The sequence below is a fragment of the Sus scrofa genome, chromosome 4 (assembly GCF_000003025.6).
Source record: "Sus scrofa isolate TJ Tabasco breed Duroc chromosome 4, Sscrofa11.1, whole genome shotgun sequence".
Lineage (NCBI taxonomy): Eukaryota > Metazoa > Chordata > Mammalia > Artiodactyla > Suidae > Sus > Sus scrofa.
This window is the reverse complement of record NC_010446.5, coordinates 62,745,001-62,848,213: the sequence shown is the minus strand read 5'-3', so window position 1 is coordinate 62,848,213 and position 103,213 is coordinate 62,745,001. Positions and strand designations below refer to the sequence as shown.

The window sequence follows — 103,213 nt, the reverse complement described above, 5'->3', positions numbered from 1 at the left end:
CACAGCAACGTAGGATCTGAGCCTTGTCTTTGACCTACACTGCAGCTCACAGCACTACTGGATCCTTAACCCACTGAGCAAGGCCAAGGACTGAACCCACATCCTCGAGGATACTAGTCAGGTTCATCACTGCTGAGCCACAACAGGAACTCCTACCTTTTCTATAAATTTAATCTGCCTCATAGAGTTGTGTGAGCATTAAAGAATTTATACATGAAAGAGTCTAACACTCTTATATTAGTAAAGGTGTTGGCCATTAGTAAGCAAGCAACATCTCTTAGAATGAAAAACACCTCGCCAGAGTTGGCACTGCAGCAAATCGGGGCCAGCCGCATCTCTGAAGTGCCAGGACACAGGTTCGATTCCCGGCCTGACACAGGGGGTTAAAGGATCTGGTGTTACCGCAGCTGCAGTGTAGGTCACAACCGTGGCTTGGATCTGATCTCTGGCCCAGGAACTCCATATGCCTCGGGGCAGGCAAAACAAAACAAACGAATAAATACAACCTCACTTTACCTATAGAGAGGAACGAGTATAAAAATTAAGGTGGACTCAACACAGACCACGCGTGCAAGAAGAAAATGAAGTGAAATAGTTAAAATGTTGAAAGAAAAGGTCAATTACTGGTCACATAGGCATACACATTTATCAAAAATCCATGGAATTGTGCCTTAAAATAAGTGCATCTTATTTTATATAAATGATAATGCCTCCATACTGGTTTTTTTTTTTTTTAAGTCTACTGAAGTCTACCATAATGTTTTTAAAAGCCTAGTAAGTGAGGACCTGAAGCGCTTTAAAAAGAGAAGGGGGCAGTGGGAGGGCTTAAAGCATGGTCTTATCCCTCCTTCATGACTTAAAAGCTAAACAAGCTCTGAGTTCCTATTGTGGCTCAGAGGGTTAAGAATCCAACTAGTATCCATGAGGATGCAGGTTCTATCCCTGGCCTTGCTCAGTGGGTTAAAGGATCCGGCGTTGCTGTGAGCTGCAATGCAGGTCACTGTTGAGGCTCGGATCCCGAGTTGGTGTGGCTATGGGCAGCTGTAGCTCTAATTCAACCCCCAACCTGGGAACTTCCTTATGCTGTGGGTGAGGCCCTAAACAAACAAACAAAAAAGCTAAATGAGCTAGTCATGGGGTAAGGAAGAATAGCAAAAGGCCTATTCCACAAGGCCTTTGCTGTGGAGAGACTTCTAAAATTTCTCTGCTTGGTTCAGGCTAAGAAAAGACAACCAGGCTGAATGCTGCTTTGTAAGTTTTTACTCTGCCTTGTCTAGAATTTTTAATTTCTTTCCCCATTAAATTTAAGACAAGGAGTTCCTGTTGTGGCTCAGCAGTAATGAACCTGACTAGTATCCATGAAGAAGCAGGTTTGATCCCTGGCCTTGTTCAGTGGGTTGGGGATTGGGTGTTGCTGTGAGCTGTGGTGTAGGTCACAGAGTGGCTTGGATCTTTGTTGCTGTGGCTTTGATGTAGACCAGCAGCTGAAGCTCCGATTAGACTCCTAGCCTGGGAACTTCCATATGCTACGGGTGTGGCTCTAAGAAAGAAAAAAAGAAAGAATATTTGAGACAACATGGAGTTCCCTGGTGGCTCAGTGAGTTAAGGACTTGCATTCTCATTGCTATGGCTAGGGTCACTGCTTTGGCAAGGGTTTGATCACTGGCCAGGGAATTTCCACATGTCATGGGTGTTGGCCAAAAAACCCCAAACCACAAAGTATTAATCTTCCTGGATGATGGCGCCCCTCTGTCCTGTCTAGTCTTTCTTCCCAATCACCTCTTTGCTCAGCAGAGACCAGTCCTTATAGCTCTTCCAGCCCCTGAAGGATCAACCTTCTATGAAACTGAACAGCATTAGCTTCAGAGCACCTCACTCCAAGGTGCCCTTCCAAGTCCCTGAAGGAGCACTAGCTTCAGACCCCACACAACCCCTATCTGCCCTGGGTCTAGGTCTTGTGACTCAGACATCCCCTGATCTGGGAACAGCTGGGGGTCTGTACAGCCACAGCCCACAGCGGTACCCAGGTCTATCAGTCCCTGTAAGCCAACCACTGATGAGCTCTGTGCTCCTTAGCTCTGAACAAACCTTAATAATCTTTGAACACACAGTTTAAATGCTAAGCCTAATTAAACTGATAACACCACTCGTTTTCATTTTGTGTGTTAATGGGGACACATACAGGAACTGCTAAAGTAATGACTCTCATTAGAGGAAGAACAAAATTAGCATTCATGGGTTCTAATTAAATTTTGGCTTCCAAATATGATGTCAAAAAATGGAGAACTTTCAAACTGGAGAGGAAATAATAAAATGCCGGAATAATTAAAAGGAAATGGATGCAAGAGTGGTGCCATTTTGTTTCACAGTTTCCCTTTTTTTTTTTTTTTTTTTTTTGCTTTTTAGGGCCGCGCCTGTGGCATACAGAAGTTCCCAGGCTGGTAGTTGAATTAGAGCTACAGCTGCCAGCCTACACCACAGCCACAGCAACTTGGGTTCTAAGCTGCATCTTCAACCCATACCACGGCTCAGAGCAACGCTGGATCCTTAACCCATTGGGATCGAACCCAAATTCTTATGGATACAAGTCAGGTTCATTTCCACTGAGCCACCACAGGAACTCCGGATTTTTTCACAGTTTCTGATGCTTATAGCCTATCTAGAAGTTTCATGAGCCATTGGAAACTCAGATGCACCAGTGAGACAAAATAAGATAAAAATAAATAATAAATGTGAATATCCCTTAAGAAAAGGTAAAAACACTGTAAGTCAACTATACTCCCATATGTTTAAAAAAGAAAGAAAGAAAAGGTAAACATCTCTTAAATATCAGTTGCTATTATTATTATCATCATTTCTGTGATCATAACACTAGCCCTTGGGGCTGAAGAGAGAGTCTGTAGGAACCATGGAATATTAAATGCATAAAATGGAAAAAGTTTATCACTTTTAGTTCTTCCACAGGAGAATTAGCATAAGTTGTTCAAAGCCTTTAAAAATAAAAACAAAAAGACCTCCATGTGGAATGGATTTTATTTTTACAAAATAATTTTGAAAAGCACTAGGAGCTGCAGAATTTCACCTGGATCTAGTATAGCACACTCAGACAAAAATAAGCTTTTATTTTCTTCCAAAAACCTCAGCAAAATGCCCACAACAGCTCAGTTACTACCAAGGGAAGATGGCTCCATCTATTTTGGTGGTCCTGAAGCTTTTTCTCTCTAATTAGAGCCTCCATATAGTCCGGCCATCTGCTTTCTGGGTTCTGCCCAAGGTGTGATAATGGAAGGGGGATTTTATGATCTCATCGTCTCAGTGGGAGGATAAATTCAACATTAGTTTGGTCCAGACAAAAGACCTTTGGGAAAGACACATGGACCCCTATGGTGCTTCCTGTGTAAGAGCTAAACATTTCCCCTCAGCTGCAGAGGTTGTGGAGGATCCCGTTTGACAGCTCACGGCCAGGTATCAGGAAAATGCCACATGCAGAATGTTCTACCTACTCTCAACCACAGTCTTTATGTGGTCTCCTTCTACTTGATTTGCTACTTGATTAAAGAAACCACTGTATTTTGCCCATGTTTAGCTGACCTCTCTCTCTTTCTCTTTTTTTTTTTTTTTTTTTTGAAATTATTTTTTTGTCTTTTTAGGGCCACAACCTGCTGCACATGGATGTTCCCAGGCTAGGGGTCCAGTTGGAGCTGCAGAAGCCAGCCTACACCACAGCCACAGCAAGGCGGGATCCGAGCCGCCTCTGTGACCTACACCACAGCTCACAGCCACATCGGATTCTTAATCCACTGAGTGGGGCCAGGGATTGAATTTACATCCTCATAGATACTAGTTGCATTCGTAACTCACTGAGCCATGATGGGAACTCCTAGTTGAACTCTTATCTTGAGTCATTTTGACTATTAGATAGAACTCTGCTTGGATAACTACCAGCCTGGATGAAACCTTTGACTCCAGCATCTCATCTTTCCACATTCAGTCCAACACTCTGGTATGTACATAGGTCATAAGGATAGCCTTCAACACTTCCTCTAATCCCTGTACATGGATGTTCCTTCTCTAATCAAGAGGTGAAGCCCATTTGTCCACCATTGAATCTGGGATGGCCTTATGGCTGGCTTTGACCAAAAGGGTATGGAAGCCGTGGCACTGTGCTATTCTGGGCTTGGGCTTTCAGGGGCTGGAAAGTGTCTACTTTTGCTCTTTTATTTATTTATATATTTTTTGTGTCTTTTTCGCACCTGCGGCTTATGGAGGTTCCCAGGCTAGGGGTCAAGTTGGAATTGCAGCTGCCGGCCTACTCCACAGCCACAGAAACACCAGATCCGAGCCAAATCTGTGACCTACACCACAGCTCACAGCAACGCCAGCTCCTTAGCCCACTGAGCAAGGCCAAGGATTGAACTCGTGTCCTCATGGATATGAGTCAGGTTCGTTACCACTGAGCCACGATGGGAACTCCTGCTTTTGCTCTTTTAAAGCCTAGCTGCCACAGAAAGAAGTCCCGATCTGTCCTCCTCAAGAGAGAGGCCATGAAGACAGGTTCTGGAGGAGACACTATCCTCTGACTCAGCGGCCCCGGGCTTCTCAGTTTCCTGATTCTTAGGGACTTAGTCCCAACAGATACCACATGGGTGCTCTGTGGAGAACAGAGAGAAGAATCTTCACCTTGAAATCAGGAGAAATTGCTGAAGCCATAAGAGCAAACACAGTATGCCACATTCATAAGTATTATTTATAGGGAGTTCCCGTCGTGGCGCAGTGGTTAACGAATCTGACTGGGAACCATGAGGTTGCGGGTTCGGTCCCTGCCCTTGCTCAGTGGGTTAACGATCCGGCGTTGCCGTGAGCTGTGGTGTAGGTTGCAGACGCGGCTCGGATCCCGCGTTGCTGTGGCTCTGGCATAGGCCGGTGGCTACAGCTCCGATTCAACCCCTAGCCTGGGAACCTCCATATGCCGCGGGAGCGGCCCAAGAAATAGCAACAACAACAACAACAAAAGACAAAAGACAAAAAAAAAAAAAAAAAAAAAGTATTATTTATATTTGTGCAGTGGCCTTCAAACCAGTTTCTTGGGTCTCTGGCCTCCATTCCACCTTGTGTTTAGGCTCTTTCACACACTGGGCTTGCAAGTGAGCTAGCAATAAAAAATTTCACAAAATTTTTGTATGGGGGGAATTATATACTATGTACGCTATTGTGTAAGCAAAGATTTCATTACATAGCAGCCTCTACTGGGAAGAGTAAATGGAACACCAGGGCTGACCTAAAAGTAGCCAATTTAGTCTGTTTCCTCAAGAGACTGGTTCATTCAGAAAGGTAATGCTGGTCAAATCTATTATTTAGAATGAAGGCCAGATCTGGTTAAGGATCTGGTGTTGTCACTGTAGCAGCCTGGGTTGCTGCTGTGACTCAGGTTCAATCCCTGGTCCAGGAACTTCCAACATACCATGGCTACAGCCAAAAAAAAAAAGTATAGAGAATAATATAATAAACACATACCTGCCACTCAGTCTTATCACATCTTAGCTTTTGACCGTATTTATCTCTGTTAAAGAGAAAGCCCCAAAGGATGCCACTTGAGCTAAAACCCATGTACAAAATCTAGACTTCATACCTGACTTAACTGCAGTTTTGACCTTCCCCAGAAATGTAATTCCCCCCCCCCCCACTTTTTAGGGCCGCAGGTGCAGCATATGGAAGTTCCCAGGCTAGGGGACCAATCAGAGCTGCTGCAGCTGCCAGCCTATGCCACAGCCACAGCAAGCAGGATCCAAGCTGCATCTGTGACCTACACCACAGCTCACAGCAATGCCAGAACCTTAACCCACTGAGCGAGGCCAGAGATCGAACCTGCATCCTCAAGGTTCCTAGTCGGATTTGTTACTGCTGAACCAAGACTGAAACTCCTCAGTTAACCTTTTAAACAAGGCAAAATATTATTCTTTTCCATTTGAAATAATATTATTATTGTCAGGAAGAATAATGGAATGTGCTGTGATACCCTGTCATTAAATGGGAAGACCTGGCAGTGCTGCTGTCATGAGCTGGCTACGCAAATGTTGGTATGCCTGGGAGCTTGGGGCTTTAATTCTTTAGCAGAGAGAAAGGGAAGTGGGGGTGGGGGATGTCCTGTCACTCCAGGAACCCTGACAAGGAAACTGAACTCTGGCTGGTGTCTGCTCCCCTGGGGAGGGCTTCTAGGGTGAAGAGGGAAGAGCATAGAGTCGGAGTGCCTGCTTTGCATCTCCTGGGTCCCTAACTTGCTCTTGCCGAAATATCCACTGCCCCTGCACACCTATGCAAATAGAAACTTGGACACAAGAGTTGGAGGAAGAAACAGAAAAAGTAGCTTTAATTGCCAGGCTAAGAGGGGAACACAGGAGGCTAGTTCCTCAAGGATTGTGCCCCCCCCCAGCCCCCATAGATAGGGTAATGAGGAGTCTCATAGTGTCAAGGAGCAGGGCCTGATAGCTCATGGACATTTTCCTGATTGATAGGAGGTGAGCTAATTGGGAGTCCGTGTCATCAACCTTGTGGTTTGAACTAGTCCGAGGTCTACATGCTTGTGGGCAGCAAACAGAGCTTCAGCATCTGCACAACAGCTCCAAGGACATGGCTCAGAATATTATCTCTGGTCCTTGAGGAAGAACGAACTAAAGGTTTTTGACTTTGTTGAGTGGCTAAACTATTATTATTGTCTTGCTTGACTGTTTCCTTTTTCCCTGTATTTTTTTTTTCCCCCCCGCTTCTCTGATTAGATTGATTCTTTGACTAAAGTTTTTCTATAGATAAAAAGGCAGGTGGGGTTCCCCTCTGGGAAGGCCTCAGATGGGCATGCTCGGTTACATGGCTAACTCACCAGTCTTGGGTGAGATAACACCCCTCTCTCTGTCTCAGGTGCAACCTCTACTTTGCTGTAGGAGCATAATCATATCTCCCTAAGACATTTGCTGTGAAGATTAAATGAGATAATGCATATAATGCACATAGGAAAGTTCTTGACATTGATGTGTCATTGATGTGATCACCATCATTTTCATCATTAGTATCTGGCTGAAGGGACTTGGTCTGACCTGAAGAGAAAGGAGGCAATGATGAAATCAAGCAGGGCCCTGTGGGGCTCCTGGGCATGAAAGCCTTTCTGTGGCCCCCATTTCTTCCTTTCAGGGACCAAGGTAAGGCTCCATGGCCTTCCCTGAGTTCCAAAGGGCAAGTTCAAACAGTTGCTAATCAGAGAAGGGAGGGGATGCAGAGGCCAGGGAGGAGCAGTCCAGAGACTTTAGAGCCTTGGGGCCGGGTCCTGGTTCATCCTCAAGGAATATACATGACAATATCTTTGAGTTCTTCCACAGAATTAAATCCTCTGGCAAATGGAAGATGTTAATGAAGCATTCTTCTTTCCAGAAAAAGGGATCACCAGCTTGGAAAAACAAGGAAGGCTTGCATCTAACCCCATATTTATCTGTGGCCCTATTTTTCACTCCCAAACTATAAAACCACTCTTCTGGAGGTGGGTAGTCTTTAAGGTATTAAGCTGCTGTGACCCCCCCTTCACCTGGCAAAGCAATAAAAGCTCTTTTTCTCCTTCACCCAAAGCTCTGTCTCTGAGTTTCTATTGGTCACCAGGGGACAAAGGATGAGTTTCAACAACAAAGACAGAAACAGAATTGTGTTCTTTTGTGAAGAGACACAACAAATCTTTTTTTTCTTTTCTTTTTTGTTTTCCAGGGCCACACCTGTGGCACATGGAAGTTCTTGGGTTAGGGGTCAAATCAGAGCTGCAGCTGCCGGCCTACACCACAGCCAGATCAATGAGGGACCTAAGCCACATCTGTGACCTACTCCACAGCTCACAACAAGGCCAGATCCCTAACCCACTGAGCAAGGCCAGGGATCGAACCTGCATCCTCATGGATACTAGTCGGATTTGTTTCCACTGAGCTTCGATGGGAACTCCAAGATGCAGCTTTTATCTTAAAGTTGTCTGTTCACAGGAAACAGATTACAGTTGCTCAGCCTCGGACCCATCCATCTCCTGCTTCAATAAGAGCAAAGAGATTTGGGCATTCCCTTGTGGTACAGCAGGTTAAGTATCTGGCATTGTCACTGCAGCAGCCAAGGTTGGTGCTATGGTGTGGATTTGATCCCTAGCCCAGGAACTTCTACATGCTGCAGGTGCAGAAGGAGATCAGCTGTGGTCTAAATGAGATGAGGGTCACCTGGCTGAGAGCAGCGATGAAGATGATGGTTAGTAGTCAAAATTGGATCCATTCTGAAGGTAGAGCTAACCAATGCTGTTGAAGGACTAGATGTGATGCATGACATGGATAAAGAAATCACAGATGAATCATTGACCCAATTAATTGCCTAAGTTGATGGAGGTGCCATTTACTTAGTTTGGCAGGGTAGGAATTATATTGGGACTTGCCAAGTTTTTTGCTTTGGGGTTTTTTGTTTGTTTGTTTGTTTTGCTTGTTAGGGCTGCATGCATACGGAAGTTCCCAGCCTAGGGGTCAAATCAGAGCTGCATTTGTGGGCCTACGCCACAGCCACAGCAACACCAGATCTAAGACATGTCTTCAACCTACACCAAAGCTGGGGTTCGTTAATGCTGAACCACTCCTGGACTTGTCAAGTTTAGATGCATAATAATCCAAGCAGTGATGTGGGTAGCTCAGCAGAAATGTTAGGGAGAGAGATTTATGTTTGGGTCTCACAACAGGATCTTGAGGAATTAAAACAATGGGAGGAGACAAATTCAGCTAGGGAATTATAATGAGAATCTAGAAGAGGTTTAAAGGCTGAGGATGAACGTATCCCAACATTTAGAGTTTAGTAAGAGGTGGAATGGCCAAAGGGGATACTGAGAAGTAGCTAGGGAGGTGTGAGGAAAATTAGAAAAGAGATAGTATACTTTAAATCAAATAAAGAAAATGCATCCAGGAGGAGGGCGTGGTCAACTGGGTCAAGTGATACTGAATTTTCTACAACCCTTAGAGATCATGGAATAATCTTTTTTTTTTTTTTTTGGTCTTTTTAGGGCCTCACCTGCAGCATATGGAGGTTCCCAGTCTAGGAGTCGAACAGAGCTGTAGCCACCGGCCTATGCCACAGCCACAGCAAGGCCAGATCTAAGCCATGTCTGTAACCTACACCACAGCTCACGGCAACGCTGGATCCTTAACCCACTGAGTGGGGCCAGGGATCAAACCTGAAACCTCATGGTTCCTAGTCAAATTCATTTCTGCTGCGCCACGACGAGAACTCCTCCATCTTAATAGCTGGCATCTGTATATATTTGTATGGTAGTTTACAGCACCAAAGTATGTTTTCTGGCACAATAATTATGCAGGACATCGTGTGAAAAAAGAGCATAATGATCAATTATAGCATATGTTGCATGCTATGTTTCACTTAGAAATTCATAATCACGTTAGTGTATAGATTTGTATATAGCTCTGAGAAGTCCACAGAAAAGAAAACTGATGCTTTTTTAAAACCAGTTATTTCCCAAATTGTGTTTTTATTTTTAAATTTTTATTACCTATTTATTTTTTGCTTTTTAGGGCTTCACCTGCGACACATGGAAGTTTCCAGGCTAGGGGTCTAATCGGAGCTGTAGCTACTAGCTTACACCATAGCCACAGCAACGCCAGATCCAAGCCAAGTCTTCGATCTAAACCACAGCTCACGGCAATGCTGGATCCTTAACCCAAGGTGAGGCCGGGATCGAACCCGTATCCTCATGGATACTAGTTGGGCTCATTAACTACTGAGCCACGAAAGGAACTCCCCAAATTGTGTTTTTTAAAATCAGGTTTAGGAGTTCTTGTTGTGGCTCAGCAGGTTAAAGGCCCGAAGTTGTCTCTGTGAGGATGTAGGTTCGATCTCTGGCCTCACTCTGTGGGTTAAGGATCTGGCATTGCTGCAGGCTGGGGCATAGTTCCCAGATGTGGCTCAGATCTGGTGTTGCCATGGCTGTGGCAGGCCTGCAGCTGCAGTTGCAGCTCCAATTCAACCACTAACCCAAGAACTTCCATATCCCATAGCTGCGGCTGTAAAAAACAAAACAAAACAAAAAAATCAAGTTTATTGAGAGTAACTTACAAGCAGTAAAATCCAACCATTTTAGATATGCCACTCTATAGGAGTTTTTATACAATCATATAACTACCACCACAATCCCAGCTGATTTTAAATCATGAATTGTGTCAACTATGAACTTCTCTAGCTCCGCTTTGGGAAATGGTTATCAAGGGCTTGGGGAGCACTTCCATGTCCATTATCCCATTTGACCCTGACGGCATCTCTCTCAGCTTGGTATGAAGAGGTTCAGACACACTACCCCAAAATATGGCACCTTGTCATATTGAATATCTTAAGCTGAAGTTTTTTTGCTGGGGGCGGGGGCAGGGGGGCACACTATGACCATGGCATGTGGAAGTTCCTGGGCTAGGGATCAGACTTGCACCACAGCAGTGACCCAAGCCACTACAGTGAGAACGCTGGATCCTTAACCTGTTGTGCTACAAGGGAACTCCTGAAGATATATTTGTTTGTTTATTTATTTATTCTTTTTTTTTAGGGTCACACCTGTGGCATGTGGAAATTCCCAGGCTAGAGGTCGAACCGGAGCTGCGGTTGCCGGCCTACGACACAGCCACAGCAGCTTGGGATCTAAACCACATCTGCAACCTACACCAAAGCTCTCAGAGAGGCCAGATCCTTAACTGAGTGAGGCCAGGTATCGAATCCAAGTCCTCATGGATACTAGTTGGGTTCATAACCCACTGAGCCACAACAGGAACTCCTGGCAGATGCATTTTATTAAAAATATTGACTAATCAGTGACTTGTTAAAGGCATACACTAGAAGTCTTTTAAAATATTTTTTATTTTCAAAAATGTTTTATTTAATCAATTTATTTATGGCTGTGCACATGGCATGGGGAAGTTCCTGGCCCAGGGATCCAACCTACACCACAGCAGCAACCAGAGCCACAGCAGTGACAACACTGGATCCTTAACCTGCTAAGCCAACAAGGAACTCCTTATTTTTTTACATAAAGCAAAAAAAATAAAATGATCGTGGATAGTCAGTCCTAGACTCCAGCATTTAACTAAATGCATTTTCTTATAGAGTGAGCCAGCATAATGCCAATGCCTATAGCCTGACAGTCACATAGTAAGCCTGCAATGCAGGAAATACTATCTGAAATATCTCAAGGGGCGTTCCTGCTGTGGTGCAATGGGATCAGGTGCATTTTGGGAGCACTGGGTGGCGGGTTTAATCATCCTATCCCAGCACAGCGGGTTAAGGATCCAGTGTTGCCACAGCTGCAGCTTATATTGAAACTCTGGCTCAGATCTGATCCAAGGTCTGGGAACTCCATGTGCCACAGCCAACAAAAAGAAAGAAAGAAAAAAAAAATGAAATATCTTAAGGGGCTACAGAGATTTTCTAAATATTTTTAAAGCTCCAAAGAGTTGTCTAAAATAATGTTTCCCTTCCTTAAACCTACTTCACTTTAGTTTTCTTTTTTCTTTTTCTTTTTTCTTTTCTTTCTTTTTTTTTTTTTTTTTTTAACAGCTGCACCTGCAGCATATGGAAGAATGAATCAGAGCTGCAGCTGCCAGCATACGCCACAGCCTTGGCAATGCCAGATTCTTAACCCATTGAGCGAGTCCAAGGATTGAACCCACATCCTCACAGAGACAACATCCAGTCCTTAACCTGCTGAGCTACAATAAGAACTCCATTTTAGTTCTAAACCTTCCTTCAGTCCTTATTAATTCATTGATTCTGCAAAGGGAAAAAGTCTTCATAAGAATGTGCTTCTTCTTTTTTTTTTTTGGCTTTTTAGAGCCACACCCGTGGCATGTGGAAGTTCCCAGGCTAGGGGTCAAATCAAAGCTGCAGCTGCCGGCCTACACCACAGTCACAGCAAGGCGGGATTCTTAACCCACTGAGTGGGGCCAGGGATTGAACCTACATCCTCATGGATACTAGTCAGGTTCATTACCACTAAGCCACAACAAGAACTCAAAAAAAAAAAAAAAAAAAGCATATTTCAAAAGTATATGTAATTTGGATAATCATAAGATGTTATAAATTCAGAAAAATTTACATTATTTATAAAGAGACCTCTGGGTTATATTAGTGATAAACATTCAGCATGGCAAACATAAGAATTGAAGAAACATGGGTTTCCAAGTGTTCTTTAGAATGCAGTCCAAGGCAAAAATAACCTTGGGAATTGCAACAGCAGGGGAATGTCATCTACACTTTATGGGAATGATATTAGTTAACTTGGGCTGCCATATAAAATATCATAGACTGGTACCTTAAATTAATTTTCTTACATTTCTGGAGGTTGAGAAGTCAAGATCAACACATTGGCTGATTTTGTTCTGGGTGAAGGCTCTCTTCTTGGCTTGCAGACGGCCACCTTCTCACTGTGTCCTGGAGAGGGAGAGAGGATACAAAGCAAGCTGTCTGGTGTGTCTTTTTTTTTTTGTCTTTTTGCCATTTCTAGGGCCACTCCTGCGGCATATGGAGGTTCCCAGCCTAGGGGTCCAATCAGAGCTATGGCTGCTGGCCTACACCACAGCCACAGCAACTCAGGATCCGAGCCACGTCTGCGACCTACACCACAGCTCACAGCAACACCAGATCCTTAACCCACTGAGCAAGGGCAGGGACCGAACCCAAAACCTCATGGTTCCTAGTCAGATTCGTTAACCACTGAGCCACGACGGGAACTCCATGGTGTGTCTTCTTATTAAGTATACTAATCTTATTGGATTAATGACCTCCCAATAGGCCCTATCTCCAAGTACAGTCACATTGAGGTTATGGCTTCAACACATAAATTTTTGGAGGGAGGAACCACCCAGGGAGGGCCCACCCCCACCCCCACCCCCACCCAATACAGTCCATAGCAGAATCTTTCTACCATATTTCTGTCTGGTGGTCATCCAGCCAATACATCAATGATTCTAGAGGCAAGAAGTCAGTAAGCGGCAATACTTTATTGTCAAAAAGCTCTGACAATTAGAAAGCACATGTGATGTGAACTCATATTGGATCCCCAAAATTTCAGTCTTGGTTATCATGTTGTACTGTAAGGATCATCACAAATCAAATAAAACCTCTCCCCTCATAACATCCCTTTAATTAAAGATAACCGTAGTTATTATGGATCTCAGTCTACAAACTCAAGTTTGCAAGAAATACAATTTCCTTACTTTACTCACGGGATGACTTTAAAGTCAGCAAACTCAAAATTCTCTCTCTACACACTCCTTCCTTCGCCTTGAACTATTAGACTCCATATCTTTTAAAGTGGTTATTAAGGGAATGATATATTATAAAATTTTCTGCCAAAAAAAAAATCCCCCATCTCAGAATGTTTATTAGTTACACGTAAGTTTTACTGAAATGCCATGTGTTTGATTTATCTACTGTACCATTAAAATATATATGGCTAAAGTGTTACTGGGACTTTATGAATTAGTTATAAGTTTTATTGTAGCTATTTTATATTTAATCACTGTTGAGTTTTCTTTTCATAGCAATGTTAAACTATTATTTCAGGAGTTGAATCCAACTAGGAACCACGAGGTTGCGGGTTTGATCCCTGGCCTTGCTCAGTGGTTTAAGGAACCTCCATATGCCGTGGGTGTGGCCCTAAAAAAGACAAACAAAAAAAGCTATTATTTCAGAGGTATAAATCTACCATCCATCCTGATGGGCAGGTTTAAAAAAATTATTGTTTTTTCTTTAATGAGAGACTTCCTCCTCCTCCAGCTGTTTTCTGGCCCATAATCCAATAAGACTGTATTATTGACTGTCTGTTGGGATAGGACTTTAAAATTATTATTATTATTATTATTATTATTATTTTGACCTCAAACACAATAGATGGTAGTTCCCAGGCCAGAGATCACACCTGCGACACAGCAGTGACCTGAGCTGCTGCAATGACAATACTGTATCCTTAATCCACTGCATCAACAAGAGAACTCCTTAAAATAACGTTTTTATCCACTCTAGTAGGACAGTGCTTCTTAACTTTTCTTCAGTGAACTACCAGTAAGGAAAGAGGCCAGAGAATACAGTATATAGCTGGAAGTAGCCCCAAACTAAAATTTTGTTGACAATTATGGTTAAATCCTAACCAGAAGTATACACTTTTCATTCCACTTCATTACATATTATTACTTGATAGATAAAAATGTTTCATTTCCCTGAATCTTTCAGTAAATGATTCCACAGGAAAATTCCCTAGGTTTAGTTTGTGGCTCTGAATAAATTGGTTGACATATTTAAGAATAACCATTAACTCCCTGCTGGGAAGAAGCAAAGGAGGATTGGAGGAAAGAAAGAAGGCCCCATCTGAGAGACCTGCGTGACAAAAAAGTTCCAGTTTGGAAACCTGGGGTTTGTTTGCTAAATTCACAATGAACTGCAACTCTTAATCCCTTAGACCTATTCCTCTGTATTGTTTGTAAACAGGATTTATTGCCATAGGACCATTAGAAGCTGAAGGAACAATTCCTTCTACGGTGTTATTACCATACACAGTATACAGAAGAGAACATGAAGGCATGATTCACCCAAGGTCACACAGCTAGTGGGTTAACCGTAGTGGATGGATATTCCAATCTAGGCATTCTTTTTTTGTTTGTTTTTTGTTTTTTAGGGCCCAACCAGCAGCATACAGAAGTTTCGAGGCTAGGCTAGGGGTCGAATCAGAGCTACAGCTGCCCGGCCTACACCACAGCCACTGCAACTTGGAATCTGAGCCGAGTCTGTGACCTAAACCACAGCTCACAGCAATGCCAGATCTCCAACCCACTGATGGAGGCCAGGGGATGGAACACGCATTATCATGGATATTAGTTGGATTTGTTTCCTCTGAGTCACAATGGGAACTCCCCAACCTAGGCATTCTTAAAAGACATAATATAGTGTTTTAATGATTCAACATTTAAACTATAGCTTTAAAGCAATAATAAATGTGTAGGAGTTCCCATCCTGGTGCAGTGGAACAAATCTGACTAGGAATCATGAGGTTGAGGGTATGATCCCTGGCTTCACTCAGTGGGTTAAGGATCCCGTGTTGTGGTGAGCTGTGGTGCAGGTCACAGAGGAGGCTCCGATCTGGCGTTGCTGTGGCTGTGGTGTAGGCCGGCAGCAACAGCTCCGATTAGACCCCTAGCCTGGGAACCTCCATTTGTGCAAGTTCGGCCCTAAAGGAAAATAATGATAATAATAATAAATGTGTAAAATTAAAACATAAAGGCTTTGATGATGTTGCACGTGCTATATAAACAGAAAGGTTTTTTGCTGTTTTTTGTTTTGTTTTGTTTTTTTGTTTGTCTTTTGTCTTTTTAGGGCCAAACCTGCGGCATATGCAGGTTCCCAGGCTAGGGGTTGAATCAGAGCTACAGCCTGTCTGCCTATGCCACAGCCAAAGCAACACCGGATCCAAGTCATGTCTGCAACCTACACCACGGTTTACCGCAACTCCAGATCTTTAACTCACTGAGCAAGACCACGGATGGTATCCGCATCCTCATGGATACTACTCTGGTTTATTAACCACTGAGCTATGACGGGAACTCCCAGAAAGGTTTTTAAAGTAAACTTTTTTCAATTAGAAGGCACACACTGAAAAGTGCATATATCACGTTCAATGAATTTTCATAAAGTGATTACACTGATGTAACTGTGACTCAATAGATAAATAGAACATAGCCAGATCCCTCCCCCAATCCTTTCTTGCGCTCAAAGGTTAAGTTTCAAAATTCAAAATAAGTGTTCACTTCTTGTGCCCGCTGAATTCTATAGTCTGTTTAGGGACCTGACTGACATCATTTCCATAATAAAACACTCTTTTTTTTTTTTTTTGCCTTTTCTGTCTTTTTAGGACGCCACCCGCGGCATATGGAGGTTCCCAGGCTAGGGGTTTAATCGGAGCTGTAGCCGCCGGCCTATGCCACAGCCACAGCAACTCGGGATCCCAGCCGCGTCTGTGACCTACACTGCAGCTCAAGGCAACGCGGGATCCTTAACCCACTGAGCGAGGCCAGGGATCGAACCTGCAACCTCACGGTTCCTAGTCGGATTCGTTTCCGCTGCGCCACGATGGGAACTCCAAAATACTCTTTCTAATTCTCAAAATTTGGTCCCCAGACTATCAGTCTCAGTACCACCTTCGAATATTCAGACCTATGGAACAGAAACTCTGGGGGAGAAGCCCCGCAATCTGTGAGGAATGATTCTGATGCCAGTTCAGGTTGGCGAAGCACAGCTCTAACTCTGTTGGAACAATGTGGGTTCATAATCACACAGTACCTGCTAAGTGAATACGGGGATAGAAAGTGTCACGCTTAAATAATCGTGACAAGTTTTAATCGCCTCTTTTTGAAGCACACTGTGCATAAAACCTTTTTCCATTTTAACCAACCGTGTTCTAGTCAATGCAGCATCGTACCATGAGGATAAAACTGCCCCACCGCTTCCAAACCTCTCGCCACACCCAATTTGAACTTGTTTGGTTTACCAACAAAGAGGCGGCCCTGAACTGCGGCGAATTCAAGGTCCAGCTGTGAGAGCAGCTCTAGGCCAATCAGAAGCCAGACTCAAGTCGCTGGTCCTTCCCCGCAGTGTGATTGGTGGGTTTTCGCGGGCGGAAGTGATCCTCCGCGGTCCCGCCCTTCGCCCTCCAGAGCGAGCCAATCGCCGGTCGGCGTCAGGAAGGTCTGAACGGCGCGAGCTGTTTAACATGGCGGAGGGCACCCCCTCAGCGGCTCCGAGCCCGCGGGGTCGTGCGGATGGCGAGGATGCAGAGCTCCCGGAGGAGCAGATGGCAGAAACGGCGAGAGAGGATCAGGAGCAGTTTGAGTGCCAGGAACTGCTCGAGTGCCAGGTGCAGTTGGGGGCTCCCCCGGAAGAGGAGGACGCTGGCCTAGTGGCTGAGGCCGAGGCTGTTGCTGCTGGCTGGATGCTGGATTTCCTCTGCCTGTCCCTTTGCCGGGCGTTCCGTGACGGCCGCTCCGGCGACTTCCACCGGACCCGCGACAGCGCAGAGGGTGAGTGCCGGGCGCACCCGAGCCGAGGCCTGGTTTGCAGTGCTGTGCCCCGGCAGGGCGGGCGATTGGGCTGCTACGGCGCCGCAGCGGGAGGCCCCTGGTTTGGATACAAACGTTGGCTCGAATCCCGCATCCGCCTCTTAACAGTTTCTCAAGTGTTGTTTTTCTCCTCGGTAAAGTAAGATCAAGACCCATTTAGAGTAGATAGAGCACTGAGTTAAAATGTACAAAATTTTAACTAACTCGGTGTCCTATTCCTTTTGTTTCCATTGGCGCTTGTGTTGCTTTCCTCGACTGAGGTACTCCTGTAATGGCATTTATTTAGCAAGTCACTGTGACCTTGGCATTAGTGTTTTCTATTACTTTATTTATTTATTTGTTTGTTTTTTAAGGCCGCACCCACAGCATATGGAACTTTCCAGGATAGGGGTCCAGTCAGAGCTGCAGCTCGCCTACGCCACAGCAACAAGGTATCCAAACCGTCGATCCTTAGCCCACTGAACGAGGCTAGGGGTCGAACCCGCGTTCTTATGGATCCTAGTCGGGTTCGCTACTACTTAGCCACTACCGGAATTCCAATGTTTTCTAATACTTTGTAAGCTTTTTAAACCTCATTTGGCTTGCTTGCCCACGGTAGGCTTCTGAATAAAAGTAATTGACGATTAAGTTCACCGCCTGGACAAGACAGCCTGTAAATGATGGACAAAGACATTGACCTGTAGGAAGGCTGGCTGACTTTTTGAATGATAATCGGAAGATGCTCTGGTATTTATCTGAGTCTGAACTCAACTTATTGCAGCTGAGTACACCCCCCAGGATAGTATTTAATAGGAAATTAAATATTTAAAAAACGGTATTGACAGAGTTTCTCTTCACAGTTATACCTTCAGTTAGGCAGGTAATCTCAGTTTATAGAGTTGAGCAACCTAAAAGTATGGATAAGTTAAAAGGGTTGTTCCAGGAGTTCCTGTCGTGACTCAGCAGTAAGGAACCTGACTAGTATTCATGAGGACGCCAGTTCGATCCCTGGCCTCGCTCAGTGGGGTTAAGGATCTGGCGTTGCTGTGAGCTGTGGTGTGGGTTGCAGATGTGGCTGGAATCCCGCGTTGCTGTGGCTCTGGCATAGGCCGGTGGCTATGGCTCTGATTAGACCCCTAGCCTGGGAACCTCCATATGCCACGGGAGCAGCCCTAGAAAAGGCAAAAAAAAAAAAAGAAAAAAGTATCAGACAAATTTCAGTAGAGAGGTACCCCAAAAATTTCAAGGTCATCAAAACCAAGGAAGATCTGAGAAACTAGTGCAGGCAAGAGATGCCTGAGAAAACATGAGGACTAAATGTTATGTGGTGTCCTGGTTGGGATCCTGCAGCTGGAAAAGCACCTTATGTAAAAACTAAGGAAATCTGAATAAAGCACGGACTTAGTTAATAATGTATTGTTACTACATTCTATAAATTTAAAACCATTCTTAAAGTTTACTTAAAACATAAAATGAAGATCTCTTTCAAGGTTCTAGCCCAAGACCCAAGGAATAATCTAGGCCACCTCCATTATTTTAAGATAAAGGACACTGAAATCCAAGAAAGAGTAGACAGTTTTTCAAGTTGCACTGCTAAATCAGTGACAAGTACGTAAATCATGAACACACTATTGTCTCTGATTTACATTTTTGACTGAAAAGGACTCCATTATCTCTTTTATAGAATTTCATTTACTACACTTTTTGCTTTTTTTTTCAGGGCTGCACCTGTGGCATATGGAGTTCCCAGGCTAGGGGTCGAATCGGAGCTGCAGCTGCCAGCCTACAACCACAGCCACAACAACTCGGGATCCAAGCCTTATCTATGACCTATACCACAGCTCACAGCAACACCTGATCCTTAACCCATTGAGTGAGGCCAGGGATCGAACCCGCAACCTCATGGTTCCTAGTCAGATTTGTTTCCGCTGCGCCACAACGGAAACTCCTCATTTACTACACTTTTCAAGATTATGAAAATATACAACCTAGAGCATGAGGCTCCGTAGTAAATTGTCTAAGTTTGATTCCTGGCTCTGCTGGTTTGTAGCAGCAGGACTTGAAGCAAGTACTTGGTACCACCACAGTTTCCTTGGTACCACAATTTTCTCATCTGTAAAATGGTAGTAATAATAGTATCCACCTTAGAAGGCTGTTGAGAGAAGCAGCTGAACTAATATGTATAAAGCAACAAAGCACAGTTTCTCAAACTCAAACCTTTTGACATTTTATACCACATAATTCTTTGTTCTGTGTATGCTTGAGGGGGGAGGAAGTGAGGTGCTCCTGTGCATTGTAGGATCCTTGACCTCAACCATTGGGTGTCAGTAACACCACTCATGACAAAAATGTCTCCAGACGTTGTCAAACATCTCCTAGGGGACAGTTTGTTCCCAAGGGTGCCAAAAATCACCCCTAGTTGAAAACCACTGTTAAGAGCTGAGAGTGGTGCCTGCTGTTGCAATAAGTGCTTAAATAAGTTTGGATTGTTGCAAGTCATTAGATGTGTGAGTGTATTCTATCAGCAGTGTTTAGTTATAGGTTTGGCAAAAGCAGGAAGCTGAGTTTAACCAGTGTAGTTTTTCATGCCTTTTGTTTTGTTTTGGCTTAACGGTGTGGGGAATCTGTAGTTATTGCATGGTAGGCTTAATAGAATATGAAAGGAAGTGAGGACAGAAGGGATCTGACTTTCTTCCCTAGAATAGATTAGGTCTCTGTTTTGCTTTGCTTCTGTACCAAACTTACCCTATATGACACTTTAAATTAGTCACTGGCATAACTTTCTGTTTAATTTGTACCTTTTTCAGACTAAAACCTTCCTGAGGGGCAGGGACTGGCTATCTTATCATTCAGTCATGTTCAATAAATTTTGAACAGCAGTACATGTTCAATAAATACTGAATAAATTGTGTTTAAATTTTAATTCTATTTTGTGCTCTTTTTGAATCCTATTTAATTATATTATGACTATATTTGGTCCAGATAATCTCTGATAGAGCATGAGATTATGACATAATAGAATTGAGGAAATAAATAAAAATAAATGTGTTCATTCGTGTCATCTGCTTAGCAGCTGCAGAACTACTTTTTGGTTTGCTAGTTAATTTAATCTATTTTAATTAATTTATGTGTCTTTTGTCTTTTGAGGGCTGCACCTGTGGCATATGAAGGTTCCTAGGCTAGAGATCTAATCTAAGCTGTAGCTGCCAGCCTACACCACAGCCACAGCAACCCCAGAGCCAGAGCAACGCGAGATCCTTAGCCTTAGTCCACGTCTGCAACCTACACCACAGCTCACAGCAGCACCGGATCCTTAACCCACTGAGCAAGGCCAGGGATCAAACCCACAACCTCATGGTTCCTAGTCTGATTGGTTTCCACTGTGCCACGATGGGAACTCCCTAATTTAATCTTTTTATGTATACCAACCAAACCCTGGTTGAAAGATAATTTAACGGTGGTACCTTTAAGTCCTACTTTAAACATTATTTCCTTAAGAGAAGCCTTTCCTGGTATCTCCCCCCTCTAACCAGCTACTAAAACACACTGTAAGATTTCTCTGTTATTTGCTTCCATAGCATTTTGTACTTACCGTTTTTAGTTTTCTCCATGTTTTAACTCTAATTGGTCAATCATTTGTCTTCTATTGCTACATAGTAAACTCGCCAGAGACCAGGATTATGGTTTACTACCACTGTATGTACTCACTACCTTGCTTTCACTACCTTGCTTAACATCTGGGTGCGCATTCAAATATTGAGAAAGTTAATATTAATACTTTTTTTTTTTTTTGTCTTTTTGACTTTTCTAGGGCCGCTCCTGTAGCATATGGAGGTTCCCAGGCTAGGGGTCTAATCAGAGCTGTAGCCACTGGCCTATACCACAGCCACAGCAACATAGGATCTGAGCCATGTCTGTGACCTCCACCACAGGTCATGGCAATGCCAGATGGTTAACCCACTGAGCGAGTCCAGGATCGAACTGACAACCTCATGGTTCAGTCAGATTTCGTTAACCACTGCACCAGGACGGGAACTCCAATAAATGTTTTTAAAATCAAGCTTTATAAACTGAACAGACTCACTTAACTGAAACCCTGATGTCAATAATATTTCCTATAGTTTTAGGCATTTTAAGGTATACATTAAGTTTCCAGCTAATGATTTGGCACAGTTTGGATCTAAATCTCCCTTTTTGTTCGTATGGAATGCTACCTGTGAGAGGACATAATTTTAAATACTTCTTATTCTGCATGTGAAACATCAGTTTTATTTTGAAAGAAAAGTGTTTATTATTAAAATTTTTTGTTCAGATTTTTTGAAATTGTCAATAAAGCATACAGCTCCAAAGTTTTGATTATCTTTGGGTGATGTTTGTACCTGTTACTCAAACCACACAGAGGCACTGCTGGGTCAGGTTTGGAGTCTTGATATTTGTTTTTTTGGGGTTTTTTTTGTTGTTGTTTTTTGTCTTTTTGCCTTTTCTAGGGCCGCTCCCGTGGCACATGGAGGTTCCCAGGCTAGGGGTCGAATCGGAGCTGTAGCCACCAGCCTATGCCAGAGCCACAGCAACGCGGGATCCAAGCCTTGTTGTGTCTGCGACCTACACCATAGCTCACGGCAATGCCAGATCCTTAACCCACTGATCAAGGCCAGGGGTTGAACCCGCAACTTCATGGTTCCTAGTTGGATTCGTTAACCACTGCGCCATGATGGGAACTCCCGGTGTCTTGATGTTTTAATAAAATTCACTTTTTTCACTTTCAGCTCTTATTCATGGACTACCCAGTCTAACGGCTTATCAACTGAGAACTGTATACATCTGTCAATTTTTGACAAGAATTGCAGCAGGAAAAACCCTTGGTAAATATGTGTTCATATCTTATATTGAATGTATTTCTATCTATGTCTAAAGGTAAGACAATGAGAAGAAACAGATGGGAACTAACCTTTGTTTTTGAGAATTTGCCCATGTGTATTTGGCATGTATATCTACACACAGGCATATCTAAAGCTTAGTAAAAGAAATATACCTATTTTCCTAGAGTGATGAGCCTCAAATTTTAGCTTGCCTCAGAGTTATTAGGGAACTTAGAAACAGGATACTGAGGGCCCTTCCTTATCATGAATTTCTGATTCAGTAGGGTAAGTGAGGGGCTCTGGAATTATATTTCTAATAAGTTCCCAGGTGATTCTGATGCTACTGTTGGGGAACCATGTTCCATGGACTTTGTCTTAAAGATATTGTTAAATTTGGAGTTCCCATCGTGGTACAGCGGAAATGGATCTGACTAGGAACCATGAGGTTGTGGGTTCGATCCCTGGCCTTGCTCAGTGGGTTAAGGAGCCAGCATTGCCATGAGCTGTGGTGTAGGTCACAGATGCGGCTTGGATCTGGTGTTGCTGTGGCTGTGGTATAGGCCGGCGGCTACAGCTCTGATTCAACACCTAGCCTGGGAATCTCCGTATGCCGCAGGTGCAGCATATGGAGCCCTAAAAAAGACAAAAAACAAAAACAAAAACAAAAAGATATTGTTAAATCTATATGGTAACTTTGTGGTGACCTTTATTACTAATCATACATACCCTTTTTTTCCTGGCAACTTTATTTGAAACCTCTTATTTGAGCTTGGTTTTAATTTTAAATTGGACCGTAACAGAGAGGATTGATTCTTTTTTTTCCTTGTTTTTTCGGCTGCACCTGAGGCATGTGGAAATTCCCAGGCCAGGAATCAAACACATGCCATAGCAGTGACCCAAGTAGATCCTCAACCCGCTGAATCACATGAGAACTCCCTTAGCACTTATTTAATAAGGGAATATGATTTATAGCTAAAAATATCTCTCTCCCTTGTTCTTATAGTTTATTTTATTTTATTTTATTTTTGTCTTTTGTCTTTCTTTAGGGCTGTACCCATGGCATGTGGAAGTTCCCAGGCTAGGGGTCAAATTGGAGCTGCAGCTGCCAGCCTACACCACAGCCACAGTGACATCAGATCCTCAACCCACTGACTGAGGCCAGGGATTGAACCTGTGTCCTCATGGATGCTAGTCAGATTCATTTCTGCTTAGCCATGACGGGAACTCCTCTCATAGTTAATTTAATTTTACTTTATTTTGTCTTTTGTCCTTTTAGGGCCACACCGTGGCATATGGAGGTCCCCAGGCAAGGAGTCTATTCAGAGCTGTAGCCGTCTGCCTACACCACAGCCATAGCAGTGCCAGATCCTTAACCCACTGAGCAAGGTCAGGGATCAAACCCACAACCTCATGGTTCCTAGTCCGATTCGTTTCCTCTGCACCACAACAGGACCTCCTCTCATAGTTAATTTTAAATTGTAATGGCTAAGCCTGGTTTAGTTTATGAGTGGCTAATACAGCATGTTCATATAAATGACCTTTTGATGCAAGTAATGACATATTTATATTGGTTTTTATAGTTTACAAAATGCTTTCCCAAAGGTCTCTAATAATTACACAAAAATGTTTACTTATAAAACATGTAGTGTTACATAAAATCCCACCATATTAGTACCACCATCAGGGCCCTCATACTAATCTAGCTCTGGCTTACGTGGCACATTTTGTTCTGGCATTGAGGTTAACTCTGGAGTTGGTGCCATGACAATAAGTGGATAGGACTAGAGGCAGAATAAATGGAGACAGTAGATAGTCGGGCTGGACTGGTGGCTGAAGGAGAAAGCAGGCTGTTACAGACACAAAGAAGAGAATTCCTGACCATGCAGACTAAAAGTTAACATGGTTAACAGTTGTCTTGTAAATTAAGTGCCGCAAAATATTCTGAAAGTGCTTGGCTGGGCTTCACAAATGGCATTTCTCTTTCCAACAACCTTTTATCTGAAAGAAAGGGTGGAAAAATAACCCTATGTTTTGTATGACCCTGTGGTTTAATCTTGAAGTTCTTGGGTACATCTGAAATAGGATAAGTCAGGGTCAATGATCAAGAATCCATGTATGTTGGAGTTCTTAGGGATAAATCTAGCAAAAGCAGTCAAGATCTGTAGAGCAAAGCTTCAAATGTTTTGTGAACTCACCTAGCTTTTCTTTTTCTTTTTTTTTCTTTTTGGCCGCCTAGCAACATATGGTGTTCCCAGTCCAGGGATCAATTCCATGCTGCAGTTGTGACCTACACCATAGCTGTGGCAATATTGGATCCCTTTTTTTTTTTTTTTTTTTTTGTTGTTGTTGTTGTTGTTGCTATTTCTTGGGCTGCTCCCTCGGCATATGGAGGTTCCCAGGCTAGGGGTTGAATCGGAGCTGTAGCCACCGGCCTACGCCAGAGCCACAGCAACGCGGGATCCGAGCCGCGTCTGCGGCCTACACCACAGCTCACGGCAACGCCGGATCGTTAACCCACTGAGCAAGGGCAGGGACCAAACCCGCAACCTCATGGTTCCTAGTCGGATTCGTTAACCACTGCGCCACGACGGGAACTCCAATATTGGATCCTTAATCTCACTGTATGGAGCTGGGGATTAAACCTGTATCCCAGCACTCCAGAGATACTGCCAATCCTGTTGCAACACAGTGGGAACTCCTTTTTTTTTTTTTTTTTAAAGTTGATTTGAATGAAGAAATTAACCTGAAAAATCTTTCCTAAACTGGTATATATAAGAGCAGTGTCTGACACGTAGTATACACCCGGTCAATATTTAAAATGAATTTATAAAAAAAATAATAAATTTTCTGTAGCTTTCTAAGTTACTTGTTTTGGTTTTGGTTTTAAAAGATGCACAGTTTGAAAGTGATGAAAGAATTACACCCTTGGAATCAGCTCTGATGATTTGGGCTTCAATTGAAAAGGAACATGACAAGCTTCATGAAGAAATACAAAATTTAATTAAAATTCAGGTATGAGCATTACGTTGTGTTTGTTATTTTGCTAGAAATTAAAACTGTAACTTTTTTTTTTTTTTTTTTTGTCTTTTTGTCTTTTGTTGTTGTTGTTGTTGTTGCTATTTCTCAGGCCCCTCCCGCGGCATATGGAGGTTCCCAGGCTAGGGGTTGAATCGGAGCTGTAGCCGCCGGCCTACGCCAGAGCCACAGCAACGCGGGATCCGAGCCGCGTCTGCAACCTACACCACAGCTCACGGCAACGCCGGATCGTTAACCCACTGAGCAAGGGCAGGGACCGAACCCGCAACCTCATGGTTCCTAGTCAGATTCATTAACCACTGCGCCACGACGGGAACTCCAAAACTAACATTTAAAGAAACTAATAGCCATTTGGTAGAAATTGGACAGTACACCTATAGTAAAATTATAATCATTCTCTTTAGAAATCGGACCTTTGGTTTGTAGTTTCTTTTAGGGCTGCACCTAAGGCATGTGGAAGTTCCCAGGCTCGAAGTGGAATGGGAGCTGCAGCTACCAGCCTATGCCACAGCTACAGCAATGCCAGATCCAAGCCGCTTCTGCAACCTACATCACAGCTCATGGCAACTCTGGATCCTTAACTGAGCAAGGTTAGGGATCAACCTGTGTCCTCATGGATACTAGTCGGGTTCGTTACTGTTGATCTACCATGGGAACTAGTTTATAGACTTTACATGAGCTCTAAGAGCTGGGACTTCATGTTTGCCACCTAAGTGCATACTGCCCCCACTTTGGAAAGTATACCAAATCTATTTAAAGATCACTATAAACAACCAGTGATTTATGCTCTGTCATTTAAAGATTATCAAATGATAATAAAGTGGATTTTTGTGATTAAGAGAATGTAAAATTGTAACTTTGTAGAGAGAATTTTAGGAGTAGCCTATTAAAGAGAAACCAAAGAAGTCATTCAAAGATACACTAGGAAGGAAAATACGTTTTACATATAGGAAAAGCAAATACTCAGTATTTTTTATTTAAAAAACTTCCAGATTTTTATTGATTTATTTTTTTTGCCTGCACCTGCGGCATACAAAAGTTCCCAGGCCAGGGATTGAACCAAGCCACAGCAGTAACAACAGCAGACCCTCAACCACCAGGCCACCAGGGAACTCCTAAATTTAGATTAAAAAAATAATTAATCATTGGGTAGGAGAAAATCCAGATGGTGTCCCACCTTCTCAAGAATTAATTATCGGTAGTGTGAATGTCAAGTAGAATTAAGACCTGAAGAGAATGGGCAGAAAAATGGCCACTTCTTTTAAGAATTTCACCTACAGGCAGAGATTTGTCATGTTATCCCAATCTTTTGGAGCTCTAGGGAAAGTAGGCCTTTGTTAAATACTACCATAAAGTTGAGCGAGTTACCATAAAATAACATAGCTAACTTGTAAAAATATATTGCTTACTATTTGCCAGATACTGTTCTAAACATTTTCATATATAACTCTTTAATTCTCACAACTAAGAAACTGAGGCACCAAGAGTTTTCTTTTCTTTTCTTTCTTTTTTTTTGTCTTTTCTAGGGCCCCACCAGTGGCATAGGGAGGTTCCCAGGCCGCTGGCCTATACCACAGCCACAGCAACGCCAGATCGAGACATGTCTGCCACTCACACCACAGCTCACAGCAACACTGGATCCCTAACCACCAAGCAAGGGCAGGGATCGAATCTGAAACCTCATTGTTCCTAGTCGGATTTGTTAACCACTGAGCCACAACAGGAACTCCAGCAAGAGTTTAAATAGCTTACCCAAATTTACAAGCCTACCCTAGTGTTAATGGTAGTCCTATATTTTACTGCATGTGGTATCAAAAAGGTCAATTTATAAAATGTTTATTTGAAAGCATTCCTGAGTTTTATATAGAGATTTTCCTGGGGTCCTAAGTAGCAAATTTTATATATCCTACTCATCACAAACACCAGGAGTTCCTGTTGTGGCTCATTGGTTAACGAATCCGACTAGGAACCATGAGGTTTCAGGTTCGATCCCTGGCCTTGCTCAGTGGGGTAAGGATCCGGCGTTGCCACAAGCTGTGGTGTTTGTTGAAGGTGTAGCTTGGATCTGGCATTGCTGTGGCTGTGGTGTAAGCTGGTGGCAACAGCTCCAATTAGACCCCTAGCCTGGGAACCTCCATATGCTGCGGGTGCAGCCCTAGAAAAGACAAAAAAAATAAAAATAAAACAAAAAAATAAAAACACCATCCACCTACTTTCTCCTTTCCCTTTTACTCAAAATTAATATTTAGGTAGGTCTTCAGTATACATTATATAGCTCCTAATTTGTTTATTAATTTTTGTTTTTAGTTTGGCCTGAATTACAAAAAGATAACATGCTGGATATTTATTAGTAAATATACAAGGGGCTGATGAGAAATTTTCAGGCTTTCAAGTGACAGTTATTTTGTGTTTATTATCATTTAGCAAATCAAAAGTATTAAACTACAGAAGAATTTTTCTCTTTTTTTTTTTTTTTGACTACCCTGTGGCCTGTGGAGTCTCCAGCCCAGGGATTGAATCTGAGCCAGTTTCAATGCAACCCATGCCACAGATGCAGCAATGCTGTATCCTTAACCCACTATGCCAGGCCAGGGATTGAACCTTCGTCCTGGTGTTGCAGAGACACCTTCTATTCTGTTGTGCCACAGTGGGAACTCCCATAAGAATTTTTTTTTTTTTTGGTCTTTTTGCCATTTATTGGGCTGCTCCCGCGGCACATGGAGGTTCCCAGGCTAGGGGCTGAATCGGAGCTGTAATCACCGGCCTACGCCAGAGCCACAGCAACGCGGGATCCGAGCCGCGTCTGCAACCTACACCACAGCTCATGGCAACGCCAGATCCTCAACCCCTGAGCGAGGCCAGGGATCGAACCCACAACCCCATGGTTCCTAGTTGGATTCGTTAGCCACTGCGCCACGATGGGAACTCCAAGAATATTTTAAATGAAGTAGTTTAGACATAGATGAGTTATTTCACTACTAAACAACAATTATGTATTCTTAAAAGCAATCTAAGGTATGCGCTTGTCATTATATCTTTTAGGCTATAGCCGTTTGCATGGAAAATGGAAACTTTAAGGAAGCAGAAGAAGTCTTTGAAAGAATATTTGGTGACCCAGATTCTCATATGGTAATTTTTTTTTTTTTTGGGGTCTTTTTTTGTCCTTTTTTTAGGGCCGCACCTGAGACATATGGAGGTTCCCAGGCTAGGGGACTAATTGGAGCTGTTACTGCTGGCCTATGCAGCAACGCAAGATCTGAGCCATGTCTGCCGCCTACACCACAGCTCACGGCAACACCAGATCCTTAACCCACTGAGCAAGGCCAGGGATCAAACTCACAACTTCATAGTTTCTAGTTGGATTCATTTCCACTGCACCACAATGGGAACTCCGTTTTTCCTTTTTTTTTTATGGTCACACCCAGGGCATATGGATGTTCCCAGGCTGGGGTCAAATTGGAGCTGTAGCCTCTGGCCTACATCAGACACAGCAACACCAGATCCGAGCTGCATCTGTGACTTACACCACAGCTCACGACAACACCGGATCCTTAACTCACTGAGCAAGGCCAGGGATTGAACTCACAACCTCATGGTTCCTAGTCAGATTTGGGTTTCTGCTGCACCACAACAGGAACTCCTTATATATGGTAATTAAAAAAATTAGATTCAGAATCGTAGAGCTGTTTTTATGGAATAAGGAAAATTGAAAGTATATTGGGGGAGAAAAAAATGCTTTCTCTTTTAAACAGTATAGAACGGTGATGTCCAATAGAAATATAATGCCAGTCATGATATGTGATTTTAAATTTTTTAGTAGACACATTAAAAAAGTAAAAAATAAGTAAAATTAATTTTAATTAACATTTTATTTAACCCAATTTATCCAAAAACATTACTCTTTTTAACAATCAGTATACAGATGTGTTGGTGAGATATTTTGCACTCCGTTTTTTGTACAATCAGCCCTCTGTATCCTGGGTTCCATATCTGGGGATTCAGTCAACTGCAGATTGAAAATATTTTGAGGGAAAAAATTCTAGAAAATTTCAAAAAGCAGAATTTGAATTTGCCACTCACCAGCAACTATTTACATAGCATATTCATTGTATTAGGTATTATAAGTAATCTAGAGATGATTTAAAGTATACAGGAGGATGTGCACGGGTTATATGCAAATGCTGTGCCATTTTATATAAGGGACTTGAGCATCCTTGGATTTTAATATCCAAGGGGAGTCCTGGAACCAGTCCCTCAGAGATGCCAGGATACAACTGGACTAATAAGTCTGAAATCTAAAGTGTTATTTACTTAAGTCTAAATTCAGGGCTCATATTTTTCAAGGGCAAAGTCACCATATGTGACTGGCGGCTGTCATATTGAGCAGTGCAGGAATAGAAGAATACATTATAACTTGGTTATTTTTCTAGCGATTTCTTATGTGACCATTAGTTTTTAAGTGTATGTGCAATATTAAGGTCAATAGAAGTTAATTTTGAAGTATTAAAAACAGTGTTAGCAGAGCAAATTATGCTTATTTATAGAAATAAAGATAGTTTTTAGTGAACTTTTTAGATCTACACCTGTGGCATATGGAGGTTCCCAGGCTAGGGGTCAAATCGGAGCTACAGCTGCTGGCCTCTGCCACAGCCACAGCAGCACCAGATCCACGCCTTGTCTGCAACATACACCACAGCTCACAGCGATGCTGAATCCCTAACCCACTGAGCGAGGCCAGGGATCAAACCCTCATCGTTCCTAGTCGGATTTATTTCCTCTGCTCCACAATGAGAACTCCAGTTTTTAATGAACTTTTTATTGAACAGTAGCATACCTTTAGTAGACTATGTGTATCATAAGTGTATAAGTAGATGTATTTTCACAAATGAAACACGCTCACATGGATGAGCTTCTAGATCAAGAATCACAAGGACCCTCAAATCAGATCATTCCACCTCTCAAGGGTAACTACTATCCTGACCTGAAACATCCAGGATGAGCTTTACTTATTTCTGAACTTTATATAATGAAATCATATAGCAAGTTTATATTTGTCAGGGAGACTCATAATGTATGTGTTTCTATTGCATGTATGTTTAGGAATAGAATTGATGGGTTGCAGGATATGCCCGTACTCAGTTATGGTAGATACTGCCAGATGGTTTTCCAAAGTAGTTCTGTCAGTTCCTCCAGTAGTGTGGGGGAGTTCCAGTTGCTTCACAGTCAGTATCTGTGGTTTTCACTTTAGTCTTTCTGACAAATACGTAGTGCTACCACATTGGGTTTTCATTTGTTTCTTTAGTGGTTAATGATGTTCACTGCCTCTGCACATGCTGATATGGGTGAGTGGGGAAATCAATCTATTGGGGGACTGAGCCTTAGTAAAGGCTCATTCTTTCTCTGCTTTACCCCTGTTCCTAAGGTGTAACCCCAGAGATTTCAGCTGAAAGTCTAATGTGTTTACTGGGTGCCCTACTCTTACTTTTTGCCTTAGCGCTGTGCGACTACAGAAAACTCCACTGTGTGTGTACTTCACAGAAGAGGAAACTTTATGGCCAGTAAGCATAAGAGAAAGTGTTAACCTTAGTAGTAGTATTCATGATTGGACAACACCAAGTAATATCCTGAAATAGCACTTCCTGTACCTCAGATTGGCAATGATTAAAATGTCCTAGAATACCAACAGTTGGCGCAAAATGTGGAGAAATGATAAGATTGCCATCCCTTCCTCTTAGTGTAAATTGGTGTTTAATCTTTGGAGTGCATTTTAACAAAATTGATAAGCATGCATTCCAGCAATTTCAATTCTAGATATATACTCTAGGGTAACTGTTTGTACTTTCACTGCATGCTTTTAAAACAAGGAAGCTTTATGAAAAAAATTAAAACTGGAAAAAAAAATAATAACCCAGGCCCTACTGTGACAGTTGTTCTAAGATAGATAGATTGTGCTTGAGAATTAGGATTTTTTTTTTTTTTTTTGTCTTTTGTCTTTTTTTGTTGTTGCTTTTTCTTGGGCCGCTCCCGCAGCATATGGAGGTTCCCAGGCTAGGGGTCTAATCGGAGCTCTAGCCACCGGCCTACGCCAGAGGCACAGCAACTCGGGATCCGAGCCGTGTCTTCGGCCTACACCACAGCTCACGGCAACGCCGGATCGTTAACCCACTGAGCAAGGGCAGGGACCAAACCCGCAACCTCATGGTTCCTAGTCGGATTCGTTAACCACTGCGCCACAACGGGAACTCCGAGAATTAGGATTTTAAAGCTTTATAGCTTTATTGTGCAACCAGCGTTGAAGGAACTATTGTCTAAGAAAAACTTGTACTGTGCACAAAAAAAAAAATGTAGAAAAATGTTTAATAGCATTGTGGTAATAGAAAATAGCCTAAATGCTTTCAACAGGCTGGAAGGAAAGATGAATAAGTGGTATTTTTGATCAATGGAATGGAATACTATACAACAGTGAAAGTAACTAGTAATTCTACAAATATCAAATCAACGGGGATAAAGTCATCAGCATAGAGCTGAGCAAAATATATAGAAAGTTTCAAAGGACTACACACAGCATAACACCATTTGTATGAAGTTAAAACCATGCTAGACAATACTTTCTGTTGTTTAGGGAAGCATACATAGTGCAAATATAAAGGAACGCGTGAGTGTGCTGAGTTCTAAATTCAGGATAATGATTACCTTGAGAAGAGGAGGGGCAGGGTGGGAGAGGGATGCCCTCAGATTATGGTAATACATAAGACTTTAGTTGTATAGTAATGTTTTATCTCTTAAACTTGGTAATGGCTATTTAGCTTCATATGGTTTTTTAATCCTTTTTTATATGTGTGAAATATAAAATATTTTTTAAAGCCAAAAATATATTGGTGGGCATTTAAGATGGGAGAATTTTTTAAAAAATCTCTTGCATTTTTGTTTATAGAGTTTTTTTTTTTCAATTAAATAGGACTGCTTCTAGTACCATATTTCTGATCTGTTAATGTTTCTTCTGTTTTCTTTAGCCTTTTAAAAGAAAATTACTTATAATAATCTCTCAGAAAGATACATTTCATCCCTTTTTTCAACACTTCAGCTACAACCACATGATGGAGAAAATTAAGAGTTATGTGAATTGTGTGCTAAATGAAAAATCATCCACCTTTCTAATGAAGGTATGCATATTTCAGAGAGACTCTAAACATAGGCTTAGGTAAAATTGTTATAATAAAAGAGAATACCTGAAATATAAATCCTTAAAAGGTAATCAGAATTTTATTTAGTGATTTTATAGAAAATGTGGTGTTGTAATTAGTAAATCTAAAGGGTTTATTGGTGATCTTTGTAGTATTTTTACAACTTTTCAAAGGAAGAGTTGGGGAAATTTTTCAAAGTAAAAAGTTGAGGGGAAAACTTAGTAAAACAAATTAAGAAATTAGTGAAAAGGAATTTTTTTTTTTTTTTTTTTTTGGTCTTTTTGCCATTTCTTGGGCTGCTCCTGCGGCATATGGAGGTTCCCAGGCTAGGGGTCAAATTGGAGCAACACCGGATCGTTAACCCACTGAGCAAGGCCAGGGATTGAACCTGCAACCTCATGGTTCCTAGTCAGATTCGTTAACCACTGCGCCACCACAGGAACTCCAAACTTTTTTTTAAATACGTTTAATTTTTTTTTTTTTTTTTTTTTTTTTTTTTTTTTTTTTTTTTTTGCCTTTTGCCTTTTGCCTTTTGCCTTTTGCCTTTTGCCTTTTGCCTTTTGCCTTTTGCCTTTCTCTAAGGCCGTACCTGCCGAATATGGAGGTTCCAGGCTTGGGGTCTAATGGGAGCTGTGGCCACCATCCTACACCAGAGCCCCAGCAACGCCAGATCCAAGCCGAGTCTGCGACCTACAACACAGCTCACGGCAACGCCAGATCCTTAACCCACTGAGCAAGGCAAGGGATTGAACCTGCAACCTCATGCTTCCTAGGCGGATTCCTTAACCACTGAGCCATGACTGGAACTCCTGAAAAGGAATAGTTTTAATTAAATTTTAAAAGAAATTTTTAGCATATTTTTGAGGAAAGTAAAATTGGACTAAAGAGTTGTAAAAAAATTTTTTTTATTGATGCTGTATCCTGTCTTAGCTTCAAAAATTTTCAACTTCATATGTTATAGTGTAATGTTGTTTACCTTTGAGGTAGTTTTATTTTAAAATACCTAGAATTTTTTTTTTTGGAATTTTTTTAAAGTAGCCTTTTAAAATTATCTAGAGAGCATTGTGTGTATCAAATATATTTACAAGGAAAGGCCTTCTCTATATTGCTTATAAGCCAAGCCACTGGCTGATGGTGGTGTCATAGTGGGGAAATAACAATAAACTGCCCTTTATTGGCCTGTAAGAAATACTTTGGTTATGACTGTCAAAGTACTCAAAGGCTTAATTTAATGTTATTTGGGGTTGTTGGGTTTTTTTTTTTTTTGTCTTTTTAGGGTTGCACCCACAGCATATGGAAGTTCCCAGGCTAGGGGTAGAATCAGCTACAGCTACCAGCCACAGCCACAGCCACAGCAATGCAGGATCCGAGCCACGTCTTCAACCTGCACCACAGCTTATGGACCACAGCCAGATCCCTGACCCACTAAGTGAGGCAAGGGATTGAACCCACATCTTCATGGATGCAGGTTGGATTTGTTTCTGCTGCGCCACAATGGGAACTCCCTAATGTTATTTGTTTTAAATGGCTTAATGCATTCCTTCCTTTTTTACCCTGACCCCCTTTTTTTAAGGCAGCAACAAAAGTAGTCGAAAGTAAAAGAGCAAGAACAACTTCTCAAGATAAAACTAATAGTAATGATACTGAATTGGAAACTGAAGCTAATTTGGATATAGGACAAAGGTTTGTAAGTTCATTAATATATTTTATGTCTCATGAGTGTAATATCTATGTAAAGTGATGCTAGTGAGCCATTATTAATAAAAATGATTACCACGTAGTAGGTATATGTCTTACTGATGATTAACATTTGGATATTTGGGAGTACTGTAGAGTTACTTCATGGCTTATGCAAATTGTCATATATGCTAAGCAAAAGTAGAGAGAAAATAGTACTGTTTAAATAATGTGAGTAATAATCGTTTACCATTCTCAGGGAACATGTGCTCTAGAACAGTGTTGTGGTTGGAAGCCTGAATCATTTCTGTCCCTTAGGTGTCAAGTCCTATATACCCTCATGTGACTGTTTATTTTACTGTCCTCTAGTATTTTAAAATATTGTAAGGTAATAAATAAATTGTAATAAATAAATTGTAAGGTAATAAATAAATAAAATAAGGTAAGCTAACTGTTTCATCTGGTTCTTAATGCACAAACAGTAATTTGCTCCAGTGCTGAAGGGAAAGAGGCTGTGTCAGTCCTACGTATTGAGAGACAAAAGAGTTCAGGCTCTAAAATTATTTCTTTAGGGATTTTCAAGGGTAATTTTTACAGAATTGGCTTGCACCTTTTGCTTTGGCTTTAGAAACCAACCCTAATGAAGAGGATAAATTCTGCTATTGTAAAGATCTTTTCTGTTGAACCTGTGATCCATTCCTCTCTTCATCCACCCTTATACTATGGCCAAATAGCAAAATCTTTATGGTCTTTGGATGTGTGTATTTGGCAATGCCTATGATACTCCTCTTTTTGTGGGGACCATGACTTAAGTGCTACAAATCCCCATCTTATTTACAGGTGGGATTGGAGTCGGAGTCAGGTGGACATGGCATTGATCATGCCTCAGGACTAAGCTCGGTCTTCTTACAGTTTCTTCTTGTCCCTACTTTTCAAAGCATGATCTGCTCCTTACTGCTTCACCTTCCCAAGGGCTCTACTGCAGTCTAATTTCTCATTGACTTTTTTTTGTCTTTCTCTCTTTTTTGGGCCACACCCAGGGCATATGGAGGTTCCCAGGCCAGGGGTCCAATCAGAGCTGCAGTCACTGGCCTACACCAGAGCCACAGCAATGCTGGATCCCCAACTCACTGAGTGAGGCCAGGGATCAAACCTGCGTCCTCAGGGATGCCAGTCAGGATCATTAACTGCTGAGCCACAACGGAAACTCCGTCATTGACTTATTTTTTTTTTTAAGACCCATTTTGAGCAGTAGGGACTTCATTTTTTTTTTTTTTTTTGGTCTTTTTGCCTTTTCTAGGGCCGCTCCCTCAGCATATGGAGGTTCCCAGACTAGGGGTCTAACTGGAGCTGTAGCCGCTAGCCTACTTCAGAGCCACAGCAACGTGGGATCTGAGTCGCGTCTGTGACCCACACCACAGCTCACGGCAACGCCGGATTCTTAACCCACAGAGCAAGGCCAGGGATGGAACCCGCAACCTCATGGTTCCTAGTCGGATTCATTAACCACTGCGCCACAACGGGAACTCCAGGACTTCATTTTTATTGGCTCAGTTATTTCCTTTTGTTTAGGAAATCAAAGTTTAATAATACTAAGACCCAATACATTCTGTGGCCCAGCCTTCCTGCTCACTGTATTACTGCTTTAAAGTAAAATAAAATTAAAACTTAACATGATTCTTACAGATAACAAACACATTTCCTAGGTGCTCTCCTAATACAGTACTATCCACTTATTTCAAATACCCTCCTGCACATCAACAGCTTAATCAGTGTGTGTAAAGCAACTCTCGATGTTCTCATCTGTCTCTCTGTACCGTGGCTCTCCTCTTTTACCTCACACATCCAGTTATCTCTCTAGGCGCTATGAATTCCATCTCAGAAATGCCTCTTTAAATCTGTTCTTATCATTTATATCCTAGATTATCCCTTAGCTCCTGCTACACAAACTCCTCCTTGGGGTGACTTCCAGAGGTAGCTTTCCAGGAAAGTAAATCTGTTTAACTCACTTCCCAGCTTAATAACTTCTGCTGGCTTTCGGTTTCCTACTTGAGGAATTAGATTTTATTGCATGGCTTACAAAGCCTTAGGTAGCCCCTTTCTGTTTTTGTTTGTTTTTTTTTTCATACGTACATTGTCCCTAGCATTAACCCCTCCCTCCTTTCTCCCCACATACATGGCATCTTCTAGCAAAACTGCTTCTCCCCGATCTTCAAATATTACACGCTCTTTCAAGCCTTGACTCTTGCTTCTATTTTGATTTTCTTTCTTTCTATTCTCTTCAAGGTAAGCTCTTGTAAGCTCTTATATGCCATTCAAGGTCTAGCTCAAAGATCACCTGTAAGAAGTCTTTCTGAGCTCTGATCAGAGTTGTCACTTCTGTGCTCCCACAGCACCGAGTCATACCTCTGTAGAAGGACTTATCTTTGATGGTAATATATCTGTTTATATCTGTCTCTTAAGTAGATTAAGAATTCTTTGGAGGTTCTTTTTAAGTTGTGTATCCCTGGGTTGTAGTTGATTACCAGGCATGCATTAGAACTTGTGTTGTAGACACAGGGACCAAAACCAAAATTAGAGACAAAATGAAGATCAAGAATCAAGCAAATAAAAGACTTTGTTCTGGTAAAGTTTATAAACTGTTTGAGGCAATAAGAACTATAGACTTGAAATAGAAACAGAATTTATTGTTAAAGTTTACAGACTTAAATGCTGAAGGAGTTGATGGACAGTGTCCAGAAAAGGAGTGTTGAGCTGGGCCTTGAAGGATGGTTGAGGTGAATGCAAGAGAAAATACCGTTTCAGGGAGAGGAACAGTTCCATTGAAGGCATGGAGCTGTAAATGGTTATGCTGTATTTGTTGGAGCTAATTTTAACTATATTAAAAGGGAGGGATTTTATAAAAATCTCCATTGGAGATTGCTGGGGAGGACAAGAAATTAAGCTTGAATTCATAGAACTAAAGATCCATGGGAGGAGTTCCCATCGTGGCTCAGCGGATTAAGGAATCTGACTGGCATCCATGAGGACACAGGTTCGATCCCTGGCCTCACTCAGTGGGTTGAGGATCCGTCATTGCCGTGAGCTGTGGTGTAGGTCACAGACATGGCTCGGATCCAGCGTTGCTATGGCTCTGATGTAGGCTGGCAGCTACAGCTCCGATTGGAGCCCTAAAAAAAGAGAAATACAAAAAGATCCATGGGAGAGTTTTTGAAAGAGTGACATGTGAATGCTCAGTACAGCACCAACCCTGCTGAACTTATGTCTGGGGAAGACATGGAGACATCTGGGCAGAAATTAGCTATATTGTAATGGACTACAAAGGTCCTAATTTTACCAGGGTTTCTTTCCAAAGATACTTTTTATAAATTGAAATATGACTTGACTATGTGGAAAGTACTATCCTTATGAAAAGTTTTTTTGTTTACATTCTTACAAATGTTTTCTTCTTTTAAAGTGTTAGTGAGAAACAGTCTGCGGTAACTGAATCCTCAGGGGATACAGTATCCTTATTGAGGTGAAGTAAATTGACATTTTTCTTCTCTTTTTAAAAAAAATCTATGAAGCAATTCATGCAAACCTAAGGTTATAATAACTGCCACATAAATGGTATGATTTGAGGAGTATCTCAGGGTTCTATTTACTTTAACAGATATTTAAGACCCTGATGTATCTTGAAACTTGGGAGACCTGCCTCTGGGATCCTGGGTTGTTTCACTTTGTTTCTACAAAGAAAATCCATGGAGGGAGTACTTGAACTTAAAGCAGATAATTAGTAAACTCTTACTCTGTCAGAAACAAGGATATGATCTTGGGGCAGGAAGGGGACAGAAGTTGCATTTCTGATGAATGCCTCAAATTCGAATTTCATGAAATTACTTGAGGAACTGTTTAATCTACTGGAAAAGCTGTGGCAGACAATGTAACATGTTCAGAGAGCAGAAAGTCTGCATGAATGATTTCAGAGGATAGAGCAGTTGGGATGCCAAATGGAACCATGGGAGGGGGTGGCTGACTCGGTGGGGAGGAGGTCACTGGAAATGAGGAGCTGAGAGGCCAGGATGTTATGTGTCACCCATGAAGACCCTGAAAAAATTCATGGTAATGGCAGCACTTGGGGGTAGAGAGAGATCTGTGTGCGATGGGAAGTGCTTGGAAGGATAGTGAATGATTCTGGAGAATGGTAGATGGCGATTCACCTCAGTGACATGAATCTGCAAAGGCTTCTATGAAAGCAGGATCCTGAAAGCAGCATCCATTAGGAAATGGAAAGTATAGAGACCCACCTTTGGAAGGAGGCCACAAAGGAGAGAGAGAAATATCCCCAGGAGAGAGCTAGACTTAAGACAAAGCAAAGAAGTTGAGCGTGGCATTCCAGAGAGCAGCATACTAGGAGTTTGGGGAGGGAGGGAAGGAAGACAGTAGCAGGTTGCAGAGAGCACTTAAAGGGGGAAAGTACAGATTGTAGGTGGTGATAAAATAGCTGCATAAGCTTAGGTGAACTTTTTTCATTTTAGTTTGCTCCTTTATAAAACTGGAATAACACAGACTTTGCAGGTTTGTCCAGAAATTCTGCCACATCCTGTATTTCCAGTCTTAACCTTTCAGAAAAGCCCATTTTGGGATCTGTCAAGATAATCAAGTGATATCTGCTGTCACATATAAAGAAATTTTGGGGAAGTTCTCATTATGGCCCAGTGGTTAACGAACCCGACTAGCATCCGTGAGGACAAAGGTTCAATCCCTGGCCTCCCTCAGTGGGTTAAGGATCCGGCGTTGCCGAGAGCTGTGGTATAGGTCGCAGATACTGCTCGGATCTGGTGTTGCTGTGGCTGCGGTGTAGGCCAGCAGCTACAGCTCCAGTTGGACCCCTAGCTTGGGAACTTCCAGGTGCTGCCGGTGTGGCCCTAAAAAGACAAAAAAAGAAAAGAAAAAAGAAATTTTGGAATTTCTCTAATTGGAAGGCCCAAAGAATCTTGGTTTCTGAGTAGAAAGTAAGTAATGGGAGAGAGGGAAGTCTGAAAACAAAAATCTTAAGAGGCCAGAGATTAAGATGGGGCACTAAGCAAGGAGAGCACCAAAGGAAATAGGCCAAGGTAGAAGCAGATCTTAGAGGTTGAGACCAGTCACCTACCTTTTCCCATAGCTTTTCTGGTCTTTGCAGAACAAATCACAAGCTTTTGTGTTTCATTTAGGTCTCACAAAAATCTCTTCCTATCTAAGCCAAAACATGGAAACCAGCAACAAGATTTTGATAAGAAAGAGGAAAGAGTGGAAACTCTTCAAAGTAAGTATAAGTATTTAGTTTTAGGAGTGGGGAATTGATGTGTCCTTGAAAGCAACCCAACCCTGACCTTACACTACAACACACAAACACACCTTAGAAAACTGAAGCACGCATAGGCTGGCAGCTGCAGCTCCAATTCAAACCCTAGCCTGGGAACCTCGATATGTTGAGGGTGGAGCCCTAAAAAATAAGAGAGACCAAAAAAAAAAAAAGAAAACGAGCACAAAGAGATTAAATATCTTGCCTTCAGAGAGTTAATGAGAAATGGTACTTTATTGAGTATTGATATATATGGTAATGTTCTATAGCATTTAATTAATGTTAACTTTTTTAACATGAACATTTAATTAATTAATACTGAATGATGTTTCTGTTTAAAAACACCTTATTTAATATATATTGTTGATTCCTTAATATTGAACCCACAGCCAACCATACTGTAACTCATGCCTGAATGAAGCTTTAATATGCATTTTCTCTGAAGGAAACACCTGCACAGCCTTCTTGCATTTAGGAACACTAGATAGAACTCTCACAATACATGGGGGCCATTTTAAACAGCAAAATTACCCCCAAAAAAACCATAAAAATACGGCACTAAAGAGACTGTAAAAAGAACAGTTATCTCTAGCATGGGAGCTCAAACAAGAAGGCAGAGCTTCAGCTTGTTTAATCTCAACTGGGAACATACACATCGGGTGACTCAAATATCTTGCCATTCTGTGCATGTCCACTAGTGACCACAAAAACATTGCAAGTATTGATTTTTGATTTACAACCTTAAGCAGGTAGGTGAATTTTCAAAACCAGAATCCATGAATATAATGAGGATTGGCTATATAGAATCTAGCTACCCTTCTCACTGAATTTAGAATTTATCATCCTGGGAGTTCCCGTCGTTGCGCAGTGGTTAACCAATCCATGAGGTTGCGGGTTCAATCCCTGGCCTTGCTCAGTGGGTTAAGGATCTGGCGTTGCCTTGAGCTGTGGTGTAGGTTGCAGAGGCGGCTCAGATCCCGCGTTGCTGTGGCTCTGGCATAGGCTGGCGGTTACAGCTCCGATTGGACCCCTAGCCTGGGAACCTCCATATGCCGCAAGAGCGGCCCAAGAAATGGCAAAAAGACAAAACCAAAAAAAAAAGAAAGAAAGAAAGAAAAAAGAATTTATTATCCTTATAAAAGACATTGCTGGATTAAAAAGAAAAGCAACGATAACCATTGTTTGGTTTATTTTGTTCATTTATTGTTTATTGTTTTGGGCTTTTGACCATGCCCATGATCTATGGAAGTTCCTAAGCTAGGGATTGAACCCGCACCACAGCAGCGACCCAAACCACAGCAGAACAACTCGGGATCCTTAACCTGCTGCACCACATGGGAGCTTACCAGTCCATAATTATTTTCAATTATAATTTGATTGTTAAGTGCCTTCTTGATGTATACTTGTTCAAAAAATGTTTATAGAACCCATACCAGTTCTAATGCAAGGATTTTTAAATTGTGTTGATCTAAATATAAATACCTACTGGTCAATCTAGAAATAGTAAGTGTACCTGCTTGATGCTGGGTACATAGTAGGCCTGCAATAAAGCAAATAAAAATATCTTTTAATTTTTTTTCTCAGATTTGTGGAATTGTCATGTACTTAAAAAAAAAAAAAAAAACAGGTAGTTAAGAAAACTTGAAAGAAAAAAAATCACCTAGGTTCTTTCTATGCAGAAAAATCTCACCAGCATTCAGTGAAATGATGATTAATATTTGAATTACAAAAGACAAAAAAAAAAAAAATACCCTTGGAGTTCCCATTGAGGCGCAACGGAAACAAATCTGAGTAGGAACCATGAGGTTGTGGGTTCAATCCCTGGCCTCACTCAGTGGGTTAAGGCTCAGGCGTTGCCATGAGCTGTGGTGTAGGTCGCAGACGCGACTTGGATCTGGTAATGCTGTGGCTGTGGTGTAGGCTGGCAGCAACAGCTCCAATTAGACCGCTAGCCTGGGAATGTCCATATGCTGTGGGTGCGGCCCTCAAAAGACAAACCAAAAAAAAAAAAAAATTGAATTAAAAGACTTTTATCTGTAAACTTAATCCTCAAAGCAATCTGGATCAGTGATTTTTTTTTTTAATTTAAATCACTCCCATTTTACAGAGGAGGCCAAGACAGATTAAGTAAAAAGCCCTTGGCCACACAGATCACAGAATTTGAAATCAGACATTTCTGACTTCAGAGCCCGTGTCCTTAAATGCTGAGATAGACAGACTGCCTCACTGGAAGGACAGAATCAAAGCGAATAAAAATTTATAAAAATGTGATGAGGTAACATAGGTGCTTTAAAATATATTTACTTTTAATTTTCTAAAGGTGACACTGAAGGATTCAATGAACTTCAGATAAATGCTATTTCATAAGAAATATATCAGTAAACTCTATGGTTTCTCCAAAATGAAGAATAAATAATACGAAATGCTTTGATATGTTGGGGTCAGGTTGCCTCTATAATTTTAAGTTTAAACTTTAGACTGTTGATTGATTTCAGTTGTAAAAGATGAGATTAGGGGAAAAAAAGAAAAAAAAAACCTCCCACCAATCCCCAGTTATTCTTGGTTACATTTTATTATGATCAAGATTTGTAGCATTCTGTTTTCTAACCATAATTTTCATAGTAGTTTAATCTGTATTTAAATTGACTATTTCTCATCTCTAACCCTTTGATCAGGATTTCCCTGTTCCTTGACTCTTCATTTTGATTTATTTCTTGTTTGGCTGTGCTTATTATTTGGAAATACTCTTCCTCACAACTTTACAGTCTTTGCTTCATTTTCTGATTTTATGAGTGCTGCTCTGGAGAATCTGACATCACCCTAAATTTTTCCCCCCTTGTAAGTAGGTTATTTTTGCTCATAGATGCCCAGATATTTCTAATACATGCATTTAATGCTGTAAGTTTGCCTTTAGTTACATCTGACCAATTTTTATATGTTGTATTTTCATATAGTTCAAAATACACTTTCATTTCCCTTGAGACTTTTCTTTGATCTGTGGGTTATTAAGAAGCTCTTTGTTGGAGTTCCCTATGTGGTACAGCAGATTTAGGATCTGATATGGTCTCTGCGACAATGCAGATTCAATCCCTGGCTCAGCAAAGTGGGTTAAGGATCTGGCTTGACCATAGCTTCAGCATAGGTTGTAGCTACACTTCGGATTTGATCCCTGGCCTGGGAACTTCCATATGCCACAAATGTAGCTGAAAAAAAGGCAAAAAAAGAAAAAAAAGCTCTATGTTTAATTTCCAAAAAGGAAGTGGAAGGATAGTCTAGATATCTTTCTATTAATGATTTCCAATTTAATTCTGTTCTGGCCTGAGAATATACTTTTTAGGATTTCTTTCGCTTTCTTTCTTTCTTTTCTTTTTTTTTTTTTTTTTTTTTTTTTTGTCTTTTGTCCTGTTAGGGCTGCTCCCATGGCATATGGAGGTTCCCAAGCTAGGGGTCTGTCTAATCGGAGCTGTTGCTGCCAGCCTACGCCACAGCCACAGCAACACGGGATCTGAGCCGTGTCTGCCACTTACACCACAGCTCACGGCAATGCTGGATCCTTAACCCACTGAGCAAGGCCAGGGATTGAACCTGCAATCTCATGGTTCCTAGTCTGATTCGTTTCTGCTTCGCCACAATGGGAACTCCTATTATATACAGATCTTAACTGCTTTTGCTAGATTTATCCCTAAGAATGTTATATGTTTTGTTACTGTTAGAAATATTATCTTTTGAATATTCTAATTATTTTAATATTTTAACTGTTGCTAATGTACAGAAATACTGGTGAGCTTCGAGTTTTGCGTTTGTTTTTTTGGGTTTGGCCACACCTACAGCATATGGAATTTCCCAGGCCGAGGATCAAATCTGAGCCGCAGCCTCAACCTTCACCACAGCTGCGGCAACTCCAGATCCTTAACCCACTGTGCCACAGCAAGAACTCTTGTTGAGTTTTCTTTATCTTATATCCAACCATCTTACTAAACCCTTTAAAATTCTATTTGTAGATTCTTTTAGATTTTCTGTATAGTTGACACTTAAAGGACATGGGGATTAGGGCACCGGCTCCTGTGTAGTCCATGCATACTGCTGTCTCTGCCTCAAAAACAAAGGAATTGATTCACCTGAGAGCAGGAAGCTGAAATAGTTGGGCTAGAATTAGAACTCAAACCCTAGTTCTTTCGATTCCACATATTGTCATCTCTGATCAAACCCAGACTTCTCCATACTGGGGAATCTGTAAAATGAAAATATAGGCACTATGTTTATTTTTAAAAACCCACGTATAATTAGACTTATATAGTTCAAACCCACGTTACTCAAGGGTCAGCTGTATAAACAATTTTTTTTTCAATAATTACCATTCTATTTCTTTTTAGTCACATATTCATTTATTTCTTGTCTTACTAAACTGTAAATAAGAAAGAGGGGAAAAGAATAGTGTTTTTTTACACTGCGTAAAAATTCCTTAAACATTATCTTAAGAAATTACAACAATCCTGTAAGGTAAATATTACTCCCTTTTGTAACAGATGATGAAAAGGCAGGCTCTGGGAGGTGAGGTGGCTTGTTAAAAGTGTAAAAGAATCAAGATTCAAAACATTCCCCCTCGGGAGTTCTTGTCGTGGCATAGCGGAAACAAATCAGACTAGGAACCATGAGGTTGCAGGTTCAATCCCTGGCCTTACTCATTGGGTTAAGGATCTGATGTTGCCATGAGCTGTGGTGTCGATTGCAGACACCGCTCAAATCCTGTGTTGCTGTGGCTGTGGTGTAGGCCAGCAGCTATAGCTCCAATTTGACCCCTAGCCTGAGAACCTCCATATGCCGTGGGTGCAGCCCTAAAAAGCGGGGTGGGGGTGGGGGGACACACCACAAAACCTCGCCCCCTCTGATTTTCTTTTTTTTTCTTTCCCCCACAGTACTATAACTTGACAATCAGCAGTTCTCATCCACAGTAACTATAGTTTTTTGAAAGTGGTGATAGGTAGCTAGATAACCAGCACAAAAAGCTTTTTTTTTTTGGTCTTTTTGCTATTTCTTGGGCTGTTCCCGTGGCATGTGGAGGTTCCCAGGCTAGGGGTTGAATCAGAGCTGTAGCTGCCAGCCTACACCAGAGCCACAGCAACGCAGGATCCGAGCCGCGTCTGCAACCTACACCAAAACTCACGGCAGCGCCGGATCCTTAACCCACTGAGCAAGGGCAGGGACCGAACCCGCAACCTCGTGGTTCCTAGTCGGATTGGTTATTCGTTAACCACTGTGCCACGACGGGAACTCCAGGCTTCTTTTGTGAATCTTCATCCTCATTCCATCTTCTGGGAACAACTGCACAGATACGATATGGGACATTCCTTATTCCTTTGGCCTAAACAGCTCTGTGGAGCCTGCTGTCAGTGCACATAAAGAGTTCCTTCCCATCTCCTTCGGGGCATATTTCCAGATGTCTCGAGTGCCAGGGGGTACCCTTCTTGCAACCCTCTCCATAGATATACTTGTGAATGTTGATGGTGTAGGTTCTGGTTACCATCTCACTGATGACGGATCAGCCCTTCTCGCCTCCCTTACTGGAGCCATTTCCCCAGGCCCAGGTTGAAAAGGAAGCGCACCCTCCTGATTTTCAAAGACGGATTTTTTGCAGTTTACCATCCTGCTTCCAAATTCAAAGGAAAAAAAATGAAGCAGAGAAGAGTCCTTTAAAAAAAAAAAACAAAACAAAACAAAACTCCTGGAGTTCCCGTCGTGGCGCAGTGGCTAACGAATCCAACTAGGAACCATGAGGTTGTGGGTTCGATCCCTGGCCTTGCTCAGTGGGTTAAGGATCTGGCATTGCCATGAGCTGTGGTGTTGGTCGCAGAAGAGGCTCGGATCCCACATTGCTGTGGCTCTGGCGTAGGCTGGCAGCTATAGCTCCAATTCGACCCCTAGCCTGGGAACCTCCATATGCTGCGGGAGTGGCCCAAGAAATGGCAAAAAAGACCAAAAAATAATAATAAAAAAATTAAAAAAAAAAAAAACAAACTCCTGGAGTTCCCGTTGTGGCTCAGCAGAAAGAAACCCAAGTAGTATCCATGCAGGTTTGATCCCTGGCCTTGTTCATTGGGTTAAGGATCAGGTGTTGCTGTTAGCTGTGGTGTAGGTTGCAGGCTCTGGCTTGGATCCTTTGTGGCTGTTGCTGTGGCATAGGCCAACAGCTGTAGCTCTGATTCAGCCCATAGCCTGGGAACTTCTATATGTCATGGATGCGGCCCTAAAAAAAATAAGTACATAAATAAGTTTAAAAAATATGTATATATGAGTTCCCATTGTGGCTCAGCAGAAACGAATCTTACTAGCACCGGTGAGGATGCAGGTTCAATCCCTGGCCTTGCTGTGGCTGTGGTGTAGGCCAGCAGCTACAGCTCTGATTTGACCCCTAGCCTAGGAATCTCCATGTACTGTGGAATTATTTTATATATATATATATATATATATATAAAATTCCTCTTTTTTTTCCTCTCTTTTTTTTTTTTTTGCCACACCCTTAGCATGTGGAAGTTCCTGGGCCAGGGATTAAACCCTCACCACAGCAGTGACCTGGCCTGCTGCAGTGACAATGCTGGATCTTTAACCTGCTGCACCGTAAGGGAATTCCCTCTTTTTCTTTCAATGTGAGACAATTTTTGATGATAGTATTTCTGTTTTAGGTGGAAGAAAGAAAAAAGAGAACAGTAGAAGATCCACTGAAAACAAGAGATTACGTGTTTTAAACAATCAGCCTGTAACTCCTGAAAAACATCGATCTAGGAAAAAACAGGTATTTAAATAATTAAATAGTACTTTATTTTTTTTTTTTTTTGTCTTTTGTTGTTGTTGCTATCTCTTGGGCCGCTTCCGCGGCATATGGAGGTTCCCAGGCTAGGGGTTGAATTGGAGCTGTAGCCACCGGCCTACGCCAGAGCCACAGCAACGCGGGATCCGAGCCGCGTCTGCAACCTACACCACAGCTCACGGCAACGCCGGATCGTTAACCCACTGAGCAAGGACAGGGACCGAACCCGCGACCTCATGGTTCTTAGTCGGATTCGTTAACCACTGCGCCACGACGGGAACTCCTAAATAGTACTTTAAAAATGAGTATTAAAGTCATAACTTGAATAATTATAGTTATTTTACATTATTTCTGTTCAACTGTAAAAAATCTTGAGGATAAAGATTTGCCATCTTTGATTTTGTCATTGTAGATTAGTGGACTGGTCTGCCTCTTCATAGTTCTAGGGAAAAACATCAGATATTCTTAAGTTGGGTGTTAATAATGATATTTATGTAAAATTATTGTATTACTGTCATCCTGAAGTCACTTCATCAGATGTAAGGTGAAATATAAATCCATATAAGCCTTTTTTTTTTTGTCTTTTTGCTTTTTCTAGGGCCACTCCTGAGGTATATAGAGGTTCTCAGGCTAGGGGTCTAATTGGAGCTGCAGCTGCCGGCCTACACCACAGCCACAGTAACACGCGGGATCCAAGCCGAGTCTTCAACCTACACCACAGCTCACGGCAATGCCAGATCCTTAACCCACTGAGCAAGGCCAGGGATCGAACCCACAACCTCATGGTTCCTAGTTGGATTCGTTAACCACTGCGCCATTACGGGAACTCCATATAAGCTTTTATATTTGTATCTTCTTAACAGAAATTCAATTTAAATAAGATTTTTCTGTGCTTTAAAAAATGGGAGAAGACACAATTTGGTAAAGACTTTTTCTATTCATAAAGCTAAGATGGGTCAATACTTCTTTTGTTTCCTCTCTCAGTGATTATAGTCCTGGGCCATCTGTCCAGTTTCTGAAATCATTGTTCACTCTATTTTATCTGGTTTTCTAGTTGCTTACAGCAGAAGAGTAAGCTAGTCCTTATTGGGTCATGGCTGGAAGTGGAAGGTGATCTATCCTATACTCTTTTGTTTAAGATACCGTTTTTGGGTCACGTGTTTGCAAATGGTTCATTGTTGAAGTGTTAGGCTAGGGTCAAGTCCTAGGCTACTAGGGACTCAAGCTTATTTTGACCATACCTTCTCTCTCAGTGAAGATAGCAAGCAGCTCCTACTTTTAGTTTGATTCCTGCAAATATTACTTGTCTGTGTGATGCTTTATCTAACTTCATCACCTTTAATTTTTGGAGCTAATGCCTGTTAAGGGCAGCTCCTGCTGTTGCAGACCAGGGATTTAAGGGTGCACCTCAGGACGTCCTCCTTACTTTGGAAAAGTGCACTCCATAGGGTGCTTTCCTTCTTTTTTTCTTTTCTTGTTTTGTTTTGTTTTTTAGGGCTGCACCCGAGGCATATGGAGGTTCCCAGGCTCAGGGTCAATTTGGAGGTGTAGCTGCCAGCCTTCGCCACAGTCACAGCAACATCAGATCCGAGTGACGCCTGTGATCTACGCCACAGCTCACAGCAATGCCAGATTCTTAATCTGCTGAGTGAGGCCAGGGATCAAACCTGCTTCCTCATGAATACTAGTCAGATTCATTTCTGCTGAGCCACAACAGGAACTTTTTTTTTTTTTTTAAACAAGTTTTTAGGGAGTTGTGGCTCAGTGCTAACAAACCTGACTAGTATCCATGAGAAAAAAAAGTTCCAGGGAGTTCCTGTTGTGGCTCAGTGGAAAAGAATCCAACTAGTATCCATGAAGATGCAGGTTTGATGACTGGCCTCACTCAGTGGGTTAAGGATCCGGCGTTGCTGTGCTATACATATAATCAGGTATTATTCAGCCTTTAAAAAGGAAGAAAATTCTGACATTCTACAATGTAAATGAGGACATCTCACTAAGAAAAATAAGTCAAACATAAAGGAACAAATACTGTACCATTCCACTTAGCTGAGGTACCTAAATAGTCAAATTCAGGAGTTTCCATAGTGGCTCAGTGGTTTACGAATCTGACTAGCATCCATGAGGACACACGTCCGATCCCTGGCCTCGCTCAGTGGGTTAAAGATCCGGCCGGCGTTGCTGTAGCTGTGTATGCTGGCAGCTACAGCTCCGATTCAACCCCTAGCCTGGGAACCTCCATATGCCATCGGAGTGGCCCTAAAAAGCAAAATAAATAAATAAATAAAATTAAATTAAAAAAAATTTTTTTAATCTGTCAATAGGAGTTTTTGTCATATAAGAAATTTTCACACATTCAGTTTTAAAAAGTTGTCTTTGATTTATGTAAATCTCATTTAAATAGTATAGTTTGCTTCTTTTGATCTGAGAAATACTACTTTTAATAGAGAACACATGAGATCTAAAACAAAAGCCCATTTCTCTCAAGAAACAACGTTCTCTGATTGAGTATTATTTAAGTTCCTGGGTAGAACAAAAGTTCAAGCAGTATCTTCCAGTGTATCACATACAGCATGGCTCTGGTAAGCTACTGCCAAAATACAGTCCCAGGCTATTAGTAGAGCCCAGAAGCTAATGATGGTTTTCACATTTTAAAAAGTTGGGGGAGTGGTTATTTTTGATTTTTTTATTTCCTCTTTAGGGCCAAACCTGCAGCATATGGAAGTTCCCGGGCTAGGGGTCCAGTTGGAGCTTCAGGAGCAGGCCTACACCACAGCCACAGCAACGCCGATCCTTAGATCCTTAACCCACTGAGCGAGGCCAGTTATCAAACCTGCATCTTCATGGATACTAGTTGGATTCTTTTCCGCTGAGCCACAATAGGAACTCCCTGGAATTTTTTTTTTCATCTTGCAAAACTGAAGTGCAAATACTCATTAGACAAGCCCCCACGTCCCCACCTCCCGTCCCCTGGCAACCACCATTCTACTTTCTGTTTTTGGGAGTTTCACTACTCTATAGATATTTCATGTAAGTAAAATCATGTAATATTTACCTTTTTGTGACTAATGATGAATGGATTTTTAGAGAAAATGTGAGTCAGCTGGGGAAATAATTGTGGGTCAGACACAGTAAGTAACCACTCCGCTGACCACATTGCTCCTCAGCATGTTGACAGAAGGAAGAATTAAGTGGTCACCTATATATATATAGCAGATGCCAAGTGTCGGTCACCTTTTTCTGTTCATAATACTGTATTTGCTTTTTAAAATTTATCAATCATTGTCTCCAAAAATAAAGCAGTGGGTTTTTTTAATTAGTTTGTGTTGTGTTTTTAGAAATTAGTTGTAGAGAAGATTTGAGTTTTATGTGTGTGTCCTTTGCCCCACATAGGCAAAACAGGGTTTTCACTGAATCATGAGGGAAGAATTAAATATTCATAAGTTCTATTTAGGATTTATAAATACCCTTCTATTAATAATTGAAGAAAAGATTCTTAAAAGACAGTGCGGGAGTTCCCGTCGTGGCTCAGCTGTTAACGAACTCAACCAGCATCCATGAGGACTTGGGTTTGAACCCTGGCCTCACTCAGTGGGTTAAGGATCCAGCATTGCCATGAGCTGTGGTGTAGGTCACAGACATGGCTCAGATCCTGCATTGCTGTGGCTGTGGTATAGGCCGGCAGCTGCAGCTCCAATCCGACCCCTACCCTGGGAGCCTCTATATGTTGCAGTTGAGGCCATAAAAAGACAAAAAAAAAAAAAAGGATCTTATAGAAATCTAAGATAGGTTTACAGAGTTTCTTCTACTCTTAAACTGTAACATTATTTTGATGAAAAAGTTGTATTTCTAGTAGATATGTTCTTTGAAGAATTGTTTCTGTGAATAGCTCTTCTACTTTCTGTCTGCTTTTGGTGGATGTTAACTGGAATTACTGTGATCATATCACAGAATATATGAATATTGGATTATTGTATTGTACACCTGAAACTGACGTCATTTATACCTCAATTTTATTTTTTTAATTATTTTTATTATACCTCAATTTTAAAAAAATTGTTTCTGTGAATAACTGTTTTACTTTTCATCAAAAGGCATGGCTTTGGGAAGAAGACAAGAACCTGCGATCTGGTGTGAGGAAATATGGAGAGGGAAATTGGTCTAAAATACTGTCACATTATAAATTCAACAACCGAACAAGTGTCATGTTGAAAGACAGATGGCGGACTATGAAGAAGCTGAAGCTTATCTGCTCAGACAGTGAAGACTGAATGTGTTTGCAGAGCTTGATAAAGTGCAATTAAGCATTTTGATAACTGCATTTTGTTTGAAACCCGGCGGTCATTAATGTAGCTTAAATATTTTTTTAAAGCATTACAGTATTTTTCTCTGGCACAGTCATTTAGTATGAGGATCTGTGCTGTAAGAGTGAGCCTATATGCCATCATTGTATTCTGTGAGAATCTTTTCACTTTGATAAGAAATAAATTTATTGAATCCTACTGATTTCAGTACTCCTACCCCCAAAAGCTGTTCGAATAAAAAAAAAATGAAAACCTGTTAGAAAAATAAATTACTGTTAACTTATTCTGTATCTGTAGGCTGACTTCAACTCTGCAACACACATAAAAATGAAGTTTCTAAATCAGTGAATAATAATAGGCCTTTGACTTAAGGTGTAATGATTTGCTATATGGCCTTATATATTAATTATTAGGACATTTGTTGATAGAATGATAAATGTACAAAGTAATCTGTGAGTTATACTTAAAATTTTCTTTTAGTAGTTTCATATAAAGGAAAAAACTTGAAAAAAATAATACCCGTAGACAAAGTTTATACTATTACTAACAGCTTATGTCTCGTTTAGGTACATCTGACTTTTGTTCTAGTGTTAAAACTTCAACAAAGATGGTTTTAAATAAAGCTTCTTATAACCTGGTGCCATAAATATCTGTTTCTCTGGTATTTTCATTTAATAGGTAAATATTGGACCTAAATGGTATTCTGTAAATGTGTAAATTGGTTTTAGCCATGATCATTTTGATGTCTATGGTAAATACTAAATAAACAAGGTCCTACGTGCTCTATTAGACGATTTTTGAGTTTTCACCAACACATTCTTTAGAAGATTTAGTCAGAAACTAGAATTATTTAGCATTTTGAGTTGGTGTGCTCATATTAAAGTTTTATACATTACTTTCTCATTGTTCCTGTTGTCCTATACTTATAATGAACAGAAATATGGATAATGCATCCTTACTCGTTCCGTCCTGTTATACCACTAGTTACTGTCACTGTGTTTATTGTATGCATTTTGATGGCCAGTGCCAAAGCTGATGGCCTGAGCCAAGATAGTCAACCTTATTCTAAACATACCATAAGCCACCAAATCTAAGTTGATATTAACTCTAAGATTCTCAATTATTTTATGTGCCACTAAAAAAGATTACTATCAATTATACTATAGTATGGTGCTCTTATTTAGAATTTTATTTTACTTACTAAAAGAGCTGTTTCGGTAAGCATAGTTTTTTTTTGTTTGTTTTCTTTTGTTTTTAAGGGCCTCACCCGTGGCATATGGAGGTTCCCAGGCTAGGGGTCCAATCGGTGCTACAGCTGCTGGCCTACACCACAGCCACAGCAATGCCATATCTGAGCTACGTCTGCCACCTATACCACAGCTCACAGCGATGCTGGATCCTCAACCCACTGAGTGAGGCCAGGGCTCAAACCCACAACCTCATGGTTCCTAGTCAGATTGTTTCCACTGCACCACAACGGAACTCCTGGATCTTTTGAATTTTTTAATGGAATGCTTTGTTGAGATACAGGTTCATATGCACTTGAGAGATAATAGGTCCTTTGTACATTTGTTCTGGCTTCCTCCAGTGTTATTTTATGAAACCATCATAATATTGATACTGATGTAATTATACCAATTTTATTCAGCTTTCCTCAGTCTTGTGCCATATGTGTGCAATGTGTGTATTTAATTCCAAACTTAGCTCTTGTGTAGGTGCCTGTACCCACACAGACAGGAAACCTCAGCACCGTGAGGACCCCTTCTGCTTGTCTCCTGCCTCATTCTTCCAGCCCCTGGCAACCACTAATCCGCCCTCCATTTCTAAAATGTCATCATTTAAAATGTTAGATGGAGAGTGATGTCACTGAAGAGGCAGAGAAGGGAACTCCAAAGAGCCTTCTTCTAAAGTGACTGTGAAGCTAGCAAAAGCTATGATAAAATCAACATTTTAAAACAAATTAATAAAAACTGAGGACTGCTTAATGAAGAAAGCCTACTAAATTTTGGTAAGAGGATTTTGATGTTTTTATGTAGCCTGCCTGAGGGGACAGTGACCTTTGTTCTTGGTGCAGCTTGATGCTGCCAGAGGGGGCAATATAGACCTTGTGCTCAGAAGTTTGGTGTGTGTTTTGGCCTGGTTGGCAGTTCCCTGAGGTTTGCCTTTATTTTGCCCCCTCTGAACTCTCAGGGGCTTTGAAAAGCTTATCTACCTCTGCTGGGGGCAGGGGAATAGTGGGCCGCAAACAACAGACAGACTTAAAAGCCTAGGGAGGAAGGTATGTGGAAGGGAAGGGCTTTGAAGGGCTCTGGAGTAAGCCAGGGAATCCTGAGCCCGTGCACATGCCCAGGACTGGACACAGTCTCGGGAAAGATCTGGAGGACCCTAGGCCTCTATGCCCAGTGACCTGTAGTCTTTCTAAGTGAAAGAGGCGGAAGCCGAGACAGAGTTGTAAGTGGCCTGGCTCAGTGTTGAACAAGTACCCAGGCTGGGGGAGTATCTTGGTTTTGATTTAAGGAAATTAAGTGAAATACTCTGTAGTCTGCCATTTTTTCCTTTACTCAACATACTCAGTTGTATGTAGCTGTACTTGTTCACTTTCATTTCTATATAGTAATATATCACAATTATCTGTTAATGCTATTGAGGATTTGTGGAACTAAATGACCACTCAAAAGTGAAAACAAACAGGCTGTTTATTCAGAGCTTGCTTGCTATAGCAAGGGAGTCAGCCACCATCACTTGTGTTTGGCAGAGAACCAAGCCAACTTTTGTAGAGGGAAAGCTGCAGTGAAAAACAAAGGCTTCAGGTGCATTCTGACTGGAGGTTGTTGGCATGAGGAAGCTGGAGGCTGGCCAGCTAGTACCAGGTATCTTATGTGACTGCTCTGGGCAGCATACTTGGCTTTCTCTGATTGGTCCTGAGTTGAAAGTGGGAACAAAAAAATAGAGGTAATAGGGAGTTCCAGTCATGGTTCTGTGGTTAATTGACCTGACTAGCATCCATGAGGATGCAGGTTCAATCCCTGGCCTCACCCAGTGGGTGAAGGATCCGGAATTGCCATGAGCTGTGGTGTAGATCGCAAAGGCGGCTTGGATCCTGTGTTGCTGTGGCTCTGGCAGAGGCCAGCAGCTATAGCTCCTATTGGCCCCCTAGCCTGGGAGCCTCCATATGCCTTGGATAGGGCCCTAAAAAGACAGAAAAAAACAAAACCTGTTGGCAGTCATGACCAAGTCCTGGCCCCTCTGGGTGGATTGCTTTGGGGGTTTTAGTTCAGCATCCTAAACTGGTTACTGCAAAAATTACAGCATGGGATGTCATGTAAGCTCTGCCCATTGTCAGTTTTCAAATTCATTCTCTGAGTTGTTTATGGCTGTAAGATTTCAACAATTGACAGGAAGTCTAATATTAGGAATAATACTAACTCTTAAATGAACTGTTAAATGTTAGATATGATATTGTAACTCTAGAGCAACCATTAAAAAATGCACTTATATAACCTATACATACATTAAAATGAAATAGTCAAATATTATTCAAATAATTCAAAACAAAGCAAAAGGGGAGGGGGAAGTGTAGGAAGCAAACCACCCCCCCCAAAAAAAACAAAAAAGCCCAAACCAAGGGACAAACAGAAAAAAAAAAAAAAAAAAATCGGGCCCTCAGAATCCAGCTACATCAATAATTACATTAAGTGTCAATGGTCTAACCAGGGTGAGCAGCATCTGGTATTATCACTGCTATGGCTCTAGTTACTGCTATGGTGTGGTTTCAATCTCAGGCCCAGAAACTCCTGCATGCCATGGGCATGGCAAAGAAGAAAAAAAAAAAAAAAAAAAAGCCAGGGTCAGCAAACTTTCTTTAAAGGCCCAGATAAAATATTTTAGCCCTTGTGGGCCATAGGGGTCTCTGTGAACTCTGCTTGAAATTAGCCATAGATATAATCACGTAGATGCGTGAGCATGGCTGTGTTCCAATGAAACTATATTTACAGAAGCAAGACAGCAGGAAGATTTAGCCTACAGGCCACAGTTTGCTGACCCTTGGCTTGAGTTCTAGATTTTGTTTTCTTCAAATATATTGGGGAGTTCCCTCATGGCCTAGCATTTAAGGATTCGGCATTGTCACTGCTGTGGTGTGGGTTTGTTCCAGGCCTGGGAAATTCTTTTTTTTTTTTTAATGGTTTTTAGGGCCTCGCATGAGGCATGTGGAAGTTCCCAGGCTAGGGGTTGAATTGGAGCTGCAGCTGCCAGCCTGCACCATAGCCACAGCAACACCAGATCCAAGCCATATCTTTGATCTACACTACAGCTCACAGCAATGCTGGATCCTTCAACCAGCAGAGCCAGGGATGGAACTCTTATCCTCATGGATACTAGTTGGGTTTGTTACTGCTGAGCCACAACAGGAACTCCACGGTCTGGGAGTTTCTGTATGCCACAGATGCTGCCAAAAAAACCCCAAAAGCAAAAAACAAATGAAAAAAAAAAATGGACTTTGTTATAGTAGGCAATTAATTCCAAATCTGGAACTTCTTTGAATTCTTTTTTTTTTTTTTTCTTGCAGGTGTGGAGTTTTCCAAGGTTAGAACCACTTTTATTAAACTAAATTAACATTTTGAGGTTTCTAAAGACCAATGTGGGAGTTCTCGTTGAGATGCAGGGGGTTAAGAACCCGATATTGTCTTGTGAGGATGCTGGTTTGATCCCTGGCCTCACTCAGTGGGTTAAGGAGCCAGAGTTGCCAAAAGCTGCAGTATAGGTTGAAGATGTGCCTTGGATCTGGCATTGCTGTGGCTGTGGTGTAGACCCTGCCACAGCAGCAACCCCAGCCGTAGCAGTGATAACACTGGATCTTTAATCCACTGAGCCATGGAAACTGACTATTCTTAGGGGGAAGAACCAGTTTTGTCTCTTTTTTTGGTCTTTTTTGTCTTTTCTAGGGCCGTACCTGAGGCATATGGAGGTTCCCAGGCTAGGGGTCTAATTGGAGCTGTAGCCACCGGCCTACACCACAGCCACAGCAATGCTGGATCTAAGCTGCATCTGTGATCTACACCACAGCTCACGGCAATGCCAGATCCTTAACCCACTGAGCAAGGCCAGGGATCAAACCCGCAACCTCATGGTTCCTAGTCGGATTCGTTAACTACTGAGCCACGGCAGGAACTCCAGAACCAGTTTTATCTTACATAATTTTGTTGCATACCTGGAAAAGATGGCTAATTAAATTTTTATGCCAGGCTGGAATTAAGCAATTTAAATTATTGCTATTGCTATGTATGCTAAAAGACAACAGTCTCAAGTAAAAACATCCCAAGAAGGACCCTCAAAAGAGAGGTTATAATTCACCTTGTTCCGTTTTTCACTTTTCCCTTCTCTCCTTTTTTTTTTCTTCCACTTTTATAAATGATCACCATCTCTAATTCCTTCCCCCTTCTTTCCTGAGTAAGTATATTTATTTTTGCTCAAATTACTTTCCTCATGCACTTTTGAAAAACAACCTATTAAATAATGTGAAGGTCTGTAAATCATTGCAGAGTGTCCGTGGAAAGGACCTGAAATCCAAGGTACTCATTAAAAAAAAAATACCAAAGCAGTCTTAAATACTTTGATCTTTATCTTTGGAAATAAAAACTTGGGGTCCTTCATTAATCACTTGGATGACATGTTTCAGTTCTGTACCATTTCCTGGGGTTTTGCTAGAATAAATAACAAGCTGTTTAAGACCAGTATTTCATAGTTATGTCTTCTAGCCAATGAAATTCTCCACAAGAATAGAAATAACAAAAATATGCTTCAGTATGAAAGTAATTAATGGCCAAAGACTAAAAGCTACATATGTACTTTGAAAAACTGATTTTATATGGCTCAAATATGCTAAATGTTCTAACATATATTGAAACCATAACCATAATACATCAGAGTTTTATTGCTGTTAGTCATTATACCTATGATTGTCACTTCTGAAGCATTTGGTTTTGGTTTTGATGACATTTTGTTTATTCTCTGGCAAGTCCGGAAAATCTGGATATCTTCCAGTCAAAGAACTTTTAGGAGTTCCCGTCATGGCTCAGTGGTGAACAAATCTGACTAGCATCCTTGAGGACACAGGTTCCACCCCTGGCCTCGTTCAGTGGGTTAAGGATCCGGCGTTGCCATAAGCTGTGGTGTAGGCCGGCAGCTGTAGTTGTGATTTGACCCCTAGCCTGGGAACCTCCATATGCCATGGATGCGCCTTAAAAAGCAAAGAAAAAAAAAAAAAAAACTTTAAAAAATGTGAACAGAAAGTTTATTTACTGGTATAAAATTTTAAGTAACATTGAAAATTACCCGGGGAGGCCCAAAAGTTTTACATGTTAGAAATGGTCTTGAAATGTTAATACTGAACTTACAGTTGAAGTTCCCAGCCCTGTTGAGACACAATTTTTTAATTATTAATTTCTGAAGAATTTATCACAAAACAATTCTGACAGTTAAATAAATACATAGTCAGAAATATTGCTACACTCAGTGTTAAATATTGGGGACTTTCTCATCCCTATTAAGCTTCACTATTGTCATTATATACTTATAAGTACCAAGAAATACATGTGCTAGTAAATAATATTTTATACAAGTGAAACCAAAGAAGTTTCATATATAGGCATACCTCATTTTATTGTGCTTTGCAGATATTGCATTTTGTTCAAATGGAAGTTTTGAAGCATTTGCTCACTTTGTATCTCTGTGTCACATGTTGGTAATTCTCACAATATTTCAAACTTTTTCATTATTATTATTATACTTGTTAAGGTGATCTGGGAGCAGTGATCTCTGATGTTACTACTCATTAAAGGTTCAGAGGATGTTCAGCATCTTTCAACAATAAAGTATTTTAAAATTAAGGTATGGGGAGTTATCATTGCATCTCAGCAGATTAAGAACTTGACTAGTATCCATGAGGATACAGGTTCGATCCCTGGCCTCTCTCAATGGGTTAAGAATCAGGTGTTGCCATGAGCTGTGGTGTAGGTCGCAGACGAGGCTCAGATCTCGTATTACTATGGCTCTGGTGTAGGCCAGCGGCTTCAGCTCCGATTAGACCCCTAGCCTGGGAGAGCTTCCATATGCCACAGGTGCCGCCCTAAAAAGAAAAAGATAAAATAAAACAAAGTATGTACATTTGTTTAGACATAATGCTGTTGCACACTTAATAGACTTCAGAATAGTATAAACATAACTTTTATATGCACTGGGAAACCAAAACTTTCTCTTTCTCGTGACTTGCTTTGCTGCAGTGGTTTGGAACCAAACCCAAATATCTCTAAGGTTCGCTTGTAGTTTAAATCTCAAGACTCAGTTCTCCAGAAAAATATCCTGAATTTAAAATTTGTCTCAGAACTTCGCTTTTACAGCAGAATCTTTGGCATCGTCAGGCCCTGTGTCGAAGCTAAATCCTGGATGAGAAGCTAAGTTTTGGCTCCAACTGTCAGCCCAGATCCTTCAATAAGGCACTTTGTTTCTCGTTCATTGATATTCCAATTATAAAGTAAAGAGACTAATACTTCTCTGTGTGTGTATGTGGTGGGTCGTCGGCAGGAATCCTAACACTCATAAAAAATCTACGCCTTAGATAATCTATACCTCTGCCTTCTACTCCAAACAAAAGAAAACATGTGCTATAGGAAATAAAATGTAGCACACTTACTTCAATTAAACTTGGGGTTGGACCCCAAGATTATTTTAGTCAACTTCAGGCTTTAAGCCTTGGAAATAATTTTAGACATTTATGATAGTAGAATGCTGATAATTAAGCGATTTCATTCACTGGTGCCAAAATTTCACTTCATGGAAATTATAACATTTAAAGGAACTTGTGGAGTTCCCACTGTGGCACAGTGGGTTAAGGATCCAGCGTTGCTGCAACTGTGGCATAGGTCAAAGCTCTGGCTTGGATTTGATCCCTCGCCCGGAAATTTCCACATGTTTCAGGGGCAGCCGAAAAAAGTAAAAAAAAAAAAAGGAACTTGTATTGACCTACGATGAACATTGGATTGATTCTTTTCAATGGACCAAAGAAAATTTCTTCTATTTCGTAAAAAACATTTTTAGCAGAGCTGTTGGTTTCGCATTACAAAATTCTTACTAAACCTCAGACAGCTTATCCTGTTGAAAACTACTTGTGACAATTTGCTCGAAGTTATTATTTCAGAATTTAGGGAATAATAAATGGGAAACGAATGAAGACGAATGTACCTATATCTGTAGACGTTTTTTAAAGCAAGAAATTTTGAGGAGATTATGGAATAGAAAGAAAGTATGCGAGATGCAAAGCGTGGACACCCTTAAAGTAACAATTTACCAACACACAGACCACTAAAATGTAGTAGTTTTAGCTCAGATAGATGTACTCTGTGTCTGGGCCACCTGTCGAATGAGAAGACTAGGTGACAAATCCAAGGGCATAAAACCAGAGAAGACTTTTGGTGTGTGTCCTCAACTTAGTAAAAACAGAAAGGAAGGCACGAGGTTTCTTGAGAACTGGCCTCTAAGTGTCCTTTCTCTACTTCAGAGTGTGGCGATGACATATATTCAGGGAATTTGGCCAGAGTTTTGAAAGGATTATGCAGTGTTGGACATGACTTGCTACTCTTTAGCATGTTTACAAACACATTTTGAAATACTTTTAATCTATATAAAAATAAAGCTGTGAACAGCTGGACAGGAGCACTGTTCCACTCGCCGCACTTTTTTCCAAGTTCCCTGACACCGAGGGTTGCCAATTGCCTGCCAGTGGAGAGTCTGGTTTCTGAAACGAGATTTTGAAGATGTGAGTTATGCTAAAGCAAACCAAAGATCATTCTAGTTTAGAGTCCTAAATCAAGATTTGGTGTTCTTGTTGTTGTTGTTTTTGTCTTTCTTTCTTTCTCTTCCTTCCTTCCTTCCTTCCTTCCTTTCCTTCCTTCCTTCCTTCCTTCCTTTCTTTCTTTCTTTCTTTTTTTCTTTCTTTCTTTCTTTCTTTCTTTCTTTCTTTCTTTCTTTCTTTCTTTCTTTCTTTCTTTCTTTCTTTCTTTCTTTCTTTCTTTCTTTCTTTCTTTCTTTCTCCCTCTCTCTCTTTCTCCCTCTCTCTCTTTCTCCCTCTCTCTCTTTCTCTCTCTTTCTTTTTTTGTCTTTTTAGGGCCACAACAGCAGCATATGGAGGTTCCCAGGCCAGGAGTTGAATGGGAGATGTAGCAGCTGGCCTACATCACAGCCACAGCAATGCCAGATCCAAGCCACATCTGAGAACTACACCACAGCTCATGGCAACACTGGATCCTTAACCCACTAAGCAAGGCCAGGGATAGAACCCTCAACCTCATGGTTCCTAGTCGGGTTCGTTTCCGCTGCGCCATGACAGGAACTCCTGTTATTGTTGGGGTTTTTTTTTTTTTTTTGCCTTTTTTAGGGCCGCTCCCTCGGCATATGGAGGTTCCCAGGCTAGGGATTTAATCTGAGCTACAGCTGCCGGCCTACGCCAGAGCCACAGCAATGCAGGATCCGAGCCACGTCTGTGACGCACACCACAGCTCACGGCAACACTGGATCCTTAACCCACTGAGCAAGGCCAGGGATCAGAACCCGAAACCTCATGGTTCCTAGTCGGATTTGTTAACCACTGTGCCACGATGGGAACTCCATATTGTTGCTTTTAAAAGAATCATCACACCTGGAGTTTTAAAGTGCATTACAAATTGAGGAGTTCCGTTGTGGCTCAGTGGTAACAAACCTGACTAGTATGCATGAGGACATGGGTTCAGTCCCTGGCTCTGCTCAGTAGGTTAAGGATCTAGCGTTGCGGCAGGCTACCACATGGTGTAGGTCGAAGACGAAGCTCAGCTCCTACACTGCTGTGGCTGTGGTGTAGGCCAGCAGCTATAGCTCTGATTCGACCCCTAGCTCGAGAACTTCCATATGCCTCAGGTATAGCCCTAAAAAGACAACAACAACAACAAAAAAAACATTACAGTTTTAAATTAAAAGAAAAAAAGATCACAAACTAAATGTCCCTTCTTTAGGTTCTATCAAAACAAGCTACTAATTAGTCCCTGTTTGACTACACCCTGTTGAGATTGTAGTTTCATGTTATTGTGTTTGTGTCTCTCACTTGCTCTAAGTATATTTTGTGTATATATAGTATGTTTTGTGTATATTTAAATTATTATTTCTTTTAAGGCTGCACCTGTGGCATATGGAAGTTCCCAGGCCAGGGGTCGAATCAGAGCTGCAGATGCCGGCCTCCGCCACAGCCACAGCCATGCCAGATCCAAGCCACATCTACAACTTACACTGCAGCTTGTGGCAATACTGGATCCTTAACCCACTGAGCGAGGTCTGGATCAAACCCACATCCTCATGGACACTGCACAGACACAGTATGGGGTTCTTAACCCCCTGAGCCACAATGAGAACTCCTGTGTATTTTTAAATTAGAGGAGTCTGTACAGCATAGTAACCCAGTCACATAAACACACACACACACACATATATATACACACGCACACACACATATTCTTTTTTTTCTTTTTTGCTTTTTAGGGCTGCACTAGCAGCATATGGAGGTTCCCAAGCTAGGGGTCAAATCAGAATTGTAGCCGCCAGCCTCCACAACAGCCACAGCAATGCCGGATCCTTAACCCACTGAGCAAGGCCAGGGTTCGAACCTGCGTCCTCATGGATACAAGTCAGATTCACTTCCACTGAGCCACGATGGGAATTCCACACATTTTTTTTCTTGTGCTATCTTCCATCCTGGTCTATCCCAAGAGGCTGGCTATAGTTCCCTGTGCTGTACAGTAAGACCTCAGGCACAACATTGTAAATCAACTATACTTTAATACAAATAAATGAATAAATAAATAATATTGACGTAAAAAATAAAGGAGCCTGAACCAAATGATCTTCTGTATTCCTGTCCAACTCTTGGACTCTATGGTGAAAAATGGGAGCAGTGAAAAGAAATGAGAGCCAGATTATTAAAATGATTATTTTTAAAGTCACTGGAACCTCAGCCAGGATCGAAGGTGCTTTATGAGTACAAATTAAATTATAATATTCATTTACAGTCAAAATATTGATGAGGTATTCGGGAAAGTATTAGGTCTAAATATTAGGTTTCTATTTCATTAGAATTCTTTACCCATTTACTGTTCGTATGATGTACTCGATACAGAGGCACAAGCGACTAATAAACATAAATTCAAGTTATTAAATATTAAAATATACGATGGGACTAATGATTAACTGGAAAGGCCCATAGTTTTCTTTCTAATCTGCATTTTATCAGTCCCATCTGACATTCTCTCTCTTTTTTTTTTTTTTTTTTTTTTTTTTTTTTGGTCTTTTTCTAGGGCCACACCCGGGGCATATGGAGGTTCCCAGGCTAGGGGTCTAACCAGAGCTACAGCTGCTGGCCTGCACCATAGCCACAGCATCCCCAGATCTAAGCCACATCTGCAACCTACACCACAGCTCATGGTAAGGCCAGATTCTTAATCCACTGAGCGAGTCCAGGGATTGAACCCACAACCTCATGGTTCCTAGTCAGATTCGTTAACCACTGAGCCACGACAGGAACTCCCCATCCGACATTCTTAAAACCACAATCCATTGTCCATTATGAAGTCTAACCTGGTTTTAGACATGAGTAGTGTTATCTGATTTAACTGACAGATAATAGATAAGTACAAGACTGCAGTGGGTTGGTTGGCTGGTTTGTTTGGCCATGCTCGGGCATTCAGAAGTTCCCCAGGCCAGGGACTGAATTCATGCCACAGCAGTAACCACAGCCACAGGAGTGACAATGCTGGATCCTTAACCTGCTGAGCCACTGGAGAACTCCCTGGGATGGGTTTTTAATGTGGTAAAATATTTTCAAGGGTCAATTCTTTGGGACAATCTACAGATTTCTGTATCTTTATGTGAAACTATGACTTTCAAGAAATATATTTTTGGAGTTCCCGTCGTGGCGCAGTGGTTAACAAATCTGACTAGGAACCATGAGGTTGCAGGTTCAATCCCTGGCCTTGGTCAGTGGGTTAAGGATCCGGCATTGCCATGAGCTGTGGTGTAGGTTGCAGACACGGCTCAGATCCCGCATTGCTGTGGCTCTGGTGTAGACCATTGGATGCAGCTCCAATTCGATCCCCATATGCCTGAGAACCTCCATATGCCGTGGGAGCGGCACTAGAAAAGGCAAAAAGCCAAAAAAAAAAAAAAGAAAAAAAAAAGAAAGAAAGAAATATATTTTCGCCATTCCAATGACCAAAATATATTTCTCATGTATGGTGGGTCTCTGTCCGAAGGTCCTGGCTCACAGCTCCCAAAGCCCTGGGAATTTCCTAAATGTTGAGAGTGATGAAGGTGGTTTTGTTAGGTGAATGAGGTGATTCTTTTGGAAGCACCTAAAGTTGGGAGCTGGTTGTCAGGAGAACTAACCAGGTGATTAGAGGGTGGGAACTTTCAGCCCCACCCCACCCCCAACCTCCAGGGAGGGGAGAAGGGCTAGAGGTTGACTCAGTGGCCAGTGGCCAATGATTTAGCCAATGATGCCGATATAATGAGATCTCCATAAAAGCCCCAGGGACAGGGTTCAGAGAGCTTCTAGGTTGGTGAGCACGTGGAGATGTGGGGAGAAGGCCGCCCATCCCACACGCCTTGCCTCTTCCCTCTGGCTCTTCCTGCATTCGATCCTCTTACCATAAACTGGTGATCTAGGAAGTGTGTCTCTGAGTTCTGTGAGCTGCACTTGCAAATTAATCCAACCTGAGGAGGAGGTCCTGGCAACCTCCGGCTTATAGCCAGTTGGTCAGAAGCACAGGAAAACAGCCTTGGCTTGAGATTGGCATTTGCAGGCCTCACCTCTTACCTGTAAGAGCTCTGATGCTGTCTCTAGGTGGACAGTGTCATAACTGAGTTGAGTCGTTGGATCCCCGGCCAGGGGCCTATGAATTGCTTGGGGTTGTGTGAGAGAAACCTACCCCGTCCCCCACACGGGAAACTGGGTGCTCAGAACATCAGAAGAGTTTATGATCCTGCAAAGCTGGGCCCACCGCTACCATCTCAAGTCATGATTTTATGATCAATCCATGAAGCAGTGGTTCTGAATTTTTGCTGTGGTATGAGTCATCTTGGCAAGGGTTCAGCAAACTGTGACCCACGGGCCAGTTCCAGCCCACTCCTTTGTGCAGTCTATGAGTTAAGAATAATTTTGGAAGTTCCCTTCGTGGCTCAGTGGTTAACAAACCCCACTAGTATCCATGAGGGTGTGGGTTCGATCCCTGGCCTCTCTCAGTGGATTAAAGATCCAGCGTTGCTGTGAGCTGTGGGGAAGGTCGCAGACTTGGGCTCGAATCCCTTCTTGTTGTGGCTGTGGTGTAGGCTGGTGGCTGTAGCTCTGGTTCGACCCCTAGCCTGGGAACTTCCCATATGCAACAGGTATGGCCCTAAAAAGCAAAAACAAACAAACAAACAAAACCCTTTACATATGACTGGGCAATTCTACTCCTGGGTAGATAGCCAACGAAAATGGAAACAGTAATTCAAAACAATACATGCACTTCAGTGCTCATAGAAGCATTATTTACAATGGCCAAGATATGGAAGCAACCTAAGTTTCTATCAACAGATGAATAAAGAAGATGTGGTATATATACATATATACACATACGTACGTACACACACCATGGAATACTCAGCCATTAAAAAAAAAAATGAAATTCTGTTATTTGCAGCAACATGGATAGACCTGGAGGGTATTATGTTTAGTGAAATAAGTCAGACAGAGAAAGACAAATACTGTGTATATTATCACTTACATGTGGAACCAAAAAATAAAAAAATAAAACAAATGAGTGATTGTAACAAAAAAGAAACAGACATACAGAAATAGAGAACAGACCAGTGGTTATCAGTGGGGAGAGGGACAGTGGGGGCCAGGGAGGCAAGATAAGGGTCGGGGACTAAGAGGTACCAACTACACATATAAAATAAATAAGCTATGGGAGTTCCCGTTGTGGCTCAACCATAATGAACCCAATGAGTATTCATGAGGATGAAGGTTCGATCCCTGGCCTTGCTGAGTGGGTTAAGGATCCAGGATTGCCGTGAGCTGCAGGGTAGGTCACAGATGCAGCTTGGATCTGGCATTGCTGTGGCAGTGGCGTAGGCCGGTAGCTGCAGCTCCCATTTGACCCCCAGCCTGGGAACTTCCATATGTCGTGGGTATGGCCCTAAAAAGGCCAAAAAAAAAAAAAAAAATAATAATAATAATAATAATAATTAAAATAAAATAAAATAAAATAAGCTACAAGGATATATTATACAGCACAGGGAATATAGCTAATATTTTCTAATAACGATAGAGTACACCTGAAATTAATATAATATTGTAAGTCAACTATACTTCAATAAAAAATAACAGCAATAAAAAGAATGATTTTTATGTTTTTAAAGAATTAAGTTAACCCACTCTGGTGCAGTTGGTTAAAAATCTGACTGCAGCAGCTCTAGTTGCTGCAGAAGCGTGGGTTCAATCCCCACCCTGGTGCAGTGGGTTAAAGGATCCAGCATGCTATTGCTGAAGGTGCAGCTCAGATTCAGTCCCTGACCTGGGACCTTCCATATGCTGTAGGTACGGCCATAAAAACAAACAAAAAGCTATAGGTAAAGAGCTGAAAGTAAATCAAAAGAAAAATATTTTGCGATAAATGAAAATTATAGAAATTCAAATTTGAGTGTCCATTACAATACTATTACAACAAAGACAAGCTCAACTGTTCACACAGTGTCTATGGCTGCTTTTGTGCCAGTCTTTGGTGGTTGCTTGGGGGCTTGGTCTGAACCCCAATATCCAAATTCAGCCACTCCTCTCTGGGACAGAGTCCCAAAGTGTGAACTGGACTCTAGGCTTGGACCTGCCAGGGGGAAGGCTTTCCTCACTTTTTGGGTCTCTGGGGGCACGGCTTGTTCTGCTACGTACTGTCCACTGTTCAGACAGGGAGGGGATAGATCTCCTCGAATGAGACCAAGAGAAGCCTTCCAGGGAGTTCCCATTGGGGCTCAGCGGGTTAAGAACCCGACATAGTGCCCGAGAGGACACAGGTTTGATCCCTGGCCTCGATCAGTGGGTTAAGTATATGGTGTTGTCATAAGCTGCAACGTAGGTTGCAGATACGGTTCGGATCTGGCATTGCTGTGGCTGTGGTGTAGGCTGGCAGCTGCAACTCCAGTACACCCCTAGCCTGGAAACTTCCATATGCTGCAGGTGCATCCCTATAAAGACAAAAAAAGAGAGAGAGAGAGAGAGAGAGAAATCCTCCAGCCAGTTTCCCTTCCTTACCCATCAGAGTCCAGGCCGTCTCCAGAGCAACGGAGGCTCACAGCGTTCATGGCTGGAGGCTGACAGCCCACACACACTGTGTAGCCCTCTCGGAGGTACTGCATCCACCGTGTCAGGGGGCGGTTTTCCAGGGCGCAGTGATGCGTCAAGGACTCTGTCTTGAACTCCATACAGTATCTAGAGCAAAAACAGCAGTTTCACATGCTCTGATTAGACGGGGCTCAATGCTGTAGACAGTCTGAGGAAGCCTGGGATCCCCAAGGGCATTTCACAACCTGGACAAGGTAGAGCAGTGTGTCTTCGCAGGTCACAAAATGCCTTTGTCAAATTTCTCATTCACGGAACTCTGATGTCTGACTCATTCTTTCCTTCCTTCTATCTTTCTTTTTTTGTCTTTTTAGGGCTGCACCCGCAGCATGCAGGATTCTCAGGCTAGGGGTCAAATCGGAGTGCAGCTGCCAGCCTACACCACAGCTACAGCAATGCAGGATCCAAGCTGAGTCTGCGACCTTCACCACAGCTCACAGCAACGCCACATCCTTAACTCACTTAGCGAGGCCAGGGATTGAACTCGCATCCTCATGGATACTGGTCGGGCCCATGACTGCTGAACCACAATGGCAACTCTCTTTTTGCTGTTTTCCAATCCACGATTAAATTTTCTGGTCAGCATGAATTGGCAGAAATTTGTCTTGTAGCTTGTCCAGTCTGACCACCGATGAATGTCTAAAAGCACATATCAGGGAGTTCCCTGGTGGTCTGTATAGTGGTTGGGATTTGGCACTTTCACCCCAGAGGCCCAGTTCAACTCCAGTCTGGGAACTGAGATCCCGTATCGAGTGCTACAGGCTGCAGCCAGAGCGGGGGTTGGGTGGGGAAGCATATTTCAATAGGAAAATTGCCCTCAGTGATGAATTATAGAAATTGAACCAAAACTTCTTTGATCCAGAGGACATATGAGTTCCAGGAGGACTAGTCCTTGGCACCCAGGTGAGCACCTGTGTTTTTCTGCCCCACGAACATTCCCAGGGCTCTCCTATACCCCCCACCGAGCTCCCCTGTGTGATCTGGGGTCAGGAGATGAGTTTTGCCTTGAAGTCAAGCATCAGAGTTATACTGGGCATTACAGGTAGAAGGACATGGGAAAATGAGTTTTCCTGTAACAGGCTAGTGTCACCTTACATTGAACTGTGAAAACTAAACACTCTATTATGTGACCAGACTCAAGCCCCTGGGGGCACAGCCAGATATTGACGATTTTTTTTTTTTTTTTTTTTTTGTCTCTTTAAGGCCACACCCCCAGCATATGGACGTTCCCAGGCTAGGGGTCAAATTGGAGCTGCAGCTGCCAACCTATGCCACAGTCACAGCAATGCCAGATCTGAACCACTTCTACAATCTACACTGAAGCTTGCAGCAACACTGGATCCTTAACCCACTCAGCAAGGCCAGGGATCAAACCTGAGTCCTCATGGATACTAGTCAGGTTCGTAACCAGCTGAGCCACAACAGGAACTTCCGGTGAATAGTTTAGACTTACATAATTCTTCAGAGCAATGAAACATAGTCAAACCCCTGAAGGTGGCATTTTTGGTTCTAACTATGCTAAAATGGGCTAGTTAGCCATAGAGCTATGAGCTGTAATAGGTTAGATGGAAAGTATTTGGAGAGTCTATTCCAAAGAAAATCTTTAATGATGACTTGTATCACCTATTAAGTAAGATCTTTAAGGATGGCAGGTATCACTTATTAGGTACCTTACGGCATTAAGGTAGGAAATTCTGGGATGTGGCTTCAGTCAACTTCAGACAGCTTAACCCAGACATTTTTTTAAGAATATTTTCTCGGAATTCCCATCACGGCTTAGCAGTAATGAATCTGAATAGTATCCTTGAGGACACGGATTCAATCCCTGGCCTCGCTCAGTGGGTTAAGGATCCAGCATTGCTATGAGCTGTGGTGTAGGTTGCAGGTGTGGCTTGGATCCCACATTGCTGTGGCTGTGGCTGTGGCCAGCAGCTGTAGCTCCCATTCAACCCCTAGCCTGGGAATTTCCAAATGCTGCGGGTGCAGCCCTAAAAAGACCAAAAAAAAAAAAGACTATTTTCTCATTAAATTCTTGCAGCAGTTCCATGTGGTAGGAATTATTATTCTCATTTTCAAGAAGAAAAAACCGAGGTGCAGGAGGTGCCATGTGGAGATTTGAACAGGAAGCCATCTGGTGTCTGATAGCAGAAGAGTGAATTTCTATGGAGCATGGAGGTTCCTCCCAGCCTGAGCCATTAAGTCTTGATAGAAATCCTCAGATCTCAGTTGGGGACCACTTTCAATTCACCAAACAGAGGTGATGCTGGAGTCCACGGTCCCATCAAGACCATGAGTTGAGCATGTGATTAAAGGGACTGACAAAATAATATCATCTCATTGTCATCTCATTATAAGTTTCTTCTTAGAGCTCAGACCTCAGAGACAAAGAAATTTCTCAAGCTCCATAAGAACAGGCAAGGGACTAGTACTTTCCCAGATCTGTGATAACAAGTCAGGTTTTGTTTTATTTCTGTCTTTTTGCCTTTTCTAGGGCCACACCCACTGCATATGGAGGTTCCCAGGCTAGGGGTCTAATAGGAGCTATAGTCAACGGCCTACACCACAGCCACAGCAATTTGGGATCGGAGCCACGTCTGTGACCTATACCACAGCTCACAGCAATGCCGGATCCTTAACCCACTGAGCAAGGCCAGGGATCGAACCCACAACCTCATGGTTCGTAGTCGGATTCGTTAACCACTGAGCCATGACGGGAACTCCACAAGTCATGTTTTACCTGAAGTTCATGAACAAATAACAGAAGAAAACCCATCTTGCTAAGTAACCTGTGTGGGCGGACTTAACCATTTGTCTGGAAAGACCCAAGTACAAAAAGCACCACATTACCCGGCATCCTCTGTGTCTGCAGACCACTGTGGGGAGGCTGCTCGTCTGGTTCGCTCCTTGTTGAACGCAGAGGTGGTTATAAAGGCAGGGACTGGAAGAAGGAGAACGGCGTTGAACACATGCAGCTAGAAGCACCTAGGCAACGTTTCTCAAATGCAAACTGGTTTAAGGCCCTCCATCCCGAAGTCCAGAGGTCTGTGGGACACCATCGAGGCGTCAAAGGAGGTTAAGTCAGAATCCTGAGAACCCAATTCTGTAAAGCTTTGGGCAGGGCAGTTGGCTGGGGAGGGCATTGGCAGGCTATTGATATTCACACTCCTCTGCAGTGGGAACTCTGCGTGAAAAGGAAGGAAGGGGCCAGGAAGCACAGCCCAGAGGGAATAATAGAAAGATAGGTGGGGAGAGAGGAACCCAGGGAAAAAGTGACTTAACAGCAAAAGGGAAAGGATTTTTTTTCTCCTCCCACCCCCGCTTTTCTCTTTTTATGGCCGCACCCTCATCATATGGAAATTCCCTGCCTGGAGGTCCAAGCAGAGTGGCAGATGCCAGCCTACACCACAGCCGCAGCAACACCAGATCCGAGCCGCATCCATGAACTACGCCCCAGCTTGTGGCAACACCAGATGCTTAACCCACTGAGCGACGCCAGTGATTGAACCCACATCCTCAAATAGACAATATCAAGTTCGCAACCTGCTGAGCCACAAGGGGAGCGCTGGATTTTTTTTTTTTTTAATGAAAAGAGGAGAAACAGAAAAAAAGAGAAAGATGGGGAAAATAAATTAAAACGAGAGAGAGAAGGAAGAAAGGCAAGAGGAAGAAGACAAAAGAGAGAGAAAGGGGGTTGAAGGGGAGGGGGAAGACAACAGAGAGAGGGAATGAGAAAGAAAAAAAAAATAAAACAGAAGCAGCAAAGAGAAAAGGGTGAACCCTCCCAGGTCTTCTGATAATCACAGCGAGGAAGCTTTGCCAGCAACCACATAGCCCGGGATGTGACCAAACAGCCCTGGCCAACCTCGGGAAGGGAAAGTCCTAAAGGTTTTCTCCCCTCCCTTCCCCTCCCCCCGCAACTTACCCACCTCTGGTGAGAGGAAAGAAAACAGCCAGGAATTCTTTCTTCTCACCTCTGCTCTCGCATTTTGTTTGTCTCCTTCCTATTTCATCTCTAAATCTGAGGACATCTCTTGCTCTGGGTTGCACATGGAGATAACCTCTGGATTTCACCCTGCTGTCAGTTCAAGGAAGATAGGGTTTTGCCTCTTGCATCACAGTAGCCCTCACACATTTACACGCTCAGTAAATATGGGTGCGAAGAATGAATGAATGAAGTCGTGAAACTGCCACCCAAAAGTCCTGCTTCTCTAGGGTCTTCTGTTCTTTTACTAAGCCTTGCAGCTAAGATGGCTCAACCCTCCTTCCTACCTTTTGTTCCAGAAACTGGACCGTCCCAGGAAGAGGAGGTACCAGCTGCGGTGGGTCTATGGTCAGCCTCAACCAGAGCAAATTGGCGGGAGGGTACCAGCAGCAAAACAGAGGCTTCAAGCCTGCCTCTTCATGGTGCTGAGCTCCTTCTCGCCACAAGATGGCAGCCCTAATTCTTCTTTAGATTTTCTGAAATGCGGCGTCAGTGATGTATTACATAGGAATATGAGTGCCCCAGACTCTGGTAGCCACTTGGTCCTGAGAGTTGCGAGCACGGTTCTTGTCCCATGTGGCCGGGCACCTCTAGTGCAGTCTGAATGTTAGCCACATCTACCGTAACCGCTAGAGTACCAGCCAAGGGGCTCTTTCTTGCTAGACTAACATGTTTGTTTTCCCAAGAGGACATGGTATTCTTTCTAAATGTGATAATTGTAGCTTTTAAACTTCCCAAATCCACGCTTGGAATCAAAAAGGACAAGTGAATGCATGTATGTTAGGATCCTTCTCTGTTTCTTTTAGACCTAATTACCAGGAACACAAAACATTGAAAGGGTTTTCTTGGTCTCGGGTATTGTTTTTGTTTCTGTTCTTCTAAGGCATTTATGGGTTTATTCACTGAGGGAAGAATGCACGTATTGCTAAACCCACGAAGCAAGACACCAGTCAAACTGTAACATTTTCAGGATGTGTTTCTTTAGTTCAAAACATTTATCTGAGCTTCTAATTTGTGCTACCTATCTTATTACAAAAGTTCAAAGACAGTGCACTTAATGTAGAGCTAGGGGGTGGGTTGGTTAGGAAGTGGAGGACCAAGTGTATTACTACAGTTTCTAACATAAATTCCTAAGAAAGGAGTTCCCATCGTGGCTCAGCAGAAACGAATCTGACTAGTATCCATGAGAACCTGGATTCAATCCCTGGCCTCCCTCAGTTAAAGGATCTGGCGTTGCCATGAGCTGTGGTGTAGGTCACAGAGGTGGCTTGGATTCCAAGTTGCTGTGGCTGTGGTGTAGGCCAGCGACCACAGCTCCAATTCAACCCTAGCCTGGGAACCTCCATATGCCATGGGCACAGCCATAAAAAGATCCCCCCCACCCCCCTCCAAAAAAAAAAAAAAAAATCCTAAGAAAAAGTTCTAAGATAATACAAATAAAGTTAACAGAGATATATTTCTAAGTTTCCAGGCATGACACTAAGCATTTTTCATGTGTTAATTCATTTAATTCTTGCAACCAGCTTCTGAGAGAGAACCTATTATTTCCCCATTTCAGAGATGAGGAAATTGTGGCCCAGAGAGATTAAGAATGTATTCAAGGCTCCTATTTAAATGTGGCAGTGCCAGACAGGCTGCCTCTATTATAATACACAGAAAATTTCACTTTTTTTTTTTTTTGGCCATTCCTGTGGCATACAGAAATTCCTGGGCCAGGGATCGAACCCACGCCATGGCAGTAACCTGAGCCACAGCAATGACAATGCCAGATCCTTAATTGCTAGACAACCAGGGAACTTCATACTATTTAAAATTTCAATATTATAGCATGTGACCCATAAATTACTAAATTCAGCTTTAGGAATTTCCATTGTGGCTCAGCGAGATAAGAAGTAGACTAGTATCCATGAGGATGTAGGTTCAATCCCTGGCCTCTCTCAGTGGGTTAAGTATCTGGCATTGCTATGAGAGGCCCTGGAGATTGCAGATGAGGCTTGGATCCTGCGTTGCTGTGGCTGTAGGCCAGCAGATGCAGCTCTGATTTGACCCTAGCCTGGGAACCTCCATATGCGGCAGGTGTGGCCTAAAAAATAAATAAATAAATAAAATTTGGCTTTACTTTCCCTTTCTGTTGGGAAATCTAGCCCTTACACTCTGAGTCCCCCCAGGCTATGCGGGGAGGGGTGGTCCCAGAGGTGGGGGAAGGCTCCCAGTGGGCACAGATTAAAGCCAGAACAGGGTGGCACCCTGCTCAATTTACAAAGTGCTTTGACATCATAGGTTAAAGGTCATCACCAATGCTTTGTAAAGAAGTGTCCTGATGAGGTCTGAATGAAGGGAAAATAAATGGTGAATGACTGGAGGAAAAGGAAAAAAAAAAAAAGAGGAGTTTCCATTTTGGCTCAGCAAGTTAAGAACCCGACTAGTATCCATGAGGACGTGGGTTTGATTCCTGGCCTCACTCAGTGGGTTAAGGATCTGGCGTGGCTGTGAGCTGAGGTGTAGGTCCCAGATGCAGCTGGGATCTGGTGTGGCTGTGGCTGTGGCATACGCTGGCAGCTCCAGTTCCACCTGGGAACTTCCATATGCCGCAGGTGTGCCCTAAAAAAGAAAAAAAAAAAATAGCGAATGACCTAGCAGGGGCTCCAATACAGACAGTAGCTTCCGTTTTTTAAGACTGACTACCCATGCTCAGTGTCAAGCCTCTGTGGTTATGACCCATCACAGAAGCAAGCCTGTAACCCTGCACCTGGTCTCCTCCATGTCCTGGCCCCTCCAGCTCTGGCTGGGTTTGATGGCATCTTCTATTGAGGGGGCGCCCTTCCCTTTGGCTTGAATCTAAAGTAAATAAGCTGGAAGCCAGATAGCCTGGAGGCCTCTGAACCAGCACCATTTTTTAACATCCCCCACAAATTTAATTTTTCATTACTCTAGAGCAGTTAGTAATTTAGATTATTTTTGCCTCCAGTCCCACTTCTGCTTATGTATGGAGGCACGTAACTGGAGCCCCAGGACAAAGACTCTCAATAAGGCCTGGCTTCCCCTCCTTTCCCCTTCCTGGCAACAATATTCAATGTAATAGATTCTTTGTTAACGGGCTATTTGCCAACTTTTCTGGCATCTACCTTTAACCCACCATTGTTCATTTTTACAACAACTTCCACTTCTGAAAGCGTGGCACCGCACATACTTACTTTGAACATGAAAGTAAATTAAATTTGCTTTGAGAATTTCATAAAGCCCTCTGACACGACAGGGGGCCTCGAAAGCAGACTTAGAACCACTGGTCTGAAGATATTGTGTATAGAAGAGGATGGAATGAAAATGGGACCAACACCACCAGCCTGGAAGCATGCAGTTCACAGTACTGCACAGTGATCTCTTCTCTGGAGAAAAGTGCATATAAACCATTGTCAGTACGGGCAACAAAGACATGATATGGGTTTTTGGATTGTTCTTATGATGATAAATATGGCTGTGATATACAGTAATGAAACAGGAAGAATGCAATGGCTACTTGATCATTAGTAAGAGTGCTTCAGGGGAGTTCCTGTTGTGGCGCAGTGGTTAACGAATCCCACTAGGAGCCATGAGGTTGTGGGTTCAATCCCTGGCCTTGCTCAGTGGATTAAGGACGCGGCATTGCCGTGAGCTGTGGTGTAGGTCGCAGATGAGGCTTGGATCCTGTGTTGCTGTGGCTGTGGCATAGGCCGGTGGAGCCTGGGAACCTCCGTATGCCACGGGAGAAGCCCTAGAAAAGACAGGAAAAAAAAAAAGAGTGCCTCAGGGAGTTCCCACGATGGTGCATTGGATTGGGTTAAGAATCCGACTGCAAGGAGTTCCTATTGTGGTACATCGGAACCATAATGATGCTGGTTCAATCCCTGGCCTCACTCAGTGGGTTAAGGATCTGGTGTTGCCTTGAGCTGCGGTGTAGTTCGCAGATGCGGCTCGAATCTTGCATTGCAGTGGCTCTGGCTTAGGCTGGCAGCTACAGTTCCGATTGGGCCCCTAGCCTGGGAATCTACATGTGCCACGAGTGCGGCCCTAAAAAAGCAATAGATAAATAAATAAATATTAAAAAAAAATTTAAAAAGAATCCAACTACAGTGGCTCAGGTTGCTGCGGAGGTGCAGAGATCCTGGCCCCGGTTAAAGGATCTGGTGTTGCCACAGCTGTGCCTGGTCACAGCTAAGGCTCAGAACCAGTCTCTGGCCTGGGAACTTCTATATATCTCGGGTGCAGCCACAAAAGAAAAAAAGAGTGCTTCATTAAACATGTTTCATTCCCTGGCCTTGCATAGCCTTTGTATTTCTACTTAGTTACTAGACTCTGTCACTTCAATTTTGAAATATAATATTAATAGGAGTTCCTGTTGTGGCTCAGCACGTTGCAAACCTGAGTGGTGTCCATAAGGATGCAGGTTCAATCCCTGGCCTTGCTCAGTGGGTTAAGGATCTGGCGTTGCTGTGGCTATGGTGACGGCTTGTAGCTACAGCTCCGATTGGACCCCTCCTAGCCTGGGAACTAAGAAAAAAGAAAAAAAAGAAAAGAAAAGAAAATACAAATAAATGGAAAGATATGCATTTTCACATCACTGTCATTCCCTTCCTTTTGTTTACCCCTAGTCGTCCATCTCTCTCCAAAGTGTATGCATGGGAGTTCCCTGGTGGCTCAGTGGGTTAATGATCCAGCATTGTCACTGCTATGGCTCAGGTTGCTGCTGTGGCATAGGTCCTTTGCCCTGGAACTTCCAAATGCTGAGGGCACGGGCAGAAAAAACAAACAAACAAACAAAAAACCCAGAAAAAAAAACAACAACAAAGTATAGCCACAGAAAAATGATTAGTGATGCCCCCTGGATAAAAAGGGTTATTTAATCAAATAAAGTGGGGAAATAACCTACATCAGATCTCTCTTGTTGGTCTCCTAGCAAAGTTGCTAACACCTTCTAGGGACCCACAGAATATCCTTAGTGGAGTCTGATGGGAGGGCAGGTGAGAGGGGTACCTGGGGAGCTCAAGGACATTTAGAGGAAAGCGGGGCTGTGAGCCTTCCCTGTCAGGGACAGAGGAGGGGACATCTCCAGGCAGAGAAGAGACCGTGGGGGGTGGGGTGGTGGCAGGTGTGGGGCTAATGCTCTCTGGTGTCCTTGACCCATCATATTCCACTGCATCCTCTTCACTGGCCCTCCTGGCCCCTTTCCTGTAACCTCCATCGTCCCAGGGCTTCAAAGGGGTCTGGCAAGCAGGTGAGGCCCTGCAGAGTGGGATGTGCTGAAGGAGTACATTGTAGCAGCGGAGCCCTGAGTCACACACTTGCTTTTTCTGACAGGTCTGCTCTAGACCTTGAGTGTCATCCCCTAAATCAATAATGTCCCACAGAACCTTCCTCTCTGAGCCTTTGTGTAGTGTTTCTGCAGAGTGCCGGAGCTGAACGTGATCTTGTTCTATGACCTTTTCTGTGAGCCCTGAACTATTTCCTCAGGAGCTTAAATCGATCGCCGAATATTCGAGGGGCCTCTGCCCCGGGCCCCCACTGCTGCCCATTCCACTACCTCCACTACCGGAGAGGTCACAGGTCGTTTCAAATCACAGATCTGGGAGTTCCCGTCGTGGCTCAGTGGCTAGCGAATCCGACTAGGAACGATGAGATTGTGGGTTTGATCTCTGGCCTCGCTCAGTGGGTTAAGGATCCGACATTGCCATGAGCTGTGGTGTAGGTTGCAGATGCGGCTGGGATCCTGCGTTGTTGCTGTGGCTCTGGTGTAGGCTGGTGGCTACAGCTCCGATTAGACCCCTAGCCTGGGAAGAACCTCCATATGCCGCAAGAGCAGCCCAAGAAATGACAAAAAGACAAGAAAAAAAAAAAAAATCACTTATCTGATCACACTGGCTCCTGAAGAAAACACCCCAGTGGCTCTTTTTTTTTTTTTTTTTTTTTTTGCTTTTAGGGCCATACCCCACGCACATGGAGGTTCCCAGGCTAGGGGTCCAATCAGAGTTGTAGCCGCCAGACTATGCCACAGCCACAGCAATGTCGAATCCAAGCCACGTCTGTGACCTACACAACTCATGGCAACGCCAGATCCTCGACCCACTGAGCGAGGCCAGGGATCGAACCCACAACCACATGATTCCTAGTTGAATTCGTTAACCACTGTGCCACGACAGGAACTCCCCCAGTGGCTCTTAAAGACCAGAATCCTGAGAGGGACTCCCAGGCCCTGCGTCAAGGTGGGTGTCAGCCCAGAGGCCCCCTTCTCTGCTCCCCACACACTGACCTTCCTTCCACTTAGCAAATGGGCCTTGTGGCTCCATGAGTTACATAAATAAGCTAAAGATGTCTCCTGGGTTTTTATTTCCTCACAGCTGGCTGAGACCTCTTAGCTCCCAAACCTGCTGGCACCAAATTCAAAATTTTATACCTCCAATTGTTTTCACATTTGGTTTTCCTTGTAGGACCGTTGCCTGCGGCACATGGAAGTTCTTGGGCTAGGGTCAAATAGGAGCTGCAGCTTTGGCAACCCCAAGATCCTTAACCCACTGAGCAAGGCCAGGGGTCAAACTTGCATCTTCATAGACACTAGGTCAGGTCCTGCTGAGCCACAACGGGAACTCCCCAATTGTTTTAAAAATAGCCACATATGTGGATTTTTAGCCATTTGGGCCCCTCCTGCTTTGCACACCCTGTGAAATGACACCCAGCATCTGGTCTCCGTTGATAAGGTAAAGCCTTGGGCTTACAAGACCCCAAGCCACGTGGCACCTGCCCTTCACAGCTCTCTGACCCACAGGTTCCAGGCCATGCTGCTGAGCTGACATCACCTAGACACACGGCCCCTGGTAGATTCCTCTCTTCCCTGTCTGGGTGGTGGTGGCCGCATCCCAGCCTCTGGACATCCTCTCATGCAACCCTGTCCAAGTACCACCCTACAAGGTGGAAGTGTATTACTGCCTGTCCTGCTCATGTGCTTTTTCCTAGATTAGCCCCCAAATCCCTCAACGCCCCCCTCCCCAACCTGGCTCACCATGCTGGTCTCTCTGCCTGGAAAGCCTCACCTCCACATCCTAGGGAAGTCCTGTCCCACCCGTCTCTGCTGCTCCCAGCCTCCGCCAAGGCCAAGGGGACTCTGTTTAGAACACACACAGCTCCGCACACCTCTCCCTTGTTCAGGACCTGCTGCACCCAAATGCAGCTGTGATTTTCTGGGACCCACTTTCCAAGATGATCTACTTATCATCTCCCCCTCCCACTAGACCGCAATCTACTGGACAGCCGGTTCCACGTCAATGTTTTTCCCCCACTGTCACTCTGGCACCCTGCCCAGTGCCCAGCATCAAGTAGACGCCCAATATCTGTGGGTGGAATGAGAATAAAATGGCTTGGCGAGGGTCATGCTGACATGGAATTTTCCAGGTTCCCATGAAAAACATATGATCTTTGCTACCCTGGGCAGTCAGTGTTTTACTCTGTCGGATTCCATTGTGGTCAACATGCAGGTTGTGGCTTTTTCGCTTATTTCTTGGTGAGTTTCCTATGGCTTCATGGGAGTTCAAGCTCTTGTGGCCTGTCAGGTAAAGGATCCTGAGTTGACACTGCAGCAGCTTGGGTCATTGCTGCTGCAGGGCATTCAAGCCCTGTCCTGGGAACTTCCATATGTCTCAGGCACCGCCCAAAAAAAAAAAAAAAAAAAAAAAAGTCATTTTATCATCCTTTAGGAATTTCTAAGTTTTCTACTGTTTTCACATGTATGAGATCGATGGTGATTAAAACAGGAATGGTGGTAAAAGAAGTTACCATTGTGGAACTTCCAACAATCCAACTAGGAACCATGAGGTTGCAGTTTCAATCCCTGGCCTTGCTCAGTGGGTTAAGGATCTGGCATTGCCTTGAGCTGTGGTATTGGTCGCAGCCGCGGCTGGGATCCTGCATTGCTGGGAAAATCCATATGCCGCGGGTACAGCCCGAAAAAGCAAAAAAAAAAAAAAAAAAAAAAAAAAAAAACAGTCTTCTGGACACATCCCGTGTGAAATAGCCTCATCCTGCCTAAAGTCCTTTGTGGTCCGCTTGCTGAGTTTACTGAAAACCACAGTGCTCGTCCTTTCCACTGAGCGCAGGCACCACAGGAAGGGGCCTCAATTGGGTTTTATTTTTTGGTCACCCGGCCACATAGGGATGTTCCCTGGACAGGGATCAGATCCAAGCCACAGCTGCGGCAACACCGGATCCTTAACCTACTGTGCTAAGGCAGGATCGAGCCTGTGTACCAGCGCTCCCAAGATGCCAATGCCCTTGCGCCACAGCGGGAACACCCCTTCTTCTGGTTTTATAACAAAAGGAGTGGGAGGGGGTATTGGGAGACTTTATGCAGCTGCCAAATAATTCCTTTATCAAGGATTTTCTGAGCTTCCCACCTCCTCTGAGCAGACTAGCCCATTCCACTCCGCGTGGAACTTTTCCTGCTCAGCACCTGGCCTTATATGGGTAGAGGGGATGGTAAGTCACCCCAAGGGCCCCCGGGCCGCAATCAAGGAAACGCCATACCAAAGGCGTGCCCGCAGTCCTGGCCCTGGGCTGTCGCATACTCCAGGCAGCCGGCTCTCTCCTCCAGGGCCGGGCAGGGCGCGCCGCCGTTCTGGGGCTCCTGGCGCACCGCGCGCCTCCGCACTCGCGCCGTCGGCTTGCACTGGTCCGCACATCCGCTCCAGGGGCTCCACTCCCCAACGATGCACGGGCGAGCTGCAAAACAGCACCACCGGGCGCACACCTGAGCAAACCTAGCGCCTGCCAGGCTGCTCCCACCAACGCACAAGGTCAAGTTCAGCCTGAGTAAACTGCGCTTGGACCCGGCCCCGGATGGGGAGAAACACACAAAGTTGACACTGACGCCACCAGCCCTGATGGTTATCTCTTAGAAGCAAGCGGATGTTCCAGGGTCCTGAAAGTGGATGTGAGCCAGGACACACCCGAAGGAAAGAGACTGATGGCTTTAGGGTTTGCTTCCTCCTACTCCCTGGGCTGAGATCGGATCTTTGCTCTTGTTTTCCTTTGATCGTAAATTTATCCTCCTCTGCCCAGAACTTTTTTTGTTTTTTAATTTTTATGGCTGTGCAGCAGAAACGAATCCGACTAGGAACCATGAGGTTGTGGGTTCGATCCCTGGCCTCGCTCAGTGGGATAAGGATCCAGCATTGCCCGTGAGCTGTGGTGTAGGTCACAGATGTGGCTCTGATCTGTCGTTGCTGTGGCTGTGGCAGAGGCAGAGGTTGGCAGCCGTCGCTCCAATTGGACCCCTAGCCTGGGAACCTCCATATGTCACTGATGCGGCCCTGAAAAGCAAAAATAAAATAAAATAAAATAAAAATAATAATGATAAATATTTTTAGGGCCGCACCTGTAGCATATGGAAGTTCCTGGGTTAGGGGTCCAGTAAGAGCTGTAGCTGCCAGCCTATACCACAGCCACAGCCACAGCCACACAGCAACTCGGGGATTCCAGCCGAGTCTGTGACCTACACCACAGCTCCTGGCAATGCAGCATCCTTAACTTTCTGAGTAAGACCAGGGATGGGATCTGCACCCTCATGGATAATAGCTGGTTCTTTACAGCTAGACCACAATGGGAACGCCTGCCCAGAACATTTTTGTCATGACGGGAATATGTATTCATTGTGGAAAACAGAGGGGGAAAAAAGTCTAAAAGAGAAAATATATATCTCCCACCAAAAATTCCATCACTTACTGGGTCAGTTCTTATCAGGAAATGTGACTCTGTAAGACATAGCTTAGGGCTACACCAAGGGAACCCCTCTTCAGCGGTTGTCTCCTGGGTGCTCTATGCTCATCCTCCATGGCTCAGACTCAACAACTGGAGGTGAAGTTTAGAAACCAGAAACCAGTGCCCACAGATGTTAAGAATACTCATGGTCAGGCATGAAGGGCCAGAGTCAGGGCAAGAATTTGGTTCTCAAGTTAATTCTCTGGTCATGACTTTAAAATCAACGTGGTCACACATTTAACTTTCCCGTTTAAAGTCTGAGTGAGTCTTTTAAAAGGACTGTAATGAATTTTTAAATTGAATTACTTGAGGAGTTGCAATTGGGTATAAGAAAAGAACAGGGAAGAGTTCCCACTGTGGCTCAGTGGGTTAGGAATACGACTAGTACCCATGAGGATGTGGTTCTATCAATGGCCTCATTCAGTCAGTTAAGGATCCCACATTGCTGTGGCTGTGGTGTAAGCCAGGAGCTGCAGCTCCAATTGGACACCTAGCCTGGGAACTTCCATATGCTGCAGGTGTGGCCCTAAAAAGAAAAAAAAGGGAAAAAAAAAAAAAAAAAAAGACAGAAGATGTACCCTGAACTAGATGTCAAAACTCTTTCCCACAAAATGTGGCCTGCTTTTCCGTATCACCCTCATTCTTTCAGGTTTACAGAGTCTTCACCAAGGAAACACAGGAACTTTTTTGAAAACTGATTGGACTTTGGACAGTTTGAAAACTCATGTTGCCTCTCAGCATGCTCCAGTTTAGGGTTCATGGTGTTTGGAAGCCATATCATTTGGCAGCAGGTACCTATGCCTGGAATGAAAAGGGTCACATAAAGCATAAATCTTAGTCCATAATTCAATATTTTCCAACTGTTTTAAAACATGCTTTTATTAGTCATCTAAAAACTTTAAACACGTCAAGTATCTAAGGAAGCAGAATGAGACACATGAGATTTCATTTCTAATAACTACCATGCCCACATCCTTTGGAAAATCAATAACAGGCCACTTCCTGCTCATCATCTCTTGCTGACCTTCCTTTTTATTTTCGCAGTCCCATGATGAATTGGCCCATAGAACCAGAGGCATGTAAAGAGACTGCCCGGTTAGGAGCTGGTTGAGATGCCTTCTGTTCTTAATTTTTTTAATAACTCTCTTCCCCCACAAATCCATTTATCCCTCCATGAGTCTAGCTAGTGCAATCCCAGTATGTTGCACTTGAACTATACTTAATAAAACACCTAAAATGATACACTTGTTTCAAAGATTAACATTTGTTTTATTTTTTTTAATTTATTTTTTGTCTTTTTGCCATTTCTTGGGCCGCTCTTGTGGCATATGGAGGTTCCCAGGCTAGGGTCAAATTGGAGCTGCTGCCACCAGCCTATGCCAGAGCCACAGCAACACGGGATCCGAGCCGTGTCTGTAACCCACACCACAGCTCACGGCAACGCCGGATCCTTAACCCACTGAGCAAGGCCAGGGATGGAACCCACAACCTCCTGGTTCCTAGTCGGATTCGTTAACCATTGCGCCACGATGGGAACTCCTCAAGGATTAACATTTGGACATCACTATGAAATACAATGGCTTTAACTCAAAACTTAGTAATAGGGCTTTGGGTTACACCCTATCTATATGGTAAAAGATGACATAAGGGGATGAGTTTAGTTTCCCAGTCTTTCGGCAACATTTGTGTCTCACGTCCAATGTTTATTTCTTTTGCTGGGTTTGATCCATAGGTAAAGTCCTCAAATCAGGGAATCATTAAATCAGTTGTTCCCATGGGTTAAGGTTTGTCCTTGGCAAAATGCTATGTCCTGTCTTTGCAGTCTATGGCTTTGACAGCCTCAGAAAGAGAAACAGAAAGTTCTGGGGCCCTGAACAAGATCATAGTGGGGTTTCATTGTCAGACAAACTGAAAAAAGTTCACACAGAGTTTCACCAGTCGAAAGATGCTCCCCAAAATATTTTGAGTTGGAAGATGAGTCTGGGATATTTTTTCCTATTCTGCACAAAATATTCTATTCTTGATTAACTTGTGAACTTCTGCTTATCTAGATCGCAGTTTGTCATAGATGGCAAGTGATCTTTGGCCACAGAGTTTGAGAGAAGTACGGAAACTTGCGACAGATTTATTATCGGCCATGCGTCTCAGCTGTATGACACAAATTTCCTTTTGAACTATTCCACTGGTACCTTGTCCTCTACCCACTCACTAAAGCTCACCTAATTCATGGAGTTCCTGTTGTGGCTCAGTGGGTTAAGAACCCAACCTGTCCTGAGGATTCAGGTTCGATCCCTGGCCTCGTTCAGTGGATTAATCATCTGGCATTGCTGTGGCTGTGTCGTAGGCTGGCAGCTGCAGGTAGGATTTGACCCCTAGCCTGGGAACCTCCATATGCCCTGGGTGCGCCCCCCCCAGCCCCCCGCCCCAAAAGCTTACCTGTATACTGCATAGCAAAATATTCTTCCTTCTAATCTCATCCTTCACATTTCACTAGTTGTCACTGGGGCCCAACAGACTGTTACCTGGTGCAGAATAATCTCCAGACTCCAAGATTGTCCCTGGGTCTTAATAGTTTGGATTTGGTGACATCAGCCCACCCCTTTTAGGCAAAAGAAGCCCCGATTTAATGGGTGCCTGGAAGGTCAGCAAGCTCTTTTCCTTCTTCTTTTCCTTTTTCCTTCCTCCTTCCCTTCCTCCCTCTTCCATCCTTCCTCTCTTTCTTTCTTTCTTTCTTCCGTCCTTTCTTTTCTCAGGTCACACCTGTGGCATATGGAGGTTCCAAGGCTAGGGGTCAAATTGGTGCTACAGCTGCCAGCCTACACCACAGCCACAGTAACACTGGGTCCTTAACCTACTGAGCAAGGCCAGGGATCGAACTGCAACCTCAATCTTCCTAGTCGGATTCGTTTCTGCTGCACCACGACGGGAACTCCCTAGTCGGGTTCTTAACCTGCTGAGCTACAACAGGAACTTCCTCTTTTTCTCCTCTGTATTGAACATTGGGACATTCAAGTTGAGTTTCCCCAGAAGCAGACCCTGAGACATGGATCTGAATGCAAGCAATTCATTTGGGAGGTGGTCCCAGGAAGCAGAATAAGAGAATGGGGGACAGAGGCAGAGAAGCAGACTTAGAAGAGAACGGAGGTGGGAGGCGGCGCCTAAGCTTTTACTTTCTGTCCAGTGGGTGCCCCTGGCTCCTGGCTCATTGGGCAGTGAGGCAATGGCTAGATCTGGAGCGCTGGGAATCACCAAGCCCTTTCAGATGCACCAGCCAGCGCCCCTCCCTCAGGAAATTTCTAGTTATCAGATGTCCCTACCAAGGCCATGAGAAGGATGGCCAAGGGCAGAAAAGCAAGGTATGTTGTTCAGTAACGAATGAGCACCCAGCAAGAGTGAGACACATTTTCACCTGTCCTCACAAGGGTATCATCCAGTCGTATCCAAGTGCAATTACCTTAGAAGATGTCCCACTAATACTTTTTTTTTTTTTTTAATGGCTTTAAAAACTCCTTTCAAGACTTGCCATTGAATTTGGAAGAGAATCCGACTCCCTGCCTGGCTCGCCAAGCCCTGGGTTCCCTGCCTGTGGCCTCGCCTCCGCCCACGCCCCCGTCCCCGCCCCAACTGCCCCCAGCCTCGCCCCGCCCCAAGCTCCGGCCACACTGCCCCCTTCACCTTCCCCAACACGTCAACCTCTTTCACATTTGGGGACGAAGTGTGTTCTCACTGCCAGGAATGCTCCTCCCACACGAGGCCTGGCTGGGTTCCACTCATCCTTGAGGACCCAGCTAAATTATTTGGTTTTCAGGGCGTCCTTCCCTGCCCAGTTATCTAACTAGTCACATACACACATAAAATACCCCACGAAATTATTTCCTCTCAGAACTCAGTGTTCCTTCCCTTATAGCATCTCTGCAATTCAAATTACATATTTACTTTTTTTGTTTATTGTTGAATTTGGGGGGGGGGTTGTTTTGTTTTTTGTTTTGCTTTTTGGGGCTGCACTGCAGCATATGGAAGTTCCCAGGCTAGGGGTCGAATCAGAGCTGCACCTGCTGGCTTACACCACAGCTCACAGCAGCACGGGTTCCTTAACCCATTGCGTGAGGCCAGGGACAAACCCGTATCCTTATGGCTGCTAGTTGTGTTTATTATCACTGAGCCACAGTGGGAACTCCCTATTGTTGAGTTTTTTATTTCATGCCTGGCACTTGGTGCATGGCAGATGTTCAATAAATGTCTATTGAATGAATGAATGAATGAAATGGCATTGGGCAAGTTCCTCCTCCTTCCTAATTTCAGTTCTACATGTAAATAGACTCTGCTTTGCTCCCATCTTAAGTAAAAAGCCAACATGCTGACAAAGGCTGCAGGCTGGGAAGGAAAGCTGGTAGATGGACAGGAGCAGAGTCAGAAACTCTCAGAGCCAGATGGATAAGAGATTCCCAACAGGGGCCAGAGCTGTCTGGGCTCTTCTGGCAATGGTGGCCCCAGAGGGCATCCACTGAAGGAGTCTTGCTTTCTGTGGCTTAAGGTCAGGCAGATCCACAGGCCACCAAGTCCTTCTTAGTCCACTTCTATCTCCTGCCAGCACCACCTCTTAAAAGTAACAAGCTCCTTTAATTTTATTATCTGTGGCATGAAGTGGTATTTCTTTTTATTGAGTTCATTTCCCTCACCTGAGAATTTCAGACTATGGTGAAAAAAAATCTGTGTTTACCTTATCTGTGCTACTCATGGACTGACCACTTCAGTGGACCTCCTCCCCTCTAGCTTTGGGAGCCAGGTTTCTAGGAATGCCTCCCCTCCCCGAATTACTCTGGACTTTCCCCAGGCCCAGTCACAGCCTGGCCAGTTGTGGCAACCAACACTGTTCTCAGGCTTTAGGTACCAAAGGGTAACTAAAAAAAATTTTCTCAGAGTTCCCGTTGTGGCTCAGTGGCTAACGAATCTGACTAGGAACCATGAGGTTGCAGGTTTGATCCCTGGCCTTGCTCAGTGGGTTGGATCCGGTGTTGCCGTGAGCTGTTGTGTAGGTTGCAGACGCAGCTTGGATCCTGTGTTGCTGTGGCTCTGGTGTAGGCCGGTGGCTATGGCTCCGACTCGACCCCTAGCCTGGGAACCTCCATATGCCATGGGAAGTGGCCCTAGAAAAGACAAAAAAAAATTATTCTAATTTTTTTTGATGATGCCAAATGCACACACACACACACACACACACACACACACACACACACACACACAAATGGCAACAAACTGAGCTGAAAGCCAGACTCCTTTGTTTCATATAGTCTAGATTATTTCTTCTTCTTCTTTTGTTTTTTTCTGGCTGTATCCACAGCATATGGGAGTTCCTGGGCCAGGGATCAAATCCAAGCCACAGTAGTGGCAACACTGGATCCTTAACCCCTGGCGCCAGGCTGGGGATGGAATTCACACTGCCTTAGAGACAAGGCCGGATCCTTAACCTGCTTGCTGCAGTGGGAACTCCTGGAATATTTCTTCTTAATGTAAGGTCTTGTTTATCTTCATGTAGGGTCTTCTTGGTTAATTACAGACACTCAAGCCTTCCTCTTTGTAATCTGGCCCTGCCTGCCTGGCTCCTTGCCATCTCAAAGTTGAAGGCCACCCACGATCAAGTACTTTCTCCCTCACACAGTTAAATTCTAATCAGTTCTAGTCCTAATCGTCCCTAAGGAAATACTCTTTTTGCACTTTATCCACAGAAGTACCATTTATGCATAGCCTCTCTTTCTCGAAAATCTATGGAGGAAAACTAAAAGTTCCTTTACACACACACACACACACACACACACACACACACTCTTCAGGTTGACACAATTTTAAATGTATGTCCTCTGCCTTTCCCCCTTTCCTCGTGTATATATATCCCTTTCCAAGGAATCTCATCACAACTTATCTAAAAGTCAAACAAGGAATTCCCATGGTGGTTCAGTGGTAAAAAACCTGACTAGTATCCATGAGGACATGGGTTCGATCCCTGGCCTCGCTCAGTGGGTTAAGGATCTGGCTTTGGTTCAGATCTGGCGTTGCTGTGGCTGTGGTATAGGCTGTCATCTGCAGCTCCAATTCCACCCTTAGCCTGGGGACCTCCATATGCCATGGATGTGGCTCTAAAAAGACAAAAAAATAAAAATGAAAAGGGTGTGTGACTATGCCCTAGATGTCCTCTGAAGCCACAGGTAACATCTCCCAGGTAGAGCTACTGGTCACTTTTTTTGGCAAAGGCTTACAAGCAGCACTGCATTAGCTCTTAGAGAATTGCAAAGAGGAATGAGATGCATTTTTTTTTTTGCCCTTGAGGGGTGGAGAAAGAAGGCATGCTCACTCTACCAGTATTTATCTGGAGCCCTCCCTGCAATGTCCACAGCCTCTCATAAAGCCTTATTTCTCTGAGGCGGTAAAAACATAATGTTGAAACCTGTGGACTCTGGACCTCAAGTTCCTGGTTCAAATCTTGCTTCATCACCTACTAGCTATGTGACTTTGGACAGATTGCTTAACTTTTCTGTGCTCTGGTTAGTTTGTCCATAAATGAGAACATGACGAAGACTTATCTTGGTGGGTTGTGAGACCTGAGTCAGTTTAGAGCTGAGAGTTGCCTGCGAGAGGAAAGCCTAACACTGAGTAAATGCTGGGTAAACGCGGATGACCTTACCCTCTGGGACCGCATACCCAGCGCTGCGGCCAAATCATGTCAAATACTGGCGCCAGGCCCTGTTCGTTATTTCTGCAGAGACAAAGGCAGGGGAAGCCACACACTGTCTCTCGGGCCACTGTGGCTCCACTGAAGCCTCAACTTTCTAAATCATCATAGACTGTGACATCCTTTTGGTGGGGAGCGGGGGTTGGAGCCCATATTTTCCAGCATGGTGCCCCTTCTTTCTCCAGATAGGCTGTCAGCAGATTTTGAGCAGTTGGTTTCCTAGATTCCCCACAAATCAAGAAGAGACTGACCCAGACTGGCTACTCAATTTTTGTTCTGCTCCACTTGGGCTGCACCTGCGGCATATGGAGGTTCCCAGGCTTGGGCTCCCATCAGAGCTATAGCCACCAACCTACACCATAGCCATGGCAACACCAGATCCTTAACTCACTAAGCGAGGCCGGGGATTGAACCCACACCCTCATCACGTTTGTACTACTGAGCCACAACAGGAACTCCTGCTTCTATAGTCTTAGAATGCAGACTCCAAGAACACAGCTGATGAGTTAGACTGGGTGTTATGAGCCAGATAGGCAAGCCTTTTCCAGGAAGTTCTTTCAAAGCAGGGTAACTTGGATCAGCCCAATCCTCAGTCTCTCCCCATCCTTGATCAGGCTCAGCCAATGGAAAATTTTTCTTTCATCTTTTAGGAGCTTGGATGGTTGTGAAGATGCATCACTGGTATCGAAACCCATGTCATAATCATATTGAGATTTTCTGAGATGATTAATTTCAGAACTGATTTTGGGGGGGGTAGTTTAGTAATTCTCTCTCTCTCTCTCTCTTTTTTTTTGGGGGGGGCTTTTTAGGGCTGCATTTGCAGCATATGGCAGGTCTCAGGCTAGGGGTCAAATTAGAGCTACAGCTGCCGGCCACAGACATAGCCACACCAAGGTGGGATCCAAGCCGAGTCTGTGACCCACACCAGAGCTCATGACAATGCTGGATCCTTAACCCACTGAGTGAGGCCAGGGATCGAACCCACAACCTCGTGGATTCTAGTTGGGTTCATTAACCACTGAACCATGAAGGGAACTCCATAATTCTTTAGATTCATCTTATTTTAATTTTTACCAAGTAAAAAAAAATAATAATAACTTTCTACTTTCTATTTAGAAAAGAAAAATTCCAGTACTTCATCTCTTAGCCACACCCCAAAATAATGCATTTATCAAGATGAAAAAATCAGAAGGGTTAGACGAAAGGCTTGCTTAGCTCCACTGATGTGGTTACATTTTTCTGTTTTTTTTTTTAATCTTTTTAGGCCGCACCCGAGCCATATGGAAATTCTCAGCCTAGAGGTCAAATCAGAGCTGCAGCTGCCAGCCTACGCCACAGCCACAGCCACGCCAGATCTGAGCCACGTTTGCGACCTACACCACAGCTCACGGCAACACTGGATCCTTAACCCTTCGAGTGAGGCCAGGGATCGAACCCCCATCCTCATGGATACTAGTCAGGTTTGTTACGCCTGAGCCACCACAGGAACTCCAATGGTTATGTTTTTCATTCACATTTAATGTAATTTCAGTCAAAAAGTCTTGCAGCAGCATCAACAGGGAACATTACATGGGGTCAGAAGGAATCGAGATGCTAAGAGGCAGAATGGTTCTAGGTACAAAGCGTAACAGGGGGCTCTGTGCTATGGTACCTTGATTTATCCAGGAAGAAATCTATGAATTGGCACAAACAGTTGGGGCTGATGGCAGCCCGAAATCAGGCAGCCATGTGTTCAGATCTCACTCTGCTGCCTGCCCATGTTACCTCGGTGATGGGAGAACCCTCTGAGAGCCCCAGCTCTTGCAGCTGGAAAACAATAATGCAGGCCCACCTCATCTTCCCCCCAACCGCCCAGTCAGCACAGTTGTCCAGGGCTGAGGAACTGCATCTCAGCTTGGCCGTGTCTCCACCTCTGGCCCTGAGCTCTGAGGCACAAGCAGGCTCAGGCTTGCCAAGTGGCTGGCTTCCAATTGTCTCTCTTTTCTTGCTGCCGCCCCCCAAACTCCAGGCGCAGAGAATCCACCAGCAAAGAGCCCTTCCCATCCTCAGCCTGCTTCTGCCGAGGCCCTGCGAGGGCCTCTGTTAACTCCCTGCGGAAGGGCATTTAAGGCTTCTGAACATGTTCCTTTAACAATCCTATCAGACACCATTTCCTTTTCTGGCTTGGGGTTACTTTGTCCACTGCTCACGGCCCTTCCTAGACACAAAGTTCCTGGATTTCTTTCTGGCTTCTCTTGGAGATGGTAAGGTCTTCTCTCTTCTGCTACCATTTCCCTAATAAATCCCCATTCTGAAATGCTAGGCTCTTTGTTTTCTGTGTCTTTGTTTTTGGGGGGTCACTCCTGTGGCAGGCAGCAGTGCCCAGGCCAGGGATAGAACCCACGCTCCAGCAGTAACCAGAGCCACGGCAATGACAATGCCTGATCCTTAACCCGCTGAGCCACCAGGGAACTCCCTGTTTAATGTATCTACTTCTTGGACTGAAAATAAGGGATTTGTTTTTGACTAAATAGAGACTGGGAGGATTCTGCAAACCCTCAGAGCACTGACAGGGCTCACAAAAAAGCCAATTTTCCTCCTGACACTCACCTGTCTAGCTGTGTTCACTGTCTTCCCTGTTCACCAGGGAACAGGGAGCCGCCCAGTGCTGGCACGGAACCTGACACACAGTAATGCTCAACAGCCCTGGGATGCTTTCCTCCTAGAATTCCCCTCTCCTTCTCGAGGCTTTTTTTTTTTTTTTTTTTTTTTTTTGGTCTCTTCTAGGGCTGCACCCGCAGCATATGGAGGTTCCCAGGCTATGGGTCTAATCGGAGCTGTAGCTGTCAGCCTACACCACAGCCACAGCAACTTGGGACCCAAGCCACGTCTGCGACCTATACCACAACTGATGGCGACGCCAGATCCTTAATCCCCTGAGCAAGGCCAGGGATCAAACCCACAACCTCATGGTTCCCAGTCGGATTCGTTAACCACTGAGCCACAACAGGAACTCCCCTCTCAAGGCAAGATTAGTCCTGCCTATTACTTCCTTTGGGAAGTCTTCTGTGAATTCCTCTAGTCTTCTGAGTTTTCCCTCTCTGGCACTGAGCATGTTGCAAATAGGTTTTGTGTGTATATTTCCCTGACTATGAACTTCCACAGGACAGGGATTGTGTCTTTATCATTTTTGTGTCACTGTGCTTACCACAGACCAGGACCCATTATCTGAATGGCAGGGATTCTGTATTTACTTTTTTTTTTTTAGGGTGCGGCATATGGAATTTCCCAGGCCAGGGATCAAATGGGAGCTGCCGCTGTTGGCTACACCACAGCCACGGCAAATTCAGATCTGAGCCGTGTCTGCAACCTACACCACAGCTCATGGTGATGCTGGATCCTTAACCCACTGATGGGGCCAGGGATCCTTCATGTATACTAGTCGGGTTTGTTACTGCTGAGCCACAGCGGGAACTCCTATATTTGCTTTTAAAATGTAGCGGATCCCTCCAGAGAAAAGGTTAGTGGGAGAGGCTGCCACAGTGGAAAGTCTATGCTTGAGTGATCCAGGTAACTGAGGCAGGCAGTTTGGAGGGGGGCGGATGCTGCAAGGAGGGGGTGGAGGACATCTGGTCCAAGAGGGCTGCATTTCCTAAGCCACTGACTCTTCACCTTACTTTAGTAGTGAAGCACTCTGGCCTTGGAGCAGAAGAGGGAAAGGAGCTTATCCAAAAGATCAATATTCACAGGTTAATCATTAGCTTTCAATCATGATTAAAGCATCTTAACGTATTTCAACTCTGTTCTTTCAGCAGCAGGCCTGGGTGACTGTCCTGCCTGGGGCTGGTGACCTCTCTGGGCAGAAAAGAGGCCTAATCGGTGCTGCTCTTTCTAGCAGCCATCTGGTTTCCCCGGCAACGACACAACCCTGCAGGTCACTCTTCCAGGAGGATGCTGAGGATCCCACAACATGGGGATCCTTGAGGTCAAACCCTAATGTATGGGTAACTTTGAGGTGATGTGATGATTAGGGAGCAGGACTACTTTTATTTCCAAGGCTGTCTTGTTCTTTAGGACTATTCTCACCATTTCTTCCTTTACCTTTTAATTTAAAGAAATCAGCATTTATGGAGTGTGACCCAAGGGCTGTGATACCCTGGGAAATTTAAAGATGAAAAAGACTGACCCCAGGAGTTCCTGTTGCAGCTCAGCGGAAACAAATCTGACTAGTATCCATGAGGATGCAGGTTTGATCTCTGGCCTCATTCAGTGGGTTGGGGATCTGGCGTTGCCATGGTGTAGGTCGCGGATGCAGCTTGGATCTTGCATTGCTGTGGCTGTGGTGTAGGTTGGCAGCTGCAACCCTTGCCTGGGAACTTCCATAAGAGGGGGTTTGGCCCAAAAAAGCAAAAAAAGAAAGAAAAAGAAAGAAAGAAAGAAAGAAAGAAAGAAAGAAAGAAAGAGAGAGAGAGAGAGAGAGAGAGAAAGAAAGAAAGAAAGAAAGAAAGAAAGAAAGAAAGAAAGAAAGAAAGAAAGAAAGAAAGAAAGAAAGAAAGAGGGAAGGGGAGGGAGGGAGGGAGGGAGGGAGGGAGGAAGGAAGGAAGGAAGAGAAAGAGAGAGAAAGGGAAAGGAAAGGAAAGGAAAGGAAAGAAAGATTGACCTTAAAGGAAAACCAGCAAGATTAAAATATACCAGGAACCCTGAGATAAAAATCTTTCTCATGCTATATAGATAAAATTGAGTTCAACGAATAGGATCATCTCCTAGGAGGAGGGGCTGGGCTCCACGCTGGAGTCCAAGTCTTGCGGTTCTCCAAGAACTTGAAGAGTTCCCTCCCCGAGCAAGCCCTTGGCACCAATAATTACACATCCCTTCCTCCATCACTGCTCACCGCCAGAGCTCTAGAATCTTTGAGGGTTAACAGGCCGAACGAGGTGGCATCTGGCCCGGGGGTGTGCCCCTGGCACCTGTCAGTGCTTTCTCTCTGGGCAGGGGATGAGAGGTGGCCCTACCAAATGGGAGCTCCCAAGCGGAGGGTTTCATCTGGCAGAAGCAGCCAGTGCCCTTCCAGAACGCCGGGCTCCATCTCTTCCTCCCAGGCTCTGGTGGGAAGGGGTGCTTTGGAGCCATGTCTAGATGGAGAAGACTGGGAGATCCCTGGATGAAGGGGGGTTGAGGACCCAGGATGAGGGCCTTGGGTGCACCTAGAGGGGACAGGAGGGCCCAAGGATGGAGGGAGTAAGGTGGACCTCGTTGGAAGGGCCTGGGGTGGACCGGGATAGAGGGGCCGCGGACGCTTGGCTCTGGGCTTCAGTCTGGTGTGCGACCCTCTGCCCTTTGGCTGCGGGCTGGAGAACGGCCGGCTCCCCACCCTCCGCCCCTCGCCACCCACCTGGGCACGCCCTGGCGTAGTCGAAGCAGCAGTCTCCGGTGAGGCGGCAGGCTTGGTCGCAGAAACACGTCCCATAGACCCTGTCCAGCCTCCAGCCGCTGGCGAAGCAGGCGGGGTCCCGGCCGGGGCAGCAGCGCCCCGCGTCAGCGCAGCCGCCCAGAGCCCCGGGCCACAGCCGCGCTAGCGCGCACAGCGCCATCCACAGGGTCCTCATGGCCGGCGCTTCGCACACCTTCGGGGCAAGTGCTGTGCTCCTTGCCGAGCGCCCGCCCCGGAGCGGCCCGGCCCGGCCCTGCCCCGCGCCGGCCCCCGCCCTCCCCGCCGCCCCTCCCCATCCCTGGCGGCGCGCCCGTCCGGAGCCGAACGGGTGCCGCCAGTGCCCGGCCGGGATGGGGAGGGCGCCTCCGCCCCAGGCGCCCGCGATCGACGCCGGGGCCACTGGCCCCCTTGTGGCGGCGTCCCCTGCTCGGGCCGCGGGAACCGCTCGGAGGCCGAGGGAAAGCAGGTGCTCTGGAATCCCAGCTGCCCCGCGAGCGGCCGGGCTCCGCAACAGCCTCGCCAGGGTGGCCACATCTCCTGGTTCCAAATCCTGCTTCCTGACGTCCCCGGACATGTTAGCCAGTGGGCATTTTGACTCCAGGTCCCGGAGTCCATTTGCACAAGCCGGGCCCAGCCGCACCTTGCGCGGGTCACCCTGACTTCGCCCAGGAAGCCCACGCTTTGCTTTTCTTGGGACACCGGTCCTCCTGGGCCGCAAAATGGAGAGATAAGACCGAGGGAGCATCCTTTTTTTTTTCTGCAGCACTTTATAAAGGGATTTTCCTGCCCCAGGAAAATGCCCCTTTGCATCACTGAAGCGGCAATTGAATATAAAAGTTTTTGGAGTTCCCTTCGTGGCTCAGCGGTTAAAGAATCCGACTAGTATCCATGAGGACTCGGGTTCGATCCCTTGACCTCCCTCAGTGGGTCAGGGATCCGTCATTGTGTAAGCTGTGGTGTAAGCTGCAGCCATGGCTGGGATCTGGTGTTGCTGTGGCTGTGGCGGAGGCCCGCAGCTACAGCCCCCATTTGACCCCTAGCCTGGGAACCTCCGTATGCCAAGGGTTGCGGCCCCAAAAAGACAAAATAGTAGATTGTAGAAATAAAAATAGATGCTTTCTGTTAAAGCAGATTTCTCCAAAGAAATTCTGTGGGTTTGAATTTTAAAATATCTGTTTGATGATATTTTAGAAATAACTTCGGCTTTAATCAAGTGCCTGCTCAATTTTCCAGACACTCTCTTTCACTTTTCTCTCCAAATATATTTCCTGCACTCTTTTCGTTAATCAAAAATTATTCTGGGCATTCCCCTCGTGGCGCAGTGGAAACGAATCGGACTAGGAACCACGAGGTTGTGGGTTTGATCGCTGGCCGCGATCAGTGGGTTGAGGATCCTGCGCTGCAGTGAGCTGTGGTGTAGGTCGCAGAGCGGCTGGGATCTGGCATTGCTGTGGCTGTGGTGTAGGCCGGCAGCTGTAGCTCGATTAGACTCCTAGCCTGGGAACCTCCATGTGCCATGGGTGCGGCCCTAAAAAGAAAAAAAAAAAAATTATTCTGAAAGTTTCATCTTACGTTCTTAAATAATTTAAGCTATTGGAGTTCCCCGTTGTGGTGCAGCGGAAACAAATCCGACTAGGAACCATGAGGTTGCAGGTTGGATCCCTGGCATCACTCAGTGGGTTGAGGATCTGGCATTGCCCTCAGCTGTGGTGTAGGTCGCAAACGCAGCTAGGATCTGGTGTGGCTGTGACTGTGGTGTAGGCTGGCAACTGTAGCTCCAATTAGACCCCTAGCCTGGGAAACTCCATATGTCGCAGGTGTTGCCCTAAAAAGACAAAAGACAAAATAATAATAATAATAATAATGATAATTATTATTATTATTATTATTTAAACTTTTAATGGCTTTTGTGAGAAACTAGGAATGTAAAGTTATCTGCATCTGTGAATTTGAGCAATATAATTAATTTCAGATCTAGTCTTTTCCTTTCTCATATAAAGACTTCTCAAAGAGGAATTCCCTTTACTCTTTAGAGAGAAAAGTAACAAAAGAAAAAAAAAACTTTGGTGTGAAAGTAGTAAAACAATAAAATAATCAAACAGAAATAATAAGCAACAAAGTGAAATGAAAAAGATTGAATACATTATAAGAATTGTTATCTTATGAAATGTAAACACAAATGGAGTTTGACAAATGCAGACATGATGCAATCTCTTTTCACCATCTAAGGAAAACGTACTCTAAAATCAAAAAGAAATCCTCTCTTTGTGATTATTTATACTTGTAAATCTCAGGTTTGGGAATATTTTTGTTTTCTTCTTTAGGTGAATCTCTCTTACTTTTTGCAATTTAATTAAATAACATATATTTTATTTTTTATATTTTCAGTTCTCTGGAGTTGGTACTAAATAACTTTGTCAGCAAATTATACCCTCTGCCTTTACCTGTGTTGTAGGTTTTATTAGCTGCTTTGTATTAAGTCATTCATGTAATTTATCCCCACGTTCCCTAAGGCTGTCTGCTTTATGGAATGCCTTTAGCGACAGACTTGTTTTGTAAGGTCATAAGAATCTGGACTTGTTCCAGGAAGATGTAAAAGAAAATGATCCACCAACAAGATCATCTTCGGATACAGAAAGTAGAAGAAGACAACCTCCAGTTAAAGAGAATTAAAGATACGATGCCAAATGTTTGCTCGTTTTTTTCTCTACCCAGACAAAACTAAAACCTCAAATCAAAAAGTTGGGGGTCTGTGCTCAGGGGGTTTGGGTCCAGTTCTGATTCTATGATCTTAGAAAAATGGCTTCAGGGTTCTTATTTCAAATATACAAGACTGAATTTTTTTCAGAATGCTGTGAGTTGTTTATAGAGATGAGGAGAATGTGTGTAAATTGAGCACAAAGTGGACACTAAATACCTATTAGGTAGTGTCTTAATGCTCACCCCACTCCCACTTCATAATTTAAGCCTAAAGGCAAGTAAAAAACAAACTCAGTTTTAAAGACAGACAAAGTAGCTGAAAGCACAAAGTTAAGGAAAAACCCCCTCAATACTGGGGAGGACCCCCCCTTTCCTTTCTTCTCCTTCTCCTCCACATATATGCAAGAATCCAGAGGTGTTTAAGTGCCTTATATAAAAAGACATGGTACAGTCACCCCCAACCCTGCCCCAGGCATCCGTGGATTCAAGCAACCACTGGTCGCTGGTCCAATGTGGGACCTGTGGATACTGAGGCCAGATATACATGATTTCTCCTTATCACTCAACATAAAAAGGAGCTTGTCTGTGGTAAGTGATGTTGAAAGAAACTTACAATTTCAAGTTAAAGCTTGCACTGTCTTGAAAACATCAAGATAAGTTTCCTCTAACAGGCTCTTGCAAAGTAAGCAGTTCTCCCCAGAAGGCAAAGTCAAGGGGACACTGACATTTAAAGCAAGGGAGTTCACATTCTTACTGGAAACCGGATGCAGTCAAATGTAACAATCAGTCACTTTGTTTTCCATGTAGCTCTTTGGAGAACAGAAATCATCCTAGTGATGGTATGGAGAATATAGGAAGTAATCCAATGCACCTTAGAAAATACCCTTTCTTCTGATGTGTTGTTTTTGGAAGCTGCCCAAGATTGGTAAAATTAAAAAGGAGGAAAAGAGGCCTTTTCTGTTCACCAGATTCCAGAAAGCAATCATTTTAAAGGATGTCCACATATATGATCTCATTTGACCTTGCATAACTGGGAGGAAAATGTTGGCACCCTCATTCTGCAGATGACAGATGAGACATGCAGTTAATTAGTGACAAAACCAGGCTGGAACTAAAATTATTCTTTCCAAAAACATTGCAGAGTTCCTCCCATTACTTAAAGCTTGGTGGTGGTGGTGAGAGGGCAATGGAAAGTAAGAACAAGGAAGATGAAGTGCTCTGCTAAATACCGTAACTAGTGGATGTGGAAATGAGACTATAAATAATTTCCAGAAAGGTCTGGCTGCAAGTGAGATGGATAGGGAGTTGTTAACGGCATCCAAGGTGCTTGAGGGCTATCGAGGCAATCTCTTGAGGCTGACAAATAGAAGAGTTGATTCCTTTTTTTTCTTCCTCCCGGTTTTATTGAGATGTAATTTACACTGTATGAGTTTAAGGTGTACAGCGTAATGATGTGACTTACATCATGAACTGATTGTCACAAGATGTTTCATGAATATCCATCATCTATAGATGTAACATTAGATAGATAAGGGAGTTCCCTTGTGGTGCAGTGGGCTAAGGATCTGCTGTTGTCACTACAGCATCGTGGGTCACTGCTGTGGCACATGTTCAAGCCCTGGCCGGAGACCTTCTTAATGCCAGGGTGCAGCCAACAATAAAAAATAGAAAAAAAAATTTCTTTTCCTTGTGATAAGGACTCTGAAGATTCATTCTCTTAGCAACTTTCATATGTAATGTACAACAGTGTGAATTATCTCTATCAGGTTGTAGATTGCAACCCTAGCACTTATTATCATATAACTGGAAGTTTGTATTTTTTGACTGCCTTCATCCATTTCCCTCTCCCCCCATTCCTGCCTCTGATAGAAACAAATCTGATCTCTTTTTCTTTTCTTTTTTTTGTCTTGATTCAATTCTTTTTTTTTTTTCCTCTCTTTTTAGGACCACACTCATGGCATGTGAAGGTTCCCAGGCTAGGGGTGGAATCAGAGCTGTAGCTGCTGGCCTACACCACAGCCACAGTGACGCCCAGATCCTTAACCCACCGAGCAAGGTCAGAGATCAAACCTGTGTCTTCATGGATAATAGTCGAGTTCATTAAATGCTGAGCCAAATGGGAAATGCCAATTCTTTTTTTAAAAATTTTTTTATTATATTTGATTTATAATCTTCTACTAATTTCTGCTGTATAGCAAAGTGACCCGGCCATCATCTCATCATATATATATTCTTTTTTTCATATTATCCTTCATCGTGTTCCATCATGTTCCATCACAAGTGTTCAGATATAGTTCCCTGGTCTATACAGCAGAATCTCATTGCTTATCTCTTTCTCTTTTTTCTTTCTTTCTTTTTTTTAATGCTGGTACCCGTGGCTATGGAAGTTCCCAGGCTAGGGGTCAAATTGGAGCTGCAGCTGCACACCTACCCTACAGCCACAGCAACACCAGATCAGAGCTGCAACTGTGTCCTATGCTGCAGTTTGCGGCAACATCAGATCCTTAATCCACTGAGTGAGGCCAGGGATTGAAACTGCATCCTCACAGAGACAACGTCAGGTCCTTACCTCGCTGAGGGGCAATGGGAACTCCCCTGATCTCTTTTTCTATGAGCGTCTTTGTTTTTGGAGTATAATTGCTCTACAACACTAAACTCTTGATCTACAACATAATAATCTGGTATTTCTACACATTTCCAAATCTTCACCATCATAAGTAGTTGTCATCTGTCACCATACAAAGACATTACCTAACGATTGACTATATTCCCCACACTGCACATTTCATCCCCATGACTCATTTATTCAGTAACTGAAAGTTTGCACTTCCTTATCTCCCTCCCCTATTCCTCTCTTCCCCGAAGCCCCCTCCCCTCTGGCAACCACCTGTTTGTTCTCTGTATCTTCGACTCTGTTTCTGTTTAGTTAGCTTTGTCCATATGTCATTTGGTTCTTTGTTTCTTTTGTTTAGACTCTATACAGAAAATTCAAATAGGAGTTCCCGGTCATGGCGCAGAGGAAACGAATCATGGACTAGGAACCATGAAGTATCAGTTCGATCCCTGGCCTTGCTCAGTGGGTTAAGGATCCGGCATTGCTGTGAGCTGTGGCGTAGGTTGCAGATGTGGCTCGGATCTAGCGTTGTGTGGCTGTGGCATAGGCCAGCAGCTTTTGCTCCGATTCGACCCCTAGCCTGGGAACCTCTATATGCTGCGGGTGCCCTAAAAAGACAAAAAAATACAAAAAAGAAAAAAGAAAAAAGAAAGAAAGAAAATTCAAATAGACTCATTGATTCTTAGGCAGGTTTTTGGGCATTTGTTAAGAGGCGGAATCCTGCATGGATATTGATGACATTGTATTTTGTTGGAAACAGACACCTTTAATTAAGATTCACCATTATTTTATGTAATACTAAGAGAGACTACATAAGACAAAACACTGTCAGTTAAAGTATGGTGCGTACTTATACATGGACTGCAGTATTGTCTTAGTCTGTTTGGGCTGTTATAACAAAATACATCTCCTGGGTGGCTTATAAACAACAGAAATTTATCCCTCACACGTTCAGGATTACATGATCGAGTTGCTGGCAGATCAGCGTGTGGTGAGGGCCTGCTTTCTGGTTTAATGGCAGTGTCTTGTAGCTCTAACCTCGTGTGGCAAAAAGTCTAGGATCCTTGTGGGGTTTCCTGCATGAGAGCACTGATCTTCACAAGGGCTCATAACCTAAGCCCCTCCCACAGGTCCTGCTTCCTAAGACCATGACCTTGGGCCTTAGCTTTCAACCCGTGAATCTGGGGGAAACATAAGCAAAGATTCATTGCAAGGATGGCTTTCAGTTTCAGAGATGTTAAAATATGTGAAAATGTGCATCTTGGTAAGGAGGGAAAAACTGAAAGAATGAACATTTTCATCACTTAACTTTTTGGGGGGGCTCTTTCTTTTTTTTTTAAGGCCGAACCTACAGCATTTGGAGGTTCGAGTCTAGGGGTCAAATTAGAGCTCTAGCTGCTGGTCTACACCGCAGCCACAGCAACTTGGGATCTGAGCCACATTTGTGACCTATACCACAGCTCACAGCAACACTGGATCCTTAACCCACTGAGCAAGGCCAGAGATCGAACCGATACCTCATGGTTCCTAGTCAGATTTGTTACCGCTGAGCCATGATGGGAAAGTCTCACAATTATTAAAATCAGTGGTCAATCTGTATCTTTTTGTATAATTAAAGTTTCTTCTGAGATAAAACATGTCATATATCATTTTCTTTATTATATGTTTCTTTATTATTTTCTGGAGTATTTTCCTTACATGAATTTAGTTATTTATAAAACTTACATTTTTTTTTCTTGTTCAGCAACACCTGAAGCATTGGCAATTCCTGGGCTAGGGATCGAATCCAAGCTGGAGCTGTGACCTATGCCACAGCTGAAGCAATGCTGGATCCCTAACCCGCAGGTTGGGGATTGAACTGGCAACTTCACAGAGACAAACCATATCATTAATCCACTGCACCACAGTGGGAACCTCTCAAGATGCTTGTTAAACTTTGGTGTGCTCCACGGACCTTGAGCAATTCCTCCCTCACCACCTTAGAGCAAGCCGTTAAGGACACCATTATCAAGACTTACGCTGGGAGTTCCTGTCATGGTGCAGTGGTTAATGAATCTGACTAGGACCCATGAGGATGTGGGTTCAATCCCTGGTCTTGCTCAGTGGGTTAAGGATCCAGTGTTGCCATGAGCTGTGGTGTAGGTTGCAGATGGGGCTCAGATCCTGCGTTGCTGTGGCTCTGGCGTAGGTGGGTGGCTACAGCTCTGATTAGACCCCTAGGCATATGTCGAGAGAGTGGCCCAAGAAATGGCAAAAGACAATTAAAAAAAAAAAGAAAAAAAAAAAAAAAAAAAAGGCTTACGCTGCTGGAGTTCCTGTCACGGCTCAGAGGTTAATGAACCTGACTAGTATCCATGAGGATGAAGGTTCAATCCTGGGCCTCACTCAGCAGGTTAAGGATCCCAAGTTGCTGTGGCTGTAGGTAGGCTGGTGGCTACAGCTCCGATTAGACCCCTAGCCTGGGAACCTCCATGTGCCGTGGGTGTGGCCCTAGAGAAGACAAAAAGACAAAGAAACAAACAAACAAACAAACAAAAAGCATTCAACAAAGGGCACATGAAAAGTGAAGGGTTCAGGTTTTAAAGAGAAAAGTAAATTTGAACTGTGGCGCTATCATTGACTAGCTACATAACATGGAATAAATTATTGCAAACCCTTCAAGCCTCAGTTTCCTGATCTGCTAAATGAAGATAAAGAAGGAAAGGATTAAGTAATGTCTAGTTTAATTCCTCATCTGTAAGAACAAGTGGGTAATTAAAGATAATTCTTTTTTTTTTTTTTTTTTTTTTTGCCTTTTTGCTATTTTTTTGGGCTGCTCCCGCAGCATATGGATGTTCCCAGGCTAGGGGTTGAATCGGAGCTGTAGCCACCGGCCTACGCCAGAACCACAGCAACGTAGGATCTGAGCCACGTCTGCAACCTACACCACAGCTCACAGTAATGCCGGATCGTTAACCCACTGAGCAAGGGCAGGGACCGAACCCGCAACCTCATGGTTCCTAGTCGGATTCATTAACCACTGCGCCACGACGGGAACTCCCTAAAGATAATTCTTTTACTTGCTCTGGACTTTAACATAAAAGGCATGTTCTAATTATAAGCAGTACAATTCTTGAGTTCCCGTTGTGGCTCAGTGGTAAAGAACTTGACTAGTATCCATGAGGATGTGGTTCAATCCCTGACCTCGCTCAGTGGGATGGGGGTCCGGCATTGCTATGAGCTGTGGTGTAGGTCACAGCCACTGGTTTGGATCCCACATTACTGTGGCTGTGGTGTAGGCCTACAGGTGCAACTCTGATTTGACCTCTACCCTGGGAACCTCCATATGCCGCGCCTGCAGCCTTAAAAGAGCACACACGCACATATACAGATACAATTTCTTTACATATACTATTTGTGTTATATTTACAAACTGTCGGTCTATAAAGTACAGTTGCAACAGTTCTGCAATGGTAGCGCAAAGACCTGGCTTCTAGATTCTGCCAATGAGTGATCTTGGGCAGTTCGTTTAGGTTCTCTGGACCTTAGCCTCTCTTATATAATGTGAAGGTGTGAGCCACAAAAATCTTCAATGACCCCTTTAGCTCAAAAATTCTAATATTTGGAGCTTCCATCCTGCCCTAAGGACCTAACATTGTCTCTGTGAGGATGCAGTTTCCACTCCTGGGCTCTCTCTGTGGGTTAAGGATCTGGTGTTGCTCCAAGCTATGGAAGAGGTCACAGACGCAGCTCAGATCCTGCATTGCTGTGGCTGTCGTGTAGGCCGGCAGCTGCAGCTCTGATTCAACCCCTAGCCCGGGAACTTCCATGTGCTACAGGTGTGGCCCTAAAAAGACCAAAAAAAAAAAAAAAAGAGAATCAGGAGATGGAAATTACATCCCATAACTCTCTATCATATGACTCTGAGGAAAGTATTTAATTTCTTTGAGCTCTAGAATCCCTCTATAAAATGAAGAGCTTTTAAGTTCTATAAGTAGTTCCCTGGTGGCACAGCAAGTTAAGGATCTGGTGGTGTTACTGCTGTGGCTCAGGTCACTGCTGTGGTGCAGGTTTGATCCCTGGCCTTGGAACTTCTGCAGGCCAAAGGCATGGCCAAAAAAATTTTAAAAAGCTCTCTAGGATCTTCAGCAGATTCAAAACTGTTTCTATGACTTGAATTGTCTAGTTCAGAGACAGACAAATTATGCCTATTTTTGTACAGCTTGTGAACTAAAGGAAAAAGCTTTTTAGAGTTTTTTTGTGTGTCGTGAAAATTAATTGACTCTCACAATTCAGTGTTTGTGAGCAGAATTTTATTGGAACAGAGCTGTATGCATTTGGTAACATGTTGTCTATGGCTTCATCCTTCCTTTCTTCCTTTTTTCTTTTTTGCTTTAAGGCTGCACCGGTGGCATATGGAAGTTTCCAGGCTAGGGGTTGAATCAGAGCTACAGCTGCCAGCCTACACCACACCCACAGCAACTCAGGATCTGAGCTGAGTCTGCGACCTGCACCACAGCTCACGGCAACATCTAATCCTTAACCCACCGAGGGAGGCCAGGTATGGAATCTGCATCCTCATGGATACTAGCTGGGTTCGTGACTCGCTAAGCCACAAAGGGAACTCCTCTGTGGCTTTTCTCACTCTCAAGGACTGAGTTGAGTAGTTGCCGAAAAGAGAAACCGTAGGTCCTGCAAAGTCAAAAATATTTCCTACCTGGGCTTTTACAGATGCCTGGCTGAGCCCTAGTCAACACACCAGCTCTAAAGTCTCAGAACTAAAATACTTAAAACACTTTGTAAACTACAGAGCCTTCATCCTCATGGAAGGGGTTCATAGAAAATGGAATTCTGGGAGTTCCCGTTGTGGCCCAGCAGAAATGAATCTGACTAGTATCCATTAGGATGCAGGTTCAATCCCTGGCCTCACTCAGTGGATTAAGGATCGGGCGTTACCGTGAGCTGTGGTATAGGTTGCAGACATGGTTCGGACCTGGCGTTGCTGTGGCTGTGGCATAGGCTGGCAGCTACAGCTCTGATTCAACCTCTAGCCTGGGAACCTCCATATGGCCCTAAAAAGCCAAAAAAAAAAAAAGGAATTCCGATATTAAAAAGGCACGGCCAGAAAACTCCTGCCCCTGCAATCATTGTTGAGGATGGTTGAAGCCGTGGCATGTGCCAAGCTGAGCCCGAGCTGCTAGGAAATACTGTGGAATTATAAGCAAAGCTTACAAAATGAAAAGGAGAAAATCATCTGGATGACATTAAAGAAGTCATGTAATTTACTCCTTTTATGGCAAAAATAACTTCTTTGATCCACAGCAGGGATCCTGACAGCAGATTGTTCTTTCTTCCTACATGCAAAACTCCCACTAAGTCAGCGAAGGGCATGCGGCCCGGGATGTGCCAGCCCCACAAGCCACAGAGAAATGTGCCCCTTCAAGGGTGAGGAATGTTCCCGCTCCACTCAGCTCTAGGAGGCAAGCAGGGAACCAGCGTGATTGCTGGCGTGTCCAGCGGCCCCGCGTGGGTGTGAGGCAGTCCACACTGCCTGTTATGACTTTGACCTTGATCCTGGACATTTGCTTAAGAGAAAACATGTTCCTTTTTTTTCTTTTTTCTTTTACTTTTTAGGTCCACACCCGTGACATATGGAGATTCCCAGGCTAGGGGTTGAATTGGAGCTGCAGCTGCCGCCACAGCCACAGCCACAGCCACAGCAACTCGGATCCGAGTTTCGTCTTTGACCTACATCACAGCTCACCACAACGCCGGATCCCTGACCCACTGAGTGAGGCCAGGGATCGAACCCACATCTTCATGGATACTAGTCAGCTTTGTTTCCGCTATGACAAAACAGAAACTCTGAGAAAACACATTATTCACACGCTAAGCCTCCAGATGCTCTCTTATTGATAGAGAATAATGGAGCTACCATTTTAAAGGTCTATTCAGTACCATGAAGTATATTACCTACTTAAAGTATCTTATTTTATGGAAGCTTATGAGGCAAGTATTCCTACTTATTTTTGACAGTTAAGAAAATGGAAGTTTGATGGCGTTAAAAAATTTGCCCAAATCAGTTCTGTGCAATTTCAAGAGTCTACCTTTTTTTTTTTCTACTCAGAGAACTGGATTTTATATTAAAATTTCATAGGCTTTTTATGATAAATATCTTGACAATGGCACATAGTTAGACCATTAAAAAACCAAAGAGGAGTTTTCTGTGGCCACAGCAAGTTCAGGATCC

General features: G+C 43.6%; 2 protein-coding genes across 3 annotated transcripts; one reads left to right on the top strand and one right to left on the bottom strand.

The window, feature by feature from the left end:
- Positions 16,755-50,970, top strand: TERF1 (telomeric repeat binding factor 1). Of its 2 annotated transcripts, XM_005663028.3 has the most exons (10): positions 16,755-17,114; positions 21,899-21,994; positions 24,882-25,003; positions 28,070-28,156; positions 32,041-32,190; positions 33,785-33,894; positions 37,346-37,405; positions 39,084-39,175; positions 45,895-46,004; positions 50,114-50,970. In XM_005663028.3, the coding sequence occupies exons 1-10, from the start codon at positions 16,808-16,810 to the stop codon at positions 50,288-50,290; spliced, it is 1,311 nt and encodes a 436-aa protein (XP_005663085.1). In that variant the 5' UTR covers positions 16,755-16,807; the 3' UTR covers positions 50,291-50,970. The 2 variants fall into 2 exon arrangements, with proteins under 2 accessions (XP_005663085.1, XP_005663086.1); XM_005663029.3 differs by lacking the exon at positions 37,346-37,405 and having other exon boundaries at positions 16,766-17,114; positions 50,114-50,613.
- SBSPON (somatomedin B and thrombospondin type 1 domain containing) lies at positions 56,593-91,952 on the bottom strand. Its single transcript, XM_021089235.1, has 5 exons — positions 91,632-91,952; positions 78,301-78,495; positions 68,619-68,709; positions 65,685-65,861; positions 56,593-59,114 (listed from the first exon to the last, which is right to left on the bottom strand). Exons 1-5 carry the CDS (start codon positions 91,843-91,845, stop codon positions 58,997-58,999), a joined length of 795 nt encoding a protein of 264 aa, XP_020944894.1. The 5' UTR covers positions 91,846-91,952; the 3' UTR covers positions 56,593-58,996.

Excerpts from the sequence above, each read along its gene's own strand:
- TERF1 (XM_005663028.3), top strand. The coding sequence starts at position 16,808 with ATGGCGGAGGGCACCCCCTCAGCGGCTCCGAGCCCGCGGGGTCGTGCG. Across the intron at positions 33,895-37,345 it reads AATTTGGATATAGGACAAAG|TGTTAGTGAGAAACAGTCTG; the intron begins GTTTGTAAGTTC and ends CTTCTTTTAAAG. Across the intron at positions 37,406-39,083 it reads GATACAGTATCCTTATTGAG|GTCTCACAAAAATCTCTTCC; the intron begins GTGAAGTAAATT and ends TGTTTCATTTAG.
- SBSPON (XM_021089235.1), bottom strand. The coding sequence starts at position 91,845 with ATGAGGACCCTGTGGATGGCGCTGTGCGCGCTAGCGCGGCTGTGGCCC. Across the intron at positions 68,710-78,300 it reads GGACTGCGGGCACGCCTTTG|TCCCTGCCTTTATAACCACC; the intron begins GTATGGCGTTTC and ends TCCTTCTTCCAG. Across the intron at positions 65,862-68,618 it reads GCAGACACAGAGGATGCCGG|ATACTGTATGGAGTTCAAGA; the intron begins GTAATGTGGTGC and ends TTTTTGCTCTAG.